The sequence below is a fragment of the Capra hircus genome, chromosome 3 (assembly GCF_001704415.2).
Source record: "Capra hircus breed San Clemente chromosome 3, ASM170441v1, whole genome shotgun sequence".
NCBI lineage: Eukaryota > Metazoa > Chordata > Mammalia > Artiodactyla > Bovidae > Capra > Capra hircus.
This window is the reverse complement of record NC_030810.1, coordinates 62,265,028-62,409,206: the sequence shown is the minus strand read 5'-3', so window position 1 is coordinate 62,409,206 and position 144,179 is coordinate 62,265,028. Positions and strand designations below refer to the sequence as shown.

The following is a 144,179-nucleotide window of genomic DNA, read 5'->3' as shown; positions in this document are numbered from 1 at the left end:
CTTCCTGACCTGCATACAGGTTTCTCAAGAGGCAGGTCAGGTGGTCTGGTATTCCCATCTCTTTCAGAATTTTCCACAGTTTACTGTGATCCACTGTGTGGATCACAAAGGCTTTGGCATAGTCAATAAAGCAGAAATAGAGGTTTTTCTGGAATTCTCTTGCTTTTTCGATGATCCAGTGGATGTTGGCAATTTGATCTCTGGTTCCTCTGTCTTTTCTAAAACCAGCTTGAACATCAGGAAGTTCATGGTTCATGTATTGCTGAAGCCTGGCTTGGAGAATTTTGAGCATTACTTTACTAGCATGTGAGATGAGTGCAGCTGTGTGGTAGTTTGAGCATTCTTTGGCATTGCCTTTCTTTGGGATTGGAATGAAAACTGACCTTTTCCAAATTTGCTGACATATTGAGTGCAGTACTTTCATAGCATCATCTTTCAGGATTTAAAATAGTTCAACTGGAATTTCATCACCTTCACTTGTTATGTTTGTAGTGATGCTTTCTAAGACCCACTTGACTTCACATTCCAGGATGTCTGGCTCTAGGTTAGTGATCACACCATCGTGATTATCTGGGTCATGAAGATCTATTTTGTACAGTTCTTCTGTGTATTCTTGCCACCTCTTCTTAATATCTTCTGCTTCTGTTAGTCCCTACCATTTCTGTCCTTTATTGTGCCCATCTTTGCATGAAATGTTCCCTTCGTATCTCTAATTTTCTTGAAGAGATCTCTAGTCTTTCCCATTCTGTTGTTTTCCTCTATTTCTTTGCACTGATGGCTGAGAAAGGCTTTCTTATCTCTCTTTGTTATTCTATGGAACTGCATTCAAATGGGTATATCTTTCCTTTTCTCCTTTGCTTTTTGCTTCTCTTCTTTTCACAGATATTTGTAAGGCCTCCTCAGACAGCACTTTGCTTGTTTGCATTTCTTTTTCTTGGGGATGGTCTTGATCCCTGTCTCCTGTACAATGTCACAAACCTCCGTCCATAGTTCATCAGGCATTCTGTCTATCAGATCTAGTCCCTTAAATCTATTTCTCACTTCCACTGTATAATCATAAGGGATTTGATTTATGTCAGACATTAGCGGGTATGCAATTCCCTAAGACTGCATGGTCGAAAAAACGTGCTTCTGTCCATGGTTTCTGTTCTCTGTGTTGTAAGACCGTGAGCCCACAATTGCAAAACTAAGATCAATTGCAGAGCTAGTGAAAAGAAACTGTGGCTATAAATGTCTTAAAAATATACTCTATCATTCAACTTTGTAGGTCTTATTTTTAACCTCTTAAAACGATTTCTATCTTTGAAATATCAAATTCTTAAGATATGTTGAAGAAAAAACATACATTACTTTTCCTCTCCACTTAAATAGCTATGTTCATTTTTTTAGTGAAACAGTTGTAGCTGATGTAAACACTTAGCAATCAAGATACTTTGCAAATGTTTCTTATTTTTATTAAATATTGCTTATCCCAAAGCCAAATGCTTTATGCTTTCAACATTACTTTTAGAGTGATATATATTTATGACATAATATGCCACTCTTGAAACTCTTTTATATTCAAGTTTCTAAAAAGTGGTATTTACATAAATTTTCCTCAAGCCAAAAAAAAAAAAAAAAATAGATGCATCAAACTTTTTTTTAACTTTTCATTATGAACTAGTTTTAAACTTGAAGAAAAGTTGCCAAAAGGGCACAAAAATGTTTTTATATCCCTTACCCGACTCCCCTAATGTTCACATCTTACATGAACACAATATAATTATCAAGAATAGAAAATTAATTTTGGTATAATCTTATCAACTAAACTACAGACCTTATTTAAATTTTATCATTTTTCCCATGAATATTCTCTTTCTGTTCCAGGAATCCAGGAACCTGTATTGTATTTACTTTCAGTTCAGTTCAGTTCAATCGCTCAGTCGTGTCCGACTCTTTGCGACCCCATGAATTGTAGCACACCTGGCCTCCCTGTCCATCACCAACTCCCGGAGTTTACCCAAACTCATGTCCATTGACTCAGTGATGCCATCCAGCCATCTCATCCTCTCTCGTCCCCTTCTCCTCCTGTCCCCAATCCCTCCCAGCATCAGGGTCATTTCTTTAGTCAAGTCTTATCTCTTTCAATCTGTAGGAAGAAATTTCTCAGTCTTCAGTGGACTTGACACTTTCAGTTATTTTGTAAAATTTGAGTTTGTCAAAAGTTTTCTCATGACTGGAATCATGTAATGTGCTTTTAGCAAAATACCACAAAATGGATACTGTCTTCTCATCATATCAAGGGGTTAATGATGTTGACATGGCTTCCCTGGTGGCCCTGTGGAAGAGAATTCACCTGCCAGTACAGGAGATGCAGGTTTGACCCCTGGGTCAGGAAGATCCCCTGGAGAAGGAAATGGCAACCCACTCCAAAATTCCTGCCTGGAAAACTCCATGGACAGAGGAGCCTGGCGGGCTACAGGCCATGGGGTCTCTAGAGTCAAACACAACTTAGAGACTAAACCAGCACCACCAGCGCTGATATGTCTTATCACTGGAGAGGTCTGTAGTGATGCCTTGGTTAAGTTGCTGTCTGCTGAGTTTCTCTGTTGCAACACTCCTGTCTTTATTTGTAGTTAAGTAGTTTGGGTGCAATACTTAGACTTTTTTTTTAATGTCTATCATCCTAAATTGATTACAGTCCTTAGCCTGTTTATGTGTTTGATTTCCTAGTGTAGTATTATGGTTAACTTGAGTAGGTTAAGCACCCTGACCTCAGATTGCCTTGGCATTACTGATTTTAGTGGTGCTCAAAAAGTAATCAATGGATATAGGAGAAAAGTTCCACAATGATACATGACTGTGAAATGCAACATGTGAATCTTGTTTGGATCTTTATTCAAACAAATCAATTATAAAAGGAGAGTTTTAAGACAACTCATTAAAATTTAACATAGGCTGACTACTGAATGACAATAAATTATTTTCTTGTTAGATGTGATAATGGCATGATTATATTAAAAATATATTTTCTTATAGAAATTCATTCTGAAGTTTTATATGTAAAGTAATATGATGGCAAGAATGCATTTGAAATACTGCAGAAAAAAAGTCTGGCAAGATAGATGGCACTAGAATGGCAAGTGTTATCATTATTGAAGCAGGCAATGGGCACATAATTCCATTATACTTTTCTAATTCTATGTTTTCTATTTCCCAAATAAAAAATAAAAGTTATTTTTTAAAAGCTACTTAGTTCTCTCAGTTAGTCAGCCTCCTAAAAATAGTGCATTCCCATAGTTCTATAATTTCATCTGTGTTCTGTGAAAACTGGTCCCTTCCAAACCACGACATCAAGAGCAAACTTATCCCCTGCCCAGTTCCTGGGTGGCCACTGACCTTGTTCCCCAATCCGGGTGATACGCCCTCTCAACAGCTTTTTCTCAAACAGACTTTTCCTTTTTCCCCCTCTTGGCCAGCTTTCCTCTCAGGTGGGCTCTTCACTGAATTGCTGCAAACTCATTCCATCGTTGACAGGTATTCACATAATTTTGTGCCTGGAATATCAAAGTATAACATCCTCCTCCATGTGTCTGCGCCTTTCTCTGTAGCTATTTCATCCTTGTCTTCAGCACAAATTCTTCTTTCCATTTGCCAACTGCTTTCATTAATCTTTATGCCTGTCCAGTTCCTCATGGAGAGTTCCTATGCCATCGGATGCCAGCACTGAATTGGGTAGGAGAATTTTTGAGGTTTAAAGATTTCATTTATAGGATGAGGACAGCAGCCATCTACCACATAGGTCATGAAGAGATTTGCAGAGAATGATACATGTTTGTCTTCTGTGCATTGTGGGACATTAGAGATGCTCAGTTAATGGAAGGTTTCCACCCTGGCCGGGCTGGCCCCAGAGAGGCCCACGTGGACCTACATGGAAAACATCTAACTTTGGTGAGCAGGCGCAGCTAAGGGGAAAAGCCTTGATGTTGGCACAGCAGGACTTCAGGGCCCCGTACATGAGACCTCGGCAATGCAACTTGCTGAGAAGGAGAATCGATGCCTCACTCTGTAACGTAAGTTATATTTGAAATCTGATGTGGTTAGAGATATAGAACACCATAATCCCACACTTCTATGATGTTTCTAAGATGGCAGATAGCTCTGAGGTCATCATATATGACTGTACAGGGCACAGCCCAGCAGAGCTGCACTTGGTGGCCCTCAGCATCTCCCTCAAATGGCCTGGTCAATCTGGATGCCTGCTTCCCACTCTCTGGCCCCCTCTATTCCTTTCCATTCCTCCTTTTATCCTTTTGTGAAAGAGGAAGCCACAGTAATACCATGGGATGTCTAAGTATATCAAAGTAGATGTGTTTAAAAGTGCTTCGTAGAACTTAGATTTTATTGTTCTGTTTTTGTATAGTAACTACCCTGTATGTGTCACGTACCATTTGTTGAAGTGCTGTTTCATTCATTTGGAGTGGATTTTTTTTTTTTTAGTTTTCTTGTTGTTTAGTCACTAACTTGTGTCTGACTCTTTTACAACCCCATGGACTGTAGCCCACCAGGCTCCTCTGTTCATGGAATTATCTAGGCAAGCGTACTGGAGTGTTACCATTTCCTTCTCCAGGGGATCTTCCTGACCTAGGGATCAAACTCGCTTCTCCTGCTTGGCAGGCAGATTCTTTACCACTGAGCTGCCTGGGAAGCCCATTTTTGGTTTTGAGGGGCTTTATATTGGTTTGGTTGTTGTTCTGGTTTCTGGTCCATGAGAGAATTAGTGGAATTTTTAAAACCTAGCAGACCTCCTGGCATGGCTGAAATAGAAATATGATTCTCAGAGAATTCTCACCCTGAAGCATGTTACATAGACTTGCCTGTGTGAAAAGTGGCTCAATGACACGTTCACACTTGGCACTCAGAGTGTCTGTTCTTGTGAATTTGGATTTGAGGGCCACCTTGGAAATCACAGCGTATTTCCTTTGTCTGAATGTGTAATACTTGCCTCTCTAGATTGGCAGGTGTGGGGGCCTCTGACTGATCTCAAATTCAAGAACTCGGGAGGTTCTTTGAGGTATTTCCCCTCAGGACCCTATAAGAGTCTCAGTAATGATGTTTTGCTTCCCAGCCTGAGTTCTGATTGTATTGAGAAATAAGGGGAAATACCAAGTATTTAATTAGATATCCAAATATCGCATTTATTACTGAGAAAGATGAGACTAGAAGAGCTCATTTGTGCAAGCATGCTAAGTCGTTTCAGTCATGTCCAATTCTTTGCAACCCCATGGACTGTAGCCCACCAGGTTCCTCTGTCCATGGCGTTCTCCAGGCAAGAGTTCTCCAGGAGTGAGGTGATGGGCGCTCCTCCAGGAGACCTTCCCAACCCAGGGAGGGAACCACCGTCTCTTACATCTCCTGCACTGGCAGGCGGGTTCTTTGCCACCAGCGCCACCTGGGGAGCCTGAGCTCATTTGTCGCTATTGTTCAGTCGCTAAGTCGTATCTGATTCTTTGCCACCCCATGGACTGCAGCAGGCCAAGCTTCCCTCTACCTATGGTCTCATGTGTATCTATGGGCCAATGGAAACAGCCTTAGGAACCACCATTTCAAGGCAGTGCTGGGCCAGAGCAAGCCTCCTGATGCAGGGGCAGAGCCTGCCCTGGGGATGCTGAGTGAAAAGAAACACATGCTCCCAGCTGATGGGCCTGCTCCTGAGAGTAAAAAGTCAGGCACTGAGCCAAACTCCCAGTGCTCCTTCCCAAATTCACTAAGTAGAAGAAATATCGCCGTAGACCAGCCCTGACTAAGGACTATTCTTTTCCTTCAAAGTCATCTTTGACGTAGTGATTAAAACCCCACCATTCCATGCTCTTTCTGGTGTTTACCGCAAACCCAAGTTGCAGGCTGGCATTCACACCTCCCACCACTGCAGTCACTTCTTCCATTTAGCTTACACCCCACACCTACTCACCCCAGCTGTCGTCTGAGGGCGCGCAGGACACAGTGGCTGGAGTGCACATTTCCTCTTCAACTGCTTTACATGATACGGCCTGTTCCTCTTTCCTCCTTACATAGACATGTTCTGTTGGCGGTTTCCATATTTTTGGACTGCAATGTCGTTAAGTGTCACATGGACCCACTGCAACAATAAATGGAAAATCCAGTCATTGTGTGTGTGTTCTCTTAGGTTTGTTCCATTTAAATGAGTCATACCATTAAGTAAATACACAGCTTTCTTTAAACCTTTCATCAGTTACATAAGTACCAGAGAGTTCACCCTGACCCTGTGTGATGTTAACATTTCTCCCTTGTTCTGTGAAATTGTTGTTCTTGGATTACGCATTTTCAGGGACAGCTGCCAATCCGTCACTTTGCCTTTAGTTCTCTGAGCATTGTGTGTGTGTGCGTGTGTGTGTGTGAATGTCAGCATCCTAGTCCTACAAATAAAAGTCACCTTTCCTGTTTTTCCAACAACTTGGATCAATTCCAACTTTCTACTGGGTTTCCCTGCTATTGTTCGGTACGTGTACTTTGCTGGACTTTTCCAATAAGCTTCCCACTTTGTTTTGAAGGCATCCAAGATAAAGAGCATTACGTTGGAAAGAAACTGAACTTTCTGATCCTTCAGAAGCTCAGCCTCCTCCTTGAAAGACCCAGCTGTTGAGCAAATGTTTAAGAGGACCTCCTGGCTGATATTTGCAGCCTCCTCTGCACATCCATCATCTTCCCAATAACACTCTATACTTCCCTCCACAGTGTACATGCCACCAGAGCTTTAATGACTTGCTTCTCTCTGTTTCTCATTACCTGTCCTGTGGATTTCCCCAGGGCAAGTATTCTGTCCTAGTCTTTTGATCTGTTCCAGCTAACTCCTCTCCCCTAGTGGGAGCTCAGTTAATAATTGAGGGAAGGGAAAGGAAAGGAAAGGAAAGAAAAGGAAAACAAAGGAAAGGATTGTGGAAAGTCAGGAAGGGACGGAGAGGGCCCTGTCCCCTTGACTATGCTGAACTCCTGTCTAGAAATCTGTTCCCATACAATTCCTGTGGCCAGCTCCTTCCCTGTCTGTCATTCCCATGTCCATCTAAATACCCCGCTCAGAGTGCTCTGCCCTGACATCCTTCTTAAAGGGGCCAGTACATGGGCACAGCCACTCTATTTTATCTACTTCATGGCTCTCCGCTCTCTGAAATTACTTAGCTGCATGTTTATTTATTGTCTGCCTCCCTGCACTATAAAGCAGGGCTCCAGGAGCTACTACAGCTTTAGTTTCTTATATAGTGCCTGGTGTAAGTGCCTAAAATGTTCCCATGGAATGGATAAACAGAGGAGAGACAGGAAGGAAGGGAGTGTCTTCCCTGACCTTTTTCCCTCTTTAATAAACTTTAAAGTGTGGTTTGGTGGGAACCTCCTCAGAGAAAAGGGATGCTGTTCTTCTGCCCTTTGCTGACCTGCCCCTCGCACTTCATTGTAGACTGCAGGGTCCAGAAGGCATCTTGAGTGGGAAAAACAGGTGAGGGAAGTGAGCAATGTCTCATACAGAAGACTGCTGTGAGGACTGTGGCTCCTGAGACTGTTCCAGCCACACTGTCTGTGCTTAGGAACGGACAGGCTGCACTTTCGATGGGGGAACTCGAAAATGGATTTCACAAGCATTTAAGCAGAGGTGGGGGTTATTTTATTTTATTGTTTTATTTCTTTATGTTGTCTGATCTTTTTGATGCATCTTTTTAAACTTTTTCTTTTATATTTGAATATAGCCATTTAACAATGTTGTGATAATTTCAGATGCACAGCAGAGCAACTCAACCATACATATACATGTATCCTTTCTCCCCCAAGCTCCCCTCCCATTACTTTAGATACATCGTGGTATCCACAAGTTTGCGGCATAATGAAGCCTGGAGCCAGACCTGGCAGGGAAGGGCCCCAGGGCTGCAGGGATGCTGCTCTGCTGTCTGAACTGTCCTCCTTTCCTCTTCACTCTGTACATCTGCTTCCTTTTCCTCTGTCACCACAGCCTGTGCACAGCCACCAAATACTGCTGCTCAGGAGGCTCACAGGCCCATTTCCCAGTTTGCGTGACAAAGAGTCTGAGGGGTACCACTTGAGTCAAGTTTGCAAACCCTTTCCAGTCAGCTAAGGGTGAAGGGGTCACAGTGTACAGAGGTGGCAGTCGGTTCAGGGTTCAGAGGAGGGGGTTTGTGGCTGGGGATCACCCTAAGATGGGGTCCCAGCCTCCAGGATCTAATACCTGATGATCGGAGGTGGAGATGTAATAATGATAGAAATAAAGTGCACAATAAATGTAGTGTGCTTCAATCATCGTGAAACCACCCTCCTCTCTGTGTTCCACGAGGAAAAACTGTGTTCCACGAAACTGGTCCGCAGTGCCAAAAAGGTTGGGGACCATTGCCCTAACAGACATTACCTTAGGCAACAAACGACATGTCCAGGCTCCAGAAATATCTGCAGAGCAGCTTATTGTCATTTCCTTTCAATTGTCCAGATACTTTCCATTTGTCTTCTCCATCACTATCCCACAACCACCTAGCCCTGGAAGCATGAAACAGAAGAGGCTGCTCTTGGAAATATTTGCTGGGTCACTAGGGCATTAAACCGGAGAAGGCAATGGCACCCCACTCCAGTACTCTTGCCGGGAAAATCCCATGGACGGAGGAGCCTGGTGGGCTCCAGTCCATGGGGTCACAAAGAGTCGGACACGACTGAGCGACTTCACTTTTCACTTTTCACTTTCATGCATTGGAGAAGGAAATAGCAACCCACTCCAGTGTTCTTGCCTGGAGAATCCCAGGGACGGGGGAGCTTGGTGGGCTGCCATCTATGGGGTCACACAGAGTCGGACACGACTGAAGCGACTTAGCAGCAGCAGCAGCAGCAGCAGGGCGTTAAACACTTGTTTCTAATGTTAGTGGGTCTAAAGCAGTAATCAAGAGCCAGTGACAAAGGTTTACTGCCCTAAACTGGCCTAAAGAAGCCAGATGCTACAAAAGTCCTTTGGGCAAATTTCCACTTACCTCTTTTTTGATCTTGAAGCCTGAGAAAACAATTCCTGGAATGTACCCACTGAATCCAACCACCTCAACCAAAGAAGACAGTGTATCCTAGATGTACCCAAGACACACCTTTCCATGAGTAATTATAAGGCAACTTACACAACTTTCTGCTTTTCTCACTGACTACTTCTGACTCATCCAGAAAGTTTTCTGGCTCTTTAGACCAGGTGTGTATGATAAAAATGACACCAGGTGAGATCACACCTTGGGTTTTTTTGAACGCCTCGTATTTTTCAATTGATTGACCTTTGAGCAAACTCCTCCTCTGTTGTGGGAAGCCTATTCAATACTCTGGGGAGCGAGATGCAGTCAATAACACGGTGACTTCAAGAAGAGAAGTCGCTCTGCACATTAATGTAAGTAGCTGCCATAACTGTGGACAGAGACATAGTTCCTAAGATGATGTTTCCTTTGGATAAATATTCCTACTCTAAGAAACGTAGTGCAAGTGTGTGTCTACCATTGTCCTGGCTTGCTGAGAGGTTTGGGGCCAGTTCTACCTGGTCCCATGGTACTACTTGCCCAGGTACTACTCCAGGAAGACTTCAGGGGACCAAGACTTTGATCTCAGGACTTTTAAGTGTCCTAGGCTGCTGGACAAAATCTCGGGGCACAGGTACCTGTCTTTAGATCTAATTAATCACCACTGTGACTGCAAGCCAGATGAACAGGACATCTGATCTAGGTCCTTAGGATGCAAGCCATGGGCCATGTTCCAGCGGAGCACAGATAGCACTCTCTCTCTCTCTCTCTTTGAGTCCTTCTTCCCTCCCCATCCCCCAGTCTGTGCAATCTTTAGTCTGAGGGGATAGACCTCTCTTTGTAATTATGCAGTTAGTCATCTGGCTCTTTCTTAACACCTGCACCAGTGACTTCTGAACTTAACACCACAAACTTGCCTCCTTTATTTTCTGGTTTAGGGCATGGCAACCCACTCCAGTATTCTCACCTGGAGAATCTCATGCACAGAGGAGCCTGGTGAGCTACAGTCCATAGGGTCACAAAGAGTCGGATGTAACCGAGCACACACATGCATTCTCTGGTTTAAGAATGACAACCTTCCTAAAGCAGTGGATGACATATTTAGTTTTCTAGGCTAGGAGGAAGATCCTCAGGGTGCAAGTGAAGAAAATCAGAGAGCCCAGAATTGGGAAGGTTATGACAACTGGGAAACAGGTGTGAGAACACAGAAATAATTCTTTAAAATATTATCCCACTCTGAAAGAATCAGGCATTGTTCTAGAATATGAGACTTGTTATTGTCAAGTTGTGTGTTCTTGTTCCCATGCTTCTTGAAGGCTGCAGGACAGACATGTGGACCTTCCACAGAGGACAAAGCAGGAAAAGTAGCTTTGTCCATCACAATTGGGGCTTACCTGTAGATGTCCTGCTGCAGAGTTGGCTGAGGAACCCAGATCTTGAGAAATGTTCTGATATTAGGCCATACATTCTTTGTCTTTGGAAGACCTTAATACCAGCCCTCACTGGCAATAATGACAGCTCCCCCATCAGTCATTTCTTGGATGAGCTGACCTAGAGCAGAGTGAAGAAGAAAAAAATGACCAAATACTTTCTTCTTTTCCCTGGAGTGAGTCAGCTCTGGCCTCTGAGGATGAAAATGAGTGGAGCCCTCCTGTTTGGGGAGATAGAATTTGTTGGTTAAGATGGGCTTTGCTTTGGGAGCTAGGAAGGAGAGAGTGTGCCAGGCACAGTTGGTGCCCTCCCGAATGCCTTGGCATCCACTGCATTTTACTGACTACCTCCCTGGGACTCTTTCCAGCTCAGAAGGACACTGCTCTGCAGATGGCAGCAAAAGTCCCAGGGAATTAACTTCCCACACACACCCTCCAGGGCAGTATTCGGCCAGTGATGATTTGGAACAAGCAGATAAATATATCCAGTTTCTTCAATTTTCGGGTCAGAGAATTCTAAGGCATGACCTACACCAGTACTGTTCAATTGAAATAGAATGCAAATGACAGGTGGAATTTTACATTTCTTAGTAGCTACACTTTTCAAAGTAAACAGGTGAAATTAATTCTAATAATATATTTTGTTGAAATCATATATCTAAAATTTATCATGCCCAAGTGTAATCAATATAAAAGTCATCAATGAGATGTTTTACATTTTTTTTGTACTAAGTGTGAGAAACTCAATGGTGTTTTCACATTCAGAGTCAATCTCAATCGTGATTAGCCACATTTCAGACACTCAGCAGTTTTGTGCACCTAGTGACTACAGTGTTGACCAGGCAGTTCCATGCTATCTTTCAAAGGTCCCTTAGGGTATGGCGCCCCAGCTGCCCACAGAAGCAATCTTCTTACTGATACACCCGATCTAGACTTCCTTCCCTCCCCTGAATGACTTCTCTACTTTCACCAACACTTCCTACGCACAAATCATCTGCCAAGTGAACTATTTACACTCAGATGCGTGCCTCTGAGTCAGCTTCTGGGGAACATCTAAGGGTAAAAAGCTCTAAGGGTAGCCACATCTCATATTTCTTAAGTTATTCTCAATTTTTACCTTTCCTTCTGTTATCTTTGCATGGAGTAAACCCATACTGAAAGTTCCAGCAAGGTGTGTTCTATGCTGTGACAACCTCAGGGAAGGGGCTGTTCATTTTTGAGCCTGAATATCAGAGGACAGAAGAGTGTCCCCTCCCCTGAGGTCAAAGTGGTGTTGGCAGTAGCAACACCCATGGAGATAGCTGTGCCCAGTGGAGCAGCAATTTCCCAGGGCCACCAGAAGCAGCATGGCTGAGGGACCAGGGGGCGAGGGCAGAGGAACACGAGGGACCTACCTATTCTCCCACAAGATGACTCTGGGAACCTTCGGACAGACCAGAGGACACTTTCTGCTGCCAAACTAAGGGCGGAGGTACAGATACCATAAATCTATACTTAAAAGGAAATTTAAATTTGTGTAGGCATTGGTGGTAAAGTCATGACAGATGAGTGGCATATGAATTAAGTCTCCATCAGCGGCCTCAGTCAGGGTGACTCCACAGAATCCTCCATTTGTCTCTGAGAGCAACTAACGAAAACAATGGACTGTTAAGCTACAGATCAACTCTGACAGTGTTCATAAAGTCCCCTAGAAGAGGTGCTTCCTTCTAGGAATCAGAGCATGACTTAAAACGTCAAACAACACAGCACGTAACCCAGCTCTGTCAGGGGGTGGAGCAAAGACCAGAGAGAAATTTTATGTCAGCGAGCACTAAAATATCCCTAGAAGAAATCTGACCCTAAAATGTCCACGTAGACTAACAATAAACTTCTGTTGTTTATTTATCAAATGAAAACAAAACATTCCTTTCTGCTTATTTGTACTTCGTCTCCAATTCTCTAAACCAAATGAAACAATCCTTTGAGAAACTAGCGGTATATTTCCAGGTGTATTTTTCCCCCAAATCATCCTCACCAAATATAGGCCAATATATTTTAACTTTTGTGCCAGACATAATAAATGAACAAAATATCATACCAGAAGAGTAACCGCGTGGCCTTATTTTCTTACCTCCCCAAACCATGTTTTTCTAAAAAGTGAATCTATGGATAACAATAGCAACATTTCACCTTAGCTTCCACAACACATTCTACTGAAATTACTCTAGAGTCCCAGTAACCTCCTGTTCTAAAACCAGGGCTTTCCTCTGTGTTATCATTCTACCTGAAATTTCCACAGCATTTAATATATTGAACAGCCTTTTCTTTGTTCATTCCAGTTCAATAATTGTTTACTCAGTATCTACTCTAAACCAAGCACTAGTATAAGCACCTTGAAGACATCAGGAAATAAAACAAAGACCTCTGCCCTTTGGAGCTCACATTAGAACAGAGATGTCATAACTCATTCACCTCAGTAAATCACAGAGTTAGAACAATGGAGAACAACCCTTTCAGAGCAGCAAGAAAAAAAAAAAAAAAGGAGGGTTTGGAGGCCGGACACTGTGGTGGTGTGTGATTTTCACCTAATGTAACCGCAGCCAATAAATTCCTAAGTATCACAAGTTGTCAAATACAATCGGGGTTCTTATGGAAAATAGAGTTGGGGCGTTGCTCTACATCTGGGTCTGAGAAGGTCCACCAATTCTCTCAAACCCACCCTTCCTCATGAGCTCAGGGCCTCAGCCTTCAAGCAGCTCTTCTCTCAAGCTTCAGTCTAAGATTTCTCTATCCCACTCCCCAGACTAGGGCCCGAGGGTGTGTGCACTCAGTCGCTCAGTGGTGTCTGACTCTTTTGCAACCCTATGGACTGTAACCCCACCAGGCTCCTCAGTCCATGGGATTTCCCAGGCAAGAATACTGGAGTAAGCTGCCATTTCCTTCTCCAGGGGAGCCTCCCGACCCAGGGATCGAACTCTTGTCTCCTGTATCCCCTGCATTGCAGGCGGATTCTTTACCACTAGCGGTACGTGGGAATCCCTGTTGCCCAAGGGGTCACTCCCTAAAATACAACTGCCACTGTCTTTTTCCTAAAATATACCTGAAATTGATCATATGCTTACCAAAGTATTATATTACTGTGAACATATATACACTGAGAGATGCAGGTTTGTTTGTCAACAGAATCATACTTAGAAAAAACACAATGGAATTATTTTTTTCTCTTGAAAGAAGAGCAAAATGATCTTCCTATTTTGAAAGGTTTGACATGCTTTTCACTACTGTAGGAGCTACCCAGAGTTGAAATAAACAGCAGCAATTCTAAGAAATTTCAGGTGGCTGACAGAGCTAAACGGAGTTTGACAGACAAGTGATGGGTCTGGGAATTTTCAAGTTTAAAGCGCAGCACTGCTGTGATGTTGAATCTTCAATTCAGCAGTTTGACATGCCTGGCAATGCCCTGATCAGAAACATAGAATCAATGACTAGTCTTTAGCAATAGCTAGGTTTGTTTCTGCTTGAAACATAGGCCAACAATATGTGGGTGCAGCTCAGAGGGAACCAGCACCTGAGGTGGTAGCCCTGGGCCTGAGTTTCCTCCGGGCAGCACAGTGGTTGGGAGAAGCTGACTGTGCCCCAGGGGATTCAAGGTCATCATCAACAAGACTGTGCCCCAGGGGATTCAAGATTATCATCTGACAAGCATCAGATCCCAAGGATGAGCTAATAACGATAGCACATGTCCAGAATAATAAAATGAGGATGCTAATATTTACTGCCTGTATAGTGTACGCAAGAAACAGCACTTTATGTGCATTCAACCAATCTAAGATCAGATGTTGCTATTTCTTACTCTTTTTATGGTAGTAATTCCCAACATTCCATCTTTATTTCTCTTCCCTTCACATATTTAAGCTTTTTATTTTTTTCCCGAGTGGATGAGAAACTTGGGAGACAGAGCAATTAGGAAACTTGCCTGAACTTGAAAAGTAAGTGGTAAAGAAATGATGCAAGCAAAAGGAAAGTAAGGCTGAAACCCAGAGAGTGAGGTGTCAGCCAAAAAGTACAAGGATGGAGGTCAGGATGGAGGAGGGAAAGGGGTAGGTTGAGGCAAGTGGGTGGTAGGTACTAAGGCCAAGAAGAGTTACAGAGCACTGATGTCTCCTTGAGCTGCATCCTGGAGTGTAACAGAAGGGAGAGTGGCTGCTGAGGGGTGGGTGCAGAACTGAGGGGTGTAAAGGAAAAAGTATGCTGATATAAAGATGTTCAGAATATTGCATTTTTTACTTTATTGTGGTAAGAATGCTTAACATGAAATCTACCCTCTTAATAAATGTTTTAGTGTAAAATACAGTACTGTTCACCATAAGCCCGATGTTGTACAGCAGATTTCTAGAACATATTCATTTTGTATAACCAAACCTTTATACCTGTTGAATAGCTTTTTATTTCATCAGTCATTCAATATGTGTTTATTGTACACTTAGCATCTTAGTCCATTTGGGCTGATACAACAAAGTGCCACAGACTGGGTGGCTTGTAAACAACAGAGTTTTATTTCTCATGGTTTCCACAGCTGTAAGTCTGTGATCTCTAAGGGTGCTGGCATGGTCTAGATCTATGGAGAGAGTCCCCTTCCAGGTGGCAGACAGTTGACTCTTCATTATATCTTCCCCTGGCTGAAAAAGCAAGAGCTCTCTGCAATCTGTTTTATAAAGGCTCTCATCCCATTCATAGGGCTCCACCCTCATGACCTAATCACCTCCCAAAGGCCCCACCTAATACCATCACACTGAGTGTTGGGATTGCAACATATGAATTTTGGAGGAAACACATCAATCCATAGCACCTACTATGAGCCAGTCACTGTTCCAGGAGCAGCATTGAAAAAAGTAACTAATGTGCTGGCTTTATTGAAGTTACAAGCTAATGGAATAATAATATATTAAATATTATACAATAAAAACAGTAGATCTAATATGCCCTGCTATCACACTCAGCTGTTTTCAAGCAAAACCCCAGTGGAGCCAGATTAGGAAAATTAAGAGAAAGATGAAAGGGAAAAACAGCAACTTTTTATCCTGCAGGCCAAGCCCCTTCCCCTGCCTACCAGAGACCTGGTACGACTAACTCTGCCAGCATGAATAGAGTCTTCCAGAAGCTTAGAGTGGGAGCACTGTCAAAGTCATTTAGGCCAACCTCCTCACCTTCTGGTTTTTGAATCCCCTTATAAAAAAGTTGTATGGGATATGTTTGAATATCCTGCAGGAAACAAAACTTTTTACTTCTCAATACAATCCACTTCAGAGAAGATTCGTTTTAGTTTTGTTTACCCTTTATATTGATCTCTGTAAGAGTTCATCTTGATCCTGGATTTGTTATTAAAAGTATTTTATGATCTCAGTTTTGGGTTACCCACATTTAATGAAAAACTACTTTCTGAATCACTGGTGTTTAAACTATGTTCTACAAAGCCCTGGATGAGCAGGTGAGAGTGGAGGCTTCTACAAGTCACTAGCCAGCCCCCTAACCATCTGCTCACTCCTGGTGGTCCCAAGACGAGCTCCTCTTTTACCTGTTTAGTTTTTTTTTCTCTTAAGCTTCTACAGCAGATTTCATTGGAAGAAAGGGTTGTACAGTTAGAAAAAAGTTTGAAAACTCCTGCTCCAGATATTCATCCACTGAAGTCATTAGTATAAATGTAGAACTGAACAGAGCTGAGAACAGGGTGCTAAGACATACATCCCTGAATGTCAGCAGCAATCACTAACATCTTGGGTAGAGCTGGGAAGCCACCTATGAACCAACATCAGTGTTCTACAAGATCCCCAGGAATTAGGAAATGTCTCCCTAAAGCTGCAAGTGTCTCCCTGAAACTGTCAGCCTGCGTTCTGTGATTCACCATTCTGTCAGCACCACTGGTTCTCATCCCGCCTGGGAGTCTAATAGTCTCATTACAATCAACTAGGAAATTTTCAAAACTGCCACTCCTCCTCCAAAAGATAAAATAGTGTTATCATGTAACACAGCAATTTCACTCCTAGATCTATATCCAGGAGAAATGAAAGCATACATTCGCACAATACCTTGTACAAAAATGTTCAAAATAATAGCGTTATTCAGAGTAGCCAAAAAGTGGAAATAATCCAAATATTCACCAATTTATGAATGCATAAACAAAATATGGCATATTAATACAGTAGAATATTTATCCAGCCATAAAAAGGAACGAACCACCAATTCCTGCTACAACATAGATGAACCTTGGAAACGTTATACAAAGTGAAAGAAGCCAGACACAAAAGGTCCTATATTATATCATTCCATTCCTATTAAATGTCCAGAATAGGCAAATCTATAGAGACAGAGAATCAGTGAATAGATGCCTAGGGCTAGGAATGATGGGAGGAGTAGGGATGAAGGCTAAAGACCATAGATTTCTTTTTAAGAGTGAAGAAATATTCTAAAATTGATTGAGTGATGGTAACACAATTCTGTGACTATACTAAAAAGCTCTGAATTTTATACATTAGGTGGATTATGTACTATGTGAATTACATATTAGTGAAACTATTAGCAGAGGAAAAAAAAGTCCTTCCACTACTCAGGCTTTAAAACTGGTCTGCAGTGGGGCTTTAGCTCCCACATGATCCCAGACCAAAAACCACTGATTCTAACCATGGCTCCGGAGGAACTGACTGATTTTGAGGGAGGCCATGCTACCTCTCAGTGGTCACCCCAACCTTCACTCTAGACACACATCAGCTACTCCTTTAATGCTCCTTCCCAGAATTCTGCCTGCATTTGAATCCAACCCACAGTTTGCGAGTACCACCTTCTTCCTCCTTCTGCAACTCATATTACTGACCTGTGCCTGGTCTCCAGCATCGCCACCATTTACACAATGCCTCGTGCACCTTCAGCAGGACCAGGAATGCTCATTCTCAAGTTTCCTTCTATACCTTGACGAACCAACTGACAGAACTATGAACCTCTGAACACAAATGAAGCTGTTTAGTTACCATCTCTTCATTCACCAGAGGATGGTACATTTGCAGAAGCTCACCATAGACTGTGAAGTCCTCTTGCTGCATTTCTGAGCTTTGGCCACCCTTAGCTATATTAATGCTGGCTTTCAGAATCCTGATCCATCAGCTACATCCCTAGGCCTGGAACACTGGGTGCATTCCTTGGCCTTCATAATGGCAGGATGTTTTTATAAGGCTGCAGTTCAGGGTCCATTAAGAACCTACGAGCTTTCTTCCAGCTGATCTTTGGGTGTTCTCCTCTGCATTTAGGGAGCTTAAAAATCCCGTGATAAGTTTCCTGGCTTTTCTTTTTCCTACCTCAGAAACAGAGAACAGACCTGAATGTGCTATATCTCTCCTCTTGCCCCAGGAAATATTTGAATATCTTACAGCTCCACAGAATCACCATATCCTAAAGCAATTAGTTCAGTCTATAGCTAATAAGAACTGTACAAAAATGATCTTCATGATCCAGATAATCACGATGGTTTGATCACTCACCTACAGCCACACATCCTGGAATGTGAAGTCAAGTGGGCCTTAGGAAGCAGCACTATGAACAAAGCTAGTGGAGGTGATGAAATTCCAGTTGAGCTGTTTCAAATCCTAAAAGGTGATGCTGTGAAAGTGCTGCACTCAATATGTCAGCAAATTTGGAAAACTCAGTAGTGGCCACAGGACTGGAAAAAGTCAGTTTTCATTCCAGTCACAAAGAAAGGCAATGCCAAAGAATGCTCAAACTACCGCACAATTGCACCCATCTCATATGCTAGTAAAGTAATGCTCAAAATTCTCCAAGCTAGGCTTCAGCAGTATATGAACCGTGAACTTCCAGATGTTCAAGCTGGTTTTAGAAAAGGCAGAGGAACCAGAGATCAAATTGCCAACATCCGCTGGATCATGGAAAAAGCAAGAGAGTTCCAGAAAAATATCTATTTCTGCTTTATTGACTATGCCAAAGCCTTTGACTGTGTGGATCACAATAAACTGTGGGATATTCTGAAAGAGATGGGAATACCAGACCACCTGACCTGCCTCTTGAGAAACCTGCATGCAGGTCAGGAAGCATCAGTTAGAACTGGACATGGAACAACAGACTGGTTCCAAATAGAGAAAGGAATACATCAAGGCTGTATATTGTCACCCTGCTTATTTAACTTATATGCAGAGTATATCATGAGAAACGCTGGGCGAGATGAAGCACAAAATGGAATCAAGATTGCCAGGAGAAATATCAATAACCTCAGATATGCAGATGACATCACCCTTATGGCTGCAGAAAGTGAAGAACTAAAGAGCCACTTGATGAAAGTGAAAGAGGAGAGTGAAAAAGTTGCCTTAAAGCTCAACATTCAGAAAACAAATCATGGCATCTAGTCCCATTATTTCATGGCAAATAGATGGGGAAACAGTGGGTGACTTTATTTTGGGGGGCTCCAAAATCACTGCAGATGGTGACTGCAGCCATGAAATTAAAAGATGCTTACTCCTTGGAAGGAAAGTTATGACCAACCGAGACAGCATATTAAAAAGCAGAGACATTAACTTTGCCAACAAAGGTCTGTCTAGTCAAAGCTATGGTTTTTCCAGTGGTCATATATGGATGTGAGAGTTGGACTATAAAGAAAGCTGAGCATCACAGAACTGATGCTTTTGAAGTGTGGTGTTGGAGAAGACTCTTGAGAGTTCCTTGGACTTCAAGGAGATCCAACCAGTCCATCCCAAAGAAAATCAGTCCTAAATATTCATTGGAAAGACTGATGCTAAAGCTGAAACTCCAATACTTTGGACACTTGATGTGAAGAACTGACTGATTTGAAAAGACCCTGACGCTAGGAAAGATTGAAGGTGGGAGGAGAAGGGGATGACAGAGGATGAGATGGTTGGATGGCATCACCAACTCAATGGACATAAGTTTGAATAAACTCCCAAGAGTTGGTGACGGACAGGGAGGCCCGGCAGGCTATAGTCCTTGGGGTCGCAAAGAGTCGGACATGGCTGAGAAACTGAACTGAACTGATAGCTAGTAATTGAGAACACTGGTCTTGTTATCAGATAGAGCTGAGTTGTAATCCTGATTCTGTTACTTGTTAGAGGAATGGCCTTGGGAAAAACATTTTCTAAGCCTCAGAGTCCTCACCTATAAATTGAAGGTAATAAAGCCTACCTGGAAGGACTGTCATAGAGATTAAATTGTAACAGCAGTCATATGTAAAATAGAGAGCCAATGGGAATTTGCTGTATGGCTCAAGAAACTCAAACAGGGCTCTGTATCAACCTAGAAGGGTTGGATGTGGAGGGAGGTGGGAGGGACATTCAAAAGGGATGGGCTATGTGTATACCTATGGCTGATTCATGTTGAAGTTTGACAGAAAACAACAAAATTCTGTAAAGCAATTATCCTTCAAGAAAAAAATTAATTAATTAAAAAAATTATAACAGCAGAAGTGGTGTGCTTGCCTCAGAATGGGTATGAAATAAATTGCTAGTAATTGGTTCTTCCCAGGCAGTTGTATTCCTAGGAGATCTAGCCCTTTTCTCAAGATCTCCCTGCTGGTTTACAGGACATTGCCTCCCCTCAAGTAGATCCAAGGCAGCCTATCCCATAAACATGCAGGCCTCTAGTACCAAACACCTGTTCTTATCCTCCAAACCAACCTGTCTTCTAGGGGGAAGGCAGAGCGAATGATCCCTTTTCTCTGATTTCCTCATCAGCCCCAACAATATCTCCATCTTGGGATGCACTTGTAACTGTCTTCAGAGGATCTGCTCAGGCCCATGCTCCCCACTCCATACCCTCCTGGTCCTTCCTTCCTAGGCTGCAAGCCACTCCTGGGGGCAGGACCACCTGGAATCTTCCCAAAGTCCCTGTACTAAGACATCTAAACTCTCCCACATATCGCCTTGCCATTTAGACCAGGAGTGTCTGGCTCAGAAGTGGCCACTTTTCTCCTCCAGTGATTTCCAGGAAATTTATAATACAGATTACTTGAAATAGAATTCGAGTCACCGTGAAACAGAATTCACGGCACCTGGTATCTGGCAGGAAGTGTTGGAATAAATCATTAAACAGCGGTTAAAGCTTCACTGGCCCAGTTTAAATGCATCTTTTTCATGTTGTCTTTTCAGGGAGAAATGGTCTCCTCTTCCCTCCCTCTGCCTTCTTATAACAGCTATGTTTATGGAATGCTTACTGATTGTTCCCAGGTCATACAGCTAATAACTGGCAAATTTAGAATTCAGCTGTACAGAGTTGAATGGCGTCTCCTCCAGCGTTCATTGGAAACTCAGAATGTGACCTTATTTGAAAAGTGTCTTTCCAGATGTAACCAAGTTAAGATAATTTCATCCTGGGTTAAAGTGGCCCCTAAACCCAATGATTAGTGTCCTTTAAGAAAAGGACATTTGGAAGCAGACATAGGTAGAAAACAGGGAAGGCCATGTCAAGATGGAGGCAGAGACTGAAGTCATGCGGCCAGAGCCAAGAAAGGGCCTTCAGACGGAGAAGGCAATGGCACCCCACTCCAGTACTCTTGCCTAGAAAATCCTATGGACAGAGGAGCCTGGTGGGCTGCAGTCCATGGGGTCAATAAGAGTCGGACACGACTGAGCAACTTCCCTTTCACTTTTCATTTTCATGCACTGGAGAAGGAAATAGCAACCCATTCCAGTGTTCTTGCCTGGGGAATCCCAGGGGCGGGGGAATCTGGTGGGCTTCCGTCTATGGGGTCGCACAGAGTCGGACACGACTGACGCAACTTAGCAGCAGCAGCAGGGCCTTCAGAGGGAGCTGTGATGGTTCTGCCAGTTTTATATTTCTAACCTCTAACTGCGAGAGAATACATTTCTGTTGTTTTATACCCCATGTACAGTAATTTATCAAGGCAGCCCTAAGAAACTAATACCCTAAGTCCGTCAGACACCAAACATCTTCATTTTTAACCACTCTGATATACTGTCTTATGTTTGTCATGCCCTAACTGTATCCTTCATAGTCCGTTTATCAGATGCCTTGTATTTCATAGAAAGAGGCAGAGGATGAGTCTAGAGGTCAAGGTGAGGATGGAGGGGGTGGGGAAAAGGTAGAAGTATTGCAAAGTAGAGAATGGGCAGGATGATTTTTTTTAATCTGTGCCCTATCCTCATTATGTCTTTTCCTATAATAGAGCAGAGAAAGGGGAAGTAATTTGCTTATGAAAGGATGATGCACTTGAATGCAAGCAGGCATGGGAATTGCAAGGCCTGATGTGAACTAGCTCTGTGACCAGGCACATGACATTCAGATGTGGCTGCTCTGACATAGACTATGTGACTTGGGAACATTGCGATATGGCCTTAAAAACAAAATATCAACCTTTTGGCTTCCTCATCCCACCCAACCCCTTATCCTCATTTTATAACTTCCATTCTGACAACATTTTAGTTGAATAAATGAAAAAGGGAATAAATAAGGAACAAAGCTGGAGGTGTCAGAAGTGAAATGGTAGTCAACAACAAGGAAAGAGTCAGATACATAGTAAGGGTCATACAGAAGGCTCAAGAATCAGCAACTAATCAAACATTAGTCTGCCACTAATATTTGGCAATAAAAAAATATAACAGAAGCAAATGCAGCAAAATATCCTACTTGTTAAATCTTGGTAAGGAATGTAGGGTGTTTGTAATACTATTTTTTATAATTTGGTGTGTTTGAAGTATTTTGTTTAAAAAAGAACAAAAGAACAGCAATCTCAGATTTCCCTGGTGGTTCAGTGGTTAAGAATCCACTTGTCAAGGCAGGGGACACGAGTTCAATCCCTGGTCCCAGAAGATTCCACATACCACAGGGCAACTAAGTCTGTATTCCAAAAGTACTGAAGCCCATGCTCCACAACAAGAGAAGCCACTGCACTAAGGAGCCTGAGCACCACAACTAGAGAAAGCCTGGGAGCAGCAGTAGAGACACAGTCAAAAAAAAAAAAAAGTCCACAGCCAAAAATCCTGAATAAATAAATAAATCTTAAAAGAACAGCAACCTCATAATGATAATACCCTACCAAAATGCATGTAGCAAATCAGCCTCATTCAAATCCCTTCGTTTTGATAGGTTCTGAGGCCCCTCTTTCATCAGCAGAGCAGTTATGGTTTATTGCCATACACAGATGGATCAATCCCTTGGAGAGAACCTGCGGAAATATGCATGAAAAGACAGAAAATAGTCATTTCACTAGGCTCTGCACTCCTGCTCCTGAGAACTTATCCAAAAGAAATGATAATTCAAAAGAAAAAAGGCCTGGGGAATATGTGGATAAAAAATTTAGGGACAAATTTGTTATAACAATGAAAAATTAGGAATAACTTGAGGACCTGCATACAGATTTCTCAAGAGGCAGGTCAGGTGGTCTGGTATTCCCATCTCTTTCAGAGTTTTCCACAGTTTGTTATGATCCACACAGTCAAAGGCTTTGGCATAGCCAATAAAGCAGAAATAGATGTTTTTCTGGAATTCTCTTGCTTTTTTGATGATCCAGCACATGTTGACAATTTGATCTCTGGTTCCTCTGCCTTTTCTAAAACCAGCTTGAACATCTGAAAGTTCACAGTTCACGTATTGTTCACGTATTAGGACTTCCCTGGGGGCTCAGATGGTAAGAGCGCCTGCCTACAATGTGGGAGACCCAGGTTCAATCCCTGGGTTGGGAAGATCCCCTGGAGAAGGAAATGGCAACCCACTCCAGTACTCTTGCCTGGAAAATCCCATGGGCGGAGGAGGCTGGTAGGCTACAATCCATGAGGTCGCAAAGAGTCAGACACAACTGAACAACTTCGCTCACTTGAGGTCACCATGGGGAAGAACTTACCACTGCTCCCAGCCTGGTGACACCACTCTAGTCTTTGCTGGGATCACTCTGGTAGCTTCCAGCTGATCTCTCTGCTTCCAGCCTATATATCTATAATTTATTCTCTACTCAGCCACCAGAGTGATTCTTTGAAAAGGAAATGAAATCACTTCCCCACTTCAAAATGTTCTCACCACCTTTGCTATTACCAGCCCCATTCAGAGCCACCACCTTCCGGGCCAGATGATGGTGATAGCTCCCTATCTGGTCTCCCCTCTCCCATCTTCCTGCCCCTCAAGGCAACAGTGAAAGTGTTCCTTTTTCAAATTGTAAATCGGATCATATCACTCCTCTGTGCAGAACCCTCCAGTGGCTTCCCGTCTGACTCAGAGTATGCCCATATGACTCAGAGCAAAGTCAAAGTAAACTTTTACAGTGGCACACAAGGACTTTATCCCCTCCCCAGTCAAACTGGATCCTCTTCATCGACTGTTTCTCTTCTCATTGTAATCTTTCTCCGTATGTCTACATGGCTCATTCCCTCAGTTCCATGAAGTAGTAATTCCAATCTTCCTTTCTCAATAAGGTCTTCATTAACCAGCCGATTTAAAATTTTACTGCTCCAGACACCCTCATCCTATTGCCCTGTCTTACAATTTCTCTTAGTATTCATTATCTTCTAACATAATAAATAACTTACACAATGTTTTTTGAATGTCTGTTTGCCTTGCCCCAAACACACATACGCTAGAATTTAAACTCCAGGAAGAAAGGAATTGTTATCTATTTCGTTCACAGCTGTTTCCCCAGCACCTAGAGCAGTCAGTCTTTGGCACATAGCTGATATTCAGTAAATGTTTGAGTAATGAAAGAACAAATGGTTTAGTAAATTGTATTATATCAAGCAGATGGAAGATTAAGCAATCAGAAAAAATACTATGTATCAATATGGAAAAAGACATGTGATATAATGTTAATGTTAAAAATAGAACCTCTGTGTTGTGATCAAATATAGCTTGGTGTGGCTTTGGCAATGTTGTTCTTTTCTGATTCCTTTCCTTCCTCTTCCCTTAATTGTTGGGGTTCAAAATTTGGTTTTGGTCCTCATCATTTTTACCTACCCTCTAGCTTCAAGTACCATCTACTTTATTTCCAGTTTACTTAGCATGTTGTCCAAACAACCCTCTTGTGTGCAGGACTCTGTTGTGAGCTTTTCATCCACCCAGATTTTTACTGGGTATATACACCTCTGTCAGTAGCTGGAATACCATTCTGAGAATAGTGATTTGTTCATCAGGCTCCCCAGTACAACGGTAGAATGGTTACAAAATAAGATACCTAGAACATATTAGTAAGGACTCAATACATGTTTTCGTAGTGTAAGATAATGATAAATTGGCTGTACACTGTGTGCCCATTACCTGTAAGAACCTAACAGATACCACAATTAAATCATTTAATTTTCACAGAGGCCCTGTGAGAGCTATGAAGTAGAAAAACCTTCATTATACGGATGAATAAATGAGGAAACATGTTGATAATAAAGTGACCAAAAAGAATGCAGACGTTAAATTAAGTGTTAAAGTGTTGGGACTGTAGGCGATTGTTCTCTTTCATAAATGTAATACTGTTGATAGGCTGTGTACATGCGTCTCGGGTATGTTATGTGTACGCACGCATGTCAGTGTCTGACCAAATTGTTTTAAAACGAGGGAGCAAGCAGCAACAGAAGTCGTTGGATAGGGTCTGGGAAAAAGGGAGGAACCATAAAGTACAAATAAGCAGAGACCCGACTCCACCTGTGAACTGTCTGCGCAGGCGGCGACCGCAGGCAGGCAGAGCAGCTACGTACCCCACCCACGGAAACGATTCCCTTCGGGGAGGCCACCCCGCTGCCACTCGCTGACGCTCAGGAGGCTGTGGGCGGAGCCACTCCTGAAAGGCTCCGGCAGGGGGCGGGGACAAGGGTGTCCCGCAGGCTGGCTCTGATTGGCTGCTGTAGAGACTGGGCGGGCTCTCCCGGTGGCCCCCCGAGGGGCGGTGCCTGCTCCTGGGCCTCCGGGAGAGAGAAGGATCCGGGGCTCCGAACTCAGCTTGTGGACAAGTAAGTCTGATTCGCCCTCGGCTCTGCCGGAAGCGGCACAGTTTGACTTACTAGTCCATCGGTCCTCGACGGGGCAGCCCTCTCCCTCTCGACCCTCTCCGCCTCCCTTCTGCCCCTTCATTCGAAGGCCGAAGCCCGCAGCCTGGGCGGGGCGGCGCAGCCGGAGCTCCTGGACCCGGAAGAAGCGCCATCTCCCGCCTCCGCCATGGAGCCCACCGCGCCGTCCCTCACCGAGGAGGACCTGACTGAAGTGAAGAAGGACGTGAGTAGCACAACCTTGCCCAGGTGCCGTCGCGGGCTAGGGGCGGGCGGGGGCGGGCTGCAGTTCTGCGGGCGAGGAAAGCGGAAACCCAGTGTCCTAGTCCGAGTCAGAATTGGAGGAGGAGCCCGGGGTCAGAGAAGCGGAAAGTCCGAGAACCGCAGGACCGCGACGAGCCCTGCATGCGAGGAACCTTGGTGGAAGTGACCTGCCCCCAGCTGACCTGTTAATCCACGTTTTAAATCAATAAAAGCAGGACTTGGGTTTTTGAAAGCTTGTTCAGTGGAGCGTTTCTTCACAGTCAGCTTCTTGCCCACTCTTCACTCATCCCCTGGTGATTTCACCCCAGATGCGCTTTGGAGCAGCGTTGCTAGGGATCGAAGACTCAAGTTCACCCTTGAGTCAGACTGCCTTGGCTGCTGCTCGACCTGGAGCAAAAGCTGGACCAGATAGAGCATCCCAAGCAGCGGAGCAAATACGAGAAACTTTTGCAGAAGGGGTTGGGGGAAGCTCGACAGCTGAAAGCACTACCTGGAATTCCCCTACTAAGGAAACACCCACGTATTTAAATTGAAGGGGCGGGGTGGGGGTGGGGGGGAGAATAAAAGAAGTCGAGAATTAATGTACAGGTAAACGTTGGAGATACTCATTAGCTAAATTATGGTCTTCTGCTTGGATGGTGAAGTGCACAGATCTTAGTATTTATTCGTAGAGAATGAGTTTATTGAGGTCTGACCTGTTTCTCTTTTCCTTTGCCTTTTGTAACTTGTTTTGCCACATGAAACTTCTCTGACAACCATCAAAATGCTTTATATTCAAATTAAAAACAACATGAACATTAACTGTGTTCTGGCTTACCGCTGCAATACTTACACAAAATCATCTTTGTGAACTAGACAGAACAACAGCGTTTTAAATGTTTGTTTGCTTTTCCCTCACCTGTAAGGTTTATTATGCTGTACTCATAATTACAGTGAGTAATTACAGAATTACTGTGAGCAATTCTGATAATGAATTAGCAGAAGGAAACTGGTTATGACTGGGACGTGTGCCTTAGTTTCCTCCTTCAACAGATAGTTGTGGAGCACTTATTTTATGGAAAGTACTGTTCTTAGGCCTGGGAAGATACCAAAAAAAAAAGTCACCCCTGCTTTATATTCTAGTTAAGACTGGGATATTGATAACCACTAAAGAACAAAAGAGTGTTGTGTTATTCAAGATTTGTGCCAGTAAAAACATGAACTTCAAGAGCTAGGCCTGCTGTGTCTCACAGTTGACAATATCCCCAACAACCTCTAAGGCAGATAATTGTCTTTCCCATTTTATAGTTGATAAGACAGGTAGCGAGAGGTTCAAGTGAAAAGATATAAAACGTACATAAAAAACCTATACATATAAAACCTGTACAGATGTGAAGGGAGGCTTCCAGGCCTTTATTTTTTCCCATCTGTTCATTGATACTTTCCATCTCCATGACTTCAATTTACAGCTGTATCGGAAAGTTATAAACTTGGGGAATCATGAACAGGTTTCAGGACATCTATGAAAAACAGCATGTGCACATGTTTTTTCTTAGAAATTGTGTTCATGACATTTTCAAGATGGTTTGTGACCTTAGAAGTTTTCACATATTTGGACTTCCTTGCTTCTCATCTCTAAGTGCTTATTTCCAAATATCTACTGGAAATCCACTTTTATATCCTTCAGACTCCTCACTTTGTCTAAAATTGAATTTTTTATAATCCCTCCCCCAAAGCCACTTGCTATTTCTACTATAGTCTCTGTCTTGGTGACTAGTGTACAGTTCTCCTTCTGTATCCGTGGGGGATTGACTGCTGATACCAAATTCATGGATACTCAAGTCCCTTTTATAAAATGGTGTAATATTTGCATGTCACGTACATACATCTGCCCATATACTCTGAATCATCTCTAGATTACTTATAATACCTAGTATAATGTAAATGCTATGTAAACAGTTGACCCACATAGCAAATTCAGGTTTTGCTTTTTGAAACTTCTGGAAATTTTTTTTTTTCCCCAAATATTTTTGATCCATTCTTGGTTGAATCTAAGGGTGCAGAATCTGCAGATATAGAGGACTTATCCACATGGAAACTCCCATTTCTTTTTTTTTTTCCCCAGGCTACCACTTCTTTACTATATCGCTTCTCCCTGTGTACCTCATCTAGTTATTTCTCTCATCTTTGAATTTAGTTGTTTCATAAATATGGACTACACACTACTGTGAGGCTGATCCTGCCATTGATTCTAACAGTTTAAAAATTAAAAACGACAAAATTCTAGTTTGAGAACAGCTCAACTTCTTGGGGCAGGAGGAGACATGTAAAATGATGATTGCAAATCACAAAATAACGATGAATTTTTACATTCATCCGAAACATTATCTACTTGGCGCTCTGCTAAGTGTAGGATATACAGAGTTGAACAAAAGGTACCTGGTTCTTGCATGCTTTTAACATGTGAGTTCTTAGGGTTGAAAACAAATGTATAATTTCAAATTATGGTAAGTACTGTGAAGGAGATGAACAGGTGCTGAGACAATAACAGGATAAGAGGAGAAATTACTTGAGATAGGATGTTCAGGGAAGGTTATATTTAAACTGATTCCTGAAGGATATGACCGAACTGGGGAAGAACATTCTAGACAGAATAGAATTTGCAAAGGATCTAATGCAGGCAAGCTGTTGAGTGCCTTGAGGTGGTTAGGATGGTAGGCTAGGGCCAGATTATAAAGGGTCTTATAGATGGTAGTAAAGTGGAATTTTCTTCCCAAGTGTAATAGAGACCTATTGAAGAATTTCCTCTGCCTAATGTATGGACTGGGGTGAGCAAAAGTGAGAAGAAGGCAGCTAATGAGGAGATTCGTGAACTTTATAGAGGTGAGAGATGATGGTGATTTGGATCAGGGTACAGGTAGTGGAGATGGATGGAACAGGAGAATTCCAGACATTTTTTAAAATAGAAGTAATAAGATTTGGTGATGATTTGAATGTATGCGCTGAGGAAGATAAATATCAGCAAGATTTGGTGGGTGGGTGGAAACGGAAAAGTCAAGGGTGGGTTGAAGGTTTATAGCTTGTTGAATAGATGGTGGTACTCCCAAGTGAGTTTACAATGTCAGAGGAAAAGGATAGAAGATAAATTTGGTTTTGGACATGTTGAATTTCAAGTACCATTGGGATCTCTAGGGAGAGAGTCTCGATCACATAGCAAAATTTAGGGAAACACATGAGGTTTTCCAAGAAGTTCATCTTTTAAATCTATTTTTCTCTCTCCTCATCCTGTCAGCTGAAATTCATGCACTCAGCATAATACATGTCAGATATGGCAGCAGTTGTCTAGTCCACTCTGACCCCAATTTTTGCTTCCCCCAGCCCTCTGTAAAACTTTTCTTATGGCTTCTTATTTATAAGCCTTTGATGAGGTTTTGGCTACAGGGAAATGTAATTTCCCCTACTACATACCTTTCATGCCTCTCACTCAGGTGTGGCCTCTGTAAATTTCCCAGGTCCTAGAAGCAGAATAAATTGCTTCTCCACTACTTGACCTATATATTTTTTTTTCTGGGTCATATTCCATTATCTCATAATTACTAACTTGAGTTAATAATGTATTCTTCAACTGGATTATGTGCCCTTTGATGCAAAATTTAAGTCTTGTTCATCTTTGCATATCCACTGTCAGCACTTGGCATATTAGGCATGTAGATATGTGAAATGTGTCTTGTGTGAATAAATAAATGTGAGAATTTAGTGGACTGAGAACTCTAGGAACCCCTTCACCTAAGCTACTTTTCTGCCACCATATACTGGAGTATTTTGAAGATTTTCCATTGCCTTTAGTTCATCTTTGTCAGTGCGAATCAAATTAGTCATGTTTGGCATCATCACTAACATTTACTTATCACTTATATGTACCAAGCACTTTTCCAAGTACTTTACACATGTTACGTATTACATATCTCATTACACTCAGATGAGGAAACTGAGGTGCAAAGGAGTGGAGTTACCAAGATCACATATCTAGTAAATGAAGGAGCTATGTAATACAGCTGCTCACACCAAATTATTCATACCATTTATGGAGACCCAGATCGATTTTTGGCTAATTAAGCCTCACGAGGCACTTGTCATGGAGAAGGAAATGGCAACCCACTCCAGTGTTCTTGCGTGGAGAATCCCAGGGACGAGGGAGTCCGGTGGGCTGCCATCTATGGGGTCGCACAGAGTCAGCCACGACTGAAGTGACTTAGCAGCAGCAGGCACTTGTCAGGTGTGCATGCATGCTAAGTTGCTTTAGTCTTTTCTGACTCTTTGAGACCCTGTGGACTGTGGCCCTCCAGGCTCCTCTGTCCATGGGATTCTCCAGGCAAGAATACTGGAGTGAGTTGCCATGCCCTCCTCCAGGGGATCTTTCCAAACCCAGGGATCAAACCCATGTCTCTAGGGTCTGCATTGGCAGGCGAGTTCTCTACCACAAGCACCACCTGGGAAGCCCTTGTCAGGTGTAGGCCTGTTTATGTGATTTCTTTTTCTGTATTTCTTTAGTTTTTTTTTTTTTTTCCCAACATCCACTGTTTTCTTTCCTCCCATACCTTTCTACCTCCCAAGACTGAGTTAGATTATTGTCTTGCCAACTGACTCCAAAGACAGACACATTATGGTCCCCTTTAGTTTAGGCTCTTTCTTTTTCTCTCTCTCTTTTGGGGTTTTACTCTAGAAAGATGCAAAATTAATAATGAGAAAGTTATAAACCATGAGACCTCCCTAAGTTATCCTCTCTGGTCCTGACTAATCCTAGATTCCTTACTAAATGGAAACTAAAATGTCCAGTAACCTCTCCTCTCATCTTTACCTCTGAAGGCCCTCCGCATACCTCTCATTTCCACAGACCCAAGATTGCTAGAAGAGACTGGCCCCCTCCTCACAATAGTTTGATCTTGGCTTACAGTTGTGGAGATGAGATCAGAGCAGGACGGAAACAGTGAGGAATATCTAGTCGGAGAACTTATATCTCTTTCCTCCTTCATCTTTTTTTTTAATGTATATATTTTTTTGTGTGTGTGTGCTGGGTCTTCTTTGTTGCACAGGCTTTTTTCATGTTGCCCCAAGTGGAGGGCTACTGTCTAGTTGTGGTGCACAGACTTCTCATTGTGGTAGCTTCTCTTGTTAGGGAGCATGGGCTCTGGAGTTGCGGCACGTGGGCTCAGTAGTTGTAGCTCCCAGGCTCTGGAGCACAGGCTCAAGAGTTGTGATGCACGGGCTTAGTTGCTCCACAGAATGTGGAATCCTCCCGGACCAGAGATCGAACCTGTATCTCCTCCATTAGCAGGAAGACTCTTCACCACTGAGCCAGCAGGGAAACCCTGTTCACTCATCTTAATAGCATGCCTTTAGTAGGGCTGAGCTTCCTGACTTCAGGGTGTTTTCTCTTACCAGTCAGATTCCTAACTTACCATCAGTCACCTGTATGACTTAGGTGTTACATTAAGCCATATTTTATTTCTTTCAGGCTTTAGAAAATTTGCGTGTATACCTGTGTGAAAAAATCATAGCTGAGAGACATTTTGATCATCTACGAGCAAAAAAAATACTCAGTAGAGAAGACACTGAAGAAATTTCTTGCCGAACATCAAGTAGAAAAAGGGCTGGGAAACTGTTAGACTATTTACAAGAAAACCCCAAAGGACTGGATACCCTGGTCGAATCTATTCGACGAGAAAAAACACAGAACTTCCTTATACAGAAGATTACAGATGAAGTGCTGAAACTTAGGAATATAAAACTAGAGCATCTGAAAGGTAAGATATCTTAGGTATCCAAAAGTTCATTTAAATGTAACAATGCTTTTGTAAGTAGAATGAAGAACAGAAAACCCAGAAATGACCATTTTTGCTTTTATTTAAAAAGTTCAAGCTTCAGCATTACATTTGATTTGTATCTTTTTAACCTGATTTGATTTCATTACATTGGAAAAGTGAAGTATCGCTCAATGTTCTGTATTTCTGTTCATTTTGGAAAATGCAGTGGCAACCCACTCCAGTGTTCTTGCCTGGAGAATCCCAGGGATGGGGAAGCCTGATGGGCTGCCGTCTATGAGGTCACACAGAGTCAGACACAACTGAAGTGACTTAGCAGCAGCAGCAACCCTATATTTATAGAAAACAACCATAATGAAATTGCAGTATTTCATAGAAACACAGGAGTTTGTTTCTAAAGTTAGTAGAATGCAAGATTAATCTGTTAAAAAGTAACCCCTGAAAATGCAGATCATAAATATAAAGAACAGTGTATAGGTAAATTTTACCTTTGATAAACTCTGGTGGTTTTTCTTCTACCAGTTGATCATACAATAAAATAGTTGGCCTATGTTGATAAGAATCATGTTGTATAAATTATATGTGACTTTAAACACTAGAATCACACTCAGTCTGGTGAGATGAGAGAGGTATGAAACTGATACTGATTAAGGGAGGAGCACGTTTACCCCTTCTGTTTCACCCTTGCCCTGGAGCACACACTCACTGATTGGAATGCTGTATAGAATTGTCTGCACAATTTAAATTCCCCTCTCCCTCAAATCCCCCATTTTTTGCCCCTGTCTCTCTCTACGTAGCACATAAGATAGATGTGAGTGTGATAACAGCTCTATTCCAGCTCTTTTAAGCACTAGGGAAACAGAAACAGGTAATTTACCTTACAGAACTCAGTCTATAAGTCTGAGGCTGGAACACACGTGAAGTTTCCCCGTGAAACGTATTTAAGAAAATAGTTTCTCTTCCATGGGACAGAAATGCTGACTGTATTGTGAAGTTGAAAAACTACTGGAAAAAAATGACATACAGATGTGCTTTACAGACTTTGCAGGTGTTATACCAAATCTGTCAACTCAGAAACTTTCTGTGCCTGTACACGGTTGGGTTGAATATTTGCTAAGCCTAACAGAAAGATAAATGCATTTGTATTTATTTCCACCATGAGGCTAATTGTTGACTGTATCCTTTGGATATGACAAGTTTTTTTGTTCAGAACAACCACTGCTCTTTAAGTAAAATGGTAGGTTGAGCATCAGAACATTTTTTGTGTAATATGAAGAGGAGACTTGGGTTCTAGGTGTCACCTTAGCAGGAAGGAATCCTGGAATGTTGGGCATGACTTCAGTGTTCTGGGCCTCGGTCTTCTCATAGTGTCTCTCATAGTGAGAGGCTATCCCAGATGCCCACCAGAATCCCTTCCACTTCTAATACTCCATGATTCAGGAATTGAAAGTACTTAACTTATAGAATTTTAGGATATATCCAGTTTTAATTTTGTTTTTATTGGGTAGTGGTGTGTGTGTGTGTGTATTAGGATGCCTAAAAATATTTTTTAGTTATAAAAGCTGTTTCTTATTCTATGAATAATTTTAGGAGCTACTTTATTTTTTCAGGTCCTTCAATGGTTAAGTATAAGTACAGAAATTAAATGTGAATTTTAGCATGTCATGTAGCTTCCTTGAGATTATTCATTTGTCTCAAAAATGTAAAAAGCAGTATACTTCATGATTGTCAAGAGCAGATAAAATGTGAAATGGATTATGACAATTTATAAACTCCTGTTTAAATTTGTATAATCTTTAAAAAGTTCCAAGATGGGTGTGGATTCACATTTCCTAGTTACTTCTTATTTACCTCTGAATAATTGTATTGTAGGACTGAAATGTAGCAGCTGTGAGCCTTTTCCTGATGGAGCCACGAATAACCTTTCTAGATCAAATTCAGATGAGAGTAATTTCTCTGAGAAACTGAGAGCATCCACCATCATGTATCACCCAGAAGGAGAATCCAGCACGGCCCCCTTTTTTTCTACCGATTCTTCTCTGAATTTGCCTGTTCTAGAAGTAGGCAGAACTGAAAATCCCACCTTCTCTTCAACTACACTTCCGAGACCTGGGGACCCTGGGGCTCCTCCTTTGCCTCCAGAGCTGCAGTTAGAAGAAGAAGGAAACTCTAGTGAGATGTTTCTTCCCTTACGATCGCGGGCTGTTTTGCGGCAATGACAGTTTACTGCCTTTTATTTTTTTTTTAATGATGACAAAAAATATTGAAAAGGATATGAATCATAAAATTGCTACAGTGACTTACTAATATTGATACATGTTTTATAAAATGCAACATAAACATACTTTGTAAATAGAATTTTCTAGAATAAAAACATTTTTAGAGAGCTAAAGTCAGTGTTAATCATATTCAATGTTGATCATGTACTTTTCAGTATTTTCAAATTTCAGAAGTTTGAGATTTAGTGTTTTCACTCTCTTTGTGTGTTTAGACTAACTTTAATAGACAACATTTCTCTATTTGAGAATAGAATGTTAGACCGTGAATAATGTTTCTTCCTTGTGAGTTTACGTTAATAAGTTTCACAGTCTAATAGTCCTTTCCAACCATTCAGCAGTAAATTTTCAGAATTAAGCTGTTTCCATTTGGTAATAAAGCCTATCACTACTGGGAAAACTGCCAGCAGACAGAAAAAAATCTTTTCCCCACTTAGTTGGCTTCCAGACACTTGCAAAGTCCCCTTTTGATTCAGAGGGATATCTAATGGAGTTTGAGCCAGCTAAGGTATCAATTTGCCAAAATACATGTCTTACTAATTTTACTAATAAATACTACTTCCTTAAAATTGTGACATTCTTTGCTTTATCATTTTTATTCCTAAAGAAAAATCTTAGCATAAACTTCAGTTATTTCATATAATTTGATGAGATTTTTAAAAATACTTTTTTCTGTATTTTTTGTTCCCTTTTAATGAAGACCACTGTACAATTGAAATAATTAGGACAAAATGGTTTTTGTGTGTGTATATTACATTCTATTTTTAATACTGTCTGGAACAAGCAGATCATTTTTTCTATGACAAAGTATGACTTACTTTACAAATTTATAAATCTTCTGCTTTCATTGTTTTCATTAAATTATAATTATGTTTCCAGATACCTGTCTCATATATATTTCCATTACTTGCAAAAAGCAGAGATGGAAATATGCTATTGAAAATAAACATTTTTAAGTTGTAGTGCTGTGTTTTGGAAGTTTCTATTTTTTCAATAGGAAATACCTAGAACAATTTTTATAGGAAATATTACTTCAAGTTGTGAGATGAAGTTCATTTCTGAATGGACTGATGAAATTATCAATCATGAAGAAGACTGGCATATTGGCTTTTAAATGTTTTTAAAGACTGGGTGATTTTTATAGTATAAACATTTTCCAAGGATTTTAGAGAAGCATGTTTCACCTCCAGGATAGCATAATAAGATATTGGCAGTTGAAAAAAAATAATAATGACATTATGTTTGAAGAAATCTTTTTAAAAAGCAGAAGCAGGCTTTTCATTTACTAAAATAAAATCTGATACACAGTTACTTTTTTTTAAAGACAATTGCAATCAAAGATCGTAATTTAGATATGCTGTAGCACCTATATTTATATTAATACTTTTCTTTCAGACTGTTGACTAACTATGTAGGTAATAAAATTTAAGGTTTTTGGGTTTTCAAATTTAGGCTTTTGGGTTTTCTAAATCCTATGAAGTCAGTTTTTTTCCTTTAAACGCTGAAAACCAGCCATTGCCAAAAATGTAAATTTGAATGGTAGTCTGACATGACAGAGTGCAACTGGTTATTGGGTTGATTAATGCAGCAGTGAAAAAGTTCACAGATACATTATCACTTAATATAAAAAAATACACCTTTGAGTCACTTTTTTAAATTGTTTTAAAAATTGAGAATTTATTTTCTAGAGCAGTCCTAGGTTTATGGGAAACTTAAGCAGAAAGTAGAGTTCCCATATACCCACCCCTGTCCCTTGTTTCCTATATTGTTGTTATGTTCAGTCGCTAAGTCATGTCTGACTCTTTGAGACCCACACCAGGCTCCTCTGTCATTTACTGTCTCCTGGGGTTTCCTCACATTAATGCCCATTGAGTCAGTGATGATATCTAACCATCTCATCCTCTGCTGCCCCCTTCTTTTGCCTTCAATCTTTTCCAGCATCGGGAATTTTTCCAGTGAATTGGCTCTTCACATCAGGTGGCTAAAGTATTGGAGCTTCAGCTTTATCATCAGTCCTTCCAGTGAATATTCAGGGTTGATTTCCTTTAGCTTTGACTGGTTTTACCTCCCTGCTGTCCAAGGGACTCTTAAAAATTGAGTCTTCTCCAGCACTACAGTTTGAAAACATCAATTCCTTGGTGCTCAGCTTTCTTTACTGTCCAACTCTCATATCCATACATGACTACTGGAAAAACCCCAGCTTTGACTATACGGACCTTCGTAAGCAAAGTTATGTCTCTACTTTTTAATACACTCTCTAGGCTTGTCATAGCTTTCCTTTCAATATTAAAAATGTTTTAAAATATACGTACTTAACAATTGCATAAAAGATTGATGAATCATATAGAAGTATGATCAATATTTATTATACAATGATTATTGACTTGGGAAAAAAATAGCGAACCGAGGAGCAAATGTACTCTTAGGAGGGTTTTCTGAAAAGAGAGCTAAATTTAAGCACAATTTGTGAGTAATTTTAGCGCTGCTCCTAAAGTCCTCACTCCGAACTTGACATTCTACTTAATTATCAGACAGTTGTCCTGTGGTGGTTCTCAAACTTTGCTGCCCATTTTAGAGTCACCTAAAGAGCTTTTAAAGATCCCAGTGCCAGGCTACACCCCATTGCCAATTAAATGAGAATGTCAGAATGTTTGGATTATGAAAGACAGTCATCAGAAGTGTGTCAAATTTTCTAGGTGATTCCAGTGTGCAACAATGTTTGGAAACCACAGTCTTACTGGGTGCCAAATACTGGTGGCTTGGTGTTTCCACATGTGTGTTACTGTTTTCAATGCTAATACCAACCCTGCAAGGAAGGTTTTATTGTTACCTTTTTTTGAACAGAGAAACAATCTCTTTAGAATTGAAATCTAGGACTGTTTAATATTTAAGGTCAGTGTTCTTTCTATAACTCCATGCTTTTTAAAAAAAATTTTTTTTCTATTTTTATTTATTTGCTGGTTTTTCATTGGAATATAACTGCTTTGCATAATTTTGTTAGTTTGTTAGTTTTTGCTGTAGCTCTCTTGTTAACATTTCTCAGATGGCAGGTAAGAGTGGAGACTGTATTTTTTTGCTCATTAATTCAGTATTTACTGGTACCTATCATTCTAGGTACTGCACATAACAGCAATAAACAAAACAGACCAAGTCTGTGTTCTCATAGAGAACTCGTATTCTAGTTGGAGGACAGAAAATAAAGAAACAAACCCAGATAATTCTAGCTGCCACAGATACAAAATAGGGCATGTATGAGCTAAAAAGTAACTTGGACCAGAGTATAACAGCATGAGGGAACTCCTCTCAAAGCAAGCAACATTTGAGCTGAGCCTAAATCATAAGAAGGAAGGGGCCAGCTGTGTGAAGTTCTAGGGAGAAGTTTAGGCAAACTGTGTGGATCACAATAAACTGTGGAAAATTCTGAAAGAGATGGGAATACCAGACCATCTGACCTGCCTCTTGAGAAACCTGTATGCAGGTCAGGAAGCAACAGTTAGAACTGGACATGGAACAACAGACTGGTTCCAAATCGGAAAAGGAGTATGTCAAGGCTGTATATTGTCACCCTGCTTATTTAACTTATATGCAGAGTATATCATGAGAAATGCCAGGCTGGAAGAAACACAAGCTGAAATCAAGAATGCCGGAAGAAATATCAATAACTTCACATATGCAGGTGACACCAACCTTATGGCAAAAAGTGAAGAAGAACTAAAGAGCCTCCTGATTAAAAGAAGAGAGTGAAAAAGTTGGCTTAAAGCTCAACATTCAGAAAACTAAGATCATGGTGTCTGGTCCCATCACTTCATGGCAAATAGATGGGGAAATGCTGACTTTATTTTGGGGGGCTCCAAAATCACTGCAGATGGTGACTGCAGCCATGAAATTAAAAGATGCTTACTCCTTGGAAGGAAAGTTATGACCAACCTGCTGCTGCTAAGTCACTTCAGTCGTGTCTGACTGTGCGACCCCATAGATGGCAGCCTACCAGGCTCCCCCATCCCTGGGATTCTCAAGGCAAGAACACTGGAGTGGGTTGCCATTTCCTTCTCCAATGCATAAAAGTGAAAAGTGAAAGTGAAGTCGCTCAGTCGTATCTGACTCTTAGCGACCCCATGGACTGCAGCCTACCAGCCTCCTCCGTCCATGGGATTTTCCAGGCAAGAGTACTAGAGTGGGTTGCCATTGCCTTCTCCGATGACCAACCTAGACAGCATATTAAAAAGCAGAGATATTACTTTGTCAACAAAGGTCAAGGCCATGGTTTTGCCCGTAGTCATGTATGGATGTGAGAGTTGAACTATAAAGAAAGCTTAGTGCAGAAGAATTGATGCTTTTGAACTGTGGTGTTGGAGAAGACTCTTGAGAGTCCCTTGAGCAAGAAGATCCAACCAGTCTATCCTAAAGGAGATCAGTCCTGGGTGTTCATTGGAAGGACTGATGTTGAAGCTGAAACTCCAATACTTTGGCCACCTGATGCAAAGAGCTGACTCATTTGAAAAGACCCTGATGCTGGGAAAGATCGAGGGCAGGAGGAGAAGGGGACAATAGGGGATGAGATGGTTGGTTGGCATCACTGACTCAATGGACATGAGTTTGGGTAAACTCCGGGAGTTGGTGATGGACAGGGAGGCGTGGTGTGCTGCAGTTCATGGGGTCACAAAGAGTCGGACACGACTGAGCAACTGAAGTGAACTGAACATCAAGTGCAGAAGGCCTGAGGCAAGAATATAAGCTAGTGAGAACAATACAGACAGGATCATAAGAGGGATGACTAGGGAATTCTGGAGCCTGGATTGAAAAGTAAGAGTTCACTATCAAGTAAGATAAGATCAGATATGAAAGGATTTATAAACCATTGTGAGAAGTTTGAATTTTCTTCTTTCTTTTTAGTATACTGAAATAAATGAGACTAGTATAGGCTTCCCAGGTAGCTTAGCTGGTAAAGAATCTGCCTGCAATGCAGGAAACCCCTGTTCGATTCCTGGGTTGGGAAGTGAAGGAAAGTTACACAGCTCAAAATAGCCTAGAGTTAAAACTCCCCTCTGGGTCCTTCCCACCATCCTATGCACAATAAAGAACTCTCTCACCCGAAGAAAAAAAAATGGACCTTAAGGTTGATTACACCCAGCTCCCAGTCGATAGCAGCCTCTGACCAATCTCCAGAATTCCCTGCCCCAGCCATTTAAGAGATAACTACTCTGAACAACCTTGAAGAAGAACAGGCCCCCTTAAGACAGTAGACTTCCACATATATATGCCTCTATATACTTACTCTTTTCTTGGGTTAGTGCTGCAGCTCACTAATCTGACTGCTGCCCCTTCTGGCCTCATTAAAGGTGATCAGTTCCTGTAAAGCGGAGAAGGCAATGGCACCCGACTCCAGTACACTTGCCTGGAAAATCCCATGGATGGAGGAGCCTGGTGGGCTGCAATCCATGGGGTCACTAAGAGTCGGACACGACTGAGCGACTTCATTTTCACTTTTCACTTTCATGCATTGAAGAAGGAAATGGCAACCCACTTCAGTGTTCTTGCCTGGAGAATCCCAGGGACGGGGGAGCCTGGTGGGCTGCCATCTATGGGGTCGCACAGAGTCGAGTATGACTAAAGCGACTTAGCAGCAGCAGCAGCAGTTCCTGTAAAGTGCCAGTCTTGTTCTTTTTCTGAACCTCACCTTGTCTAACTCCCCTACCCTACAGGAAGATCCCCTGGAGAAGGGATAGGCTACCCACTCCAGAATCCTTGGGTTTCCCTGGTATCTCAGCTGGTAAAGAATCCGCCTGCAATGTGGGAGATTGGGGTTCGATCCCTGGGTTGGGAAGATGCCCTGAAGGAGGGCATGGCAACCCACTCCAGTATTCTTCGGCTTCCCTTGTGGCTCAGCTAGTAAAGAATCTGCTTGCAATGCAGGGGACCTGGGTTTGATCCCTGCGTTGGGAAGATCCCCTGGAGAAGGGAAAGGCTACCCACTCCAGTATTCTGGCCTAGAGAATTCCATGGACTGTATAACCCATGGGGTCACAAAGAGTCGGACACTGAGCAACTCTCACTTTTCGCTTTTCTGGTGGGGCTGGAGGCTATGTCCGGATGACCAATCCCCAGTAAATCCTCTGGAGACTCAGGCTCTGGTGAGGCTCCCCTGATGGCGCCATGCAGGTTGTCACATATCTTTGCTGCAGAAGTGAGCACTGTCTACACCTCCACTGGGAGAAGACAACCAGAAGCCCTGCGTGTGGAAGGCTCCAGCATTCTGCCCCCTACATCTCTTCCCTCGGTTAATTTTAATCTGTATTCTTTGGCTACGAAACCCATTGTTGTTTAGTTGCTCAATCATGTCTGACATAGGCATCCTTAGGTGAGGTCTATGAACGCATACCACTGATAGCTACTTTATTGCCTTCATGTGTGTATCATTCTTCTGAGTTCCCCAAAAGTCAAAGATTTCTAGTTTCCCTGGTGGCTAAGCAGGTGGCTATATCATTTACTAAAAGGGAGGGACACAAATGTAGAAGCAAGTTATATGGAAAAACAATTTACTGATCTTTAAGTGGGTGTTTGAGACCTGGCCATAGGGATAGTTTAAGAGCCAAGTAGAGGTGCGATTCAGAGCTTGCCTTGCAGAGACTGGATTTGGAGACCCGGCTGTTGAAGTCACAAGCATTAAGGTGGTTAACACTCTGGAAAGGGATGGTCTGACTTGCAACTCTGTAACACCTGGTTAGTAAGTGTTCCTGAACGATGGTATAGTACGTTGGGAACCATCAACACTTAAGGGCCATACAGAGCAAAGCCAGCACGGAAAGAGGCTGACAATAAGAAGCCATAGAGTTTGAAGGATCCCTCAGAGTGGTGTGATGCAATACAAGAGAAGCTCCAACAAAGAAGGTTGTTCAGAGTGCGCTGGAATGAGGTGAAGCAGGAGAGAATTCTGCTTGACCACTTACCCGCAGAGGTCTTCCATGACGACAGAGGAGACTAGTAATTCTATTTTGAAGAAGAGATGCTGCGCAAACAGGAAGAAATCCCGGTCTCACTGGGCAAGGGCTTTAAGGCGGCAGTGAAAAGAAATTTTTTCAGCTGTTCTCTGCCTTTAATAAAGCCTTACTGTATCTGAAAGTTTGGTTGAGACTACCGTCTCGGGATCTCTCTTTTCAAGCCCTCTCAGTAATGAGCATTAGAACTCCCTGTTTAGGGACGTGCGCGGCCAGCCGTCAGCCTCAGTCCCCTAGAAGTGAAGTAGCTCAGTCGTGTCCGACTCTTTGCAACCCCGTGGACTGTAGCCTACCAGGCTCTTCCGTCCATGGGATTCTCCAGGCAAGAATACTGGAGTGGGTTGCCATTTCCTACGCCAGGGGATCTTCCCGACCCAGGAATCGAACCCAGGTCTCACGCATTGCAGGCAGACACTTCAACCTCTGAGCCACCTGGAAAGACAAACCCGGGCGCAAAAACGCGACGCAACCGCCAGGGGGCGCAGGCCTCCGGCTCATCAGCGAGACTTGGGGCGGGGTCAACTGCGGGGCGGGCCCTGGAGTGACTTCCGGTTTCCGGCGGAGCCCTAGGCGGACCGGTGCAGCAGTCATGGCAGCGGAAGAGAAGGATCCTTTGAGCTATTTCGCTGCTTACGGGAGCAGCAGCTCAGGCTCCTCGGACGAGGAGGATAACAGCGAGCCGGAGGAGACAAGTCGTAAGGCCCAAGATCCAGCGAAGTCGGCCGGCGACAATGGGAACAAGGCGGAGAAGCGGCTGCCTGGACCAGACGAGCTGTTCCGGAGCGTGAGTCGCCCGGCCTTTCTCTACAATCCGCTCAACAAACAGATAGACTGGGAGAGGCACGTCGTCAAAGCTCCAGAGGAGGTGAGGTCCCCGACCCCGTTTCTCGATCTTGGTCCCAGCCTCCGCCCCCTTCCTCCTGAGCCCCGTCTTGGGGACCAGCTGTCCGCCCCTCACACGCAGTCACGCCCTGCGGGATGCCGCACCACCCTCTCCCACTTCCAGCCCTGGGGAGCCCGGGCCCCTTTCCCCCAGCCTGGTGGGTGTCATACTGGACCCGCAGCCCCCGCCCCCTTGTGAGGAGACCCAAACCTCCACACTCGGTGCCCTGACCCCGCGCGGCGAGGACTAACGGTGGTGACTCCCCCGCCCCCCCTGCTGCAGCTTCTCCCCGAGACCCCTTCCCTTTGACGCCGAAGTGCCTGCGGTGCTGCCTCCAAGACAGTGTCTGCTGCAGCCTCCTGAAGGGGTCAGCCTTGGCGTAGTATCTGAGACTGGATTCTTCTTTGGTAACTAAAAGTTATTAGCTTTATTCGTACAGGGAACCCTTTGGCTTTTCACTTAACAGTATTGTGATTTTGATGGAAAAATGTGTCTTTAAACCTTAAAAAAAAAAAGTCAACCTGAACAGTAAGCGAACGGCAGGGAGTTGCATGTGCCCACATCGATTATAGAAACCTCGGTTCCTCACAGTGCTTCTTAATGTGTTTGCTTAACAGCCTCCAAAGGAATTCAAAATATGGAAGTCAAACTATGTACCACCTCCGGAGACGTACTCTACAGAGAAGAAACCTCCCCCTCCAGAGCTGGATATGGCAATAAAATGGTCCAACATATATGAGGACAATGGTGATGATGCCCCACAGAATGCTAAGAAAGCTAGGCTTCTACCAGAAGGGGAGGAGACAGTGGAATCAGGTGAGGCAAGTCAGACTCCAGTGGTAATACCTTTTGATCCCTGTGATGAGTTTTAAAAGAATGAGACATTTAACGAATGAAATTTAAATCTATTGAGTTAAACTGATTATGATGGTCTTTGGATATCTTTTGCTCTGTTTTTGAGAAAGGTCATAAAATATTCAGGATTTAAAGTGAAATCTTTGATATCTCAACCAGTATTATGTGTGATATATGATGTCTTATTGTTAGAGCAACATGAGTTACTTCATCAACTCTTTGTTGTAATCACAGTTGTGAAGTGGTGAAGGTTTTACTTTATATTAAAGCAGTTTTGCTTTAGAGCTAAAATTAGCTTCACAAAATGAATTTCTTACCCTTAATACATAATGATTAAAAATAGTAGTAAGATAATGACTTAGTTGTCTTGCCATGTTCATAATATTGTAATTCCATCTCTTGCTTGGATTTTAAGTGTTAGGTAGTTAGAGTAGGAAAAAGGAGTCATAAGTAATCACAGTAATCTCTACTTCCATACTTTTACCCACTCCACCTTCTGGCCTCACTTACTTAAAACCCTTCACCAGCAGCAGAGTCAGCCCTCTGTGATAGACTGCCTTTTTCTCTGCCCTCATTTCACATGGCCCCCTTGTAGTAGTTTATGTGCTCAGTTGTGTCCGACTCTTTGCAGCCCCATGCACTGTAGCCTGCCAGGCCCCTCTGTCTATGGCATTTTCCAGGCAAAATTACTAGAGCGGGTTGCCATCTCCTAAGATCTTAAAATTCAGCACTGAATAGACCAAGCTATTTAATGGTTCCATACCTTCAGTGGTTCCACATATGTTTCTCCTTAGTCTGTGGTTAAAGATTTGTTCCTCTGTACCACATGCATGTGCATGCTCAGTCACTCAGTCACGTTCGACTCTTTTTCACGTCCCACTCTTGGTGACCTCATGGACTGTAGCCTGCCAGGCTGCTCTGTCCACGGGATTTCTCAGGCAGGAATCCTGGAGTGAGTTGCCATTCCCTTCTCCAGGGAATCTTCCCCACCCAGGGAACCAACCTGAGTCTCCTGTGTCTCCTGCATTGGCAGGTGGATTCTTTACCCACTGAGCCACCTGGGCTTCCCATGGATGGCACTTACACTCTTCATGTGCTGTTTGTTCGTAAGTCTGTCTCCTTTATAAAAATGAGTTTCTTAAATACCAGGATCCAGGGGTTATTTATGTTTATATTGCCATTTGTAGTACATTTTAAGTGTTTAATGGATTATTGGACTAAATATTTTTGACTGTCATTTTTATGGAAGAGTGTGCTATTTTTCTTAAACAAATTTCTGATCTTCCCATAATACAAGTGCTACTTTACTTAGCTCCTTTTACAACTGTAGAGAATTTTCTTGTGAGAGAAAGGGTAACAAACTGGTTGAAGGTCTTACTCCAGTTTTTGTTTGCATTTTTTAAGGAATAGGATATTTATTCAGATCTAAAATATCTTTTCAGAAAATTAATACTTGTTAATTCCAAATGGAAAAAAATAGTAACTTCATTTTGGAGTTACTTCATTGTAGAGAAGCCTGGAAGACATGATTTTAATCAAGTGATTAAACTGAACATCATAAGTAATAGGACAAATCAAAACTGTCACTTGAACACAGCATCACATTGGTGATATTCCTGTCAAACACAAACATATCCAAATTGAAGGATATTCCACAAAATAATGAGCTAAGTCTTCAAAAGTATCAAGATCATGAAAGTCAAAGAAAGATTAAAGAAACATTTTTGACTAAAGGACCCTAAAGAGATGGGACAGTTAAATGCAGTATACAGTCTGAAGTGTATACTCTCATTTTTTTTTTTTTTCACCATAAAGGATATTACTCTCCAGTTTTGATTCTACCTGGTTTTTCCATTTTTTTCATGACTTCTGGTGTGAATTAGAAATCACTAGTGAAGGCATATTTTCAGTAAATGGCATCTCTTTGGAGATGCCAAATGAAGTGGACATTAAAAATGCCTCATTTTATAGTAATTTTATATAGTTAATAAAAAGCACTTTTGCATAAATTACCTTTAATCTTTACAACCCCTTGTGAAACCATTAGGGAAATGTCAAAACGAGAGCTTATGTGGCTTGTCCAAGGTCACAAAACTAGACAATGCCAAGCTCTAAAATAATACTGTTACCTAAGTTTTCTAGTTTATTACTCTTAGCAACCTAGTACAGAGTTAGTATGTTTATTATTACTGTTTGTAGACAAGAAGACAGTTTCAGCTTAAAGAATTTGCCTAACTTCACACAAGTAGGAAGAGACAGAACAGGAATCAGATTTTTAAATGGAAACGATGCTTTATTAAACTGGGGTTTAGTCTCTTGATGTTTTCCAAGCCAGGGTGCTTGAGAAGTATCTGTCCTGTGGGAAGAATTGGCAGTAAGGCCATTAGAGTTGATATTCAATCCAGGGTGTCAATAGACTGGTGCTCTTCTCTTTGTTCCTGTGCGGAAAAGCCTAGGCTTATATACCAGGACAAACAAGTAGAAAGAATTATCTTTTTTCCAGCTTGCCTTTTAAATTCAGATAGAAGAAAATATGTGTCAGATAATGCTGCTAGTCCCATGATAATTTCTGACCATACGATGGCCCTCCACTAGGAAGTGGATATTGGCAATGTCAAAAAACAAAAGGATCCCAGTGCTCAGCCAGCTTAAAGCTGGATTATGAGATTGAAAGCTAATACTGAAATCTTGAGTTCTGACTTTAATGTTGGTTGTTAAGTGTAACTGTCCTTTTTTTGTAATAAATACCTTCCTTCTTAGAAGTGATTTTTGCCATTTCAGTCTCCTGTGCCATGTTAACAAGTCGACTTCCCATCATCTTTTTTTAGCTTTTTTTAAAATTCATAAAAAATCTTGTATTAGAAGTTCCACACTCTTAAATTATCTCATTTTCTAGATTATCAGATAACTTTGATTTTACTTTTCTCATTTTCTGCCCTTTGGCCTCTTTTTACCAGTTAACTCCTTCTAGTTAGAAGAAGCTGGGAAAAATTCAAAACTCATTACAGAGCCTTACTACTTACCAGCACTTGTTTAAAGAATTTATAAAGTTAGTTTCTGTTAATAATTTAAACTTGTTTGCTTCAAGTGATGTGAATTCCATATAAAACAACTGCTTCCTTAGTGCATCTGTGGTAGATAACACAGTAAAAGTAAGAAACTCAGTAAAGTTGATTAAACACTTCGTTTTTTTTTCCCTAAGGCAATGCCTTGTTATATCACTAGATGGCATTAGCTCTTCTGTTCAGCGACTAGTAGGAAGTTATTTTTCTAGCCTCAGTAGTTTGTTTTTCCTTGTTATTCAGTTAAGTGTTCTTGTAGTAAGTGACAGACTAAAAGCAGAAGTGTCTTAGGATCGTCTTTTTAGTATATGTTAGCAGTGCATTTTCTAGTAGAGTTTAAAAGTAATTTCAATTTTTATATTACTAGTGAAAGGAATCTCAAAAGTCAGGCATGCTGCTGCTGCTGAGTCACTTCAGTCGTGTCCGACTCTGTGTGACCCCATAGACGGCAGCCCACCAGGCGCATGGTGATAATTAGAATCCAATTAAAAAACAAAGACCTTGGCTGGTTTTGAAGATGCATTACCTGCTTTGATACTAATTATTGTCCATATCAACAAAAGAAATATTCTGAATGTGGTAGTTATCAGAAGGGAATTGAAGGCTTAGGGGGTTTCTTTTGTTTGTTTTTTTTTTTAATTTATTTGTGTTTGGCTGAGTTGGGTCTTAGTTGCCTCATGCAAAATCTTTTTTGGTGTGGCACTTGGACTCTCTAGTTGGGGCACATGGGCTCAGTAGTTGCCATGCGAGGGCTTAGTTGCTCAAAGGCAGGTGGGATCTTAGTTCCCTGATCCACATCCCTCGCATTGCAAGGCAGATTCTTAACCACTAGACCACCAGGAAAGTCCCGGCTTAAGGTTTTCAGTTTATTTTTCCCGTAATGAGTTTGTGATCCGAAAAACAAATGAACAAACAAAACAGAAGCAGACTCCTTGATAAAGAGAACAACCTGGTAGTTGCCAGAAGGGAAGGAGTTAAGGGGACAGGTGAAACATGTGAGTGGGATTAAGAGGTGCAAACTTCCAGCTATAGAATGAGTTAAAGCACAGGGATGTAATGTACAGCATAGGGAATGTAGTCAGTAATACTGTAATAACTCTGTGCAGTGACAGGTGATAACTAGACTTATTATGGTGATCATTTCATAATATATAAAAACATCAAATCGCTATGTTGTACACCTGAAACTAATGTTAGTGTCAATTATAATCCAATTTTTTAAAAAAGAGTAGTGACAGAACTCCTCAGTCTTTATCAGAAGAATATCAAAAAATAACATGTAAAAATGACTGTGAAGTGTTGAATAATAACAGTGACGTTGGCATTGTTCTCTTGACAGTTAACAATAAAAGGGAAGTTGAAAAAAAAAAGTCCATGTTCTATATCAGTTGGCTTCCCAGATTTTTTAATATGAAGTCCCCTTTCAGCATCAAAACATTTTTTTATAGGCTACCACATGGGTAGTTATTGAACTTTGAGTATCTCTTGATTGAGAAATAAAGTACAAAGAATTCAGTGATGTGCTTAAAATAAATTTGTACTTTATAAATCATAACATCTCCTACGTATAATTTATTCCATCTGTGTGGAGTTCTTAAAATAATGCCACACGTTTGTTCAAGGATGGGAACTAACAGCTGCTCTGTGCTACCCTGTATTTTGTTGAAATGTGTAGCTGGATTGTTGTAACTGAATTAAAGGGTCCACTGTTTCAGATTTTACAATATTTTTATTTATTAATTAAAATTTTTCTGTGACTACAGATACTAATAACGTTTTCGAAAAGCGTAAACAACATGGTTTTAATTTGAGGTTCTTCTCCCCTCCCCTCTCCCGATTCTCCATAATATGAAGGGGGGGAAGAAGCCTGTTTTTGTCTTGCCATTGGAATATTCTGACCCTCCTGGGAATGGGGGAGAAAGTAGAACTACCTACATAGGACAAAATTGAAAATACGGTTTCAGTGAAACATCTACCTGTGAGTGCTTTTTTAACTTCAAAAAGTAAATGTGGGGGTGGGGATGGGGAGATGAAATAGGGAGGGAAGTTGTTTGTGGGAGAGAGAAGGCAGATTAGAAGGGAAAGACTACCAGATAGTCACTTAAATAATGTCATGGTTAAATTGACATCTTCTTTTGTAAAAAACAACAGAAAATATCCCATTCTTAACATGTAGATTATGTATTTAAATATTCACCATGTATATACTGTAGAATATTTGAGAATCGCTTTATCAGAACAAATTTGATTTTCTTATTGTCAGCTGCCTTTAAGTTTTTGTTTTTTATTGGAAAACTTTGAAAGAAACATTAGTTGAGGATGATTTTGTTATAGAGTCAATGAAATTTTAATGTTTAATATTTTTTTAAAGTTACTGATTGAAACTCTTCCTTTCCTATTTAAAGATGATGAAAAAGATGAGCATACTTCTAAAAAGCGCAAAGTAGAACTGGGAGAACCAACAAAGAAGAAAAAATAGACAAGAATGACAAGAATCTTTGGACTGCAAAACTTGTGGGTCTTTTTGGCAAATTAAGTTGATACTGTAAATTATTATGAAACAACGTCTCCATGAAAATATATGTTAATTAACTAATGAGTATTCCTGCTGGAACGTTCCACTGTAGAATTCATTTTTTATTTAAAAATATGTATTTAAAACTGAAATGGTGACTTGTGATTGTGTAATTGACAATGCTTGGAAGCATTCTTGCTACCGCAGAATTGGTGACATGCTTTGAGTTTCATCCCAAGTTGACATGCCAATGTTCTGTGAACCTTTTATAAAGGAGTATATTTTTAAAGTAAATACATTGTAACGTACTGTGAACTTGTAGGGTGCTTTTCAACAGTGTTTGTACAGTGTAAATAGATCATGAAAATAAATTTACCGATATTACTGCATAACATTAACATTTGAATATCTGTGACAAGTACCCTTTTTGCCATGTGACCTTCTAATAGTGGATATTTCCATTTTGGAAGTGCCTCCATGTTCTAGGTGCTTTGTGCATGTATTATCTCTGATCTGTAGCCTAATAAAGCAGGTATTAGTAGCCTCATTTTATAATAGAGATTAATTTATCCAAGGTTACACAGCTAGTGAGCAGTGGATTTGGGATTTAACTCAGGACACTTGAATTCTGGAAATCACACTAAACCACGTATCTGGCAATCTGCATTTAGTCATCTCTTAGGAACTGCAGTTATCCTATTTTCCAGGTACTCTTCTGTGTTAATCAGGGGAGATCTCCTCTCCTGGTTATGTTACTGCACTTATCACATACACCTTATGTTATGATCTTTTGTATATTTGCCTCTTAAATAGTAAGCTTGCCAGAGATAAGGATCTTCTACAAGTTGCTAGATGTAGCAAATGAAATTATAGGACAGTCAGTTAAATTTGAATTTTAAATAACAATTGATGTTCTAGTATATGCGATATTTGGGACATAATTATACTAGAAATTTGTTTATCTGAAATTCAAATATAATAGCCTCTTCTGTTTCATCTGGTAACCCTACTTCTATGTATTTTCTTTATGCAACTCCTATTTTAATGCTTTGCATATGATAATAAAATCAACAAGGGGTATTTAGGGAGATGATAACCTTAGATTTGACTTACACAGTCCAAAATGCAGTCCAGTTGTTTATAACATTTTGAAACATAAAAAGAAAAGGTTATGTACTCCATCAGTCTTTCCATGATTCTTACGCCTGTAAGAGATAGGAGTTATAGGACTTTTTTGAGTTTTTAAAAATCCCCAGTCTGAATAGTTTCCCCTACACTGAAAACCAACATTCAAAAAACTATAAAATTTGTTGAGAGCACAGATCAAGTAGATTAAAGTTTGTAAAAGTCGTTAAAAGGATGCTAGTCACAGTGTTTTGTGAATTGAGGAAGGGACATGAGTGTGATAGCTTCCACGGTATCGTAAACTTAAAAATCCAATTCTACAGCTGCTTATTCTCTAGGTTGATAACTATCTGAATTCCAAAGCTGAAGTAATTGATAGAGCATGAAACCTTTTGCTTAAAATTGAAGTCTTTGTTCGTGAATAATTAGGAGGGCGATGGTATCATGTACCAGGGAGTGACATCAGCTGGTAAAACATGAGTCCCATGTGACAAATGGGAATTCTAAGGTTGTGATTCCCAAGTCTGGAAAAGTCTATAGTCAGGATTCATGTATCGATGGAGCAGGTATCTCAGAAGATACTGAAATAAAAGTTTTAAAAAACTAGCGTGAAAACAAACCACAGAAAAATGCCCACCAAGCCAGTGTCTGAAAATCATTTTAACCTCTTTTTATCATTTATTGTTTCAACTCCTAACTTCCATCAGTCAGTTTGTGATGGAAAACAAAGGATCACTAGATCAGTCCCTAGTGGTTCTTTGAGCTTCCTTTCTAGAATGTACCAGAATGGGGGAGGTGAGAAACAAACACAACTTTTTCTTGGGGGAGGTGAATGTTCTAATATTTTATCTATAGGACAAGTAGTTATTACACTTGTGAGATTATTAAGATGTGCACCTATGTGAAAGTGAAAAAAATGAAAGTGTTTCGAGTCCAACTGTTTATAACCCCAGGGACTGTAACCCACCAGGCTCCTCTGTCCATACAATTCTCCAGGCAAGAATGCTGGAGTGGATAGCCATTCTCTTCTCCAGGGCATCTTCCTGACCCAGAGATAGAATTTAGGTCTCCTGCAGTGCAGGCTGATTCTTTACCATTTGAGCCACGAGGGTGCACCTATGTGAGTACAGGTCAAACCAGTTTTTGGTTTTGTTTTTTTAATAAAAAAGTTTTTTTAGTATTTTTTAAATTGGAGGATAATTGCTTTGCAATGTTTTGTTGGTTCTTCGGTGCATGAATCAGCTGTGTACAATATAAATCAGCTGAAAGTATTCATATATCTCCTCCCTCTCTAGCCTCCCTCCCACCCACCCCCCATCTCACCCTCTAGGGCGTCATAGAGCACCAGGCTGAGCTCCTTGTGTTACTCAGCAGCTTCCCACTAGTTATTTTACACATGGTAATGTATATATTATGGAGATACCTTTTAAAAAAAAGCTAGGAATTAAACTAGCATATGACCTAGCAATCCCACTACTGGGTGTATATCCTGAGAAAGCCATAGTTCAAAAAGAACTACTCAGTGTTCATCGCAGCACTATTTACAATAGCCAGGACATGGAAGGAACCTAGATGTCCTTCAACAGATGAATGGATAAAGAAGTAGTATGTATATATAATGGAATATCAACCATAAAAACAAGTTTTAGGAAAGGGAAAGAATTTAGGAAGAAAGAGGCTAAATACTGATATTTTAGAGCAGTCTGACTCAGCCATTTATGGTATCTCGGGTTTCTTTTCAAAATATGGCCAAGTAACTGAAGGGGAAAGGAACTTGCTTATGCATTGCTTCACCTGTAGAAATATTCCTGGTTGGAAAATTGACTTTTCACTTCCCTCTCTAAATCTACCACCACATCAGAGAGTAGATTTTTTCCCCCCTCTTCAGAAATGCCCTGGGAACATGTTTAAGAGTTCATGTGGGTAATGTAGATAAGGAGCTATTTGGTTCAGGTAATGAACACCCAGTGGAGAAGGATCTAAAAATCCATGAAGATTAGGAAAATCCTTTATTCAAGTTGCTTCTGTTTTAGAAGTCAAGTCACTTAATGTTTCTGATTGTTTTCTCATCTTAAGATGAGTAAATTAAGTTACATCAGGCATGGACTTCATTTGGGCAAAGAAGGAATTTTGAGAAAAGAACTAAGTAAGCTTTTGTAGGCCATATTTTAAAACTCAAAGTATAAATAACTTTACAGAGTTTTATGAAAAACATTCTAACTGGAATCAAAGATCATTACTGAGGAAAATGACCCTTTTTAGCCATTAAAATACTAACATAGCTTGGACTTGCTTCTAATCTTAACCCTTAATGCTGTGTAGTGCTTTTGAATTTGCAAAGTTCAATCATATAGTAGTAGTTTATTTGCCATAAAACCTAATGGAGTAGGTTTTGTAAATTCCAAATTAGAAAATGAAAGGCCCAGTAAGATGAAACAATATACCCATAAATGCACCAGAACTTAGCTTCAGAGCTCAGGCTAGAAGCTGCATCCCATTTCATGCAAAATTTATGGAGTAACTATAGTGCAAGGCATTATAAGAATAAAGGACTCATCTTCATTTTGGATGAAATCTCTCAGCCATGGAGAGGACGGATATGTAGGATGCAAGTCAAGTCAGAAAGGCTGGTCGCTGTAGTCCAAATAGTGACAAGTGTCTGAGTGAACTAAGGCATTGGAGAAATTTGAGAAACTTACAGTGCTTAGTTGGATATAAAGGCTGAGGTCTCATTTTATTGCAAACTATATACTTTTAATTTAAATGTAAATGTAGCAATGCAGGTTTAGACCTGACCTACATGTAAAACATGTTGCCATACAATTCAGTTAGAAACAAAGACCCACTGAGATATTTGAAAAATGTAGTTATTTTCATAGGTACCTGAATTTAACTCAGCAACTATGATAAGTTAAGAGCTCTGACAAGTCCACACTGGGCTTTAAAATGTATCATTTGTGATATTTTGGATTTTAGAGTTTTATATCCATAGTGAACTGCATTCACCCTTCCATTATCACTTAGTATAGAAGTTCAGACATTCCTACAAAAAGGTGTTAGGTTCCCAGCAAGTGTTTTGAACTTTGCATTATATTCTAAAATGTTTTCTCTTCATCTCCCTCCACAGAGAGCGTTTTCCCAATTTAAGGCATTGTATTTTCATTTTAATGAGAGGAAAAAGAGAGAGAGATACCAAGAAGCATTTGTATGTGCAGAGGAGGAATTTTGCCTGTTTTGTTCATTAACTAGAACTGTACCAGCACATAGTAGGCACTCACTCAGTATATCAATATATCTTCAAAGTGTTGATGATAAGGTAAGAGGAATTCCTCACCCAAGCTTAAGGGTGATCTTTTTTTTTTGATGAAACTGCACCCTTTCTTTTTTAAATTTATTTTCAATTGGAGGACAATTGCTTTATAGTATTGTGTTGGTTTCTGCCATACATCAACATAAATCAGCCATAGGGATACATATGTCCCCTCCCTCCTGAACCTTCCTCCGTCCTCCCACCCCATCCCGCCCCTCTAGGTTGTCACAGAGCACCATGCTTGAGCTCCCTACATCGCACAGCAAATTTTAGGGGTGATCTTCTTGAGGCTTGTGTTTTCAGTCATATGAGCCAAAAAATCTTGAGAATTTAAACCAGTTTAAGTCTTGTGTCATTTTCAGTCAAGAATGGCCTAATTGATGTGAAGCTCTTTACTCCTGTGATTTCTCCTAAGGGCCCATGTTCTCTTTGTTTCTTCTCTCCGGCTGCCTCTCTTCCAGCTGCCTTCAGAGGCCAGTGTACCTTACAGTGTTCTCTTCTTTACATTGGTTCCTGACAATGTCAGCCAAGTTCATGGCTATCCAAAATTAGTAACACTCTAATGATTTCCGGCACAGTTTCATGCATGCAGTTGTTCACTTCTGCTTGGGTCTCAAAGGCCCCACATATACTGTACGTCCAAAACCCAACACATTGAGTCAAAACCCACACCATCTCCTATAATTCATTTCTGGTTAATGGCATCACCATCAACCTGGAAATCAGTCCTCTGCCTTACTTCCCATCACATGAGTTTGGTCAGCAAATACTGAGGGTTCTTTCCCCTCATTCTCTTAATCCAGCTCTACTAAATCATTTACAGTCCCCCGGATACCCTCTTCAGTTTCATCATTCTGTACTTTCACTTGTACCATCTGCTTGGCCTGGCCCTTCACTATCTACTTAGCAAACCCCTCTCTTTCCCTCCAAGAAGCAGTTCAATTATTCCCTCGTTTATTCACCTTGTTCTGTTTATCCCTGTATCTGGACCTGTGTGTTGTTTTTCCCCATGCTCAGTACCAAACAAATAGCCAACATTTACTGAGTATTATGTGCCAGGTTTTATTCCCAGTGTTTTCCATGTATTAGTAACTCTAATTTGATGAGGTAGGTGCTATTACTAGCCCTACTTTTCAGGGGAGAGAACTGACAAACAGAGAGGTTAGGTGATTTGCTTAAGGTGGGAGAGCTGCAAAAGGCAGGCAGTCTGGCTCCAGGCCCTTTCCTCACTGCACTGGCGTCAATAGAGTGAGTGGTGTGTGTTTGAGGCAAAGAATGTCTTAGCCCTAGAAGGCCTTCAGAATACAAATACCTGGAAAATCAATGAAACTAGTTCACTAACCAGAAGCCCAGCATTTGTTTAATACACCAGAAACATCTTTCAGATGGATCAGATAAATGGAAAAGGAAAGTCAATGCATGAATGTTTTAGGAAGATTGATGCATAATTCAATAATTTGGTAGCTTATTTATCACATGAATGAAGAAAAGTTGCTCAGCATGTCTGACTCTTTGCAACCCCATGGTCTCTCCATGGAATTCTCCAGACATGAATACTGAAGTGGGTTGCCATTCCCTTCTCCAGGGGATCTTCCCAACCCTGGGATCAAACCTGGTCTCCTGCATTGCAGGCAGATTCTTTACCATCTGAGCTACAGTCTCTCACTTATCACACAGTTGGGGTATTTTTAATTGACAGTCTTAAAGTAATAGGTCTGAGAATAAACCCCTCTTCCTCCAAAAATATATTTTAGCTTTTCACTTGTTTTTCAGAGTCTACTTTTTTTCTTTTTCTTTTCTTTTTTTTTTTTTAGCAAAGCCAGATAGATAGCTTTAAACCACAAATTTTGCTTTAAATTTCATTGGCTTTTCTCTAGCATTTCAAATTATGGCTTGAGTTTAGAGTCAAAGCACCAGGGCATGGGAAGGCCTTCCCTGGTACAGCCTTCCCAGAACCTAGGAATGTCTCCTCTGTGATCTTACCACTCTTTTCTCGGCTCACAAGCAAGCCCACGAAATGAGAGGTTTATAGGCTGGATTTGAAAAGTCATTTCCTGTGCGTCTGTAATATTTTGGTACCCAGGATCTGGAACTCCTGTTCCTTTCCCTGTGTTTACCATTTTCAGAAAAAGGAGAAGAAATGGAGGATTTGGTGCATATCATTGAAGTAAAAGTGCACCTCTATTCCTGGCATAATTACCTGTCTCCATTTCTAAATAGGACCAAAATTCTAGCAACCTTTGCCAGCTGACTGTGGAGTTTAAATTTAGAATTCCTGAGAAAAACTGCATTGAAATAACACTCACTTCCACTAAGGAGGTGACTTGTCTGCCAGCAAAGCTATAGGCAAGCCAACTCAGAAATTACTCTCGCACGCACCAGGAAGATTTTAAGACCCTGTTGCTGGTTTTTGCCAGTTTTCAATCTGGAGAAACACACACACACACACACACACACACACACACACACACAGAATCAGTGAAACCTCTCTCTTTTTTAAATTGGAATATGATTGCTTTACAATGTTGTATTAGTTTCTGCTTTACAACAAAGAGAATCAGCTGTAGGTGTACATATATCCCCTTCCTCTTAAGCCTCCCTGCCATCCCCTCTCCCTGCCCATGCCAGCCCTCTAGGTCATCACAGAGCACTGGGCTGAGCTTGCTGTGCTATACAGCAGCTTCCCACCAGTCATCTATTTCACACATGGTAGTGTATATACATAATGCTACTCTCCCAATTCGTCCCCTCTTCCCCCTTCTATGTCCGCACGTCCATTCTTTACATCTGTGTCTCTATTTCTGCTCTGCAAATAGGTTCATCTGTACCATTTTTCTAGATTTCATACATACATGTTCTCTTTTTCCCATATTCTGCCTTCAGGCCTTCCCCTCCAGTCCTCTCTTAACTACAAAAAGTAGCCTAAAACTCTTAACAGTAAAATTTCTTCCATAACATCTGGAATCCATATGTCAAATCTGTCAAGGCATAAACTTTTCATTTTTTTTTCTTTTAATTTAGGCTTAATTATTTGAAGCCCTGCCTCCCTCCATACCAAACTAATTAGAGCAATTATCTGAGCCATCCAAGGCTGCAGATCTGTTAAAGCCTGTTATTGAGGCTAACAAATGAGAGGGTTAATTTCTCTAGACTGCACCATAGTTGGGGAAGAAAGATAATAAGCCCTTATATTTGTAAGGTGATTGTGAATTTTCAAGGTCTTTTTTCCCTAACACCAAGCTGCCACCTGGGAGAAGAGCTTACTCTGGAGGCTTCAGACTGTCTGGATGTAAGTGACTTAATTGTGAACTGAAGCACTTGGAAGTCACCACTACAGCATGAAGGAGGTTCCCCCAAACCTGGCTGCTTCAACTGTACAAAAAAGATTCTGGAGCTTTTTTAAAGAAATAGGATTGCCAGTGGGAGTTCCTAATTTAATCTTTTGCCCTGGAGGTTTTTAAAAATCACATAGCCTAATGTTAACTTTTTTTCTTTTTAAGCCCAGGAGATTTTGTTGAAGGAGGACTAGATTTTTCTTAGCATTTACCATGATTTCAACTAATTTTTCCAACTGGGATTTGTAAAAATGTGATAATGATGGAGAACAGATTTTTTTGTTGTTACTGTTAGTGTTCTAAGAGAAATTACAACTTTATTGCACTAACTTTTAAGAATGTGTTGTCCATGTAAAAGAGTAAATTGGAGAATAGATTTTCAATTTCCTCACTTAGGTGCCAAAAGTAAGAGAAAAAGTCCATGTGTTTCAGAAGAACAGAAAACAAAACTTTTTAAACTTTTTTTTTACTATGAAGGAATAGTAGTTATTTTTTAGTCTTTTAAAGGACAGGAACAATATTTACACCAAAAATATAACAATAATTAATTTGTCATATTGTTTTAATTCATTGTCATAACATTCATGTTAGATACAATTTTTTATAACAGTATTTATTAAAATTTTTTCTGATTGTGAAAATGGTACATATGTATTATAGAAGATCTGGAAAAAACCACTTTTGGCAGAGAAATACGCTGTTAACATTTTAATATATAGTATTTTCTTAGAGTTTTTTTCCTTTCCATATGTATACATGATCTTAACAATATAGATATCCCATATTTTACTTAACATTAAACATTATCAATTCCATTAAGAATTCTTCAAAGACCTAATTTTTAAAATGTTATTTATTTTTATTTATTTTGTTATAAATATTTCCATATTTTTCACCGCTATAAATGACCCTAAGATGAAGATCTTTGTAATTAAGTATTTGGTTGTAGTATTTGATTACAGAATTACTTTTGTGAGTAAGAACTCAATACAGAGTCATATGTAAGTTCATCCAGTTTGAATTAATGCTCCTAACCTCTTGAGACCATATTTAAACAAGTATTTTACAAACTTTTGTACAACTCCTTGAAAGTCCTAGATGTTAAATCACCTAAATGTTAGATGAGAAACCAGCTTTTTATAGTAGCAATTTGGCATTTCTAATATATCCTCTTTTTAGGTGTGCTGAAAAACCATGTTTCTTTTTAGGCTGCCCCAAAATCTACTCACCAGTGCTCAGACTGAGAACCTGGTTATTTTGCCTCCAGCAAAAGGAATCTGTGGCCACATGAACTAAAGACTAATTTTAAGGTGAAAAGAGGACTGAGGGGAAAAAATAAAGCAGATTCAGCTTTTCTCCCCCACTTCTACATTATTGACAATATTAATGAAGGTAGGGAAGCAACAGTTAGAACTGGGCATGGAAAAACAGACTGGTTCCAAATAGGAAAAGGAGTACGTCAAGGCTGTATATTGTCACCCTGCTTATTTAACTTCTATGCAGAGTACATCATGAGAAACGCTGGCTGGAGGAAGCACAAGGTGGAATCAAGATTGTTGGGAGAAATATCAATAACCTCAGATATGCAGATGACACCACCCTCATGGCAGAAAGTGAAGAGGAACTAAAAAGCCTCTTGATGAAAGTGAAAGAGGAGAGTGAAAAAGTTGGCTTAAAGCTCAACATTCGGAAAACGAAGATCATGGCATCTGGTCCCATCACTTCATGGCAAATAGATGGGGAAACAGTGGAAACAGTGGCTGACTTTATTTGCGGGGGCTCCAAAATCACTGCAAATGTTAATTGCACTGCAGATGTTGATTGCATGAAATTAAAAGACACTTACTCCTTGGAAGGAAAGTTATGACCAACCTAGTTCAGTTCAGTTGCTCAGTCGTATCTGACTTTTTGCAACCCCATGAATCGCAGCACGCCAGGCCTCCCTGTCCATCACCAACTCCCAGAGTTCACTCAGACTCCTGTCCATTGAGTCAGTGACGCCATCCAGCCATCTCATCCTCTGTCATCCCATTCTCCTCCTGCCCCCAAATCCCTCCCAGCATCAAAGTCTTTTCCAATGAGTCAACTCGTCACATGAGGTGGCCAAAGTACTAGATTTCAGCTTTAGCATCATTCCTTCCAAAGAAATCCCAGGGCTGATCTCCTTTAGAGTTGACTGGTTGGATCTCCTTGCAGTCCAAGTGACTCTCTAGAGTCTTCTCCAACACCACAGTTCAAAAGCATCAATTCTTTGGCGCTCAGCCTTCTTCACAGTCCAACTCTCACATCCATACATGACCACAGGAAAAACCATAGCCTTGACTAGACTGACCTTAGTCGGCAAAGTAATGTCTCTGCTTTTGAATATACTATCTAGGTTGGTCATAACTTTTCTTCCAAGGAGTAAGCGTCTTTGAATTTCATGGCTGCAGTCACCATCTGCAGCAATCTTGGAGCCCCAAAACATAAAGTCTGACACTGTTTCCACTGTTTCCCCATCTATTTCCCATGAAGTGATGGGACCAGACGCCATGATCTTCATTTTCTGAATGTTGAGCTTTAAGCCAACTTTTTCACTCTCCTCTTTCATTTTCATCAAGAGGCTGTTTAGTTCCTCTTCACTTTCTGCCCTAAGGGTGTGTCATCTGCATATCTGAGGTTATTGATATTTCTCCCAGCAATCTTGATTCCAGCTTGTGTTTCTTCCAGTCCAGCGTTTCTCATGATATACTCTGCATATAAGTTAAATAAGCAGGGTGACAGTATATAGCCTTGACGTACTCCTTTTCCTATGTGGAACCAGTCTGTTGTTCCATGTCCAGTTCTAACTGTTGCTTCCTGACCTGCATACAGATTTCTCAAGAGGCAGGTCAGGTGGTCTGGTATTCCTGTCTCTTTCAGAATTTTCCAGTTTATTGTGATCCACACAGTCAAAGGCTTTGGCATAGTCAATAAAGCAGAAGTAGATGTTTTTCTGGAACTCTCTTGCTTTTTCCATGATCCAGCAGATGTTGGCAATTTGATCTCTGGTTCCTCTGCCTTTTCTAAAACCAGCTTGAACATCAGGAAGTTCACGGTAACAGGCAAATTTGGCCTTTGAATGTGGAATGAAGCAGGGTAAAGACTAATAGAGTTTTGCCAAGAAAATGCACTGGTCATAGCAAACACCCTCTTCCAACAACACAAGAGAAGACTCTACACATGGACATCACCAGATGGTCAACATGGAAGTCAGATTGATTATATTCTTTGCAGCCAAAGATGGAGAAGCTCTATACAGTCAACAAAAACAAGACCAGGAGCTGACTGTGGCTCAGATCATGAACTCCTTATTACCAAAATCAGACTCAAATTGAAAAAAGTAGGGAAAACCGCTAGACCTTTCAGATATGACCTAAATCAAATCCCTTATGATTATACAGTGGAAGTGAGAAATAGATTTAAGGGACTAGATCTGATAGATAGAGTGCCTGATGAACTATGAAATGAGGTTCATGACATTGTACAGGAGACAGGGATCAAGACCATTTCCATGGAAAAGAAATACAAAAAAGCAAAATGGCTGTCTGGGGAGGCCTTACAAATAGCTATGAAAAGAAGAGAAGTGGAAAGCAAAGGAGAAAACGAAAGATATAAGCATCTGAATGCAGAGTTCCAAAGAATAGCAAGAAGAGATAAAGCCTTCTTCAGCGATCAATGCAAAGAAATAGAGGAAAACAACAGAATGGGAAAGACTAGAGATCTTTTCAAGAAAATTGGAGATACCAAGGGAACATTTCATACAAAGATGGGCTCAATAAAGGACAGAAATGGTATGGACCTAACAGAAGCAGAAGATATTAAGAAGAGGTGGCAAGAATAAAAAGATCTTCACAACCCAGATAATCATGATGGTGTGATCACTCATCTAGAGCCAGACATCCTGGAATGTGAAGTCAAGTGGGCCTTAGAAAGCATCACTAGGAACAAAGCTAGTGGAGGTGATGGAATTCCAGTTGAACTATTTCAAATCCTGAAAGGTGATGCTGTGAAAGTGCTGCACTCAGTATGCCAACAAATTTGGAAAACTCAGCAGTGGCCACAGGACTGGAAAATGTCAGTTTTCATTCCAATCCCAAAGAAAGGCAATGCCAAAGAATGCTCAAACTACCACACAATTGCACTCATCTCACATGCTAGTAAAGTAATGTTCAAAATTCTCCGAGCCAGGCTTCAGCAATACATGAACCATGAACTTCCTGATGACCAACCTAGACAGCATATTAAATAGCAGAGACATTATTTTGTCAACAAAGTTTCATCTAGTCAAGGCTATGGTTTTTCTAGTGGTCATGTATGAATGTGGAGTTGGACTATAAAGAAAGCTGAGTGCAGAAGAATTGATGCTTTTGAACTGTGGTGTTGGAGAAGACTCTTGAGAGTCCCTTGGACTGCAAGGAGATCCAACCAGTCCATCCTAAAGGAAATCAGTCCTGGGTGTTCATTGGAAGGACTGATGTTGAAGCTGAAACTCCAGGCCGCTTGATGCGAAGACCTGACTCATTTGAAAAGACCCTGATGTTGGGAAAGATTGAAGGCAGGAGGAGAAAGGGACAACAGAGGATGAGATGGTTAGATGGCATCACCAACTCAATGGACATGGATTTGGGTAAACTCCGGGAGTTGGTGATGGACAGGGAGGCCTGGTGTGCTGCGGTTCATGGGGTCGCAAAGAGTCAGACACGACTGAATGACGGAACGGAACTGAACTGAACTGAACTGAATGCAGTTAACAGAGGAAAACCTTAGGTGGAGCCAAAAGCTACTGAAGCTACCCTCTGCTTTCAGGCAGGCCAAGCCGGTTGGCTTCCCCACAGCAGCGGGCTTGCACCCCTGCAGCAGGCAGCAAACTTAGAGAGAGTGCCAAGGAACACCTTCTCCGGAAAACAGGACAGAGGAAAATTCCTTCTTATCGTGACTTGTGGAATTGGGGAGATTCCACAATGGGAACTCCCAGTATAGTTTTACCAGAGAGTGGGAGAAGTAACATTATACTTCCCCTCACCTTGTCACTTAATCACACTTACATTGTTCCCTCACTCTGGGCATTTTATCTTCCTAACTGGATTAGGGGCTGCTGCAGAGCCCTGGACAGAGGAGCCCCATGGGCTGCAGTCCATGGGCTCGCAAGAGTCGCATACCACTGAGCAACTAAGGATGGAGGCAGAGCCAGAAGGGCCTTAAATTTCTTGTGGGACAAATTCAGAGACCCAGCACAACACAATAAAGTTAGAGCTTGTCCAATAATTGAATGAAAAACAAATTCTTAGTGTGCATGCTCATGCTCAGTCATTCAGTCGTGTCAGACTCTTTGTGACCCCTTGGACTATAGCCCGATAGGTTTCTCTGTCCATAGGATTCTCCAGGCAGGAATACTGGAGTGTGTTGCCATTCCCACCTGCAGGGGATCTTCCCCACCTAGGGATCGAATTCCTGTCTCCTGCATTGTCTCCAACAAATTCTTTACCCCTGAGCCACCTGGGCCCTGGTAACTCTTAGCATCTTAGCATGTCAGCGCAAATAAGTTTGCAGGGCTTTTCCTGCCAGCCTATTTTCTTTGGGGGGACTGGGCAAAGCAGCCCAGGGAAGAGAGGACTGGCAAGGAGCAGTTTACTAAGGTTCTCATTTCCTTGGACTGGCCCTGGAGTTCGCCAAGTCCGCATTCTGATTCCTGTACGTCAGTTAGTCCAAGTATTAGCAACTTTCAATTAACAGAGATCCTCACCCTCACTTCCTCATTGTTTAGAATAAAAGATGGTAAGAAAACGATAGAAACTTTTTATTTTAAAAAACGACTTAAACTGCTTTTCAGAGTTGGCCATTAACAGTGTATAATAAATACAACCCAACCTCCTAAGCCTTCTCCATTCAAGAAATGTATTCTGAGAAAAGTACTTGCTTGTGCTCTGGAAAAAAGAAAAAGATCTCCATTGAACCTGACACTGAACCTCACAGTTGCAAAGCCCCTGAGGAGCCAGCCAGTGAGGAAGGCTCCTCACCTTCTTGGTCTGAGTGCCTCAGACTTAGCACAGATCTCTCTTGAGGACAGTTGGTAAATCTTGTGGAATGGACTTGAAGAGGTGCTGCTCTCTACCGTGTGGAATGACAATACTCTTTCAGGTTTACACTGGTGAGGGGGTCCAACAGGGGCTGGGGGAAGGAGGGTTGATCATTGATTATTCATGGGGTCAGCTGCTTCATAGAGTCTATTTCTAAATTAATTTTCAAAACATTTGTTGAGTCAAAAAGATAGTTTTAAAATAAATGCAAATTAATACTATTAGGAGATACTATTTCTCACCAACTGGATTGGAAAAATTCCGCTTGACAACACACTCTGTTAGTAAGGCTACAGAGGCACAGCATGCTCATACAAACAGGCAATAGGGTAAAGTAATACAAAATCCATCAAGAGAAAATGTGCAAATTATATAGAAATTACAAATATATTACAGAGTAACCCTACAATTGCACTTCTGGAAATGATCCTGTGGATATACCAATACATATGCAATGTGATATATATATGTATATAATGTATAATATGTACTGGAGAAGGAAGCGGCAACCCACTCCGGTATTCTTGCCTGGAGAAGTCCATGGACAGAGGAACCTGATGGGCTACAGGGCTGCAAAGAATTGGACACGACTGAAGATATACGTGATATTTATTGAAATATTGTTTATAATAGCAAAATATTGAAGTAAATCAATATCACATGGAACTGGTTAAATAAGTATGGTTTACCCACTCAGTGGAATAGCATGCAGTGGGGAAAAATAAGAAAGGTAAAGAAGCTGTCTGTATAGAAATGGAAAGATATCCAGGGTATACTATAAATTTTGAGAAAAGGAAGTTGCATAAGGTATACATACTATGCTACTTTTTACTTTTTGTGTAAGAAAGGAAAGGATAAAAATATATATTCACCAAACAATGGAATATTATTCAGTGCTAAAAAGAAATGAGCCATGAAAAGACATGTGCATATTACTAGATGAAAGAAGTGAATCTGAAAACACTGTGTGGTATATGATTCCAACTATATGACATTCTGGAAAAGGCAAAACTATGGGAACTTACAATAAAAAGATCAGAGGTTGTCAGGAGTTGGGGTGAATGGAAGGGATGAATAGAGCACACAGGATTTTTAGGGAAGTGAAAAGACTTTGTATGACACTACAATGCTGGATGTGTCATTTCACATTTGTCTAAACCCGTAGTATGTACAACAACAAGAGTGAGCTGTAACTATGAACAGTAATTATGATATGTCAGCATAGGTGCTTTGGTTGTTATTAATGCACCCCTCTGGTGGGGGATGTTGATAATGGGGGAGGCTATACATATGGAGGGGCAGGGGATTCAAGAAAAATCTGTATACCTTTTTCTCGTTTTTATTGTGAATCTAAGACTTCTGTTTAAAAAAAAAGTCTTAAAGCAGAATACATATTCAAATTTACCCGTGTTAGTATAATGTAATACTAATACCAGTCCTGTAAAGTAGCCACCTATGAGAGGGCAGGAAAAGCTCGAGGGTAGACAGTGACAATGTTGAACTTTACCTGAGCCCCGTGCTCCAGTGAAAATGAAGGTTAAGACATCTCCAGCAAAGGAGTGCCCTGCTGTCTGAGACTATTTTCATCCTTCCTTGGAATACCCGTAAGACTCCTGTGGATGACTCCTTGCTTACCCGCCATCTTCCTGCTCTTTGGGACATTCCCTATTAATGAACATTCTCTCTATTACAGTAGCCAGAATAAACTCTTCTCTTACTTCTCTGCTGCATTTTCACAAAAAGCAAGAAGACAGAGGTGGGAAAGTTCTCTGGGTAAATCTTTTTTCATCATTTAAATTTTCAATGTGACTGCATCATCTACTTTTAAATTTAAATTTAATTTAAAATACAAACCAAGAAAAAGATATTTCTTTTCTCAATTTCTATTCTCAGTGGCTCATTTGAGAGTTCCATTAACCAGACTATCTCGGTCCCAGCATCCGAGTTGATTACTTCAGGACAGAAGCATGTTCCACTATTGAATCTTTCCTACTGCCTGATGAAGTGCTAGCTTGAAGACCTTTTCCTCCCTCATGAGTGCACTTGTAATGACGGTAGTAGAGAGAAAGGAGAAAGCAGTAAAAAGCAGGAAGCAGTTTTGTCCTCCAAAGTATATTCTTTAATGCCTGGCTAATGAAATTCCCTACTTTGAGCCCATACTCTCTCCTCCCCCTGGGAAACAATGGAATATTGTTTTCTCTTCTCTTCCTCCACGTGTCACTGCCCTGGGTCTGGCTCTTATCTTTCCCTGCCAGTTGTCATTAGTGTGTTGGAGGCCTGAGCCTCCCTGTACCTCGCGCATGCCCACTCCCCCATCTCTGCTGGCTGGAGCTGGGATGCAGTGCCTGGCTTCACTAACAAGCCCTGGAAGTGAGCACAGGAGTGGGAAGGAACCTGGGTCCCTGAGTGACGGTGAGGAGCAAAGCTGCCCTGAAGGCCTGCACATTCATGCTGGGACTGTTACATGAGAGAAAAAGAAACTTTAAGCCACTGTATGGCTTAACCTTATCCTAATGAACACAGTTTCTTTTCAAGAAAATCAAAGTGTTGTACTCAATAATCTGTAAGAAGCTTCCCAGTGCTAACTGATGTGAGTCAAAGCCTGATTTTGCTGCTTTAAGAGTTATAGCAACTTTGAAGTGCAGCTGCATTTACAGAGCATACAGCGGGGCACAGCTGTGGTACATGTGCTGCTATGCGGCCTAACGGATAAGACCTGGACTTTGGGTTCAGGCCCCAGAGCTTCAGTTCCTTGAGCTGCTGCTCACCACCTGTGACCTTGGGTGAATTGCTTAAGCTGTCTGAGCTTTACTTCCTTGTCTATAAAATTCTGATAATGCTAGGAACTCTTTTACAAAGTCAGATAATCTAGGAGCAGTTCTTGACTAACAATAAATGCTCAACAAATGATAGTTTTTAATCAATGTTATTGTTATTATGACCTTTGTAAAGAATATAACCCACAACTGTAACACTATTTGTAGGAACAGATTTTATCCCCATTCTGATTATATGCTTTATGTCATCACTTTTAAAGAATGAACAGACAAAAATATCACAATAGATTGAAATCCTTGTGAAGGGTGAGGGATTGGATGTGAGAGAAACATCTACTCTTTGTCCTGTGTGGGTCTCCTCTTTCCTGGGAATCCTGGAGGGCTGTACTTCCTAGCCCTCTTGCAATTAGGGCTTTATGACTACCTCTTATCAAGGGATAGTGAGTCAAAGAAACATATATGACATCTGGTGCAACATATTTTGGAGTCAATGCAAACTCTCTCTGGTCTCTCTTCCCCTAAAGCCCCTGATTGATCTGACAGCATATACAATGATGAAACCCCCACTGACCTAGATCTCTGAGTAATTATGTAGCCTAAGGCCACTTTTCACCCGCAACCTTCCACTGCTCACACTGGACACAAGGAATGAGAATAAACCTTCTTGTCCTGACATTGAATACACTATCATATTACCTATCCTTTTCTCATATAATGAGAAAGTTGCCATAATATTCAAAATACTAAAGATTTTGAACTGAATTAAGAGTAATGACCAAGTAGTGATGTAATATCCAAAATGCTTAATACTTTGAACAGAACTGAAGATCAAAGTGCCTGCCATCTGTCTACTGCAATTGGCTGTTGCTTGAAATGTCCATAACAAAAATTCCTAAAGATGATTTAAAACATAGAAATTTTAATTATTTCATTAACAAACACATAGAGATAAAATGTTTCTAGGACTGATTAATATGGAGATTCTATGGTTAAAGCCCCTGATAGTACAGGGAAGCACAGCAAAGGCTAATAGAGTTCTGCCAAGAGAACGCATGGGTCATAGCAAACACCCTCTTCCAACAACACAAGAGAAGACTCTACACATGGATATCACAAGACGGTCAACACTGAAATCAGATTGATTATATTCTTTGCAGCCAAAGATGGAGAAGCTCTATACAGTCAGCAAAAACAAGACCGAGAGCTGACTGTGGCTCACATCATGAACTCCTTATTGCCAAATTCAGACTGAAAGCAAAGAAAGTGGAGAAAACCACTAGACCATTCAGGTATGACCTAAATCAAATCCCTTATCACTATTCAGTGGAAGTAAGAAATAGATTTAAGGGACTAGATCTGATAGAGCGCCTGATGAACTATGGACGGAGGTTCACGACATTGTACAGGAGACAGAAATCAAAACCATCCCCAAAGAAGAAATGCAAAGAAGCAAAATGGCTGTCTGAGGAGGTCTTACAAATAGCTGTGAAAAGAAGAGAAGCGAAAAGCAAAGGAGAAAAGGAAAGATATACCCATTTGAATGCAGAGTTCCAAAGAATAGTAAGGAGAGATAAGAAAGCCTTCCTCTTCTTGATCACTGCAAAGAAATAGAGGAAAACAACAGAATGGGAAAGACTAGAGATCTCTTCAAATTAGAGATACCAAGGGAACATTTCATGTAAAGATGGCACAATAAAGGACAGAAACGGTATGGACCTAACAGAAGCAGAAGATATTAAGAAAAGCTGGCAAGAATACACAGAAGAACTATACAAAAAAGATCTTCATGACCCAGATAATCATGATGGTGTGATCACTCACCTAGAGCCACACATCCTGGAATGTGAAGTCAAGTGGGCCTTAGGAAGCAGCGCTACAAACAAAGCTAGTGGAGGTGATGGAATTCCAGCTGAGCTATTTCAAATCCCGAAAGATGATGCTGTGAAAGTGCTGCACTCAATACCAGCAAATTTGGAAAACTCAGGAGTGGCCAAGAGACTGGAAAAAGTCAGCTTTCATTCCAATCCCAAGAAAGACAAAGCCAAAGAATCCTCAAACTACCACACAATTGCACTCATCTCACACGCTAGTAAAGTGATGCTCAAAATTCTCCAAGCCAGGCTTCAGCAATACGTGAACGGTGAACTTCCAGATGTTCAAGCTGGTTTTAGAAAAGGCAGAGAAACCAGAGATCAAATTGCCAACATCCACTGGATCATCAAAAAAGAAAGAGAGTTCCAGAAAAACATCTATTTCTGCTTTATTGACTATGCCAAAGCCTTTGACTGTGTGGATCACAATAAACTGTGGAAAATTCTGAAAGAGGTGGGAATACTAGCTGACCTGCCTCTTGAGAAATCTGTATGCAGGTCAGGAAGCAACAGTTAGAACTGGACATGGAAAAACAGACTGGTTCCAAATAGGAAAAGGAGTGCGTCAAGGCTGTATATTGTCACCCTGCTTATTTAACTTATGTGCAGAGTATATCATGAGAAACGTTGGACTGAAAGAAACACAAGCTGGAATCAAGATTGCTGGGAGAAATATCAGTAACCTCAGATATGCAGATGACACCACCCTTATGGCAGAAAGTGAAGAACTAAAAAGCCTCTTGATGAAAGTGAAAGAGGAGAGTGAAAAAGTTGGCTTAAAACTCAACATTCAGAAAATGAAGATCATGGCATCTGGTCCCATCACTTCATGGGAAATAGATGGAGAAACAGTGGAAACAGTAGCTGATTTTATTTTGGGGGCTCCAAAATCACTGCAGATGTTGACTGCAACCATGAGATTAAAAGACACTTACTCCTTGGAGGGAAAGTTATGACCAACCTAGACAGCATGTTAAAAAGCAGATACGTTACTTTGTCAACAACGGTTCGTCTAGTCAAGGCTATGGTTTTTCCAATGGTCAAGTATGGATGTGAGAATTGGACTATAAAGAAAGCTGAGCACAGAAGAACTGATGCTTTTGAACTGTGGTGTTGGAGAAGACTCTTGAGAGTCCCTTGGACTGCAAGGAGATCCAACTGGTCCATCCTAAAGGAGATGGGTCCTGGGTGTTCATTGGAAGGACTGATGTTGAAGCTGAAACTCCAATACTTTGCCCACCTGATGCGAAGACCTGACTCATTTGAAAAGACCCTGATGCTGAGAAAGATTGAAGGCAGGAGGAGAATGGGACAACAGAGGATGAGATGGTTAGATGGCATCACTGACTCAATGGACATGGGTTTGGGTGGACTCCAGGTGTTGGTGATGGACAGGGAGGCCTGGCAGGCTGTGGTTCATGGGGTCTCAATGCATCTGACATGACTGATCAACTGAACTGAACTGAACTAGTACAGGGAATAGCAGTTATAATTTGTAACTAATTTACTGAGATGATTTTTTTTAATACTTTTTACTGCCTAGTGGTTAAGAATATTCTAGAATCAGAATGCCTGCGTTTGAATTTTCACTTCATTTCTCATTTTGGGTAACAACTTCTCTGACCCTCAGTTTCTTAATTTAGAAAATGGTTTGATGCACCTCATTTGTAGGGTTATTGCAAGGATTAAGCAGTTCACATAAAGTTCTTAGATTATACATCATACATAGTCCTATGCAAGTGTTGCTGCTGCTGCTGCTGCTGCTGCTGCTAAGTCGCTTCAGTCGTGTCTGACTGTGCGACCACACAGACTGCAGCACACCAGGATCCGCCATCCCTGGGATTTTCCAGGCAAGAACACTGGAGTGGGTTGCCATTTCCTTCTCCAATGCAGGAAAGTGAAAAGTGAAAGTGAAGTCACTGAGTCATGTCCAACTCTCAGCAACCCCATGGACTGCAGCCTACCAGGCTCCTCTGTTCATGGGAGTTTCCAGGCAAGAGTACTGGAGTGGGGTGCCATTTAGCTACTATTATTCTGATGATCATTTCTAATAATTCTAATGAGTTCTGAAATTAGAAATTATGCCGTATTATCCTGGCATAGGCACAGACTGATAAGTCGTTGAAGCACAATAGAGAACCCAGAAATAGATTCGAGGCAGGACTGCTATCCACTATGTTTGCATGGTGTCCCATAGCAGTGATTTGCAGACAGCATCTATTCCAACTGGCTTGTGCTCACACTGTTTTGATAGTTTTTATTGAATACACTTGAAGAAGGCAATGGCACCCCACTCCAGTACTCTCTTGCCTGGAAAATCCCATGGACGGAGGAGCCTGGTAGGCTGCAGTCCATGGGGTCGCTAAGGGTCAGAAACGACTGAGCGACTTCACTTTCACGTTGCACTTTCATGCATTGAAGAAGGAAATGACAACCCAGTCCAGTGTTCTTGCTTGGAGAATCCCAGGGACGAGGGAGCCTGGTGGGCTTGCCGTCTATGTGGTTGCACAGAGTCAGACACAACTGAAGTGACTTAGCAGCACTGAATACACTTTCAGTCCTATAAGATATTCTGAAATTTAGTACATGCAAAATGTTTACTTCAGTTCAGTGGTTGAGAATGATTTATTTCACATATATTGTTGACAAACACCTCACTATATATATGGTAAAATAAAATGTACAACCATTATCTCATGTACATTTCAGTCAGATTTGAGATTTAAGTATAAAAATGTAACAATGGAAATTTAGCTCTTAACATTGGTTGTAGAGTCCTTTAGTAGGAAACCCAGAAGCTATAGAAGTAATAGCAGATGACTGCTCAAATATTAATATATATTTATATATGGTATGGAAAAATACCCCAAACAAATTCAACAGACAAATGATAAGTTAGAAAAATATTTCCAAAGCATATGAAAAATGAAGGTTAAGAGTTTTACTATACAAAAGTTAAAAAAATAAAAATAACCTAATAGAAATTGGAAAAAATGTGAAAAGGCCAATTTAAGAAGAGCAAAACCAAGATAGCCACTAAACACAGAAAAGGAATCCAAGATGCCTTCCTCATAAGAAGTCAGGAGATTGCAAATCAAAGTATCCCTTTGTAGATATCAGGTTGGCAACAAAAAGAGAGAGACATAACAGGTACTGCTTTCAGGAAAATGTGGAAAGGTGCATGCTCACACATTACTAGTGAAAATGTGAATTGTTAGACTATTTTGAAAAGTAAAATTAGCGTTAAAAATGCATATCTTTTTCCTAGCAATCCTACTCATACGAAGAATATTCCATTTAAATAAAAGTACCAATATGGAGAGTGAATAAGTTGGCTTAAAATTCAACATTCAGAAAACTAAGATCATGGCATCCGGTCCCATCACTTCATGGCAAATAGATGGGGAAACAGTGGTAGATTTTATATTTTGGGGCTCCAAAATCACTGCAGATAGTGATTGCAGCCATGAAATTAAAAAATGCTTGCTCCTTGGAAGGAAAGCTATGGCCAACCTAGACAGCATATTAAAAAGCAGAGACATTACTTTGCCAACAAAGTCCATCTAGTCAAGGCTATGGATTTTCCAGTAGTCATGTATGGATGTGAGAGTTGGACTATAAAGAAAGCTGAGTGCAGAACTGATGCTTTTGAACTGTGGTGTTGGAGAAGACTCTTGAGAATCCCTTGGACTGCAAGGAGATCCAACCAGTCCCTCCTTAAGGAGATCAGTCCTGGGTGTTCATTGGAAGGACTGATGTGGAAGCTGAAACTCCAATACTTTGGCCACCTGATGTGAAGAGCTGAGTCATTTGAAAAGACCCTGATGCTAGGAAAGATTGAAGGTGGGAGGAAAAGGGGACGACAGATGATGAGATGGTTGGATAGCATCACTGACTCAATGGACATGAGTTTGGGTTGACTCTGGGAGTTGGCGATGGACAGGGAAGCCTGGCATGCTGCAGTCCATGGGGTCGCAAAGAGTCGAACACGACTGAGCGACTGAACTGAACTGAACTGAACTGAGAGGGTATATGGATAAGGATACTGATTGCACCCTTGTTTGCCATTAGGAAAAAATGTAAAAATTTGGCATTAGGTTCATACATTCAGTGGAAAAATAATGCAGTCATTAAAAAGAATGTGTTTAGGGCTACACCAGTTTTTTCAGTGGAATCTCCATGGTATCGTTTAGATTAAGACAGATGAAATGCAGAGAAATGCCTATTATACACATACATAAGGGGATGACAGAGGATGAGATGGTTGGATGGCATCACCGACTCAATGGTATGAATTTGAGCAAACCCTAAGAGATGGTGAAGGACAGGGAGGCCTGGGGTGCTGCAGTCCATGTGGCTGCAAGGAGTTGGACGTGACTGAGCGACTAAACAACAACGACAGCAAAACACACATACAACACAGACATATTTGATTATATGAATGCAGGGAAAGAAAAGGACACATCCATTCCATAGTTTTGTATTGATTCTCTGGGATGAGAATACCACCAAAGAAACGATATATATTTTTGCACAGTTTTTTCAATATAACTTTTATTTACTCATTTATTTTGGTTATGCTAGGTCTTTGTTGCTGTGCATGGGCTTTCTCTAGTTGTGGAGAGTAGGAGCTATTCTCCAGATGCGGCGTGAGGGCTTCTCATTACAGTGGCTTCTCTTGTTGCAGAGCGCAGGCATTAGGCACATGGGCTTCTGTAGTTGCAGCATGGGATTCAGCAGTTGGGGTGCACAGGTTTGTTACTCCATGGCATGTGAAATCTTCCCAGAACAGGGATCAAACCCTGTCCCCTGCATTGGCAAGTGGAGTCCTAGCCAAGGTACCACCAGGGAAGTGCAAGACACAATATTGCTTAAAAAAATTGTAAGTGCATAGTAAAAATAGCATGTATGGGATTCTATTTATAGAAATTTGTACGTAGATAAATGAGATGCATAAAAAGATGAAAACAAAAATATTAACTGTGGTTTTCTCAGGCGATTTCAAGTCATTTTTACACTCTTCCCTACATGTTTGCATAGCGATTTTGGATTTTTAAGATATATTACTTATATAACAGAAAAACAGTTCTTTTCATTATTTGAGAAATAAAGGAATGAAAATTCTCAACAAATTTCTAGTTAGAATTCTAGATATGAATGTAGGGTGAAACTTGAAATGTTGTCCTAGAAACACCTTAAATAATAATGAATAATCTCCTAATTTATTTAAACTTGATTTAAAATTTAAAAAAATAATTAAAATAAGAAAAAAAATAATACTTTAAAGATTTTGATCTAGTTTTCCCCCTTAGATAATAAGATGTAGGAAAAACCTCATTTCATTTGACCCAAGTTTTTGTTATTGAGAACGAAATTTTTTCACTGTGATTCAAAAGAACTTTTGTTAAAAGATTTCTTTTCACACATTTAATGAAATGCTTTAATTTTCTTTCTTTCTAACTTCCTTGTATCCTGGGGCTTCCCTCATTTTTGGACACCTGCTAATTTAATGGTTTTATTCCTTCACTCTGTTTCCTTAAATTCACTTCTATTTTGCGGAAATCAGATGACCACAACAGGCTTGTTATTGGAGCACTTTGTTTCTTCATGGTCTCAAGACAAAAGATTTATAGTGTTTTCAGTTCTTATCTTGTGAGTACATGTCACTTCTCTTAAACAGGTGAAAAGCTGTTTATGAAAGAAAAACTAAATTATAATCCTGAAAGGAACTCTACCCCTTATGTTAAAAAGTGGTATTATAGTAACTTTTATAATTTTGTACATCAACTATACTTCAATAAAACTTAAACAAATCATTTCTTAAAGGAAAAAAATAGTATTATAGGGAAAGAACAGCGGCAATGAAAGCACTATCAGAATAAACCAGCAAGCGATTAGACTGAGCAAGATAAAGCAGTGTTTCAAACAGCTTAACTAGACACATACGCTACATTTTTCTCTTTTCTGGCTCCCTTGGGTTTCTACATTCCAGCCCTCTCACCATTGTCTACCCACTCAGTCTCTTTCTTTCTCCTTTGACTAAAACATCTTCATGTTTTTCTTGAGTATTATGTCCCAGTAACTTTTCTTTCACAATAAGAGACTTATTGGTGTCTTATTTTAATAAATTGGTGTATTATTTTCATAAAGGTATTCTCTCTTTAGTGACCATTGCTTTGAAAAGCAAAAAATGTAAGCCCAGCTGAATTTCTCAAATGTTCTCTGGTCCGTAGAGGGACATGTTATTATGAAATCATGGATCAGGTCAGCACTAGGTAGTTCCACACGTAGCTGGCTGGAAGCCTCACTTTTTTATGGGTTGTGGGTGGGGCACTCCTTTACTCCCTGATCTAGGCTCATTCTACCTTTCTAGAAGCCAAAAAACTGTTAAAAAATGTCAAAAAATGGGATCTGCAATACTTATCTAATAGGGAAGTTGTAAAACTTAAATGATGTTTTTGAAGCATAGTTGAGGAAATTCAACCTTAGTCTTGTTTCCATGGCTACTGTGACTCATTCTGCTTCAGTGATGCAACAGGTTAAAAAAAAAAACAATGGTTGCTTATGATCAAGATAAGCTTGAGATTTGCATGTGACCCAAAGAAGTAAAGAACTGTTATCTATCCTTCCAAAACAAAAATCTTATTCAAAGGGCTCTCTGTAATGTGTAGATGTCAATGCTTTTTCAAATTGGAGAATCTGTTTTGATGCTTTGGAAATTTCCAGTCGCTTTCTGCAGTTTCCGTATTGACAAGGCTATCAGGCTTTCCAAGAGGGTCTTATCTGCAAGCTGCAGCAGTGGCTGATGGAGCTGCCAAACAGGTTCAGTGGGATTACACAGCTGCCTGGGAGCTGGAGGCCAGCCTGGGTGAGCTCCCAGCTTTCTCCTTTCAAGGCCTGCAGGCTTTGACCTGTAAATAGGTGCCTACACACAGGGTCTAATCTGTCACACAAATATGCCTTAGCCGAAGTGGTAATGCCCCTTATTACCTGGCTTAACAACAATCCCAAGACATATATTTAGAGAGGTACTTGTATAAATTGCTATACTTGAAACTATGCCTGGTATTTCTATAAAACTCTCTTAAGAGATGATATAATGATTCAAATGTATTTATAGCATCCAATGAAAATAAGTCCCTTCCTATGACCCCAGCTCTCAAGAGCAGCACTAAAATGAAAACCAACACATGCACTCCTTGGATACCCTTTAAACTGAGCTCAAGAGTTCTGTTTTTGGAGATTGCATTTTATTCATTTGGGATGACATTTATCTCTACATACCCTGATTTGTGATCTTAATGCTTCCACTAATACATATTTTAATTTTTTAATGTTTTCTTGATAGTTCAAGGAACTATTTTCAGTTTGTGAAAAAACACACTAAAATTGGAGTTATCTTTGATATCTACAGTTGGGAAGTAAATTCCTAGCTAAGATTTGCTCTTTTATTCCTAAAATGGAGAAATATTGAGTAACAAATTAAGTCTTGTGAAAATATAAGCCATTATTATGAAGGCCCCTGGCAGGTTACTTGGGGGGAAAGCAATTAGAAGAGAGATTAGGACTTCCATTCAACAAATAATATAAATATTTTTAATATCTCCAGCTATTAGCACTTTCTAATAACAAAAACCCTTATCAGAATAGCCTTCTTCTTTTGAAGTGGGCAGAGTAACTAGGCCATTCTGTTCTGCCATATCAAGTCTTAGCTCATTATCATGAATGAAATAAACTATTAAAACATTATCTTCTCTAATGTGCATTTCACTGATTATTAATGTTAATTCTCTATAAAGGAAACAGAAGTTATATTAACAAGTTATTTTTTAAAATTTAGTATTTAATACAATGGCAAGTCACCCTCCTCTTAAGAGATCTACTTTTTATAGAACTGGCTCCCTGGCGGTGGAAAATAGTTAACTATTCAACGTTAAACAATGACTTATTTACCTTTTCTTTTTTTAAAAAGACAGTCTTTTTGAAGAGATTATTTAGAGGTTTGTATTTAAGTCAGACCTTTACAATTATTTGCTCTCATCATTAGCTCTGTGATGGAGGGAAGGAGGCAAGTATTGTCAGGTTTTTAGATTTTTAAACAGTGGCCGCAATTTTAGTATTAAGTGAACAACTTTGAAACAATTTATTTTGTAGTAACCTGAACCAACTCATCCTCCTTATTCCCCTTTACCTTTCTGTCTTAACCTGTAATTGACCTAATCCATGCATTTTCTTGGGTCCTTTAGCAAGCCACATTCTCTGTTTTCCCCAGAGCAGTTTTGGAATGTTTACACAGAGAATTTGATTCGCTTATAGATTGGCTCATTCTCTTGTTAACATAATGCTATGGAATGAAATCTTTGCTCCCCTTCAGCCTTGACAAGACTTGGCAATTACTAGTTATTTCGTTGTGATTTTCATCTCGGTAAAAAGCACTCACTTCTCTTTTTATATACAGACAATGCCCTGCCTCAGACATTCGTCCTGATAGCCCTTTTCTCCCTCTTCCTTTTACCCATCAGCTGACCACACACTCTTGCTGAAGTAGACCCTTGGCTCCTTTTCCCAAGCTGCTGCTTCTGCTGCTGCTGCTAAGTCGCTTCAGTAGTGTCCCACTCTGTGCGACCCCATAGACGGGAGCCCACCAGGCTGGCTCCCCCATCCCTGGGATTCTCCAGGCAAGAACACTGGAGTGAGTTGCCATTTCCTTCTCCAATGCATGAAAGTGAAAAGTGAAAGTGAAGTCGCTTAGTCGTGTCCGACTCTTAGTGACCCCATGGACTGCAGCCCACCAGGCTCCTCTGTCCATGGAATTTTCCAGGCAAGAGTACTGGAGTGGGGCACCATTTCCCAAGCTAATGCTGTACTTTTCCATCCTTTGCCCACACTGTTCCCTGAGCAAAACAAAAAAAGGCGGGGGTTGGGGGGCTCGTTCTAGCAAGGATGCCCTCCCAACTCATTTCTAGCCAGCCAACACTTGGTGACTGCCTCCTTCACCAAGTCCTTTCAGAATTGTTTAATCAGAAGTCTTTGTTTGAATTCTAATTGGGCATTTTCCCCAAGACCATGCAATTGAAGCAGGAAACAGGACAGAACAGGCTCCATCTTGAAAGCAGAACTCCATCTTGGGCTGGACTGTGGACTTTGAGCTATATGCCCAGTATCTATGGAAACAACATAACAACTGGAAAACCAGCCCCACCCACCCCCCACCATGGAAGAGCCCCAGGGCTTGTACCTAGACTCTCCATCGCCTAAAAGAATACCCTAATTATCTGTGTAGCCGAATAAAATCATAAATTCTATTATGCTTGTGACCACAGGCCTATCGATAATTGTGCACTGTTAACTACCTAGGCTTGAGGCATACAAATCACGGGTTAGCTTTGATTGTATCTTTCTTTTCCTTTGTTCAGACTAATTTCAGAGAATTTGGTGGGGGTGGGTTTGAGCACGTACACTTAGGGTATATAAGGTTTTCACAAAAACTGGTCAGGTCCTTGGCTAAGAGGAGACTCTGCCTTGGGCCCGCCAGTGTATAAACTGCACTCCCAAAGAAAGGCAATGCCAAAGAATGCTCAAACTACTGCACAATTGCACTCATCTCACATGCTAATAAAGTGATGCTCAAAATTCTCCAAGCCAGGCTTCAGCAATACATGAACCGTGAACTTCCAGATGTTCAAGCTGGTTTTAGAAAAGGCAGAGGAACCAGAGATCAAATTACCAACATCCGCTGGATCATCAAAAAAGCAAGAGAGTTCCAGAAAAACCTCTATTTCTGCTTTATTGACTATGCCAAAGCCTTTGACTGTGTGGATCACAATAAACTGTGGAAAATTCTGAAAGAGATGGGAATACCAGACCACCTGACCTACCTCTTGAGAAACCTATATGCAGGTCAGGAAGCAACAGTTAGAACTAGATATGGAACAATAGACTGGTTCCAAATAGGAAAAGGAGTACGTCAAGGCTGTATATTGTCACCCTGCTTATTTAACTTCTATGCAGAGCACATCATGAGAAACGCTGGACTGGAAGAAACACAAGCTGGAATCAAGATTGCCGGGAAAAATGTCAATAACTTCAGATATGCAGATGACACCACCCTTATGGCAGAAAGTGAAGAGGAACTAAAAAGCCTCTTGATGAAAGTGAGAGGAGAGTGAAAAGTTGGCTTAAAGCTCAACATTCAGAAAACAAAGATCACGGCATCTGGTCCCATCACTTCATGGGAAATAGATGGGGAAACAGTGGAAACAGTGTCAGACTTTATTTTGGGGGACTCCAAAATCACTGCAGATGTTGATTGCAGCCATGAAATTAAAAGACGCTTACTCCTTGGAAGGAAAGTTATGACCAACCTAGATAGCATATTCAAAAGCAGAGACATTACTTTGCCAAGAAAGGTCCGTCTAGTCAAGGCTATGGTTTTTCCAGTAGTCATGTATGGATGTAAGAGTTGGACTGCGAAGAAAGCTGAGCGCCAAAGAATTGATGCTTTTAAACCATGGTGTTGGAGAAGACTCTTGGACTGCAAGGAGATCAACCAGTTCATTCTAAAGGAGATCAGTCCTGGGTGTTCTTTGGAAGGACTGATTCTAAGGCTGAAACTCCAGTACTTTGGCCACCTCATGCAAAGAGTTGATTCATTGGAAAAGACTCTGATGCTGGGAGGGATTTGGGGGCAGGAGGAGAATGGGATGACAGAGGATGAGATGGCTGGATGGCATCAAAGACTTGATGGATGTGAGTTTGAGTGAACTCCGAGAATTGGTGATGGACAGGGAGGCCTGGTGTGCTGCAAATCATGGGATCGCAAAGAGTCGGACACAACTGAGCAACTGAACTGAACTGACTCTCTGCATTGTCCTTCTGAGTAAGTTTGTTTCCTGGAACGTGTGGCTACAAAACAATGACCTGGACAGATTTCCTAAGGACAACAGTTAGAACCCCAGAAATCATTTGATAAACAAAGGGTTAAGCCTGTGGCTAGAATGCAGAGAAAAACAGCCAGGTGTTTGGGAAAGAAGTAGAGTATAGAGGAAAAGCTTCGGCTTTGGAATCAGATGTAATTTTTTTTTAAGGTGGATTCTAATAGTCACTTACCAGTTCTGTGACTTGGACAAGTAACTTTCCCTCCCTGAGATTTAGGCTTCTCGTCTGTGCAGTGCGGGTAGTGAGTTCTATTTCTCAGAGTCATGAGGGAAATAAATGAGATGATTTATAATTAAGTGCTTGGCCAGGGTAGGATCTCCATAAATTGTAGTTTTCCTCCATTAAGTTCTGTCAGTACATTAGAAGAGAAGCAAGGGATTGATCTAGAATTCTTACCAGCATATAGAAACTCAGGTGAGGTTCCAGTGTGTACAAAGGTGGTAACAAAGTAGATAAGCAAATAGAAGAAGGGTGAGAGGACTTGCCAGTTGCAGATTATGGAGGGAAGTGGGTCAGCAGCTATCCCAGGGAGTGAAATACGCGATAGTATCAAGTGTAATAGCAGAGTCTGAGGAAGGCCAAAATCAGGACAGCCCTAAGGAACCGGTTAGAAATTCAAAGTACAGAGATTATAAAAATTGAATATGTGGACCCTTGGGCTAGGTTTAGTGATTTTCTTTGATCAATGGAATGTGGGCAGAAATAACATGTCATCTCCAAGCCTAGGCAGTAACAGACATGCCAGGGGTAGCTATAGGATGCTTTGTCTTTTGTGAAATTTGGGAAGTTTTCAGTCATTACATCCCCAAATATTTTTTTCACTTTCATGGTCTCCTCTTCCGGGGCTTTGACGATGTGAATTTTAGATATTTTTCTATTAACCCATGGGTCTTTGAGTCTGTTCATTTTTCTAAAAATCTTTCTTCTCTGTTCAGATGGGAAGTTTTTTATTGAAATATCTTTAAGTTCATCGATTCTTTCTCTGTCATATCTATTCTTTTGAGCCTGTCCAGTGAAGTTTTAAATTTTGATCACTGCATTTTTCAGTTCTAAAATTTCCACTTGGTTCTTCTTTGTATGTTCTACTTTTTCACTGAAACTTTCTATTTTCTATTTAAGAATGTTTCCAATTGTTTGTTGAAGAAGTTACATAATAGCCATTTTAAAGTCTTTGTCAGATAATACCAACATCTGTGTCATGTTGGAATTATCTATTAATTGTCTTTTCCTATGTAAGATTAGATTTTCTTGGTTATATGTACCCTGAGTAATTTTGGCTTATAGCCTGGACAGATTAAATTTTATATTCTGAAACTCTGGGTCTTGTTAAAATCTTATAGAGAATTTTTTTTTTTTTTTAAGAGACAGTCTGGCTAGGTTAAGACTACAAGTTTCAACCCATTTTCTGTAGGTTCTGCTTCCAATATAAGGTTAGTTTTTCAAAACTTTGTAGCACTGCTTATTTCTGTCCCACGTGTAGGTCACCTGGTAGTTAGTCTGGGACATGGGTGGTGAGGTATTCTGTTAATTCAGATCTCAAGGTCTTTGAAATGCTGATTAGGACCAGATCCACACAGGTGTAGCTCATGGTGAACCCAGGAGTTCATAAATAATCTGCCTCGGTCAGTTAAGGCTGCTACAAGAAAAATAACCAGACTAGGTGACTCAAACAATAAACATTTATGTTTCATAGTTTCTTTATTACAATTCCAGAGGGTGGGAAGTCCAAGATTAAGGTACCAATAGATTTAGTGTTAGATGAGGGCCCACTGCTGGTTCATAGGTGGCTATCTTATATGGTGGAAGGGAGGAGGGAGCTCTCTGAAGTCTGTTTTTTTAAAAGCACTAATCCTATTCTTGAAAGCGTTGCCCTCATGGCCTAATCACCTCACAGAGGCCTCATTCCTAATACCATCATTTGGGGCAGTAGATTTCAGCACATGAATTTTGGGGAATCACAGATATCCAGTCTCTGGCACAGTCTCTCAGACCTTTCTCAGTTCCTTGGTGCTCTCCTTTTTTGGTCTGTGGGACACCAAGCTGAAGCATTAGTTATATCTCTCTGCTGCTACTTCTATGACTGTGCCTGATATCTAGGGCAAGCAGAAGGATGGAGAGAGAGAAAAAGGCAGTAGGGGTTTGTCCCACCTTCTTGGGGTCACAACTCCACCACTCAGAGAGAAAGGTTTCCCTTCCTTACAGCGCTGACTTCTTTAGCTGCCATTGTGGCCTCCCCATCACCACCACAGGGGACTGCTTGATTTCTGGAGTACAGGAGACTAGGGAGAAGAGAAAACCTCAGGGGTTTCCACACTTTTTCTGAGCGTTAGGCGTTGCCTTCCACCTCCATGAGAAAGACTAGAGGACTTCTCCTAGAGCTCTCCCCTTTTGGGCCCCAGTGCCCACTTCTAGAGTGAGGTTGCATTGCATTCAGGTCGAGGGATTCTGGAATTTAAAAAAAAAAGATAAACTCACCACCAATTCAGTGTCCTTTGAACTCTGGTCTTCCCCAATCCTCCTGCTACCATTTATTCTCCAGAGTTTTCAAACAGGTGCTGAATGCTTTCTGTCCTTGTTTTATAATTAAGAGTGTACATTCTCCCCAAAACCCTAGTTTGTTTTTTCGCTTCACAGATATTTTATTGTACTTGTTATGATTGTCTTCTAGGAGGATCCATCTGGACCTGCGGGTGTACATTCAGTTTTCGTTAATAAATTCTACCTGAGAAAGAATTCTCTTTTTTTCTCCCTATGTGTAATATGTGGAGCAAATATAACTGTGATTCATATATTAAATATGCATTTATTTAATTCGCTCCTAGGGTAAACAGAGACATAAAACTTCTCATACCTCCAGGCAGTCTTAACTTATGCATTGAACTTTGGTTCAGAGCTTTGTTCTCTTTTTATTTGAACAATCTTTGAGTATGTAATTATGAGGTTGCTGACTGGTGTACGTAGTTAAAAAAAAATAGTTTTCAGATTAGCGAGCTTCTGCATTTAAAGAAAAACTTTTTCCGGTGTAGTTTTACAGAGATCCTGGTAAAAATTATATCCTCTATTGGGGGACTTGAAATTCTTGTTGTGAAGTAAGTTTTTATCTTTTCTTTCCTCAGACATATTAGATCAAATATCAATACACTATATACCATGTTGCTGTTTATAATAAAACATCACACTCCAAGATAATTATTCTGTACTACCAGAATAGTATTTCAGTAGTACTATTGATGTTGAAATATTGAGAAACATGATTTCCCAGCAGCAACTACCCTCCATGAGAAGTTAAATTCCACTTCAGCAGTTGTGCATGTGTGAGTATGGGCTTCCCTGGTGGCTTAGCAGAAAAGAACCCGCCTGCAATGCAGGAGCCACAGGAGATGCAGGTTCGTTCCTTGGGTCAGGAAGACCCCCTGGAGCAAGGCATGGCAACCCACTCCAGTATTCTTACCTGAAGAATCCCATGGACAGAGGAGATCGGCAGACTACAGTCCATGGAGTCACAAAGAATTGGACATGACTGAAGTGACTTAGCACACACGTGTGTGTATGGGGCATGGGTGGTTTCATGAGAATTTTTTCCACTTTATCTTTTCTATGTTTTCCACGTTATCTATCATTTTAAAGAAGGAATCGTTTTTATCAAGTTAAAATATGCTTTTTAAAAATGAAGGGATTTGTGTTAGAAGTTTAGAAAACTGGGCTTAGATACTCCTCAGGCCTAAATATCTATCATTAAATGTCTTTCTTCTGGTGTCAGCTGTTTGGTCTGAATGTGGTTATGACAGTTTCTGTTCTATCTACTCCCAAAGACTTTTGATGAAAATCAGACTAAGTAAAAACACTAGTCATAAAATTCTTCATTCCTTGAGCTGGAAAAGCAGTTACTCCTTTCCAACAGGCAAGCATGGCCCTCTGGTTCTATCCCTGGACTATACACTCATTGGCAGGACCTAACAGATGCTAGTGGGCACTGAGCTTGGACCCTGTTGTAGATGTTTGAGATCAAGTTCATATGTTTGCATGAAACTCACCTGTAGTGTTTTTCAGCATAATTACCACGTTTTCATAGAGTGCTGGTACCTCTGTTGACCATTACACTGCTGATGACTTTGTAGGCTCTAATCTTCTCTTAGTGAAGAAAGTGAAAGTGAAGTTGCTCAGTTGTGTCCAACTCTTTGCAACCCTGTGGACTGTAGCCTACCAGGCTCCTCTGTCCATGGAATTTTCCAGGCAAGAGTACTGGAGTGGGTTGCCATTTCCTTTTCCAGGGGATCTTCCTGACCCAGGGATCCAACCCGGGTCTCCCACACTGTAGGCAGACGCTTTACCATCTAAGCCACCAGGGAAGGTGTAGTGAAGAAGCCACTTACATATATTAGTTGAATGCGTAGAGTTGAGGGCTCTATTGAAAAACTAGGATACCATGTGTGAAGGCCTTTCTGAGAGTGATTGCCCAATGAAACATGCTTTCAAGCTGATTATTTGCATCTCTAGGAGCATCTAGGAAAACTGTCATCATGCTTCATCTTGAATGAGTCAATAGAGATGGTAACTTTGTTTACTCTGGTGATAAAACAGATGGCCCTATTCTTCATCCTCAATTCATTATTAGTGTGTGAAAGAACGTCATTAACTCTTGGATGAGATGTTTAGTAATAATGATAAGTGTTTTGTGAGCAGGCTCATGACATGAGACTAGTGTCCAGATTTCAAAAAATGGGTAGTATGCAACACTGGGTCCTGTGGGCTCAAAGAACAGTAACACATGATCCTAGCCATCAAGCAAAGTATCATGCAAGAAAGAATCTCTTTGGCAATTACTATCTTACTGTAAGTAATACCTGAAGGCAGAATTTTTCAGAACAAAGAAATTGTCATCTCTCTGGTGTGTTCATCAGTATTATTATCAGAAATATGCATAAATTTAAATCTTTCACCACTTCAGTTTGCTTATCTAAAACATGTTAATTTAAAAGCTCTCTTATTTAAAAGAACACTCTTGTCTCAGCCTGTTCAGGCTGCTGTAACAAAATACAACAGACTGGCTCAAACAATAGAAATTTTCTTACAGTTCTGGAGGCTGGAAGTCCAACACCAGGGTGCTCACATGGCTGGTTTCTGGTGAGGGTTTCTCTCCTTGGATTGAAGAAGGAGCTCATGCTATATATTCAATGTTCGTGTGCCCCCAACTCATATTTTGAATCTTAATGCCCAGTGTGATCAGATGGTATTTAGAACTGAGGTCTTTGGAAGATGATTAGGTCATGAATGTAGAACCAAGAAGAATGTGTTTAATGTCCTTGTAAAGAGAGATTCCGAAGAGCTCCCTTGCCCATTTTACGTGAGAACACAGAGGAAAAATGGCTCTATATGAACCAGGAAGGGGGTTCTCACCAGATACGGAATCTGTTGCTTCCTTGATCTTGGACATCTCTACCTACAGTTCAGTGAGAAATCAATGTTTGATGTTGATAAACCACCCAGTCTTTGGTATTTTTGTTATAGCAGCCCAAACGGATGTAAGACAAGCTCACAAGGACTTTTCTATTTGGAGAAAAAGAAAAAATCAAGCTGTCTGGTGTCTCTTCTTACAAGGACAGTAATTCCTATTAAACTAGGGCCCCACTCTCCTGACCTTATTACTTCCCAAAGGTGCCATCTTCAGATATTATTACCCCGGGGCTACAACATATGAAATGTGGGAAGACAGAAATATTCAGCCCATAGCACCACTTGAAATGTGTTTCTTGAAATCTACCACTTCCATATTGACTAGACATTTCCGCCCTTGCACATGTTATATTCCCCTTTCTGGTATGTGTTATAACTGATGCATGTACCACAATTTAAAATAGCACCTGAAATAAACTGAGTTTTTGCTAACCTAAAACCATGGGGGCATTAGTAAGTTATAAGTGCTTTCACAAAAATGAGACTGAGAAGAAAATAACAGGTTTTATATAGTAAAGAAAAGCCTAGCATTCTTTCTGGATTACCTGAAATAGTTAATAAGTTAGTGCTTATCCAAAGTTCCCTCTTCACATATAATTGAATAATCAGAAGATGATTTTAATCGAGAAAAGTTATTAGGCAGTTTTTGGCTTGTTTTTCCCCTCAATTGGTTCCCTGCTATTCCAAAAATAAATAATTCCTTATTCTGTGCTTTAGAGAAAATCCTCCAGTAGAAGAACACAAAAGGCTAAAAATGTGTTTACTTTCTTACCTCTCAGTGTAATTATGGCTTTTTTCAGTAGTTTCTTGCTTATAAGTGTAAGTAATGTTCTTTGGTTTTGTTTTCATGAAAGAACCATGAGTTTCCAAGTAAGAAGTGAAAGGAGGTTATTTCTAAATGCTGAAAATGTTTTTGTTTTCTTGGTAGTGAGAGTTTGAGGGGGTCAGAAAAGTCTTACTGTTTAATTTTATACGTCTAGATTTGAATTCAGTCGGTAACTGATAGAGAAAAGTAAACTGTAAGAAGCCATTGGTACTTATTTGTTGAATATGTACAAACTCTATTGAAAACCTAGGATTTAGCATGTGAAAGCATTTCTGACAGCTTTTCCCCAGTGAAACATAGTTCAGACTCTTCTTATTTGCATCTCCAATCTTCCCTTAAAGGTTTCTTTAAAACATTTTCTTTCTTTGAGATTTTCCATGAATATTAGCTGGGAGTATAAAGATAAAGGGACAGGAAAACAGAACTTCTTTTAAAAAATAAGATGCGATTTGTTTACCATAAAATTCACCATTTTAAAGTGTACAATTCAGTGATTTCTAGTATATTTACAAGGTTGTGCAACCATCACCACAATCTAACTCTAGAATATTCTCATCATTGTAAAAAGATATCCCATGCTCTTTGGCAATCAATCCTCTTTCCTCCCTTCCCCCAGTTGCTGGCAATTACTAATCTATTTTCTGTCTCTGTGGATTTACTTATTTTAGATAGTCCACATAAATGAAGTAACAAAATATGTGACTGTGTCTGACTTGGGTTTCCCTTGTGGCTCAGCTGATAAAGAATGTGTCTGCAATGTGGAAGACCTGGGTTTGATCCCCGGGTTGGGAAGATTCCCTGGAGAAGGGAAAGGCTACCCATTCCAATATTCTGGCCTGGAGAATTCCATGGGGTCACAAAGAATTGGACCTGACTAAGTGACTTTCACTTTCTTTCACTCACCATAATGGGTTTTGTTTTTGTTTGTCTGTTTGTTTTCTGGCTGTACCATGCAGCTTGTAGGATCTTATTAGTTTCCTAAAAACGGATTGAACTCCCCGGAACCCCTCTAGTGAAAGCCTGAGTCCCAACCACTGGACTGCCAGGGACCTCCCAAGCATAATGTTTTTTAAGGTTCAGCTACATGGGGAGAGTAGCCAGGTAGGCTGCAGTCCATGGGGTCGCAAAGAGTTGGACACGACTGAGCGACTTCACTTTCACTTTTACTTTCATGCATCGGAGAAGGAAATGGCAACCCACTCCAGTGTTCTTGCCTGGAGAATCCCAGGGACAGGGGAGCCTGGTGGGATGCCGTCTATGGGGTCGCACAGAGTCCGACACGACTGAAGCGACTTAGCAGCAGCAGCAGCAGCATACCCTGTTAAACAGTAGCCAACTTATTTTACCACAGAGGAAATGGAAACATATATTAACTTGCTCTTGGGCGTGAAAATCACATATTCATTAAACAAATATGTATGGAGCACAATTTTACCTGGTGAGATTATGGCATTTAGGTATGTTGCTGGTGTCACATAAACAAACAGACATCTAATGTAATATTAAATAGTAATAACTACAAGGAAGAGAAATAAAGCAAATGAATGGATAGGAAGTGTCAGGGGTGTTATTTTAGGCAAAGTGGTCAAGGAAGGGCTCTCCAAGGAGATGTTACATCTGAGGTGAGACCTCAACAGAAGGAGGGACTAAGTCACACTGAAATCATTTCAGACAGAGGGAAAAACAAATGCAAAGGCAAGAGTGTGCTTGGGGTATAGGAGGTGCAAGGAAGTCAGTGTGAGTGGAGGGCAAGGAGAGGAGTGAGGTGAAGGAAGTCAGACAGCTAGCCTCAGGTACGTGCAGGGCAGCCTATCTAATATAAGGGATTAGGAGCAGTGGAGTGTCAGGTAATGCCAGCTGGTAGATTTGGTGGTGGAAAATTAGGCGGTTCCCTTGGATATTTCCATTATCTCAGTTGTAACAAAAAAGAAAGGTAATAATTGAGAGTGAGGAGGTGGGTGGTTGATGTCAAAATTAATTTAACAAGAAGAGAATGAAAAGACTGGGCTATTTAGTAGCTTTTTGGCAGCATCCAGGAACCACTTGAAGTTCATGTGTTTTTCTCCAGGGACCTTAAGCCATGCAAGTGTCCACACAAAATATGTGGGGACGTTAGTTTTAGCCAGAGTTGAGGTTTTGCCAGATGTGTAGGACAATGAGAAAGAGGGACAAAAAAGTTGAGGATGTATGCAAGGGACTGATTATACAAAGACTGGGAAAGCATGAAGGGGAGCGACAGACTGGAGGGACAATGGGATCGAAGTGTTGTTGCAGGCAGTGCTGGAGGGAGTGAGGTGGAAAACAGGAAGTGGTATCTACAGAGTCTGCAGTTAATGGTTATGACAAAGTCTAATGTATGACCGTGGGACTGGGTGGCTGAGATGGGTGGAGGGCAAGATTACTAGAGAAGCTCACAAAAACAGGGCAGGGTATTAGGTGGGTCCTTTTGTGAATATTGAAATCACCAAGAATGATGACAAGAAAAATAGTGCAGAGAAAGAAATAGTGAGGTAGGGCTTTCCTGGTGGCTCAGTGGTAAAGAATCCACTGGCCAACGCAGGAGACAGGGGTCCGATCCCTAATCTGGGAAGCTCCCACATGCTGCAGAGCAACTAAGCCAGTGAGCCACAGCTATTGAGCCTGTGCTCTAGAGCCTGGGAGCTGCAACTACTGAAGCCCGTGTACCCTAAAGGCCCATGCTACAAGAGAAGTCAGTACAATGAGAAACCTGTGCACCTCAACTAGACAGTAAACCCCACTTGCTGCAACTAGAGAAAAGCCTGTGCAGCAAAGACTCAGCATAGCCAAAACAAATAAATAAAATTATACAGAAACAAAGAAATAGTAGATGTTAGCATGAACAAAGGGCAAGCTGATAGATAACTGCAAAAGCACAGGCAACAGGTGGTATTTCAAAAGAGCTGTGGAATATTAAAACGATGGGGAAATACTGATCTAGAATGGCAAAAATGAGCAAAAGTTCACCATGATCAGTGGTTTGGGGATATCTGATTGATCAAGTTAAGCTTTGAAGTAGTTCCATCTGATTTCAGATCATTTCCATTAAACCACCTCAGGGTTTGGAATTACAGTTTTTGAACCTAAATATCAACATTCTCTTGCTACCCCTGTAGCGTAAACTATTTGGCTGGTCTCAAAGTTGTATTGCTTTAAACAGTTGCCAGGATCTATTTGAAAAGTTGGATTCCAATTAAAATTTTAAAAGTTCATACATGTTCAATTGGCTAGTATGGTGAAAAAGCTGGATCCTTTGACCTATAGTTTCCCATAGTCTGGATTTTGTGATTGCATTCCCATGGTGTTATTAATATCTACATATTCCTCAGTGCTCTGTAATTCCTGGAAATTAGTAATCAGATCTTGAAGTTGATCAGACTCAATTTCACTTTTGATAAGAATGCATTACAGGTGGTGTTGTGTACTTGATCAGAGGCCATGTAATGTCAGGTTGTTTCTCTCTCCCTTTGTGATGTTAGTAGTCCCTGGTGACCTTTGTCTAGATCAATTAGTTGTTGTCCAGTCGCTCAGGGTGTCTGACTTTTTGCAACCCCCATGGACTGCAGCATGCCAGGCTTCCCTGTCCTTCACTATTTCCTGGAGTTTGCTCAAACTCATGTGCATTGAGTTGGTGATACCATCCAACCATCTCATCCTCTGTTATCCCTTCTCTTCCCACCCTCTATCTTTCCCAGCATCAGGGTCTTTTCTAATGAGTCAGCTCTTTGCTACAGGTGGCCAAAGCATTGGAGTTTCAGCTTCACCATCAGTCCTTCCAATGAATATTCAGGACTGATTTCCTTTAGGATAGACTGGTTGGATCCCCTTGCAGTCCAAGGGACTCTCAAGAGTCTTCTCCAGCACCACAGTTCAAAGTCATCAGTTCTTCAGCGCTCTGTCTTTTTTATTATCCAGCTCTTACATTCATACATGACTACTGGAAAAACCACAGCTTTGACTATATGGACATTAGTCAGTAAAGTAATGTCCTTGCTTTTTAATACACTAAGTTTGTCATAGTTTTTCTTCCAAGGAGCTTCCATCTTTTCTTCCATCTTTTAATTTCATGGCTGCAGTCACCAAGAAAATAAAGTCTTTCACTGTTTCCATTGCTTCTCCATTAATTTGCCATAAATTGATAGGACTGGATGCCATGATCTTCGTTTTTTGAATGTTGAGTTTTAAGCCAGCTTTTTCACTCTCCCCTTTCACCTTCATCAAGAGGCTCTTTAGTTCCTCTTTGCTTTCTGCCATAAGGGTGGTGTCATCTGCATATCTGAGGTTATTGATATTTCTCCCAGCAATCTTGATTCGTGTGTGCTTCATCCAGCCCAGCATTTCACATGATGTACTCTGCATTGAAGAACTCCTTTCCCAATATGAAACCAGTGCATTGTTCCATGTTTGGTTCTAACTGTTGCTTCTTGATCTGCATACAGGTTTCACAGGAAGTAGGCAAGGTGGTCTGATATTCACATCTCTTTAAGAATTTTCCATAGTTTGTTGTGATCCACACAGTCAAATGCTTTAGCATAGTCAATGAAGCAGTAGTAGGTATTTTTCTGGAATTCTCTTGCATTTTCCATGATCCAACGGATGTTGGCAATTTGATCTCTGGTTCCTCTGCATTTTCTAAATCCAGCTTAAACATCTGGAAGTTTTTGGTTCACATACTTTTGAAGCCTAGCTTGCAGGGTCTTGAACATTACCTTGCTAGTATGTGAAATGAGTGCAATTGTGCAGTAGTTTGAACATTCTGGCAACCCACTCCAGTATATTGCCTGGAAAATCCCATGGACAGAGGAGCCTGGAAGGCTACAGTCTATGGGGTCACAAAGAGTCGGACACGACTGAGCGATTTCACTTCACTTCATTTGAACATTCTTTGGCATTGCCCTTCTTTGGGACTGGAATAAAAACTGACCTTTTCCAGTCCTGCAGCCACTGCTGAGTTTTCCAAATTTGCTGGCATACTGAGTGCAGCACTTTAATAGCATCATCCTTTAGGATTTGAAATAGTTCAGCTGGAATTCCTTCACCTCCACTAGCTTTGTTCGTAGTGATGCTTCCTAAGGCCCATTTGACTTTGCACTCCAGGATGTCTGGCTCTAGGTGAGTGATCACACCATTGTGGTTTATCCAGGTCATTAAGACCTTTTTCTGTGTAGTTATTCCATATATTCTTGACACCTCTTCTTAATATTTTCTGCTTCTGTTAGGTCCATACTGTTTCTGTCCTTTATTGTGCCATCGTTGCATGAAATGTTACCTTGGTATCTCTAATTTTCTTGAGAGATCTCTAGTCTTTCCCATTCTATTGTTTTCCTCTATTTCTTCGCACTGATCACTGAGGAAGGCCTTCTTATCTCTCCTTGCTATTCTTTGGAACTCTGCATTCAGATGGGTATATCTTTCCTTTTCTCCTTTGCTTTTCGCTTCTCAGCTATTTATAAGGTCTCCTCAGATGATCATTTTGCCTTTTTCCATTTCTTTTTCTTGGAGATGGTTTTGATCACTACCTGATGTACAGTGTTATGAACCTCCATCCATAGGTCCATTAGTAAGTAGATCCATTATTCCTTTAAGGTAAAAATGTTGATATTGTATCAAATCTTGTTACTAGGTTGACAACTCTGCAAAAAAAAAAAAAAAGCAAACTTCCTTCAACTATGGGTTACCCTGAGGCACAAATCAGCTAGGAAGGACAGGCTATACCGGTTCACTTTTTCAAGGGGCTTATCTGAGAGCTCTTGTGGTTTTAAGGATGCGTATATTTTGTCCTTAAAGTATTTAATTGTAGCTTGTCCTACTTTTAAAATTAGACTACATTTACAGGATACAGTTTCACATTGTGGCTTAATACTTACAGTTAAATGGGAATATATTACAGGATTTGGTTCTAACACCCTTGAAGAGGACTGCATATAGAAGTATTTCAACTGTTCAACAAGCAGCTTTCCAATGTTCAGCTGAATTTCAGAAAAGCTCATAAAATACTAAAAACTTTTCTGAAAGGTGACTAACTAAATAATTTATGAAAACAATGTTTCAAGTCAGTTCAAGTAGAAAATGTCTACTCTCTTTCTCTACACAAGGAAATATCCCAGGGGTGCAGAGGTTTTGGAAGCAGATAGATGGAGTCTGAATTCCTTCACTTATTATGGTGACCTTGAGCAAGTTATTCTACATATCCCATAATAAGAGAATCTGAAATAGTGAATATTCTAAAACATTATAAACTAAACACTAGAAAATACATATGTACTTAGCAAAGGCCTCTTTTGAATTACTTTGGTTGGGGGTAGGGCATAAGGTAAGGAATATTGCCAATTGCCAGATATGGCTAGTTATGAAAACATTAACATAAAAATTGTTATATTGATGACATGCCATCTTTGATTCCCAGGGCAATGATGATGTGGTCAGCTTTAGGCTGAAGTACTTTTTACTCAATTATTTATGGAACTGCATGGCAGACCAGAGGATCTCCATAAGGCAGTTTAGAGAGAGGGATCTGGGCAAATGACAAATTAAACTTGCCTTTGGGAACTTCCCTGATGGTCCAGTGGCTAAGACGCCACACTCCCAATTCAGAGGGCCCAGGTTCAATCCCTGGTCAGGGAACTAGATCCCACATGCCATCCCACATTCTGTAACTAAGTTTGCAGAACTCAACTGAAAATCCTGCATGCTGCAAGGAAGACTGCAGATCCCATGTGCCACAACTAAGACCCGGCAGAGCCAAATAAATAAACATTAAAAAAAACAAAACAAAACAAAAAAACACTTGCCTTTGGTTCCAAGAATGGAAGACAGAGCAGCAAAGGGACAGAAACACATCCTAAATTGCCTGTTAAATAACCATAAGATACCTAGATATTTCCCTTCTATCAATGTTAAACTTGGCCCTCTGCCTCAACCTGCCCTGCTCCCCTCCACCTTTTGCTAGACTGAGTTGGTATGACCCCATCTCTAGTTTGCCTCCCTGCCTTGCTAGAGCCCTGTGATCCTAGTTAATTTTTATCTTTTGTGATCGAGCTGACACATAGTTGCTAATTCATGGGGCATCAAAATAATTTCCAAGTCAGTGAGAAACAAGTACAAACACTAGAAAACATATCCCCACCTCCTTTTCATAAGAATATGTTTATTAGAAACACATGAAAATTGAGCTAACTGGGGGAATGGGGTAGAAATTGTTAAAACACAAAAAGATTTTACACAATACAGCTGATGGTCATATCTTGTCACTATCAATTATATATAATGTAAGTTTTGTGGGTGCTATTTTTTTTGGAATTACATTTTTATAAACTTTCTACTGAAGTGTTAACATACATATAGAAAAGTGGGATTTGCATTTCTGAGTCACTAGAGTCACATAGCTGTGACTGCCTTCATTTCTGTTGTGACCCAAAATACTTCCTAAAAATTGTGAACTTAAGTGATAGAACACTCTCAAGTTTACTTACACCGTCCAGCATCAGACTTAGTTCTGAGTAATGCTTAGAACATTGCACAACATTTTATACTAGCCAATGCTTTATAATTCTTGAACACAACAAGTTGACAAGTTGGATTAAAATTGAAGTTCAACCAAGACCTTTCAGGTTATATTTTTCTATTCATTTCAATACAGGTTTGAAACTTACAATATTCTTAACAACTGTGTTAACTACAAAGAATAAAAAGATTTTGCAACCAAGAGTTGGAATGCAAACAATTTTTGAGATAGGGATCAAATTGTGTTTATAGACATCACTGGCAGCTTTACCATCAGTCATTTCCTGTGGGAATATTTCACTGGAACATAATTTTATGCCTTGATTATTCATTAAATAGCTTTGGTTCTATGAAATAAAAATAGGGTAGAACTATAAATAGTAACATATGTGAATTAAAGTATAACATTTCATTGTATTTTCCTAGATGAGAATTAAGATTATTTAATAAATTATTTTCTTACACATCACTGAAAGATTTTGAAACAACACCAATAGAGTATGGTCTAGTGGAGCGTTAGGCAATAGACTGGAAATTAAAGTCAGTTGTTTCCTTCAAATTAAAGTTGACATTAGTTTTAAAATATTAATTCTTCATATGCCATGTATGTTATACTCTATGAGGAATACAAAAGTCAATTATAAGTAGTTTCTGCCCTCAAGGAATTTATGAATTTTCTTGTACAGGAGACAGTGTACACTTTGTATAAAACAAAAAATAACATACTATGAGTGAGTATGAACAAAGCACTATGGGAGAGTTTGGAGGAAGAGAGATTACATCCATGTGGAAGATCAGAGATGACTTCATGAAGAAGACAGCCAAGTGGAGTCTTAAAGATGGTTAAAATTTCTGCAAATAGAGATGCAAGTAAAATTATTCCAGGATGCAGAGACTAGGTAGACGAGGTTCTAAGGTAGTATAGATCAAACCACATCTAGAGGCTAGAGCCTTTGACTTGTAGAAAGAAAAAGGAACTTACATAATTAAATATCGCTGAACACAGGGTTAGAGCTAAATATTTATCGAATTATGCAAGCATTCATTTATTCAAAAGTATTTCTTGAGTATTTACTTGGTGCAAGTATTGTACTAGGAATTAGTAGTATATTTATGAGGTACTCAAAGGCCCTAACATATAAACGCTGAAAAGTTTAATCCTCGTTATATTGATTTTTATCAACCACAATGTCCACCAATCTGTGGCAACACAAGGTATTTTACAGCTGTTAAACAGAACATGGATTTTAATGCTTTTGAGAGAGAGTTGGTATTTCCAAATAATATTGTTTCTAAATTTCAACCCAGTTGTTTCTCATCCCAGTTCTAATGAAAAGAAAGTGTTAGGTAGGGGATGGGGAGACTAGCGGCTCCTTTCTGCAAGTTTTGGTTTATGCCAGAATTAATTTTGTTTTAGCATGCATTAACTGAAAGACAAAGAAAAACAGCCTGTAAAGAGAGACACCAATGGTGATCTTTGGGACAAAAAGATTTTCCTAACTGAAAAGGAATCGCTGCAAATTTCCTTGAACTAGCCAGCTCCCTGTACAATTAAAATGATTCAGAATGTTTCTAGAACACACTGCACTGAGATACACCTGTACTCATACCTTGTCCGTCAAAACAATCTTTGTTTTCTCTCAAGCTAGGACTTGCATTAGACACGCCTCGTGCAATGGTGGCAATGGGGGGGTGGGATGGGGGGGTGAAGGTGACGAAGTGGCAGCCTGGAGGGCATTTTCCCTTTCTCTGTCTCCCCAACCAGAATTCTGCAGCTTCCCGCTCAGACTCACCTTCCCGCTTCTTATTTTTCCCGCCTCGACTCTCACTGCACCCCTCTCCCAGCCCCCATGACGCGTTCACTTTCTTATCCGTCGGTCTTTTAGCTCTCACCCACCTCCCTCTCCGCCCTCCGCCTCGCCTCGCCCAGCGCGGTGCGCCCACCTGGGGAACTCAGCGCTGCACCAGCAGCCCGCGCGCCCCTTCGCAGCCGGGAGCTGCGGGGCATGCGCTCTGAGGCGGCGCCGCCCTCCCCCACCCTTGCCGCGGCAGAGTTATGCCAAGTATGTGAGGAGCCCGAGAGGGCCAGCGTCGGTCATGGGGAGCCGCCGCCGCCGCCGCCGCCTCCGCGAGCGCAGCTTTCTCGCGAGCGGGGCTCCGAGTTTTCCCCGCACCGGGGGCGAGCCTGGCTGCTGAGGCGGAGGGGGATGACGGACCCTCTGAGGAAAACGTTGTCCAGGCTCCGGGGAAGACGGGGTCCCCACGCCACCGGGGGGCTCGGTCTCCGGGCGGCCGCAGCAGCCACCGTGGCGGCCTCTTCGGCTGCCGAGGGAGACGCAGGTAGTGTCCGGGACGCCCCCTCAGGCGAGCGCGCCAGCGGAGCTCGGCCGAACCTGGAGCGGCTCCCGCCGTCGCCTCAGGCGTGGGGTCCTGAGGCGGGGGTCCCGGGAGGGCAGCCGGAGAGGTCGGGGGCGCTCGGGCCTCCGCCGCGCGGCTGGAAGGAGGCCACCCCCCCGGGCCGCGGGCTCAGTCGTGCCTTTCTGTACGCCCCGTCGGGCTCCGAGGGCAGCGGAGAGGACGAGGAGGAAGACGCAGACTACTACGAGAACCTGCCGGAAGACTTCCAGCCTGCGTCCAAGCCTGAGGGGGCGGAGGCGGAGCTGTGGCCCCCGCCTCCCCTAGCCGTGGGCCCCTCCCCGGGGGCGGAGGGCGGCCGCCTGGAGACAGGCAGGCTGCAGACCCAGTTGCGAGAGGCCTATTATCTGCTGATCCAGGCCATGCACGACCTGCCCCCTGACTCCGGCGCGCGGCGGGGCGACCGGGGCTGGGCAGATCGCGGTTGCCCTGCGGGAGCCCGGGCTCCGGGCCAGCCGCCTTCCCCCTGCGGCGCGGCGGACCGCCGAGCCTGCCCCCGAGACTGGGAGCGCGGAGGCGGCGGCTGCCCTTGGCAGCAGGTGTCCCCGCCCCGGTCGCCTCCGGGGGAGTCGGGGGGAGGCCGCCCACGGACTCCTCGGATGCGGCTGTCCTGCAGCAGAAGTCTCGACAGCCTCCAGGTGGGTGCCAAAACGCCTCCCTTCCAGCGGTGGCCGAGCGACAGCTGGATCTGGTGCGGTACGCGCGGGGAGCCGGACCAGCCGCCGCCACGTGGAGGCGGGATGCACCGCTGGAGCGGAGGCAGCACCTGGGCCGCAGCGCCCTCGGGCCCCCGGCTTCCCAGATCCGAGGACCCTGGCCGCTCCAAGGGAAGCCGCGGCAAAGGGGACGGCCAGGAAGGGCTCCCCTTCCTCAGGCCGCCCGCGGTGACAGTCAAGAAGCTGCAGAAGTGGATGTACAAAGGACGTCTGCTGTCCTTGGGAATGAAGGGTCGCGCCCGTAGGACACCTCCCGATAGCACGGGTGCTCAGGCAACCTCTCCAAATCTGGGCGCATTGAAAATGCGGGAAAGCCAGGTCCTGTCGGTGCCTCCAGACCAAAGAATTACGCTGACAGGTAGGATGCCTTGCAATCAACATGCTAACTCTTTGAGCCTTAAAGTTTACCGAGCGGGCTTTGGTTTTAGAGCGAAGAAGAAGGTTATGGTTTTGCAGACAGGTACGTGCCCGTGCCAAAGTGAGTGTCATGTCAATGGCAGCCTAATACGATTTCCCGGTTACCCAGGATCATACGTTCTCTCGTTTTTTTTGCTTTTATTTATTTATTCTTTTTGACAGTGGCATGAGGAACTTGGGGATTTTGTCTTTTCTTCTCTAAGAACCAGTGTACCTACCTTCTCCTAAGCGCAACAGTGAGTAAAGGTTAAGTTCACCACACACTTTTTAGTGGATTTAAGAGTTGGGCGGTGCTGCCTTGATTTTTATTCTTTGTAGCTCTAGGCGAACTGTAGACTTTTGTGGAGTTTGTGAATTTGAATTTGATCCAAGTTAGACTTTATGGGCTTTTTAAACTGTCATTTTAGTCATTATACCTCCTCACTCTCCCCCACCCTAGGAGCGTTCGTGCACACAGACATATACAGAACCCAAACCCAAAGCCAAAGTAAACCGAAAAAATCTATCATAGTAAAAAAATTTTTTTAGTCGGGTAGGATTTCACTTGTTTCTTATCTTCATCTTTCTCTCCCCTCCCTAACCCCCAAACCTAACTCTAGATAATCTTCTTCTTGTGGAAAATGAAGGGCACTTGGATTTTAATCAAAAGAAAAGTATGTGTTATATACTTTTAAAGACAGTGTGGACATTTAAAGTCATTTGTAAAAAGTATATTTGTCCTAATAATAGGATTTTGCTCCCTGTTTTGTATGTGTGATTTTTAGTTTTCACTGAAGGTTTACATTATCAATTCTAGAAATCTCTGAAGTTGTAAATAACAAAAAATTATCTTGTGAAAGAAGTACCTTCAAACTGAGCCAAAAACAACATGATCTTTTGGATTACACTCTTAAAGACTTTTAGTGAACATAATGACTTACATATTAGTAATAATTTTAAAAATATTAAATGCTGAAATGTAAAAGTATTCACAGTATTTGGCTGTTTCCCTGGTAAGAATTACAAATCCTACAGGGCTAGTTTTGTACACATTAACTTTTTTAACCAATAAACACAAAACTGAGGAGAAACAAAGTTCACAAAACTTTTTATTACACAATGAAGACAAGTCAAGTGATTCACTTCAAGTGTATGTAAAACTAGAAAAGTTTTTCTGAATCTATGAAGTTTAACCCACACCTGTCAAAATTTTCCCTCAAACTTTTTCCATTCCATCTAAATAAAAAGATAGCAGAATGCAGATTTTTGTGAAGAGAGATGTACTTTATGCTGTTCATATTAAAAAATTCATTTCCAGTAGTAAAGTATTTGTAATCATTTATTATATTTTATTGCTATTATACCTTTACCTCCACTGATTTTGGTACAGTTAACTCTTTGTAAGACAGTTAACTTTTAGCAATAACAAAAATCTGTATAAAACTTAAGTAAAATATGTATTACCCTTTTGTTGCAAAGGTTAAACATTACTATCTGATGGCTTTTAATATTCTCAGCTGTTGTGGAAAAATTCAAGTTTTTTAAAAATAATAAATGAAGTAACTTTTAAGAATGAATTCATTGACTTTTTTCATTGAGAAACTAAGTAAATGAAATTAATTTTAAAATAAATGACATTAGAATTACTATGTGATTCTATGTATAAATTAGATATTTACTGTGTATAAATTAGATATTTCATAAGAAATCTAAACAAAAGTTTAGGTAACCTCTGGTTTTAAAAAGTTACTCAGATGTTTCCTTTCAAATCATTAGTTTATCTTTTAGGAAAGATTAAAAACACTATATGCAATGTTTATATATCTAATATAGATTTGAAGAATTTAGTCTTTTTAAAAAAATTACTTTTTATGATAGTTAGTTCAATTTTCTAAAAACATTCTGGATACTTTAAAGGATCTGCGTATAATCTTCATTACACCCCCATCCCCTCACCACCACCCTCCGCCCCAACGTGAAGGTATGACAGCTATTATTGAAGAGCAACAGCAAAAGAAAATAAGAGGTTAAGTACTTTGCCCAAGGTCACTTAAACTAGTATATGGTTTATGTATACTAGTATATAGGTCCAAACTATTATGTGGATTCAAACTCAAGTCTTTATAACTCCAAAATCCCTATTTATATAAGGTCAAAGTAACTTTATGGGCTTCCCCGATGTCTCAGTGATAAGAAATCTGCCTGCAGTTCAAGAAACCTGGATTACATCCCTGGGTCGGGAAGATCCCCTGGAGGAGGAAATGACACCCACTTCTGTATTCTTGCCTGGAGAATTTCATGGGATCTCAGAGTCGGATGACTGAGTGACTGAGCACACACATAAGCAAAGGGACTCTAAATTTCCTTAGAGGTTTGATCTATTTAATTCTCTTAAATTGCTTGGATTGAGGAGATGGGAAATAAGTAACTTCCTCACAGTAGCAAAAGAGTTGAGGGACTCCTAGAATAGAATCAATTGCTATATCCACTTTACACTTTTACCTTTAATTAGTTCAAATTGGTTACTTGGATTCTGTTTTTAATCATGTTTTCTAAAAAATTAACCAGGCAGTCCTGATGAAGCAGTACATTCTTGACTGTATAAAGATGTTAAATAGCCTAAAGGTTTCTATCACATTTTGCTCTACAATATGATTTGTGATTTTCAAAATACAGTTATAGTCAGAATTTATAACATGAAACAACTATATTGGGGGATAGAGATACCTAGTCTACATAGGTGTTTTGGAAGTTTTTGAGACCATATGACAAATGGAAGCCAAAGTGGTTTTCTGTTTTGATTTCTGGCTCCTATTAAGAATCATTAAAATTTTTGATATTATAATGCTGCCAGTGATTTGATGCAGAATGTAGTGTTCACAGATTGGCCAGTTTGTTACTAGTTGAGATGATTAATTGAGAAATCTGAAGTCATTCCATAGTAAATACTGTTAAGTTTCTGCAAGCCGTAAAAGGGAATTTAAATTTATTTACTGACTATACTTCATTATAAGTCTTTATAAATTTAATTAGCAGATAGTACTCAGAAATAAATGGAAAAGTTTATTTTCCAAGTTGAGCACCAAGTTGAGCTAGCTTGGCCTTACTGCTTTAAAAAACAATTAGCCTACTTTGACTCTACTCTTCTTGTTCCGTGATCTGTGAAAGAAGAAAAATTAGGGGAGGTAACAGGTAGTATTAAATAGCTGGTATGATCTTGTGCATTATATCTTAAATTGAAGTTGACAATGCAGATTCCTACTAATTCTGTTTTCTGAAATATATGTAGCTCCATTTTTATAACTTTATGAATTATATTTTCTTTATGGATTTTTCCAATAAATTCTTTCATGCATTAGCCCTTTCAAGGCTAGTAAAACTATGTAGGCAAGTAATTTTTGTCTGTCTTCTACATCTAAATCCTTCTGTTAGAAATTCTGTCGTTGTGGCCCCAGAAGCAAGCAGGTCCATGTTTTAGTTTCTGTTTTTTTGTTTTGGGAAGAGTGCCATAAAACATCAGAGTTGCTGGTGGCAGGAAAACACTGAGAATGACAAGTTCAGCAGAAAACAGTGTTGTGTTGCTTTTTGAAAGTCCTACATTTCTAAATGGTCCTTAATGTTTTGAGAATCTCTATTGGTTGTTAAAATGAAGGTTTAATATGTATGAGGGTGGGACTTTGAGGTTCTATATTTTAACAAACTGCCAGTATAGATGTTATTTGGTATACATTTTTAGAATAGTAAGGCTCTATAATTCTCAGTACCTCCAATCACCTATCTTGATATTTTGTTAAATGTTTTGAAAAAGCATTCTACTTTATTCTGGCACTTGATACTTATACTAACCCCTTTATTAGAGCAAAGTGCTTGAGCTCTTTCTGCTTCAGTTTTTTTTGTTTGTTTTTTGGCTGTGCTGGGTCTTTGCTGTTGTACTTGTGGTGAGCAGCCTTTTCATTGTGGTGGCTTCTCTTGTTGTGGAGCATGGACTCTAGGCTCACACGCTTCAGTAGTTGCAGCATGAGGGCTCAGTAGTTATGGCCCATGGTCTTAGTTGCTCCGGCATGTGGGATCTTCCCAGACCAGGGATCGAACCCATGTCCCCTGCATTGGCAGGTGGATTCTTAACCACTGGACCACCAGGGAAGTCCTTCTGCTTCAGTTTCGTAAGCATGAACTTATACTTACTACTTATCTATGACAAGTATAAGCAGCTCTCTCTGTGTTGGTCTTACCTTGCACCAATAAAAGTAAAAGATTTTAGAATCAGCAAGAGAGGAGGCCATATAATGTAATGGCTAGTAAAATAGAGATTTTGGGTTTCTAATCAAATCTACCACTTACCAGGCTTATGACTTTGGACAAGTTACTCAACCATGCATAGCCCCAGTCTTCAGGTTGCTGTGAAGATGAAAAAAGATAATCCGTTTGGTACCATACCTGGCACTTAGCTGTTACCAAGAGAAAGGCAAGCAAGCTTTGTGAAAATATTGCCTGTCCAAAGTCATTAAGATTCTGGCTGGATAGTGATCTGAAGTTGAGAAAGACAGCCTTAAGGAACACTGGGAATTGAACTAGAGGACACCACTTTAGAAGCAATAAAAACTCTTAAGAAAAATGCTGTATGCTAGCTTTGGGGATAAAAAAGTTGAGAAGGGAACTTTGAGACTGTTTTTAGTTCTCTGAAAGTAAGGAGGAGGCATAAGAGAGGAAAAGACGAAAAAGGCACAGAGGAAAAGATGAGTAGAATAAAGAAGTGCTTCTATAGTGGTGCCCTCTAGTTCAATTCCCAGTGTTTCTTAAAGCTATCTTTCTCAACTTCAGATCAATTGCAGATCACTCTCCAGCCAGAATTGCAAACTCCTAATCTATCCCATCTCTCCTTCCCCTTTGGTAATCATAAGTTTGTGTCTGTGAGTCTGTTTCTGTTTTAGAAATAAAAGTTCACTTGTATCATTTAAAAATTGTTTTTAATTTAAAAATTTTTTTATTTTTGGCTGTGCTGGGTCTTCGTTGTTGCAGGTGGGCTTTCTCGAGTTGCAGTGAGTGTGGGCTTCTCTTCATAAGCCTACATATGGACTTAGTTGCTCCAGGACATGTGGGATCTTCCTGGACCAGGGATTGAAACCATGTCCCCTGCGTTGGCATGCAGATTCTTAACCACTCGACCACCAGGGAAGTCCCTGTATCATTTTTTTAGATTCCACATATAAGTGGTAGCATATTATATTTGTTAGACTTATTTCACTTAGTATGATAATCTAAAGGTCCATCCATGTTGCCACAAGTGGCATTATTTCACTCTTTTTATGGCTAAGTAATATTCTATTGCATATGTATGCACTACATCTTCCCTATCCATTCGTCTGTCAATGGACACTTAGATTGCTTCCATATCTTGGCTATTGTAAATAGTGCTGCTATGAAAATGAAGCTGCATGTTTCTTTTTGAATTAGAGTTTTCGTCTTTTCTGGATACAGGTCCAGAACTGTTGTTAATTTTAAGTGTAAAGGAGACAGAACCAAACTCTTGAATCTTCAGGTTTCATTGATTAAAGTAAATTAAATTAATTCAAGATATTTATTGAATATCTATTAAATGTTTGCATATTAGATTCTGAGAGAGTGGAGGTGGGTATCCTTTGGTAGCAGTCCAGGTGTACTCATGTAGACTTTGTCATCGGTTTGAGTGCTGCCTCTTTCATTTACCAATAGGTGATCTCAGGCAAGTTACTTGACTTTTCTGAGTAGTACTATATAGTTTCAAAGTATTTTAAACATTACCTTACTTAGTCCTAGGAGCCACCCTGTAAGGTTAATTGGGTTGATACTATCATCATGTTCAGAGAGGGTCACCTACTTCCCTACTTTTAGTAGCTGGCATGCTGTAGGGGAGACAGGTGAGAGCATGGTTTGTTGGCAAAGTAATATCTCTGCTTTTCAATATACTGTCTAGGTTGGTCATACCTTTCCTTCCACAGAGTAAGCGTCTTTTAATTTCATGGCTGCAATCACCACCTGCTGTGATTTTGGAGCCCCCCAAAATAAAGTCAGCCACTGTTTCCACTGTTGCCCCATCTATTTCCCATGGAGTGATGGGACCGGATGCCATGATCTTTGTTTTCTGAATGTTAAGCTTTAAGCCAACTTTTTCACTCTCCTCTTTTACTTTCATCAAGAGGCCTTTTAGTTCCTCTGCACTTTCTGCCATAAGGGTGGTGTCATCTGCATATCTGAGGTTATTGATATTTCTCCCAGCAATCTTGATTCCAGCTTGTGTTTCTTCCAGCCCAGCGTTTCTCATGAAGTACTCTGCATATAAGTTAAAGACAGACTTAAGTTTGAATCCTAGGGCTAGCACCTTGACCATATTCCTCATATGTTTGAAGCTTATGGAACAAATTCAACCTGTCTCAGGATTACTGTGGTGGGTTAAGGGCTTTCTTATTGCTTTATCTCTTGTTCCTGCCACATAAATAGGCACTCAGTAAATATTTATTGAGTAAATAAATATCTGACCTAGTAGGCATTCATGGGAGATTTCTTCCCTTCTAAGTCTGTTCCTCTATTCTTGCCTCTGGAACTAATTGAACTTGAAGCCCAGTTTGTGTTTAAGGCTTTGTTTTGTTTTTAAATTAATCTGCTTGATTAGGTAACATTTAGGGTTATAAAAAGGGCAAATTTACATTTTCAAATGATTTTTTTCAGTAGAAGGGAGGTTACTGAAAACCTTTATTATACATGAACCAAATTTTTTGGTGGTTGTTAAGTTCCTCAAAGTTTAATATGTTTTTATCACTCTCTGTTACTAGACTACTATATTTTACTTGCTGTAATACTAAAATGAATCAACCGTCTACGCACTCAAAGTAGCACAGACCATAGTTTACAAACCTGGCATGATCTTAAAATTAGAAATATGGTTTTGTTTTAATTATTTATGCATAGTAAATTAGCATCAGTTCAGTTCAGTTCAGTTCAGTTCAGTCACTCAGTTGTGTTCGACTCTTTGCGACCCCATGAATCGCAGCACACCAGGCCTCCCTGTCCATCACCAACTCCCAGAGTTCTCTCAGACTCACGTCCATCGAGTCGGTGATACACAGCCATCTCATCCTCTGTCGTCCCCTTCTCCTCCTGCCCCCAATCCCTCCCAGCATCAGAGTCTTTTCCAATGAATCAACTCTTCACATGAGGTGGCCAAAGTACTAGAGTTTCAGCTTTAGCATCATTCCTTCCAAAGAAATCCCAGGGCTGATCTCCTTCAGAATAGACTGGTTGGATCTCCTTGCAGTCCAAGGGACTCTCTAGAGTCTCTTCCAACACCACAGTTCAAAAGCATCAATTCTTTGGCGCTCAGCCTTCTTCACAGTCCAACTCTCACATTCATACATGACCACAGGAAAAACCATAGCCTTGACTACATGGACCTTAGTCGGCAAAGTAATATCTCTGCTTTTGAATATACTATCCAGGTTGGTCATAACTTTTCTTCCAAGGAGTAAGCGTCTTTTAATTTCATGGCTACAGTCACTATCTGCAGTGATTTTGGAGCCCCCAAAAATAAAGTCTGACACTCTTTCCACTATGGACAATATATATTTAATTTATTGACTATCAGTGAAGCCGGCTTTATGTGGCTTTTTGGAAGTGTAGAAATTTTCCCCTTTATATGTAATTAATGTTATACATTTTTAGAGTCTTATCCATTATATTAATACATGCACGTATCTAAGTATTCTACATTGGGCTATGAATTCCTTAAGGGCAGGGACCATTTTGTTCATTCTTGTATTCTTGCTACTTAAGCTTGTGCCTATCAGTAATATAGCTGTGTTGTGTTTATTGTGAGACAGGATACTTAGTCCTAATCAAGGGCCTTCTAGGGATTTTTAATTTTTATTTTTGCTCTAGATATTTAGAACTTAAACTCTGTATGAGTTGCTACTGCATTATGTGGTTAGAAAACAAATGTTATTTTGAAATTTCAATAATCAGTAAGATACTTAGTAATAAATGAGATACATTTATTTTGAAAGATTTAGTCAATCTTTAGATTTATTTTTTAAAGATTTTATTAATTTTCTGTGAAAAGGTAATAATATTACTTTGTAGTTTCTAAAGTTCTTATAGTAGTGAGTTGAAAGTTACTCATATTAAAGGCATGCTGTGTACCAAGCATTCTATACAAGCTTTTTATAAAATATGTTTTGCTTAGGATAAAGCTGTTTTAGCCCTATGATATTTATAAAGGTGGTTTCAAAGTTTGTTTATCGTTTTTCTTAAGAATTCTTACGATACCTGATAACTAAATAATGGAAATCATATTTAGGTGGAAAATCCAAAGTTTTTCTTATTTAAGTTTAGTCTCTGAATGTGATTAATATTACACTTTTTTTTCTTTTTATCTTTTTAAAAATAGTATTTTAATAACTGGTCTAAAGTGACATGTCTGTCTTGGTATGTGAGGTGTTATATTCTACCTTCTTTTTTTCTTTGAAACAGATTTATTTGAAAATGTCTGTGAGTCTTCGATGAAGAGAAACGAACTTAAGGATCTGAAGGATAATATTGGCTTCAGGGGTCATAAGCCACTTAACAGCATCACTGTGTCAAAGAAACGCAATTGGCTATATCAAAGTACTCTGAGATCTTTTAATTTGGAAGAAGAAAATAGGAAATGCAAAGATATAAGTCATTTATCTGTTTCACCTATTTCTCTACCTAAACAGCAGCTGTCACAACCTTTTCTCAAATCATCTGAAGAATATTGTACGTATATGGTGTGTAATGCTACAAATTCTTCATTATCAAGAAACTGTTCATTAGACTTTAACGAGGAAAATGATGCAGATGATGAAGGAGAAATATGGTACAACCCCATTCCTGAGGATGATGACTTTGGTATTTCAAATGCCTTGAGTTTTGGTGAGACAGACTCTACTGTTCTGAAGTTTCCTGATGTCAGTTTGAGAGTATTATCTGGCAGTAACCTAATGAAAGCAGAGCAGTGCACTGAAGACTTGCTCTGCTCTTCTGAACACACCGGCGATGTTCAGACCGCACAGTCAAATGAGATAAATCCTGCAGATTCCATCTGTCCCACAGAGTTTGTGCAGCAGTACAAGCAAAGGCATAGATACAAGATGCAAGAACGTATAATTATAGAGGACAGTCCCATGTTGAAATCTCCTTTTTCAGGTAAAGATGATCGTATATCTGCCATTTCTTCTTTCATTTTCAATTCTTTGGCAGTATCTAAAACAAAGTATAGATGTTTATTGTAGCCTTGAACCTTTCCTTACAATGCGAGTGTATTTTCATGAAACTAAAACTCAAAAAGATTTATAAACACTTTTATCTACATGCTGGTTTAATTATTCCTATTACAGACTTGGTTTTGTAAGTGGTGAAGGAGCTGGAATCCTACACCAACTTTTAGTGTGTATGGTGTGGTTTAATAATGTCTGTCCATCGAGGCCGTAATCACCTTTCCCTTAGTTGAAAGAATGGAGTCATGGGGACTGGAAAAGATGTATTCTTTGTGTATGTCTTGTTTTGCTTCCTTCATGTATTCATTCATTCACACCTAGCCTGGCCACAGGTGAAAAATTCTGTGTTCAGTATACTAGTAGTCATTAGTTTTCACTTTTGTGCCTACATTTCCTCAGAAACAAAGGAAAAGAAGAAGAGAAAGAGACCAGAGGTGAAAGTAAATATTTTGCAAATAGGTGCTACAACAGATACGGAACCCAGAAAGGAAGTAACTGAATATATATTAGGTTGAACCATATGAAATTGCCAATATTTAACAGCTTTTGACCTGAAAAAAACCTGATATTTCATATAGTTCAACCTAGTGGTTTTATTCTTCTTTGATTTCTGTTGTGCTTCTTTTTAAATTTAGTCCCAGATGTAGTACCCAGAAAACAGAGCATAAGCACTTTTGAACTGAAGTGAAATTCTCTCAGTCATGTCTGACTCTTTGAGACCCAGGGCAGAATCCTGGAGTGGGTAGCCTGTCCCTTCACCAGGGGATATTCCCAACCCAGGGACTGAACCCAGATCTCTCACATTGCAGGCAGATTCTTTACCAGCTGAGCCACAAGGGAAGCCCAAGAATAGTGGGTAGCCTATCCCTTCTCCAGTGGATCTTCCCAATCCAGGGATCATACCAGGGTCTCCTGCATTGCAGGCGGATTCTTTACCAACTGAGCTATAAGGGAAACCCTAAGCACTTTTAGTTGCAATTATAAAGTGTTGTTTAGAAAGCAGTTCTAAAAAAAAAAAAAAAGAAAGCAGTTCTATTTTATATCAAGGCATTTTAATTTAGAAAATTTCAAATTATAACAGAATATTCAACTATGTGGAGTGTAGCAGGTGTTGTTAGTACTTGTCCATATACATTGGGTGTTGTTATTTATTTAAATGGTGGCAGCCTACTTCCAAACATCATTATCTGCATCTCTACTTGGAGGACTCCTTCCGAAGTGTTAGGGAGTCTCCTGCAGGTCAGCCTGAGAGTGCCCTTCAACTCCTGATTGACAGGAGTTGGTGTAGGCCTGCACCAGCTCTCTCCACCCTTGTTGGGATAATTCTACATTTTTTTCCCAGTTTTCTCATGAAATTAAGCTCTAGTTACCCTTAGTGGTAGCAGGCTTGATAATTCACCTTGAATTTTCTCCTGAATTTTCTCACTTTCTTGCTGATATTTTTTTACTTTACAAATAAACTACTTGCATTTGGATCCTTTTCTCAGGGATGTGAGGAGAAGGAGTAAATGTTACATTGATACGAAAAAAAAAGTTAAAAAACAGTGTGAAGTATATGATGTTAATTTTGAAAGAATAAAAAGCTATATTGGAAATGTTAATACCTGACTCCCCCACCCCCAACCCCCAGTGTTGGGATTAAAATTTTTTGTGTGTGTGCATATCTAAGTGTAAACTGATTTTCCACAGTGACTGTGTGTTTCTTTTGTAATGTGGATGTGAAGAGTAATAAATGGTATATAAAATAATAACTTTGAACACAGGTTGAGATCCAGGTGGAGTGATGAGGAAAGCTTGCAGGAGAAGGACAGACAGATAGTGATGGGTGTGGAATGGTGCAGAAAAGGCAAGAGGGCATTAAGTATAAGAGCAGTGTTAGAAAGTCAGTGTATGTCAAGTGAGATACACTTTAAGTTACTGTCTTTAAACTTTATTATTTTATGTTTGTCGCAAATTGTGAATCTGTTAAGAGGACAGACATTACCGAAAAAACAAAAACAACCACCCAAATTTGAAAGTACAGAAGGATGTGAATTATATCTCCTTTCTTACTGTTATTCTTCTCCTAAGCTTATTGTTATAACAAGTACATTCCTATGTTGACCAGAGGAGATATTTAGACAATTTATTTATACAGTCTTTTTTTTTTTGTTTTAATATGATCAGAAAGGTTATTTACCTAAAGTGATAATGTTTTCTTTAGCGACACTGGCAAAAATCTGTTGGGAAATAGGCAGAGAGAATGGTTAAATTTCAAAATAATGTTTTGATTAAGAAATAGGAAAGCTCAAGTATTTTTAATATGAATGACAGTTTTATGATCATGCTGACACAATTATGACTGTTTTTTGCCTGTTAACTTTTGGATATATATGTACCTTTTATCTAGTTGCTGTTATAGAGGACTGTTTTTGGGTTTTGCTGATTTCACTTATTATCTATACTTTGTATTCTTACATGTGGTGGTGGTTTAGTCGCTAAGTCGAGTCCGACTCTTGCGACCCCATGTACTGTAGCCTGCCAGGCTTCTCTGTCCATGGGATTCTCTAGGCAAGAATACTGGAGTGGGTTGCCATTTCCTTTTCCACGGGATCTTCCTGACCCAGGAATCATACGTGGCTCTCCTGCATTGCAGGCAGATTCTTTACCGACTGAGCTATGAGGGAAGCCCCATTCTTACATGTCGATTAATGTTATTGTTCCCCAATTTTTATAGTATTTAATTGGGTTGATGTGCCCTATTTGACTGGTTCCTTACTGTTAGATGTTAATAGAATGTTTCCACTACTACTGTGGTGATCTTTATCATGATCTGTTTTGCTTCATTAAGACTGACTACTATTAATAGTATCTTTACTTGGTCTTTACAGCTGGTAACTATTATAGGTAATTTCTATATTGTATTTCCTAAAAAGTTTATAGTTTACAGGCAACTAACAATTGGTTAATTCAATTATTCAATAAACATTTAGTTCCTGCTATGTGCCATTTACTGTTCTAGGTGCTGAAGGGAATGTGCCAGTTTCAGTTGATCCTAGTCTGGTTCATAAATTTATATTGAAAGATTTTTCCTTTTTTTCTTTCCCTAGAAAGTCCCATGAATGGAGGAGCCTGGTGCAGGCTACTGTCCATGGGGTGGCAAAGAGGTGGACATGACTGAGCGACTTCACTTTTCTTTTCTTTCTTTATAAGCTATAGCTAATCTGTGATTTGATTAGTATAATTGTGGTTTAATTTTAAGTGAATGTTGAACTTGGTTTGTCATATTTCAGCTCTTGGATTTTATAAAAACAGAGCTTTTTTGTTTCAATAAATTCAGTCTTGCCTGCAGTAGAAATGTGTTTAAAAAAAAGTCTTTATATTAGATTTATTCTTTATTTAATAAAACCTAGAACAATTTTATAAACTGGGTAGCTTCTTTAGGCCATGACAAAATAGATAGATTGTATGCTACAGCAAGACTCTGATTACTGTAGAATATTTTAGACCAGTAAACCAGTAGAATTGTACTACAGTTTACAGTATAAGAGAATGCTTTGTCTAGTTTATTAAACACTCCATTTCTTATTAGTTACGTACCAGAGAAGCCCAACAGGCATACTTAAAATAGTCCTTTCTCTATAAAGAAACTATTTTGTCAATGGGACACATAGAGAAGGATGGAGAGAGGACTATTTAGACTATTTTAATATTTTGAAGAAAGGTCATTTAATCTATTGATTTTTTGAAATGAGTAAACACTGTTCTCATTTTAATTGTCAAATGTACTACATAGAGTAGCCTCTGGTACTAGGGTCATTAAGGATCCTTATAAGGAATAATTAGATAAAGTATGAAAAATTAATTTAAATTTTAAATAATTGCGATAATACTATGTTTTTCTTTAAAAGCACAGTTTAAATTTATATATTACATTTTTAGAAGCTACTTTCAATTTGCTTTATTAATTTGAAAACTTACTAGGAAATATTCAGACTTTCAATGAAATTGATTAGCCTTTACACATCCTTTTTTTTTTTTTTAAACTGAGAATTAAAAGTTTAAGGTTAAGTGGAATGCTTTAACTTCTTAATAATAGTTGAAAAAAGGTCTTTGAAAGTCAATTTGATGTATATGTATGGACAGAAAAATGTTTAAAAAGATGGAGAAACTGCAAGTATAGTATTTTAGGGCACAGATTCTGAAAGCCTGTTTTCAGATATGAGTCCTTATTCTTCCACTTATCAGAAGTGATTTTAGACAAATTAGACAGCTCATGCATCAGTTTCCTCATCTGGAGAATGGTCTCTTAACTCGTAAGGTTATTATGAGAGTTAAATGAGGTTCCGTGCATATTAATTATTAAATTAAGTTTTCATACTTTGTCTAGCTCAGTAAAAGTTGACTGGTATTATTTTTAATAGTAAATATTATAATTTAAAAATAATAATAGACTTCCCTGGTGGCTCAGACGGTAAAGCATCTGTCTACAATGCTGGAGACCCAGGTTCGATCCCTGGGTCAGGAAGATCCTCTGGAGAAGGAAATGGCAATCCACTCCAGTACTATTGCCTGGAAAATCCCATGGACAGAGGAGCTTGGTAAGCTACAGTCCATGGGGTCGCAAAGAGTTGGAGCTACTTTTAATATAATTTTCACTGCTATATTACCATGATTAATCTCCTGGTAGTACAGTTTTACGATTAATCTTTTGGTGATATGGACTGTTATTTTTTTTGTGCTTTTTAAATTTTTAGAAAAACTTTTTATTGTAAGCCTGAGTAACTTTGACATTCAGAAAAAAATAAAGCAATTTTTGTGGAGAAAAAATTGAAAGCGTCTTACACTTTATTCTTTATAGAAACTGAAAATTATAAGAAAATGCATTTTATCAATCATTCTCATAATAGGTGAAATTTCTAAATAAATATATTAAAGTAGGAAATGTGAAAATTGGTGAACACATTAAAATAGAAAACTTTCCTAGTTTTCTTTGATATCCACTGTTTACAGTTATAAGTATATTGCCGTGGGACAGATTTAAAAGGAACCTATATTACCTTTCTTCCAAACCTTCAGAATAGAAAAGCAGATGAAGAGGGAGATGTTTCTTTCCACCATAAGCCTTTTGTAGATCTTGATATTCTGCTTAAACTTGGTAATGGGAATTCAGCTAAACTTTCGACTAAACCTCACCGTTAAGATGAAACAGGGAAGAATTTCTGTCCATATGAGAGCTTGTTAAATTTGTGGCTTATAAAGTAAAAAGAAATCGAAACATATCACCTTATTTATTTATTTTTTTCAAGGTCCTGGGAGTGTAGCTGCTACAAACAAGACTGATTTGGGAGTTATGGAACCGTCTTCACCAAGCCCTAGCCCAGTGAAAAAAGGCAGTTCAATGAATTGGTCTTTCCCAGATAAAATAAAATCTCCACGAACTGTGAGGAAACTTTCCATGAAAATGAAAAAGTTGCCAGAACTTAGCCGAAAACTGAGTGTTAAAGGAACCTTGAATTATGCGAACAGTCCAGATAATACTCCTTCTTTGTCTAAATGTAACTGTCAAGAGATTCATCATGCTGTTATTCTACCTTCTGGGAATACAACCACAGCTGCTAAGAGGAATGTGATAAGTCGGTACCATCTTGATACCAGTGTGTCTTCTCAGCCCAGCTATCAGAAGAAAACCTCCGTGAGTTCTAAGTATTCCTGCAAAGGTGGTTACCTCAGTGATGGAGATTCACCTGAACTGATAGCCAAATCTAGCAAATATGGATCTGAAAACAAATTTGCAAAAGGAAAAGACATAATTCCAAATAGCGGCAGCAAGAATGAAATAGACATTGATGCTTTTAGACATTACAGCTTTTCTGATCAACCTAAGTGTTCACAGTACATATCTGGGCTCATGAGTGTGCACTTCTATGGTGCTGAGGATTTAAAACCACCTCGGATAGACTCAAAAGATGTCTTTTGTGCAATTCAGGTAGATTCAGTGAACAAAGCCAGAACAGCTTTGCTCACATGTCGAACAACGTTTTTAGACATGGATCACACTTTCAACATAGAAATTGAAAATGCACAGCATTTGAAATTAGTAGTGTTTAGTTGGGAACCCACTCCAAGGAAAAACCGAGTGTGTTGTCATGGAACTGTTGTTCTTCCCACTTTATTCCGAGTGACAAAGACACATCAACTGGCTGTCAAACTTGAACCTAGAGGACTTATTTACGTGAAAGTGACTCTTTTGGAACAGTGGGAGAATTCACTTCATGGGCTAGATATAAATCGAGAGCCAGTAATATTTGGTGTTGATATTCGAAAAGTTGTAGAGAAAGAAAATATAGGCTTGATGGTACCACTCCTGATTCAGAAATGTATTATGGAAATTGAAAAGAGAGGCTGTCAGGTATTAGTTTACTGTGTTTCTCTATTGTCCCCTTATCTATCTATTTGAGTAATTAATTCAATTTATTTATAGTAAGTCTTAGGAGAAGAAGTTCAAGGTAAGTTTAAAAAAATCTAATTTAGACTTTTTCTCATTCCTATTCTTTATTTTTATTACATTATAGTTTAGGATATAATTTATGCCTTAACCTGTGTTGTCAATGATTGGAAGCATGCTAGATGGTTCTTTATGTTTGATGCAGGGTTGCATGGATACTTTGAGATGAAGATATGGCATTTTACAGTGACATTCCTAGGGAAAGCCAGAGCTAATAACATGGACTGACTAATTCGTTTAAGGAATGTTTCTGCATGGTTTGACTTTCCTTTGATAGAGAGTTCAACAGTGAATCTTATAACCCTGTTTCACTCCTAAAATTAACTCCCTGCCCTTATTTCCTGTTCTACCTTAGTTCCACGCTTTGGAAAGCGTAAGCTTATCCATGTCTTACCTTTGGGATAGCATGGTGGATAAGGAGAGGTCCTACTAATAAAAGCACATCTCATTTTCTTTTCCTTTTAAAGAAGGTAAAAACAGTTCATTACAACAAAGAAAAAACCTGGTGCTATTTGTAACAAGATGGGCTTCCCTGGTGGCTCGGACGGTAAAGAGTCTGCCTGTAATACAGGAGACCTGGGTTCGATCCCTGGGTCGGGAAATTCCCCTGGAGAAGGAAATGGCAACCCACTTCACTATTCTTGCCTGGAGAATTCCACGGACAAAGGAGCCTGGTGAACCTTAGTCCATGCGGTCAGAAAGAGTCGGACATGACTGATACTTACTTTCATGTAACCAGTTGGTAGACCCTATTTTTTGGGCTTTCCTGGTGGCTCAGGCTATAGTTCACGGGGTTGCAAGAGTTGGACACAAATTAGTGACTAAACCACCGCCACCAGACCTTATCTTTATTTTCATTAATACTTGTAGAATGACAATGAGAAGCAGTGTATCACTGAGGATATTAATATGAGGTACAAGTAATTATTTATACTAATCTTTTACAAAACAAAATAAGCCTTAGAATCATTACTAAAGTGTTTTGCTTTAGTGCTATCAGAATTTATAACATTGATCAAAAATACCAAGGATGAATACCATAAAATCTGAAATATGATTTCTTTAGAAGAATATAGAAGCAAATGTTAAATAACCTACCTTGAATTTAACATGGAGACTATAGAAACCTCCTGACTTAATGGAGTTTGGTATAAAGATACAGGAAACTTAGATTCTGGTTTCTCATCCATTGTTGTGTGATGTTGGGCAGGTCACTTAATCTCTGTGAGTCGTTTCTGCTTATATTAATAAAAATAGATGTAGTAACTTCCTGAAGCAGAGAGGTAGGACATTTGAATTTTTGAAACCTCCTTCAGATATGTGATTCTATCAAGTTGAGTTTGTGTTGTCTGGGTGGAAGTGAGGCCTTTAGAATCCAGCTTTTGCTCCAGTTACTCTTTTCTTAAGGGTGTCTATTTTCCCTCCATATTTTTTCCCAGGGAGCATATAGAGAAGCCAGAAGTTAGGCAGGCTTTAAATAAAGCTAAAGTCTTTCACAATTGTACATTAAAATGTGTGTTAGTTGTTCAGTAGTGTCTGACTCTGCGACCCCATGAAATGTAGCCTGTCCATGGAATTCTCCAGGCAAGAATACTGTAGTGGGTAGCTATTTCCTCCTCTCGGGGACCTTTCTGACTCACGGATTGAACCCCGGTCTCCTGCATTGCAGGCAGATTCTTTACCGGCTGAGCCACCAGGGATGCCCCATAAGTAACTCAAGTAGCACTATACTTTTACAGTCTATTTTCTGAAAATATTTCATAAAGAGCAAGTAGATAAGACTGTTGTAAGTGATGTTAAATGCCAAGAAAATATTTTTTAGGAATGCTTTTTATTTCTATAAAGTTTAGAAAGATTTATTTTAATAAGAAATTATTTCCTGTGAAATAAAAAGTAAGATTTACAGTTGTATGTTTGAAACAGTTCTTTTTAAACACCTTTTCTTGTTTTGTCTCTTTTGCTTCTCCCTGTTCCACCCCAATACACATACAGAAAGAGGCTGATATGTGCCTGTGTTTTATAAACCAGCATACTGCTTAAATTTTGTTTACCTTTCTAGTCAGTATTCCTTTTTTTTTTTTAACCATGACAATTAGGTTTCAATAGTCATACTAAAATAGTTTGTGATATTTTTCCAAATACTTGGAAGGCTACTATCATACATCTCCTGCTTTGAGTGGGAAAAGATTAGTATAGAAATCATACTCATGGTCCGTCCAGTTTAGATTCTGTCCTTACTAGAGGCATCAAGCATGTACTTCAGGTGTTTGATTCAGGAAATCAGCCTCTGAAGTTAAGGAATATACCCTAAAATATTCCTCCCTGATGTATGTATAGTATATCTTCCTTCTTTTATTCACTTTTAAAAACTATGTTTGTAATATCAGCTTTTGGGATAACACATTCCTTTAAAGTATCACTCATTATTGAAGTATTACTTTCTTTAATTTGTTCTGCGTGCATCTTTCTCAAGCTTAAGAGGATGCATCTTTATGAGATTTTTGTGACACTTTAAGTTTGTTACACTAGAAGGGCTCTACTCAAGTTGGTTTCTTCTAATGTTGTAGTGTTTCCTTTGATCCTGTTTAATATTTTAGTTTCATTTTCTGGATCATTTGCCATTCTGATTTTCTTTCTCTTGATATTGTAACTAACACCTGCTATTGTCACTGTGAATATACCGTGAATGTGGAGAAGAATAGGACATTTGAATTTTATTCCTAGTACATTCCTTGGTTTCCCATATCCTGCTGATCCTTTCAAATTCAGCAGCACCTTGAACTACCTTCTCTTAGAAATAGTTGTAGATTGTCTATTATCTTTAAGTTAATTCTGAGTGCTTGTCATCTCAAATATTTTGGATAACATTTCTGTGGATCCATTACTGACACTTTCCTATATTAAGACTCACCTTTTGTAGTGTAGTCTATCAGTTATTTAATAATTCATAAGGGGTTAGTGTCATAAGTAAACCTGTAAATTTCATTTGCTTTCTTCCTCTAGATCATTTTTAATATTTTTAAATGATTTCTAGTTCAGATCCTTAGGGATCGCGTTGTGTGTTTTCACTTTATTTCTGTCTTGAAGTAATCTTTATCCAATCTTTCAATTCAAGGTGACTGAACTTCCTAAATAGTCTTTGATGTAGAAGTATAGATGACGACCACTTTCCTCAATTTTCATGAAGATTTTTTCTTTTAAAAGGCCCCAGTTGCTTAATCAGCCTGTTTTCTCTTTAAGATACCATGTTGATTTCCTCTTAGTGAATTTATATTGAACTAACAATGTTTAAAAAAACATCTTTTTAATGTAGATTGAAGGGAGATTGAGTGGTGTCTTTGCATCGTAAATACATTTTGAACTAGAAGTTTTATTTTCCCCTTTAATATATTATTTCCACTGAATTTCCTTCAGTGCTTTATAATCAATTCATTTGATAAGTTTAAAAAATCCTAGATTTGTTTTCATTTCTTCCCAAGAAACTTTAAAAGGTAACTTTACAGAAATAGTTTCCTGGAACCTTTTTTCAAATATATACTTAAAAAAAATAAACTGAGGTTTTGGGTTTTAAAAATAAACTGAGTATTAAACAAATTAAAAAACTTGCCCAAATTCACCAAGCAAGGAGTGATAGTGTGGGGCTTTATGAATCCAAAATCTTTGATTAGCTGTTGTGCTGTATTACTTCAACCTGGAGCAAAAGATGTAAAAGGACACCCATGGAGATATTGGTTGAGTGTATAAAATTAAAGGGAAGGGATTGTGTCTTTGCTTAAGATATTATAGCTAGCACTACAGGTATATCATTTGAATTTAAATGAAAGAATATAAAATTTATATTAAACTATGTAACTACAATCAGTATAGTCTGTGGTGAGACTTCAGAAGCTTATGTTTGAGATATTTTTAATTAAATGCCATCAGAATATATAAGATTGCCAAAGTCATGTGATTTATACATACTGTGCTCTTATATTTTCTCTTTATCCAATTTACCGTAATGTGGCGATAATTTTATTTCTAGGTAGTAGGCCTATACCGATTATGTGGCTCGGCAGCAGTCAAGAAAGAACTTCGAGAGGCTTTTGAGAGGGATAGCAAAGCTGTTGGTCTGTGTGAAAGCCAATACCCAGATATAAATGTAATAACAGGTAATAAATAGATGTTATTTTTATGTACACATTCTGAAAGACTACCTCTGCAGGAAAGAGAATTGAAATACTGTTTTGGAATTATTCTGAAGTCTTTTTTTCCTTCTTTCACAAACACTACTGTGTTCTTTTCTATGGGGAGGTACCAAGATATGGTCCCTGTTCTCAAACAGCCAACCTTTGGAAGGAAGTAAGGCCTACATTAAATTGGCTCCAGTAGCTAACAGAAGGAAAAGGGTACCTTGTCTTCATGGAGGGATAAATAAAGTGCCATCAGGTTCAGTTTGACTGGAGCATAGGTAATATAAGGGGCATTGACTGTCTGGTTAGAGAATTTAGATTTATTTACTAGGAAGAGGGAATCCAAAGATTTTTGAGCAGAGGAATGAAATCTTCAGAGATAGTCTTCAGGAATACTTATCTGGCAAGTCTGTGCGAATGATTGAAATAAGACGATAGAAGAGGAAAGAAAACCAGTTAGGAAGGCTTGGCAATAGTCTCAGCAAAGAGGTAATGAGAGCAGATGGCATCTTACAGCAGTAGCAACAGCAGGAAGGAATAGAATTGAAAGTAGATGAAGACAGGGAGGGCCCAGAAAAACATGACTTTGACACCTGGTTGATTGGATTCCATTAGCAGAAAAAAGAGAAAACTACTGTTTTTGGTGGAGAAATGTAGAAAAAGATTATGAATTGGATTTCTTTTCAAACATATATTGAACTTGAGGTACCAGTCGGAGATCTCAGTGGATACATCAAGCAAAGTTGAAAGTGCTTATCTGCAGCTAAGGAGAGGATGTAGTAGAATGTGAGGGGTCTGTTATTTGCCCAGGTGATGAATACAGTCCAATGTACAGCATTGCAAATACGCTTCCAAAGCCCTGAGTGATGAAAATGGCAATTTGATGGTTGTTGGCACTAGTTACAGTTAACACCTTCCACTTGTCTGTAAAGTTTCAAAAGTCCAGAACTTTGAGGATTTCAAAACTTTGGAGGCAGGCAAAGAAAGAAGAAACATCTAAAGGGATTGAGAGGAAAGGAGTCAGAAACTTTGGGAAACAAGAAACAATAGAGTTTTCACAGCAAGGTGTGATGCAGTGTCATTCTGTGGAGAGATCATATGAGATGAGAACAGAAAAAAAGGCCTTTAGGAGATTTTTGATAACTAATCAATATTTGGGGACTGTTGGCTTATAATTCCATGTTTGTTTTTTGTTGTTGTTTTACTTTTTATTAGCAAAATTTTCAAGCATAGAATACTATGATAAACCTTCTTTGTCCATCATCTGGCTTCCATAATGACCAAACCTGTCTCATTTATACCCCTCATTTGATTCTCCCCACACTTGGACTATTTTGAACCATAATCTCAGATATCACATCCTTTCACCTACAGATGCTTTGGTATGTATTTCCAGATTGTCTATGTATTTTGATAGACTTTCTCTTCTCCCTATTGTCAACTACCATTTTTCCCTTGCTCTAACAATATTTGTTTTTCTCTTCTAAATTGCTTTCTTATTTTGCACACAGTTGTCTAGGTGAGAATTTGAGGAGGGCTCAACTTGCACATATTAAAGAGATTTTTAATGATTGGAATCCTTAAAGCCAACTTTTAGCATTGAGACTTTCCAAATATTTGAGCTTCCCAATCTCTGAACTCTGAATGACTGTATTTTCATAGATTATTTAATATACATTCTTAGATAACTAAGTTTGATCCCAAGCATTTTAATTCTAAAAGAAGACAAACCAAAGCACTTTTTTTCCTGTAAGTTTTAGCAAAGCAGAAATAATGGTTACTTTTATTTTTCTAAAGGAAGGTTTATTATTTCTACTAAAAAATGGGTCATTTCTACAAAAAGGTAGATTTTTCCCCCTTAGTAGTATATAATTAACAGAATCAGCAAAAGACTCATTTTTGAATTTATTAAGGAGAAATTTTATAAATATCAGTTCTCAGAAATTACATTCTGAATAAAAAGAGGTTTTGTCTTAGTTGAAGCCTTGGCTTAGAGATAAAAATTATGTCAAATGTGCACAGTTTAAGAAGATGAAGTGATGTGATTTGAATTGTCAGAAATTTGCAGCAGATGCAGAAGATATGACAGTAGATCAATGAATGTTAGATTTATAGAAGCGTTCTTTTCTAAAGTTGAGAGTTTCCATAGTTTATGAATTAGATATTTCTTGGCTTTATTCTTTGTATTCCGTTTCAGTAAAGTTGTTTTTCAGAAGAACCAAGAGCTCTTTTCTTTCTTGATAAAAAGCCAATGGAATGATTTAAGTTTTGTCTGAGAAATACCATTGGAATTGCAATAAATTATACACAGGGGCTCATCATGGCTCAAAATTTGGGGAGTTGGCCAGTAATAGTGTTGCCTCATGTGTTTGTTCCATGTGAACTCACATTGCTAAGTAAACTTTGAAATATAATTAACAGTTCAATAGGTCTAAAAAAGATATTAATGGAGTGGATGATAGACTTTACTCACAGTTTAATGTGTTCTTAGTGATTGGTTTGTCTGGAATACAGAATGAAGTACTCCAGACAAACCAGAATTTTTTCAATCAGGTGCAAAATTTAAGATGTAAAATCTATTCATAGTTTTAAGAGACGATAATAGAAAAGTCAATAGTATTTATTATTTAGTGATTATTAAAGTTTTAGAGAGAATGGTGAATTTTGTGATTGAGAATTAATAAAATATAGGTACTTCAAACCAGTCTCTGAGAAACAGATGTAGTTTTAGAGATAGAATGCCCTTTTTTTTCCAGTGTGGTGATGCCTGTATTGCATCACAGGGATGAGTAGAATCCTCCTGTGTAGTTGGTCCTTGTGCCTGAAGGCAAGAGGCGTATGATTTCATAGTATCTAACTAATACAGTGTTCTTGCCTGGAGAATCCCAGGGACAGAGGAACCTGGTGGGCTGCTATCTATGGGGTCGCAGAGAGTCGGACACGACTGAAGCGACTTAGCAGCAGCAGCAGCAGCAGCAACTAATACAGGGCAGCTTGAGATGTAACTGGAACCAGTTCTTTATTTACCAATAATTGCCTGCTTCAAGTACATGATGAAAGATATACTGTGTTTCATTAAATAAACTTCATCATAAATGTCCCCCAAGTCTTTTTTTAAGTAGCTTCTGTAGCATTAAAGATTGTCACCACAAAGTTATTATCTTATGTTTTTTATGTCCCAAAGTGTTAAGAAGGCAAAATGGTTTTAAGATGCCTCTGTCTATCACTAAGTTTTTGAATTAAGACCATATGGTCAATTTCTAGATTTATGAGTCATTATATCTTATATCTCACAATGTACTATAAATACTTCCTCTCTGTATCATTTTATAAAATCTTTTATTTTTCCTGTGAAGTTTGTCTGCATTTACTAATAGAAAAGCAATAATAACCTTTACTTCATTGAACATAATATGCTAAGCATACTCTAAGTGCTTAATGTTTGTTATAATAATTCTCCCTTATTTGCCTTCAAATTATAGTGAAGTAAGTAATCTTGAATCCATTTAAAATCTGGATCCATTTAAAATTCCATTTATATTAATGGTTGTTTAGTATATTATTCATAAAGTATAATGATATTTGACATATATTTTCACTAAGTTATAAAGTTATCTTTTCTGGAGATCTTTTAGATTTTAATTTAATATAATTGCATTATAGGACAAGTCTCAAATTACCAGGACATATTGAGTTTTATGAGAACTAACAAGTCTTGTTTTGTCAAGGAACAAATATGGAACCTTAAAAAAAAATTATGCCCTAAAGGTTTAGTAGTGTCTTTGTTTGGCAGCTACAGAAAATTGCATTTTCACTTTCTAGTTGTAGATTCTTTTTAAACTGAATGTTTCTCCTCATTGTGGGAGACTAAGGATAGTAGTAAAGATCACATGATAAAAGTTGAGGAACGGGAATATCACTGTATATCTAACAGGTATTGATTATTATTATATGCCAAGCAATTTATATATATTGTATCTCTTTGTGTATATCAGAGAAAAAGTTTGGTCAGTATTCTCTTGGTTCCTTCCTGCATTTCCATCTTGTTACCTTTTTACTATGGAGTAGGAAGTTATGCTATGTTAAGGAATAAGGTTTTTTGGAGGCTCACAGCACAGTCTTGTACCTCCTCTTTCCTGTTTAGTATCATCATCAGAATACTTGAGCATTTTCATTTATTCACTAAAGACTTTGATATCTTACCTATGGTTAGATTTCCAGCTGAAGTCCTGCCATCATTCTGAATGACTTTAACATACAAATGACCGATCTAGTACACTCTTCTTATCTAACCTAATTATTATTGGGTATCAACTGATACCTTAAACTCTTTCTTGAAACATTCTTTCCTTTACTGCCTTGATAGCATATTTTCCTGTCCTGCTCCCCACCCCCACCCTGCCTCTACTTACCGTTCACACTTCTTTAGCCGTTCTTCCCTAGTCACCTTTGGAAAATCTTCTTCCTGATGACCACGTAAGAGCTGATTGAAGACTGGGATGGGGGTGGGGTGAGAGGGATATATGTTTGTAGTTGAATCATATTGTTATACAGCAGAAACCAATACAACATTGTAAAGCAATCATCCTCCCATTAAAAATAAATAAAAATAAGTTTTTTTAAAGAAAAAAATTTAAAAAAAAAAAAGCTGATTGATGTTCTTCATCATTTTCTCCTATTATTAGGCCTTCTTACATCACTCTATATTACCTCCTTGGCTTCCCTGGTGGCTCAGATGGTAAAGAGTTTGCCTGCAGTGTGGGAGACCCGGGTTCAATCCCGGGGTTGGGAAGATCCCCTGGAGAAGGGAATGGCAACCTACTCTAGTATCCTTGCCTGAAAAATTCCATGGACAGAGGAGCCTGGCAGGCTATACAGTCCATGGAGTCACAAACAATCAGACACGCCTGAACGACTTCACTTTCTTTCTGTCTTTCTCTCTCCTCCTTGATAATCTTGGTCATTCCCAAGGTTCTAGTTATCATGTTTAAGTTGATCATTCTCAGATCTGTGTCTCCAGCCATCTTTTTCCTGAGTCTCAGATTTTTATATCCAGTAGCCTTGAATGTCCCATAGATAACTTAAGCTTAATACGTTCAAAATGAAACTCCTTTCTATCCTCTAAAGCATGGTTTTCCTCCTTTCCCCCCGTTTCAAGTAATAGCACTATTATTCACTTAGATGCTGAAGCCCCAGACCTAGGAAACATCCTTTTTCCTCTGAATGACAAATATATTCTTGATTCAGTGGTCCTGTTTTGGAATTTGTCCTACCAACATACCTGCGTATATACAAAATGATGATGTACAAGGTTATTCATTATAGCATGTTGTGAAATAACAGATTAGAAAGAATGCAAGTATCTGTAGCCACTGACTAGATCAAAATGTGGGGCATCCATACATTGGAATACTGTGATATGGCTGTAAAAACGTTTGAAGAAAATTCTGTGTACTGAAAATATGGCAAGGGTTATGGCAAGGATAGGGCTTCCCTGGTAGCTCAGCTGCTAAAGAATCCACTTGCAGTACAGGAGACCCCGGTTTGATTCCTGGGTCAGGAAGATCCCCTGAAAAAGGGATAGGCTACCCACTGCAGTATTTTTGGGCTTCCCTGGTGGCTCAGTTGGTAAAGAATCTGCCTGCAATGCAGGAGACCTGGGTTTGATCCCTGCGTTGCAAAGATTCCCTGGAGTAGGGCATGGCAACCGATTCCATATTCTCACCTGGAGAATCCCCATGGACAGAGGAGCCTGGCAGACTACAGTCCATGGGGTCGCAAAGAGTCAGACATGACTGAGTGACTAAGCACAGCACATAGCAAGGATAAAATGTTAAATGAAAAAGTATATATGTGGTCTTTTAGGTAATAAAGGAGAATAAATAGCAATATGTTATTAATATTTATATTTGCATAAGCAAAAGCTGGAAGGATGCGTAAGAAACTAATGAACCATTGTTGTGTTGTTTAGTTACATCTGACTATTTTGGAACCCCAAGTACTGTAGCCCACCAGGCTTCTCTGCCCATGGGATTTCCCAGGCAAGAATACTAGAATGGGTTGCCATTTCCTTCTCTAGGGGATCTTCCCGAACCAGGAACTGAACCTGAATTTCCCGCCAAGAATTCTATGAGCCATAGTATTATCAAAATTTAAAAGATTTATCAGATGGGAAACTTCCTTTATGATCATGTTTAAATTCAAATTTGGCTCCCCTTATAGCTCAGTTGGTAAAGACTCCCCCTGCAATGCAGGAGGCTCTGGTTTGATTCCTGGGTCAGGAAGATCCACTGGAGAAGGGATAGGCTACCAACTCCAGTATTCTTGGGCTTCCCTTGTGGCTCAGCTGGTAAAGAATCCACCCGCAATGTAGGAGACCTGGGTTCGATCCCTGGGTTGGGAAGATCCCCTGGAGAAGGAAAGGCTACCTACTCCAGTATTCTGGTGGAGAATTCTGTGGACTGTATAGTCCATGGGATCACAAAGAGTTGGACATGACTGAATGCCTTTCACTTTCACTTAAATTCAAATTAAGCCCTCAAACTAAGTTCTCAGCTAAGCTGAGAGCACTTTCTAAATCAGTATTGTCTATATTTAGGTTTTTGCTGTCAGAAATGTCAATTTTTTTTCTTGCGATCACACTCTATCCTTTAGCTGGTATCTTAACCTACCTTCCTTATATGTAACAGCTATTATCCTTTCCTGTTTCCTCTACTATAGCTATATCACCTCTTAGTTCATAACTATTTGTGGTGTGTTTGAAATAGACTTACCTCATTCCTATTATAGTGGCATGTTTGTTGTTTTCTGTTCTTGGGTTTTGGTTTTAGAAATGATTTTTTTCTTCCATAGTATAGCATTGGAGATTATCCAGACTGTTCAGTATGTGTGTTTAAGCCATATCTTCTGTATTAAAGAGGAATTGCATTTATATAGCTCACTTATTTATAAGGGTTTATGAAAAGTCTGGAAATTAAAAATCCATATAATTGGAATAATTTGCAATTAATATTAGTGTGCCTTATTTTCTTTTGTTTTATATGGACTTAAAGGAGCTTTTTATAAAAGGAATTTACTTTATGAACAAATCTGCTATATATGATAATTGGATATTATGCATGTGCATTATTAGCATGGTTTCAAAACAAAAAGTCAATTAATGAAGCAATTTCTAAGAATACAAATTGCAAGTGTTTTGTTACGGTACTTTTTACATTTCTGCTTTTATTGTTTTCAGAATGTTAAAAGTTCACTGTAATGATACTTTGAAAAAAAATTCGCCACAGCTTTTTATTATTTCACTCTAAAGACTAATTGACATTTATTTCTGGTTTGTTTGGTTTCTGAAGGTGTTCTTAAGGATTATTTAAGAGAACTTCCTTCTCCTCTGATAACAAAGCAGCTTTATGAAGCTGTATTAGATGCAATGGCAAAAAATCCTTTGAAAATGTCATCAAATGGTTGTGAGAATGATCCAGGTGATTCTCAGTACACTTTTGGCCTTCTGGATTGTCTGCCTGACGTTGAGAAGGTAAGCACCATAGATATACATTCTTCCTGAAATAAACCATATACTTAATGAACTGAGTACTTAGCTCCAGAGCTACAGACAATTTTTAGTTATTTGACATTTGTAGCACTAATGAGTTTTAGCTCTACCTTTGCTGAAGACTAAATAGTGTAAATCTAGAAACTGATTCTTAAATAGAATAAATCTAGAAAACAGTTTTTTCTCTTTCGCATGTGATATTAACCTAGGCATGAATACTCCTGATAAGTTTTAAAAGAGTATTGTTATCTTATTATTAAAATGATATATTTATAATTAAGTTAGGAAGGTATAGAAAAGAAGAATGGAATTTATAATTATCAATATCTAAAGCCTATATAATTAACATTTTGGTTTATTTCCTTTATTAATAGTATTTTTTAAATATGGTAACTGTTTTGTGTACATGACTTAGCCTCAGCACTTAGTGCTCACCACCACTCTTTCCTTCCTCCTTGTCTCTTCACATTTGCCCTCTTCCCATGATCTAAATCTCATACCAGTATCTTCTGGTATGCCTGCAGAAGAGAGGATGACTGGGCTTGCAGAACTAATCTTAGCCTAACTTTAGCTGTTGTTCCTTAGAACAAAAGGGAAAATAAGGGAAATCAGGCTTATCCAGATGAGGCCAACTTTGCTTATATTTCTTATCATGTGAGAGTGGAAGGTCCAAGAGTGGATAGAAATACTTTAAGCCTAATACCTTAATTCACTAGTTTATTTTAGTCATCTGAATGGCCTGTTCTCTGTCCAGTTAGATTAGGAATTTCTGTTCCCTTGGGTGGGAGAGAGGAATAGCTACAAAGAGGTAGGCAGAAGAAGGGTGGGGTGAAGGGGTAGAAATGTTCCTTCATCAATATAAGGTAAAATTATGTATCATTTTGCTTATGAGTGAAGACTCGAGTGTCAAGGAATTTAAATCACTTGCCCAAGATTATGTAGCTTTTTGGGTGTTATAGTCTATCATATGAATCTAGGCCTTTCTGGCCTTAAAGCTCATGCTGTTAATATTCTTTCTAAAAAGGCTCCAAAGTATTCCACTGAATGGATTTGACAATTTATCATTATTTGTTTTATATAAAATTTAGGTTTTGAACCTATTTGTATATATTTGTCCACAGATTTCTTTTCAGTTAGAATTACTTATTCAGATTAGAATTTCAGAGTGGAATTGCTGATTTAAATGTTGTGAACGTTTTGAGGCTGTATTAGTACATGTTTTCATATTACTTTTCAGAGGGGACATAACAATTACATTATTTGGCTGATCTTATTTCAAGGACAAAAAAATTTCTTACTTTAGGTTGCGTTTCTTGGTTTGCTCTTGAGATTGAGCCTAATATATTTTACCAGTCGTGTGTGTGTGTTAACTGTGTTAACCAGTGTTAACCAGTGTGTGACTGGTTTTGATTTCAGAATATCAACTATAGTCTACTCTAGATCCATTTGCTCCTGATTCCTTCCCTTCATAGCCAAACACTGAGCAAATGTTTGTTCTGGCAGTTATCACTTCTTCACCCTTCATTTATTACTCAACAAACTGTTATCTGGCTTCCTACCCCATCTCTGTGGATCTGTTTTTGTCAAGGTTACTAATTACCTTCTAATCACCAAATCCAGTTGTCACTTTTGGCTCCAGAAATGTTGATAATATGTCATTTTAATTTTTTAAAATAACTTTTTAAAGTGACAGGTTATTATTGGTATTTATTTCTTCAATTATGAAGAGGAAATTACATGCTTATTTTGTTAAATGATTGATCATATACCAGTATATTAAAAACATCATTTCTTTTCGTAATTGCTTAAACTTAAATAACCATTCACTTCTTAAGCAAATTCCCCTTATTGGTTTCTTCAAGGATTAAAAAAATTTTTTTTTCAGTAATTTTTTTTCATTTCTATGCTTCCCTTTTCCATTGTTTGTCTACTTAAAATATTTATTAAGAAGTGCATTGGCCTTCTTCCTAATCTGGATCACAATAGAACCTGGCCATGGTAACCTAGATTTTAAGATGGTGCCCCCTATTTATGACTACAGGATTTAACTGAACTTAAAAATGAACATTCTGTAACTCCTGCAGTTGAAGTGGGGGGGTTCTAACCACTGGACTGCCAAGGAATTCCCTCAAGATACCTAATTTAATGATAGCTACAAAAACCTGGATATTTTTGGTGGCCATTATATAGCCAACTATAGATACCTAATCTTATTAGTTTTTTGTTTATGCTTTCTGTATTTCTGTTTGCAAAAATAATTAGATACATGCATGTTTTCTCATTTCCCATTCTTTCTTACATAAAAAGTGACATAGTATGAAAAACTAAGATCCTGCATGCCAAAACAAACAAACAAATAGGTATCTTGAGATGGAGAGATTATCTGGGATTATCAAGGCAGGTCCTAAATGTAATCACGAGTATCCTTATAAGGGACGGGGAGAGGGAGTTTTGGCTACAGGCAGACGAAAACAGAGGGAAGCAGAATCAGAAGATGTTACATTGTTAGTTTTGAAAATGGAAGAAGGGTCCCTGAGTTGAGGAATGTAAGGAATACAGCTCCTGGAAAAGACAAGGAAACAGATTCTTTCCTAGAGCTTCTGCCGGAGTGTGCCCTGCCTGCTGACACCTTGATTTTAGCTCCCTGAGACTCCTTTCAGACTTCTGGCCTCCAGATCTATCAGAGAATAAATTCATGTTGTTTTAAAACTTAAAAAAAAAAAAAAAAAGAACATTCTGCCCTAATCCCCTTTTCATCACAGCCTTTGCTGTTATCTTTTTAGAGAAGGGAAGAGAGGAAAAAGTTGATGGCATATTTTCTAAGAAACTCCAGCTAAAATTTGGAATTCATTCATGAGCATTTTAGATAATGTATATTTTAACCATTCTATGAATCAAATTATGTTGTCAAAACCTAAGTGTCCTGTGTTTCAAGTTCCAAACATCCAGCTTAAAAGCAAATCTTTGAAACAACCTTCTAAAAAGTGACAGGTTGTTTGTCTATATTTCCTACTATAAACTGTGTCCTTGAATTTATCCCTGTTTGACTGTATTAAATGAAATTTAATTCAATTTAGGCAACTCTAATGATGTTGTTGGATCATTTGAAATTGGTGGCTTCTTATCATGATGTGAATAAGATGACCTGCCAAAACTTGGCTGTGTGCTTTGGACCAGTATTATTAAGTCAGAGGCAAGAAACTTCCACCCATAACAACAGAGTCTTTACTGATTCCAAGGAACTTGCGACTGCTTTGGATTTTAAAAAACATATTGAAGTTCTTCACTACTTACTTCAACTCTGGCCAGGTAAATGATTCAGTGGGATTATTTTTCTCTTACAGTGATATCTCTACAATGATAGAATTAGCTAATCATTAAATATGCCCATGTATGGTTGAAGAAAATCTTTTCTAGATTTTGCTTTTTAAAATAGTATGAATTGATACCTGCCCTTTAGATTTCTCCATTTAAATGTTCTGCTTTTGCTGATACTGTTGTAGACGTAGAGATCAATGTATACGTTTTGGATTTGGTCAGCTCTGGGTTTGAATCCTGATTGTCTCCCTTATTAGTCTGACCGTGGGCAACTTCATTAACATTTTAGAGCCTCAGTATCACCTTTTGTCATGTGGGTTAGTAATATGTTTATAGAATTGATAGGAAGATTAAATTTAAAAAAGTATGTGTATAAGGTGCTCAGCACAGCTCTTGGCACATAATAGGTACTCAGTAAATATTAAGATTTTTACTGTTATCATTTTTAGTTCAACTGATTTAAAGCAGAATTCATTTTTCTACTTAAATCAGTTCTTCCTGACATCTTTCATGTATTCATGGTCATTCTTCAAATTGTCTAGGCTTGAGTGGACAATTTAGTTTTTCTTGTCCATCCCTTATTCAATAAGAAAAGGCTGACAGTTATTTTCCTAACATATCTCTTAAATATTTCCACAGCTAAAAGGAATATGTATTTAATTAGATGCTTTATAAAGGATCCCTGTATTTAGGTTCTAAAATTTTCTTACCCAGTAGTAACTCCCACTTGCCTCCCCTATCCTGCATAGGACCAAGTGTGAAGATACTTCAATGCTAAGGGCAGTACACAGTGTTGAAAGTGCCTGGGCCCTGGAGTCGGGCTTGGATTCAGATCCGATGGTGGCACTCACCAGCAGTGTGGACTCAGGCAAACTTTCCTAAGCCTCAGTTTGCTTCTGTGTGAACAGTGCCTACCTTAGGGTTGTTGTGAAGATTGGCATAAAGGATCTAAGGAAATGAACAGAGAGTTTAGCATAAAGTCAGTCCTCAGTAAATGTGCTTATTAGTCTTCCCTGGTGGCTCAGTGGTAAAGAATCTGCCTGCAATGCAAGAGATGTGGGTTTGATCCCTGGGTCGGGAAGTTCCCCTAGAGAAAGAAATGGCAACTTGCTCTAGAATTCTTGCCTAGGAAATCCCATGGACAGAGGAGCCATGGGGTCACAAAAGAGTTGGATACAACTTAGCTACTCAACAAAAAAAACTCTTTTGTTAATGTATATGAGAGAAGGATAGACTAAATAAAGTACAAAAGGCTTGGACTTCCCTGGTGAGTCAGAGGCTAGGAGTCCGCCTGCCAATGCAGGAGACACGGGTTTGATCCTGGTTCGGGAATATTTTACATGCCTCAAGATGGCTAAGCCCATGCATCACAGCTCCTGAGCCCATGCTCTAGAGCTCTCGAGCCACAGCTGCTGAAGCCTGCATGCCCTAGAGCCCATGCTCTGAGACAAGAGAAGCCGCCACAGTGAGAAATACCAAGCACCACAGCTAGAGCGTGGCCCCTGCTTGCTGCAGCTAGAGAAAGCCCACGTGTGGCAACAAAGACCCAGCACAGCCAAGAATAAATAAATATAAATAAACACGTATTTTAAAAAAACACAAAGTATAAAGGATTGCTTGATTTAGTCTTTTAAAAAACTAATTAATTTTAAAAAGTGAGTTAAAAACTAAGCTAATAAAAATTTTCAACCTTTAAATTTGGAAAGTTAATATTTTTGTTTTCTTTTAAATACAGGCTTAAAAAATCATTTTCAAATTATATTTTAGCTGAGTTAGTATGTATTATTTATTAGTTAAAAGTGCTGAATGTAGGTGTTCTAATTAGTCTGATTTCTACATTTGGTACCCAACATAAGGGATCACTCGGGTTCAGGTTTAAATGTGTGTTTCCTAGCTTTTCCTGGAACTGTTTTAATTTTAATAAACATGAAAATTTGGGAAAGGAGCTATCTTATCATTCTAATCAAATGAAAGTTTTCTTGCCTGGAGCTATTAAGTTTATTACCAGTATCTGAGTTCTTTTATCATTAATTCTGTATCAGAGGTTAATGTCACTCCATTATTTTGTAACAGTCATCTTAGTGTTGGATTTAGGAGCAAAAATTTATGTTGTATGTTATAGGAAAAAAAGGTTCAGATTTGAGACTCACTGTACAGTATTTCAATAACAACCTTAAGCAATTGTGTCTGAGTATATAGCACCTTATTCCAAAGGTTTGTGTGGTTGGATTGAAAAATAGCTGCCCCCTTGTCTATAACTTATTATTTTTCTTCAGTTATGATACCTCAGACAAAGTATAGAATAGGGCAGAAAGTTGAGAGGAAATAGGAGTTAGTCTTGCCTGCTACATAACTTGCTTTTGGATTTAAGAAGAGGCACAAATCAGGTAGACACAGTGCACTGACTGAGCCTGAGAAAATTGATGGTGCCATGGAAAATAGGCCATGGCATATTACTTGCTGAATGACTGTCCTTGCTACATGTACCCCAGTTACTTTCCTTGTTGGTATTTATCCTACTCCAGAAATAAAAAGAATTGGTTCCACCCTTTCCTGTCTACCTTCCTTCTTTTTTACTTCCTTAACTTTTTGTTTTATTATTTTTTTAATTTTGGGCAGTATAATTTGCTTTATATTAATAATTTGAATATAATTTACTTTGAGCTTTTCTTCTTGAAAAATCTTGTCTTCAAAGTGATCAGTTAGAACCCTGGTATACTGGCACTGAAAGTTAAAAGTCAGCCTGCCAGTGGCTTTTCAGATTCTTCTGGCAAAACCCTAAATTCTTTGGAAGCAGCTTTGAGGCTAGATTGGCAGCAGGTGAGGGAGCAAAATGGAAACACATTTCCCTTTTGATCAAAACAGTCTTCTTTTCATCTTTTTTATGTACTGGGTATGTAGAAGGTAGTTGCTTTTAAAAAAACATTAGTTTGCTGTCTTAAGAATATTGAAAATTAATGATAGGCTACCCTTTCACTTTATAGATAGGAAAATAGCTTTAGAGAATATACAATTCTTAGACTAGCTGTTTGTTACATCACATTTTCTATGACATCGATTTGGGACTGGGCTTTTGTTTTTGGAAGAGCTATCTATTTTCCCTAATTCTTTTTTTTTTTTTTTTTTTGCGGGGGTGGGGGGGGCTGTGCAGCTTGTGGGATCTTAGTTCCCTGGCCAGAGATTGAACCTGAGCCCTTGGCAGGGAGAGTACTGGAGTTCTAACTGCTGGACTGCCAGGGAATTCCTTCCCTAATTCTTTTTGGTTCATTTTTCTCACTAGACTAAGCTTCATGAGGTCCAGGACTACATTTTGCTTACCTCTACACTTCCAGGTTATAACAGAGTACTTGGCAATAACTAGATACCCAATATATTCTATTAAGTAAAATAATTATGCCCAAGGTAATTATACTATAGATAAAAAGCTAATAGAGTGGTGATTAAAAATATAAATCTATTGGTAGAAAATAAGAAAATTATGCTTCTTAGTAATTATCATTATATTTTGAGAATTTTTTAACAACTTTCTAGATTGTATTTTCATCTTATTCTTTTGAAGGTGGGTAATCAGCAGTGCTAGGAAAACCAGAATTTTGGGAGGTAAAAGTAACCATTTTATCTGCATATGTAATAGGAAACCCGTATCACCACCAGTAGTTTAAAAAGCTAGTAAAGTTGATTTTTTAGAAATTTTGGTCTAAAAGATATAAAATACTTCAGTTGGTTTTTTGAAAGAAAGTGTTAGTTGCTCAGCCGTGTCTGATTCTTTGCAACTCCACGGGCTGTAGCTTGCCAGGCCCTCTGTCCATGGACTTCTCTAGGCAAGAATACTGGAGTGGGTTGCCAATCTCTTCTCCAGGGGATCTTCCCAATCCAGGTCTCCTGCATTGCAGGTGGATTCTTTGCTGTCTGAGCCATCAGAGATATAAAATATTATAAATTGGTTTCTTAAATGTTTTATAAGAAAATGCAAAAATAATGTTTGAACAGGGACTTGGTTAAGCAACTTTAAGCAGCTGGCAACAAAATAAAGGTGGGTTTTTGCAGGTGAATGTCGGAAAATACAGACAAATTAAGACAAGGTCAACCCAGAGTCAAAAATGTTTTACCCTGGTTGGATCACAAACCAGATGACCTCAAGGTTAGCCTAGTACTGTAATGGGTTGGCAAAAACAAAAGGCATGACACTTAAGCACTAAGAATAGGAAGAGCACAGCAAATGAAGGGGAAAAGGCAAGGAGACTTAGCAAGGATAAGCATCTTCAGTAGAAGGATGAATAATTAAACAGTGAAAAAAGTTAGATATCCATTCTGCAATGGCATATGGCACTCTCTGTTAATACTGTTTTAAATATCAAGTTAAAGTAAATATCGCCATTCCTTTCATGGCTCAGCGGGTACACAATCCTCCTGCAATACAAGAGACACAGGAGACACCCAGGCTCAATCCCTGGGTTGGGAAGATCCCCAGGAGGAGGAAATGGCAACCCACTCCAGTATTCTTGCTTGGAAAATCCCATGGACAGAGGAGTCTGGTGGGCTCCAGTCCATGAGTTGCAAAGGGTTGAACACAACTGAGCGACTAACACACACATTCCTTTAAAGTAAATATCAGACCTTTTTTTTTTTGTAGAAAATTTTAAATCAAGAACTTTTAGCTATTCATAGTGATATGTAAGAGCCATCATAAAAATGCAGGTAAACAGAAATGTTAAAAACATACCTATATACAGTTATCAGGTAAAAATCATTCAATCTCTGAAAATGTTATATAAATCACTGTACATCTGGAAAACTAGAACCATATACATGTCTGTATTATTCTTTAATTATTTTATTCAGCAGGAAATGAATATGTTAGAGAGTGTAAAGTTGGCGTGTTGTCACTGGTTGTATGATCCCTTTATCTTAGTGGAGGGAGGTATATAAATGGAGAGGCACTTATTAATGGAGAATAAACATGTAGAAATAGAAAGGCATTATGGATAATTTTTTAATAGCTGTGCCTCAACATTTAAATTAAGTCCATTCGACAAGTGTTTTGTTCAGTACACACAAAAGAGTAAGCTGTAAAGCCTTGATTTGTTATGAAGTAGTGTGTGTCTCCCTCCTAATCTGTTTGGCCAGTGCAATGCATACTATTAATAATAGAAGGAATTAGTCTAAGTATGAGGAATGTTGTTTGTGATTGTTAGAGTCCTAACCAGAATGGGAAAATAAAATATCTGTACTATTTTCAGGCAATAAATGAAGACTGTTATTAGCTAATGCTGTATAATCAAACTCAGGTAACAAGTGGACAAGTCTAGATTTCATGCATTTTATCAAAGTGAAATTTGACTGTTTAAAGTCAAGTAAATTATGACACCGCTGCTAGTAGAATTGCAAAAAACCCACAAAGATTAGAACTTTAAGACTGAGCACTTTAGATGCCTTGGCCTCATTTAGATATTTGCAGATAAAGAAACTTTTATTTTGTTTATACACAAACATGCCTTGCCTGCTTTTTGCTGTAGCTTTTAATTTAAAAGAAGCTACCAGCTTAGCCACTGTTTGAATTATAGCTAGATATTAATTAACTTGCACAGAAAGTTAATCAACTTGGAAATTTGATTTATTTGGGGATGTTGTGATGTAGCATGAATTAGCACTGCTGAACATTCTACTGGCTTCTGTTCCTAATCTTGATTATGTCTGGTGATAGAAAAAATAGTTATGGAATGCTTTCTTTTGGTAATGTGCATGTGTTTGTTGTAATGCATGTTTGTAGGTGATTATTAAATAGCTTATCTTTAGCTCTGTGTTTTTAAATTGGATTAAGTTGGATTACTGTCACTAAAGCAAATCAATTCTTTGTTCCTAGTGCAACGTTTAACTATCAAAGAATCAGCAGACAATTTGTTCCCAAAGCAGAAGTCTTCTCTGAATTATTTGAGGCGGAAGAAAGAACGACCTTACTTGTTAAATTTAAGTGGTACTGAATCATCAAGAGTACTCAGGCCAAGGCAAACCAGACTAGACAGTCCACTCAGTAATCGTTACGCAGGAGACTGGAGCAGCTGTGGAGAAAACTACTTTTTAAATACGAAAGAAAATTTAAATACTGTGGATTATGATGATGTCCCTTCAGAAGACAGAGAAAATGGAGAAAACTGTAGCAAAATATATGAGCCAGATATCATGACTGAACAGCCAACTCCTCTGTCCAAAGAGTGCACATTTCAGACGTATTTGACAGTGCAGTCAATTGAGTCTAGAGTGGACAGAAAAGTCAATCTCAAAGATCTGCAAGAAAGTATTGATACTTTGATTGGAAATCTAGAGAGTGAACTCAACAAAAACAAGCTTAATATGAGTGTTTAAGGTTGAGAGTTTTTGCTTATTCATAACGTCTTATGTTTCACATCCATCTTTCTCACTTTCTTGTATCTCTCACAGTGATGTTTTAAATTTTTTACTCTTGAAACCTTCAGTTATTTTCTAACAAGTTCATGTAATTCAAAAAACACCATCCATTACCATAGTTTTTACTTATTTCATTAGGAAGTTTTTCTTGAGGTAAAGATAACCTGGACTTCTTGTGGGTATTTCTTGCCAATGCTATGGGTATAAGTTTAAAATGCACTTCTAAGGTTCATATAAGTTATTAGCCCCTCAAGACTTTTGTACTTTATAGAAACTGCTTTTCTGAAACAGACATTCCTTCCACTGGAAGGAATGCAGCTGCTCCGTCTGATTTGCAGTATGAATCCACGCACACTGCAACATCGTTCCATCACATTTCGTTCACAATGCAAATGCTGCTGTAAGAAAACCTTTTTATAAATTTTTACTTTTTATAAAGTAAAATTATACAAATATTAATGTATTCTGTGTTAACATTCAGTAATTATTTAAACTTAAAAAATAAGTATTTTTGTAAGCCCCAATATATGTATATATTTATCAGCGCATATATGTACAGATATTAGAATAGGGGGAAGGATTGGCTGCAAAATCACGTGTATCTTTAAAGTATATGTCATAAGGCCAAAATCATTAGCTTAAAAATGTCTTTTTCAGGGAAAGAACATTTAAGTTAAAGGAGGAGTTGCATAGAAACACTTGAACCAAAACACTAGGAACATCTAAATAGAAAAAATAAGACTTTCATTTTTGACTTACAGAAAGTCACAGTATCCCCAGTGAGAGGTCATCCTTTAAATTGAAATCTTCTAACATTTTAAAGGATTAAGTGCCAAGATTTCTGCACTGGTGACTTAAATTTAAAAATCTTTACCTATTTATGCATTTTTATCTTCTGCTTTTTAAATCAAAGTAATTATACTTAGAACATATTTATTTGTAATAGTACATATATAACTTTGACTTTATAATTACCTTCATTTATTTCTAAAGAAATCTTGCCAGGATACTATGTTATTGATTTTTAAAAATTAACTTATTTTGACTAATTTTATCTACAAGACAGTCATTATAGCAATCACAACAGTGTTTGAAAATGTAAATTTAGAAGTCTTTTTTATTAAATTGGAATGTATTTTTTGTAAACTTTTATACCTACAGAATGTATAATTTAAAATTATTAACAAAATTTGAACTACCAACTTAAAGATGTAGCAACCATTACAAAAACTGACTTCTTGATGTTTTTTAAAATATTAAAGTATTTAACTTTCTATGCAATATACATTGGTAAATGGAATACCAAGTAATTTAATTTGGAAATTTACTTGGTAAAAGTCAGATAAATAACTATTTTTATATGAAACTTTCATTTTTAAAGCTTTATATAATAATTCAGAAAAATGCCAAAAGAATATGTGACAGATATATATTATTGAGTAAATGGTCAAAAGAAATGTACCCTAAATATTTTGTAAGAAGACTGTCTCAGTCTTTCTTTTGAGTGCTATATCACATACCTTATATAAATTAGTGCCAGAAATGTAAAAGCTTTATTAAAACATTATAACCTCGGTATCATGCTATTATTATGATGATTTTTAAGGATCATTTATTTCAAAGTCATTCTTTTTAAATGAACATGTTAAAGTATTGGACCATCATATATTATCCATAAATATATGTAATAACATTTTTTTTCCAAAATTGAGTTTTCCAGAATCTGCAGTACTTTAAGGGACATACATTATTTTGGATGCCAATAATTTTAAAGTTAATCTCTGCCATCTTAAGTATTAATGGAAAATACTAAACATTTGTTGTTTAAATCAGTCATAATAAACCTCTTTTGTTGACTGTGCTGTTTTAGAAGTACTCCATTAATATACCTTTATTTAAAATGGCCTTTTCAAATCTTTTTTGAGTTTTTATACCTGCTTTTTATAGTCTCCTGGAATCTTCCCATACTGTTAGACAGTCAACTCTCATTCCCCTGCCAGCCCTAATGGTTTTCAGGATTGAAAACAAATTTAATTTTAGTGCATGTACCTGAACAAAGATTTTAAACAATTCAAGTAGATTGAAAATAAAAAATAAAAGTGCTCCTCCCTGCCATCCACATCAATCTTACTTCTCAGAGGTAACAACCACTATTTATTCTTCAGGTAACTGCCTTTGTCACTCTAGGCTTCCTGCTGCTGTTTCTTGATTTGTCATTTAAGCGGTACCTGTTGACTGTCTGTTTTGAGTGATGAGCAATTTATTTCACTCTGTTTCTCCTCCTCATTTATTTATTTAATTTTTTGGTTTCTCTTTTGGTTGCTTCTGTGACTTTAATAAATTATTTCTTGATCCATCAGTTTTAAACAGTATCTCTTGACCTCTTACCATTGTGGAAATGACCAACCCGGTACTTTCTTTCCAATTCATTACTGCCCTTTACCTCCCCAACTTCTGTGAGTTATACTATTAGTTTATATAATCAATCATTAATAGATGTGTATTATTTGGGGAAACTATACTTTTGATTTTCCTTTAGTATTGATTCTAAAAACTGCTAATCAATAACAAGCAGTTATGCTAGATTATGCAGAAATATTCATGGGTGATATTACCATGTGATGGTATCTCCAATCTTACAATCTTGAAGTCTGTATACTGATTTAAGCAGAATACAAACTAAAGGTCAAATGGATTATTTTATCTTACAGCCATCAGTTTCTCTAAATCAGGTATTATTTGCTTCATAATGGCTTTTGAAGATTTTACTGTTTTCTGGAGTAAGTAATTACCTTTTTTTTCTTGGAGAGAAGATAAATATTTTCTTTACTATTACACTTCCTTTGTCAGTAAATTACCAAATTCGTTCAGACTACTTTTAGCTTTCATTCTGGATTCCTGAAGGGTATCATTACCTTTATTTTTCTTTGACAGAAGAAAAATATTTTCTTTACTATAACCCAGGGATCATTTTAAGCTTCTTAATTAACTTTATCAAACTTGTGCTTAGCAATTTTTAGCTGTTTCCTGGGATATATTTTCTTTGCACTCCTATGTGCTACTTTTTTTGTTTTTATTCTAAATTTCATTTTTTCCTTTTTGATTTGTTTGCTGAAGTATATTTATAAGTAGCCCTCTGCCCCACCACTTCCAAAATCAGGCACATGGGAGATAAACTTTGAGTCCTTGCATGTCTGACAAGGTCTTTATTTTCCATACTTCACTTTGATTGGACTTGTCCTAGGTTCAAACTCATTTTCCTTAGAACTTTGAAGACATTTCTCTATTATCTTCTAGCATCCAGCTTTGCAGTAATCCAGGTAAGAATGATGGTGGTTCAGACCAGCAAGGAGACAATAGGGTGGTGAGGAGTGATTGTATTTTCAATACATTTTGAAGTAGGAGCCAAAGAAATCTGCAAGTAGACTGTGAGCAAAAGGAGTAAATCCTGAGCAACTGAAGGATGGAGTTGCTATCAGCTAAGATTGACATGACTCCACTGTGTTTTTTAAATGAGTTCCTTGTAGTGGATGCTGCTGTTATAAATACAGTGATTATGGAAATGCTTTATAAAATCCTTATTATCTCTTAAGTACTAATGCTTCTGTACCTGGTGATGGTCCCCATAGAGTCACTGTAAGAATAAGAATGCAAGAAAGCAAAGTCCCACATTGTAATTGTCTTTGGAAATTTTCAGATTGCGTAGCTTTATATCAGGGACCCTAAAGAAACAGATTTGGGAGTGATACGGTTCCTGGAAAGAATTTAATTCCAGACCAAAGAATGATTTTGAGGTTTAGGATTTTATAATTTAAGAACATCGAATTTTAGCTACTTGGACAGTGATAAAGCTGTTTTATGTTTAAGTCCTAATTTGAGTCTCACTGACCTGAGGAATTTGGTACTAAGAGGAATGTTCTTTTCTCTTTTCCCTGCCCCATGTTTGCTTTGAATTCAATAAGGCTCAGATATGATAAATATCCCTGACAGAAGCATCAGACTGTGCCCCAGCTTCCAGGAGACAGAGAGCAGTTAGCCAGCATTGTTTCTCTGAATCTTACGTGAAGGTAAATTCTATGAAAATAAAAAAGGGATTTAAATGCTGAACAGCCTAAGCAACAGTTCCCTAGACTTCATGTCACCCTGTTGCCCCAAACTTGGAATCATTCTCTTAGCCCTTATACACAACCTGTCAGCAGGTCTATGCACTGAAGTTTGTCACTACCAACACCCTCGTCCAAGCCACCAGCATCTCTGTCTCTTCCTAGTTCATCTCTTTACTATCACTCTGCACTCCCCACACCCACAATCCATTCCAACCACAGAAGCTAAAGTAAACTTTAGAAAAGATAGCCACACCCTCTCCTGGACCTTTTCCCATGGTCCCTGTGCTTCAGCAACACGGAGGACCTCAGTCCTGTAAGGATCTTTGGACTTGCCATTCCCAGTGTCTAGAAAGCTCTTCACCCAGATCTTACTTGGGTGCCTTTTTTTAATCGTCTCACATCTCTGCTTAAATGTCAACCTAATCACTAACTGCTTTGAGAATGGGGGAGGAAGAAGACAGAGATTTCTATTTCTTGTAACAAGCCCCAAATAGTTATGCTACTATATGATTAAACTACAGATATTTATAACTTTGGGAAATGTTTCCTGCCTTACTTTCATCAAGACGTTTATCAGTATCTGAAATTACCTTCTGTATTTGATCATTATCTGTGCCCATACTTCTTGAATGTAATTTCCATGGCAACAGGGACCTTGTGTATCTAGTTCTTTGCCATAGGCCTAGGACTTATAACATTGAAGATGTTCAGTTAATAAATGAATGAATAAAAAGGGATTCTTAGAGAATGCTTATCTTTTGTCAGGAAAAGACTAAGCACTATGAGGTGCAACATGTATGTAATTTTTCAAATATTCACTCCTGATCAATAAATCATTTGTGGTTAAGAAAATAATGTTTCCTTTATTTTTTCAATGATTTGTCTTTCTTTTGGAACTAGCATGACATTGGTAAAATTTAGTGACTTAAAAAATAAGGGGGTTGAGAGGGAGAGGGTGGGATGATTTGGAAGAATGGGAATTCTAACATGTATACTGTCATGTAAGAATTGAATCGCCAGTCCATGTCTGACGTAGGGTGCAGCATGCTTGGGGCTGGTTCATGGGGATGACCCAGAGAGATGTTGTGGGGAGGGAGGTGGGAGGGGGGTTCGTGTTTGGGAACGTATGTAAGAATTAAAGATTTTAAAATTTAAAAAATTAAAAAAAATTAAAAAATAAAATAAAATAAAAAAAAGAAAAAAAAATAAGGGGGTTGGCAATTTTAGGTAATTTTGTGCTGCAGAGTTCAGTGGAAACAATAATTTAAATGATATGTGTGTGAAAAGGTACATCTCACCATAAGAAAAAAAGATTTCTAAGAAAGCTTTTGTTAAAATGAATCATTTATTTCTTTACAGAAATTGCGATGAAAAATATCCTGTTAATTTTTGTGCACTTTTTAGTAGAACTGTAAAAACCTACGTTTCACTTTATTAGAAAATATTTTCATAAAGTTAAATGAATACTATAAACAATTCCTTTTTTCAAAAAAATTAGAATAACAGAGACCATTTTAGGACGAGGAACTACATTTAGTGTTTTCATTTTTCTCAAATGAATGTTTGTTTTAAACAAGTGAGAAAAATACCTAAATATTGCCCCTGAATTGGGTTAACTTAATCCTTATTTGTTTGATAAGGCCTTTGGTATGCTTTTAAGTCAGTTGAGTTAATCTTTCTTTTTTGGCTTAATGGATGTATTATGTAGGGAAAACTTGGTATTGGCCTCAGTATTCTACATACTTCTTTGACTGGAAATTTTACTCTTCAAAATAAACTCTTCCAAGGAGAGTTTAAAATTCCAGCTTTAGACAAGTACAATGGATATTAAATTAAGAAATGGGAAAGTCCCTCATATCTAAGATGTTTTTGTGAAAGTGATGAGCCTGCAGCTTACATTTTTTCACAGCCACAGATACTGAACAGCGAGTGAACCCCTTGTTCCTAACCTTTGTTCAGGAAAATGGATCTATTTGTGTCTCTTCTTGACTGACTCCCAAACCCCATTCCTCCCCTCCATCCCCACCCCTCCCCCTTTCCACCAGTATAAGTGCACATTTTAACCTAAGAGCAACTCTGAATCATGAGATTAATGAAAACAACTTGTCCAAACCTGGGAGATGAAAATTGTCAGAGCATAAAGTGCCATCTGTCCTGGGTTATGAGTCTATGTTTGATCTGTACATAATCTCAAAACTCACCTGTAAAGTCAACCAATCTATACATAAAAGAAGGCCAGTTAATATCTCTTTCCATCAACATTTTATTATAAATACTTCAAAGCATAAAGAAAAGCTGAATATCATATAGTGAACATTCACATATTTCCCACCTAGCTTCTATCACTGTTTAGCATTTTGCTGTATCTGCTTGATCATGTACCTATGTATCCACTCTTCTTTTTCTTGATTCTTAGTACATTTAAAGTAAGTTGCAGACTTCCAGTACATGTCACAATGTGTCATTTTGGACACCACAAAAATTGAGTTGGAGATAAATTTTGTGTGATTATAATTAACCTCTAAGAATCATATGTGAATTCACCATAAATCCTAGGTTTCATCATCGTTAGAAAAACCCATTGCTATGAAAATCCTCTAAAAATGCATATTTTGGGTATCCTGTGTTCCTTCCCATGTTACTTTTAGTTATCCCAGACCTCCATCATACAGACAACCTTTACAATTTCTGCCATATTCAATACCATGTGTAATATTATTTTCTTATTTTCTCTAAACATTTTTCTATTAAATTTATTATTTATTTTATAATTTTAATATAAAATAAAATTAAAATTTATTATTATTATAAACTTCATATTATTACCATAAGAGGAAAACCAGTGATCATTTGTTATGTTAACTTCATATGTTTTTTCTAATACACAAAAACAGATTTATAACGTACACCTTGGCATATATACCACACTTGGGGAAATACTGAATGACAGCCCCTGTTCTTTCCAATTTTCCTACCAGAAATACTGGGACACAAGCAGTCAGAGCTGCACTGAAAGTTGGACACATAGATAACCCCAGGGAGGGACAAAAACATCACATGCAGATTTGCGCAAGTCTCATCTTGATGATGGAGAGAGCTGAAGGGTTTCCCAGCAGCGCTAGGGAGGGTCTGTCAGCAGCCTGGCTGAGATATGTCCTGGGTGGGGTCCATTCTTCATGAGCCCTATGCTGCCAACTCCAGTGGCCCTGCAGGCCCCACACTGGCAAGAACAGAACCAAAGTCAGTCCTTGCAGCTGGGGTTCCTACTTTAGGGTCTTCTCAGGGCTGTGGCCCTGACCACAACCACACTGTTCATTTTGTTTCCTCTTTTAGCCCTCTCCTGCCAGCATCTCTTCTTCGTAACTATGTGCTAGCATGTGTTGTAGGAGACCGACACCACGCCCATCTTTCCCTCCTGAAATTAGAGCCTATTACAGGAACCAGACACATGGAGATAAAAGTAGCAGGTAAGGTAAGCTGAAGGACTTCCCTAGTGGTCCAGTGGTTAAGTATCTGCCTGCCAACGGGGATCACAAGTTCAATCCCTCGTCTGGGAAGATTTAATATGCTGCAGGGCAACTTAGCCCGTGTGCTACAACTACTGTGCTCTGCAACAAGGGAAGCCACTGCAATGAGAAGCCCATGCACCTCAGCAAGAGAAAGCTCACGCAGAGCAACAAAGACCCAACACAGCTAAATAACGTTTTTAAAAATTTTTAATGTATACACACACACACACATATATATTCTAGTATTAGTAAGCTAGAGAATGTGACTTTGGTCTGCGGTGAAATGGGCTTCTTTCTACATCCCTGTGATCTGATCCCCTCAGCCAGTCACTGGCAGCATTGGTAAGAAACAAGCCTCTCCTGGCAGAGGTGGAAGCTGTCAGAGATATAAAAACATACGCATATTACCTACTATCCACAGGCTGGCTCTGTGTGTGAGGGAACAGAGAAGGCACCCAGCCAAGCAGGCTCATGTCCTGCTCAATCCCACTCAGATGAGTCTGTCTTCTTGTGACTTGAACAGTAAATTAGGGGCAGAGAGAAGCTGAAGCATTCCTCCTGTGCCCTGTTCCCTTGAGAGGTGGGAAAGTTCCCTCCCTTTCATGGAAGCAGGAGAAGAACAGGATGTTATCAGCCAACAATTACCTCCTATTGCTTCCTCCTCTAGTGACCAAATGTCACAGGATGAACTTGGGGATCCTTCATTAAATGCAGCAGGAAATAGAAATGCTGAATGGCATGTGGGCAGCCAACAACAATATGCAAAGCTTTCCCAGGTAATTGCTAGGAAATCATTGTCATTCGGCACCCTGGTGGCCAAAACTGGGCATATTCTCGCCTCTCTTGATCAGTCCCTTTCTCCTCAAGCCTCTCAGGCCATGTGCCAGCTCTGGTGCTTCAAGCCTCAGGGGCCCAACCAGTCTTGCCCTCCCCTCCCATACCCACCACAATCTGCCTCCTTCTCCTCTGCCTCCAGTGTCACCGGAAAGTGTGCAGTCCCCTCATCTGATTAAAATGCTTTGGTGTTGATGGCAGGGTTATCTGTACTTTATTTTAAAATGAGAGCCTCTATTTTAAAATTAAGCCTCTTTTAAAGACTATGCAAAGAAAATATCAGGGGAACTCTGAGTTTCTCTCGGTTCTTTCTGTTGACTGTGGGCTCGCTTGATGCTGCTGCTACCTTGCAAGGTCACATTCACTTCTGGGAGATTGTCAGCCATTGTATGAGCCATCTCCACTTCCCAAATCTGCTTACATCCTTAGCCACTGCGGAACAGTACTTAAGTCATCATCAGCTCTGTTCTTCATGCACTTACACAAGGCCCAAGTCATAAAGGGGCTGAGCTTCTAGCAAATCACTTAATGGAAATTTTATGAAAGCCAGAATTGCATATGTAAATTAATTGCATATGAAAAGCCTAGGCTAGCCAAAACAACACTGGAGAACCAATATTACCTGATTTTAAGGTGACTTATAAAGTGATACTAATTTAGACAGTACGGTATTGGCACCAGGATAGACAAAACACCCATGAAACATAATAGAGGTTTAAGAAAAAGATTCATATGTATATGGACAACTGATTTTTGACAAAGGCAATCCAGGGTAGAAAGAATAGTTTTTTTCAACAAATGTTGCTGGAACAATAGGATATTCATTTGGGAAAAAACCTTCAATAATATATCTTATACCATATAAAAATCAACTAGAAATGGATCATAAATCTAAACATAAAGCATAAAAGTACAAAACTTCCAGGAAAAAAAAAATCCTTGGGTTATGCAAAAATTTCTCAGGTCACCAAAAATGTGATCCATAAAAAAAACAAATTGCGTAACTGAAGTTCATCAAAATTAAAAGCTTCTGCCCTTTGAAAAACACTGTTAAGAGAATAATAAGATAATCCAGAGTGGGACTAATTGTTTGTATATATGTGATAAACGACTTGTATGCAGAAAACTCAGAAATCTGAATAGTAAACAAACAACAAAACCTTCCAAAATAATGAGTAAAATATGTGAACAAATACATATTTTCATGAAAGAAGATATGTAGATGGAAAATAAGCTCAACAGTGTTACTCATTAGGGGAATGCAAATTAAAACTACAGTAAGATACTACTACATCCTAATTGGAATGGCTAATTTTAAAAGACTGACCCTGGTGGTCCACTGGGTAAGAATCCACGTGCCAATGCAGGGGACACGAGTTTGATCCCTGGTCCGAGAAGATTCCACATGTCATGGAGCAACTAAGCCCTTCACAGCTGCTGAGCCTGACCTTCGGAGCCCAAGAGGCACAACTACTGAAGCCCAGGCAACTAGAGGCTGTGCTCTGCAACAAGAGAAGCCACTGCAGTGAGAAGACTTCACATTGCAACTAGAGAGGAGCCCCAACTCCCTGTAACTAGAGAAAGCCTATATGCAGCCATGAAGACCTAGGGCAACTCTCCCCCCACCCCAAAAAATAAACTGACCCTACTGGTGAGAATGTATAGGACCTAGAACAGCCATCACTGCTGGTGGCAGTGAAAAATGGTTTGTAAACATTTGGCAATATCTTAGAAAGTCAAACATACCCACACCATATGATCCAGCCATTCTACTCCTGGATATTTATCAAAGAGAAATAAAAGCTTATGTCCATTAAAAGGCTTGCACAAGAATGATCAAAGGAGACTAATTTGTTATGAACCCAAACAGGAAATAACCAATTCAAGTGTTCATCAAATAAATTGTGATATATCCATATAATGGAATATATCTCAGCAATAAAAAGTAATGAACTATTTATACCCTCAACATGGATGTATGTCAAAAGCAAAAGAATAAGACAAAAATAAGTACATATCATATGATTCCATTTATATAAAATTCTAGAAAAATACAATCTATTGTAATAGAAATAGCAAACCAGTGATTGGGAATTGAGGGGAAATGCTTAAGGGAACTATTGAAAAACGGCATGAGGAATATTTGGGGGTGATGGATATGTTTATTTCTTGACTTGACATGCCCATATACATATGTCAAGACCTAAAAATTTGTATATTTAAATTATATACAAGACTTCCCTGCTGGTACAGTGGATAAGAATCTGCCCGCAAACTCAGGGGACATGGGCTGGATCCCTGGTCCCAGAAGATACCACATGCCGTGGAGTAACCGAAGCTCTTGCAACACAACTACTGAGCTGGTGCTCTGGATCCCTTGTGCTGCAACTACTGTAGTCCACAAGCCGTAGAGCCTGGGCTCCACAAGACAGACCACCGCAATGAGAAGCCTGTACACTGCAACGAAGAGTAGCCCACTCACCGAAACTAGGGCCTTCCTGGTGGCTCAGCGGTAAAGAATCCGCCTGCACTGCATGGGCCTCAGAAGATGTAGGTTGGATCCCTGGGTCAGAAAGATCCCCTGGAGGAGGGTATGGCCACCCACTCCAGTATTCTTGCCTGGAGAATCCCATGGACAGAGTAGCCTGACGGGCTACATTCCGTAAGGTCACAAAGAGTCAGACACAGCTGAAGTGACTGAGCCCACACTCACTGCAGTGCATGGAAGATCCAGTGCAGCCAAAATAAAAAAAAAAAAATCAATCTTTGAAAGAATAAAATATATACAGTGTATTTCATGTAAATTATACCTTAGTAACACCCTTAAGTGTGTACATGTGCAATTGTGTATTGTACCTATGAGACTCGTGTAGCACAATATTCTAAGATTCACAGTGTAACGTTGCCTGTGAGAGCAGGAACTCTGAAGCCAGTCTTGGTTTGTGTCTCACTACATTCCTTGGGCTAGTAACATGATTTTTCTGTCTCAGTTTTCTTAACTGCAGTATGAGGATGCTACTCACTACCTCTCAGAATTGTTGACAGGATTAAAATATATTAAAGCTTTTAGGAGAGTACCTGATGCTGTAGTAAGAGCTCATGAAACATTAGTTATGATTATTAGTAGTGTGGCATCAATTTATAGTTTTCAGCAGTAAATATAATTACTGTCAAATCATAAAGGCCCCTTATAGAATACTCAAGTAATACAGACCTCTTACAAGTGAATGTCCCTTTGCTTCAAAAAAATCTCAAGTGATGAATAGAATAGATTCAAGATTAGCCATGTAGTGATGTTCACTAAGAGCTTCCCAGGTGGCACTAGTGGTAAAGAATCTTCCTGCCAATACAGGAAACATAAAAGATGCAGGTTCGATCCCTGGGTTGGGAAGATCCCCTGAAGAAGGAAATGGCAACCCACCCCAGTATTCACGCCTAGAAAATCCCATGGACAGAGAAGCCTGGTGGGGTACAGTCCATGGTGTTATAAAGAGTCAGACACAACTGAAGCAACTTGGCACACAGCACGATCTTCATTAAAGTAGAATGCTAACTCACTTCTTGTCTCCTATTCCACTCCTGAAAAAGATTTGGAATGGGGAGATTTAGGGACCAGATGGTCCCTAAATATAATCACAAGTGTCCTTATAAAAGGTCAACGGAGGT

The 144,179-nt window shown here is 39.4% G+C and overlaps 2 protein-coding genes, 2 long non-coding RNA genes and 1 other non-coding gene across 7 annotated transcripts; 4 read left to right on the top strand and 1 right to left on the bottom strand.

Annotated features, from left to right (window-relative positions):
• On the bottom strand, positions 2,857–22,620 carry LOC108635571. The gene is made up of 4 exons (XR_001917830.1): positions 22,509–22,620; positions 10,430–10,586; positions 5,951–6,118; positions 2,857–4,045 (listed from the first exon to the last, which is right to left on the bottom strand). It is a non-coding gene; the product is annotated as an uncharacterized LOC108635571 (long non-coding RNA).
• On the top strand, positions 25,333–34,734 carry BCL10 (B-cell CLL/lymphoma 10). The gene is made up of 3 exons (XM_005678157.3): positions 25,333–25,657; positions 31,190–31,478; positions 33,369–34,734. Exons 1-3 carry the CDS (start codon positions 25,601–25,603, stop codon positions 33,713–33,715), a joined length of 693 nt encoding a protein of 230 aa, XP_005678214.1. The 5' UTR covers positions 25,333–25,600; the 3' UTR covers positions 33,716–34,734.
• Positions 41,309–49,076, top strand: C3H1orf52. 3 transcript variants are annotated; one of them, XR_001917828.1, is made up of 4 exons: positions 41,309–41,632; positions 42,268–42,466; positions 47,422–47,545; positions 47,973–48,060. It is a non-coding gene; the product is annotated as a chromosome 3 C1orf52 homolog (long non-coding RNA). The 3 variants fall into 3 exon arrangements; XR_001917827.1 differs by lacking the exon at positions 47,422–47,545 and having other exon boundaries at positions 47,973–49,076; XR_001917829.1 differs by lacking the exon at positions 47,973–48,060 and having other exon boundaries at positions 47,422–47,549.
• TRNAG-CCC lies at positions 90,386–90,458 on the top strand. The gene has a single exon. It is a non-coding gene; the product is annotated as a tRNA-Gly (tRNA).
• Positions 90,971–133,642, top strand: SYDE2 (synapse defective Rho GTPase homolog 2). The gene is made up of 7 exons (XM_013962679.2): positions 90,971–94,826; positions 103,367–104,062; positions 109,422–110,524; positions 114,645–114,771; positions 122,142–122,323; positions 125,419–125,650; positions 131,523–133,642. Exons 1-7 carry the CDS (start codon positions 93,344–93,346, stop codon positions 132,020–132,022), a joined length of 4,323 nt encoding a protein of 1,440 aa, XP_013818133.2. The 5' UTR covers positions 90,971–93,343; the 3' UTR covers positions 132,023–133,642.

Bases quoted from the DNA above. Each gene is read 5' to 3' on its own strand.
- BCL10 (XM_005678157.3), top strand. From the start codon at position 25,601: ATGGAGCCCACCGCGCCGTCCCTCACCGAGGAGGACCTGACTGAAGTG. The intron at 25,658-31,189 runs GTGAGTAGCACA...TATTTCTTTCAG, and splicing joins TGACTGAAGTGAAGAAGGAC to GCTTTAGAAAATTTGCGTGT. The intron at 31,479-33,368 runs GTAAGATATCTT...ATTGTATTGTAG, and splicing joins AAAACTAGAGCATCTGAAAG to GACTGAAATGTAGCAGCTGT.
- SYDE2 (XM_013962679.2), top strand. From the start codon at position 93,344: ATGCGCTCTGAGGCGGCGCCGCCCTCCCCCACCCTTGCCGCGGCAGAG. The intron at 94,827-103,366 runs GTAGGATGCCTT...TCTTTGAAACAG, and splicing joins CCAAAGAATTACGCTGACAG to ATTTATTTGAAAATGTCTGT. The intron at 104,063-109,421 runs GTAAAGATGATC...ATTTTTTTCAAG, and splicing joins GTTGAAATCTCCTTTTTCAG to GTCCTGGGAGTGTAGCTGCT.